This window comes from Medicago truncatula, chromosome 5 (genome assembly GCF_003473485.1).
Source record: "Medicago truncatula cultivar Jemalong A17 chromosome 5, MtrunA17r5.0-ANR, whole genome shotgun sequence".
NCBI lineage: Eukaryota > Viridiplantae > Streptophyta > Magnoliopsida > Fabales > Fabaceae > Medicago > Medicago truncatula.
In genome coordinates this window covers 6,757,723-6,898,938 of record NC_053046.1, presented here as the reverse complement: position 1 = coordinate 6,898,938, position 141,216 = coordinate 6,757,723, and the positions used below count along the sequence as shown (strand labels likewise).

The following is a 141,216-nucleotide window of genomic DNA, read 5'->3' as shown; positions in this document are numbered from 1 at the left end:
TTCGAATCGAATGGCATATTGCAAAGACATCCCCGTGTACAAGTGCCGCTGGAATGAGACATATCCAACCAAAGTGGTCTACAACTTGTTTTACTGTTCAAGAAATCAAGAAAGATAGGAAAAATATCAACCTAGAAACTAGAGCATCAACATTATCCTGATTTGTCCATAAAAATATCCAACCAAATCAAGCACAAGGAGACTCAAATATCGCTTACCACCATACATATGTTAGGGGGGAAATATGTGGAAAGCATACCTCATGTACAAGCAATCTCCACAAAACTGCCCCTGGACAATGTTGCATTCGCAACAGCGTGTCCGATAACCAAGCGTTTTTTGCCTACAATATTTGTTTTCAATTAGTGAGCAAGTTCATCAAGAAATTAGATGGATAGATCACATAATTAATTCATCACATAAACGAGGCATGGTAAAAATGGACTATGTCGACTTGGCCACATAAATGAGGCAAGGTTATGGACAAAGCTTATGATTTGAGAATAAAAAGAAAGGAAACTCACTACCAATGAATGTAACTTCACAAGAGTGCCTCAATCCAAGTCCACAAGTTATTAAAATAAAACATTCTGAACATAATAACAAAATACTCCACAGCTCTAAGAGTTCAGAACTCAGGTTAAAAAGCCAAACACTGGCAAAAAAGAACTCTACTTTTAACTCTCCAGCGACCCCTTCTGATTTCTGAGTGACACCTTGTATAAAATCCCCTCCCCCCTAGCATAACTACCACGTCCCCCACACCTCAATATGTGTCAATGTCACTTCTCTTGCTAGAATAAACATTCACATATGTTCCCATGACTCAATGATCAAGTGTTTGGCACTTTTTTTTCTACTTGACCACCCAAATTGTTATCAGTTGGTAAAAAGCATATCGAATTCTTTTTGTATGTAATATTAGCGGCTTAAAAGTGAAAACCAGAAATATGTCTTCCCTATAGAGAAATTTGCTTCAAGTTATAGGATCATATTCATATTCTCAGGAATGATATTGATCATAATACCACTACCAGAAATATTATTTCCAAGTACAATACACAAATATGTTTGGTACATAATATTTCAAAGAATGTTTCTAAAATTTATTTAGTCCAAAAATAGAAGGAAAAAAATGTGCTTGAATGAGGTGGTAATAGAAAGTTATAGTAGCCTGAATTTTAAATTATCTTCTATTCCAACAAAAATATCTGATGACCACCCTGTACATAGGAGTGAAAAGTAGGCAATAATACTCAGATTGTTTAAAAGAATACTTGTTCCAAACTAGAAAATGTAATATCCCCAAAGTCACTTTAGCAGAATTGTTGTTGCATATCTTGAAACAGGCATACCTTAATCAAGTTTATTCAGGTCACATTTAACAGTTATTTAGCTAAATTAAACTCGAACTAGATTAAACTTTCAACAAATTCTTGACAATAAAATGGTCAACCACCAGTGTTGTCAATTGTGGATCACAAAAAATAGTGGTTTGTTCATATTTAGCTATGCTGCAACACTATCGCTGTTATTTGACAAAACTTCATGCTAAATCACGAAACAATACTGGGTTGTACAAATTCTGGTACACTATCCTTTCTCTTTTGGGAATCACTAGAAACAGATGTACTGCACAAGAATCCTTAGAAAACCAAATAACAGTTATCACTTATCACTCTAATGTTCTACGGTGCCGGTACACTCCATAAAACAATGAACATCATTCCAAGGTTGAAGAGTCAAGAACCAGCAAAACTCTGCTACAAGCTGTTGAAATGCACTTATTAAAAACTCCAACTAAAACCCATCAGCAACAACTGCAGCTACCAAGCTTTATCCCACTTAAATGAGTTCAGCTACATGGATTAAATTACGCCATAATGTTCTATCATAAACCATATTTTGGCCCAACTAATTAATCTCTAAATCTTTCCTAATAGTTTCTCTTATAGTTTTTCTAGGCCTTCCTCTTCCTCAAGTGGTTTGACTATCCTCCATCTAATTTATTGTCCTTACCACATAATCCACAAGTCTTCTCTCTACATGTCCAAACCACTTAAGCCTATTTTCCACCATCTTTTCCTCTATACGTGCTACCCCAACTCTTTCTGTAATATTGTCATTTCTAATCATATCTCATCTAGTCTTACCACACATCCAACCCAATAAAAACCCATAAAATAAATGAATATAATACAAATGACTAACACGCAATAAAAATAGATAGTGTCATTTTATTTTCCAACAGAAATTAAATTAATGCACTTCTATCATACACTATATCATATAGTACATTAAATACAAGCACAAAAAAATAGTAGTAACATTGTATTATTTATAGCAAAAAAAAATACCAGTAAATCATATCTAGAAAGTGCTACTCAAACATTAAATTAAATAAATGGTAACCATTCATGATCAATTTCATATACAGTCATAGATTAAGTAGTAACTTTTACCTGCACTGATGGCAAGTTTTTCCTTGAACAGAATCATAAATCCGTTTCCCATCTTTCCCAACACCATCCACAAAAAGCTCCCAAGTTTTCTCAGTGTTTCCCAAAAGCTTCTCATGTTCTTCAGTGTAAATCTCAGGTTGAGAACCTTCTCTTAACACAATCCTATTACTTTTCTCAAGCTTTTCTCCCTTCACTGGCACTTCAGAGTAACTAATCGGAGCAACATTCTGTAACCTAAAAACAAAATCAACCTAAAATAATGGGTTTTTTGCATGACACTAATATCAAACAAAAAAATGATGTAAATATGGGTCCGTTACCGCGAAAACGGACGCGACAAAAAGGTATAGGTGGCCACCGATACCGTTTTTACCTGTTTTCATGGTGAGATGAAAAATCACACCGAACCGCCCGTTACGACGGTGGCAAAAAGCCAATACAGCCATAAAACTCTGTTACGAATGCGACACACCATTGCGGAAGTGAAAAACACAACACCGTTCATAAGGAAAAATGGATAATGAGAGACTGTGATGAGCCAATAATATCTCATATTGCTCTCATCGCCTATTTTCGTATTGTATAGTGTTGTAATGTTGTAATTTAAGTTATTATACACTATGATAGAATAAATGATTTAAGAATATTTGTGCATTGTTGTGATCAATTCACACCGCGAAGATCGCAATCAGTAAAGCAACATCCGTAACAGCCGAAATCGCGACAACCTTAACGCGAACGCAACCTAAACCGCGACAGTTATTTAAAACCTTTTTAGCTAAACATATGAAAGATTAAATTTTTAGGTCAAAAATGTAAGAACCTGGAAGATCGGCGAGATGGGCCAGAAGGGTTAAGAGAAATTGGGGATTTAGGGTTGTTAGAAGGGGTTCTGCGTGAAGGTGGGGGGTTAGGTTTGAGCTTGAGGGAAAGTGAAATGTCGAGAATACCCAATTTTCCCATTCTTTCACGATTTTCACGGATTCGTTCTTCTCTTGAGAGTTCGTATTCAGACATCATTTTGTTTTGATGACCATTGATTGTGATTGCAGATTGAAGATTGTCGATTTCAGATCGATTTCGTTTCTGTAGAGGAGGCATTGATAAGAATAAGAGAGTGGTAGCTTTGACTTAGAAGTGGAGAGTGAGACTGCAACGGTCGAGTTGTGTTTTGATTTGAAAGTGGAGGAGACAAGGAGGGAAGAGAGATGTCCAAAATTAATGGTTTCGGCTTAATAGATTTTAAAGTTAAAATCTCTCTCTTCCCCTTCTCTCTTGTCTCTAGTGAGCCGTCACCAAAACTCTAGTTTCTTCTCCTTCATCCATCAAAGAGGGGTGATTTAGGGTCAATTTTTAACCCAAAATCACCCCTCTAACTTGTTTTTCCTTTTCCCTTTTATTGAAATAAGTGATTTTCACATCTATTTTGTTTTTTCTTTTGTGATTTCGTCGTCTTCGTGCGACGTTGGTTTGTTCGTCGTCTTTGTGCGACGTTGTTTGTTTTTCTTGCTTCTCTCAGGTATTTGATCAGTTCAGATTGTTAGATTAGCTTCGATCCAGTGCAGATCCAATCAATGACTTTGGCGTCATCCACGTTGCAGATCCGGATACATGGTAATTCCGGAGATTTAAATATAGTCATATGTGTAGGCAATTGTACTTTGCCGTTTTATGCTATTAACATGGATGATGTGAGCCTGTTCACATATTCATCATTTTTGTTTTTAGCGAATTTGCATTATATCGATGTACTCTATCAATTTAAATGAATGAATATCTTTTATTTTGTCAAAAAAAAAAAAATGTTTCGGCTTAATAAAAAAAAAAAAACTAAAAAAATCATCAAACCTATTTTTATTAATAAATATTTTAAAATATGGTAAAATGTTTGATATAAGATATATCATATGATTTATTAAAAATTAATAGTATCGAATAATAATGATTGATTACTTTCAAACATATGAAATATAACAAAATAGATTAAATTAAACTATTATGTAGTATTAAAATAATTAAAAAGAAAAAATATAGCCTAATATAATATGTCATGTTTATAAAAAAAAATGAAAATTAAGTATTAAAATTTAAGTACGCGATTTGGTTCGGTTTTTGGTTTTAAATAATAAATATAAAATCCGATCCAATCCGAGTGGTTTTCACAAAATGATATCTAAGTTCATCCAATAATATTCGATTTTGTGCAGTTTTCGGTTTTAATTTGGAACGGGTTGGATTTAAACACCCCTAGTTGAGAGGGGAGAGTAGTCGATGTTAAACGACAATGAAAACATCATACCAATATTATGATAATTTATTTATTTATTTATTTTATTCTTTTTAATCTCTCTCTTTTCCTTTTCAACTTTTTGTCATCAGCGATGGTGGGAATAAATATTTCTGATTCTTTGTTGAATGAGGCAGCAAAGGTGTTGAGTTGTAAAGTGGGAAAAATTCCTTTTATATACATAGGCCTGCCTATCGGTGGTAATCCACGGAGACTTAAGTTTTGGGAACCAATCCTGAGTCGCATTAAATCTAGACTTTCGGGTTAGAATAGTAGATTTATCTCTTTCGGTGGCCGCTTGATTCTTCTCAAATCAGTTCCGACTTCTCTGCCTGTTCTAAAGTGATATGATAAAAAAAGTTATAGTAGAAAATAATTTCTTTTTACCAAAAAAAGGGTGAGGCTAAAGGTACTGCAGCCCCAAAATATAATAAAAGAAATTGATTACAAGAGAGAAAGAGGACCCCAATTTTTTTTTTTATATGTAAGTATGTTTTGTATTTTGCAACCCCGATAAAAAAAAAAAATTGGTCTAGCGATAATAATTATTTTACTACTCTAAATAAATTTATTTGGAGAAAAAAACTATGCTCTTTCCTTCTTCAAAGCTCCATCAGGTATAATCTCTTCTATGCATCTTTATTGAATAATATTTTTTGGGATGTGTTATCATGGTTTTTGGGTGCCAAACCATTAATTGGACTTGAACCTTTCGACCGTTGATATCTCTCTTTTTTCTTGGGAAGGGTAAAAGGAGAAAAACCCTTAAAAAGTTCTAGATTCGGGGGTCGTTTTCACTACGGGAAGGTGTTAGGCACCCGGAGCGATTATGGTATTCCATAAGAACCGCTTTCCTAAGTTTATTTCTACGCTTTAGTTTTATTGCTTATTTGTAAAAAAGGAAGGCGTGATTAGTTAAGAATGGGGGTGAGAAGAAGTAGAATTTGATTTTATTTCGGCTTGGATGAGTTTTGACTCATTGCCTACGTACCGTTTTACGGGATCAAAACCGGCGTAGTTCTTGCTAAAAAGACTTGCTTTTTCGTTTTAATTGTTTGATTTTTAGTTTTGAAAATGGTTTTGAAGAAGGAGATTGGGAGGCTTCATGAGCATGAGATTTAGCAAAAAAGTGAGGTTTGATTAGTGATTGAAAAGAAAGTCTAAATGATTAAGATGAATTGAATTTTTCTTAAGAAAAAAGAAAGGAAAAAAAAATGAAGTGTTGACTTCATATTTATTATGAAAATTTTTGAAGTGAAGTTCAATTGTTTTTTTTTGAAAAAAAGATGGATTTTCTCTAAGTGTTTAAAACCTAAGCGCTTATCTAACCATACAATCCTATGCATACATCTAAGGTGAGTGTGTGCGTGTCGGTGCGTCATAGTGTCCATAGTCCATATTACAAAAATTGCCTAAATACATTCTATGGCCCCTTTGCCAAGCTACAAACCAAGGATAAAATATTACATCACCGAATGAATTACAATTTGTAAAAGAGAAAACTAAACTAAAGAAGACAATAGTGAAGATAATGAAGTGCTATGAAGTGATCAACATGAAAGGAAATGTTAGTAGAAGATGGTAAAAGAAGAATATGGCATAAAGTGATAGAAGAAAGTATGGCATAAGACGGTAGAGTGACGATGAAAATAAGCCGGAAACGTGTGATGAATAATGCGTATGATGCAAGAATAAAACTCAATACGTCAAAACAGTGACATATGCATAGCAAACAGTAGCAAAATTCATATGAAATAGTATGCAAATCAAACATGACGAATACGAACATTATGCACACGAGGTAACGGGTAAAAATGCGAGAAAAGTGACTTAAAATAGTAAAAACCCTTGACAAATCAACACCAAAATTTTACCAACTTTTCCAAGTAAAATACCACTGAAACTTATCAAGAAAAAATAGTAAAATGACATGGTAATTTTCTTGGAATTTATTGGTGAAAATTAGCATGAACAAAGGGTGCAAACAGCAGGCAATTATGGTGCAAGTAGCAAAGAGAAAGAGCAAAAAACGTAAAAAACTTCCAGCCCAAACCAAAATCCAATACAGACTGGGCCTGGATCATCCGGAGGCTTCAGAGGCGTTGGATTGATCCAGATTCAGATCTGACGGTTTAGAACACACAGCGCATGGCAACGTAAATCAAGCATATGGTAACAATGCATCACAACCGTTCAAAGGAGAAAACCCTAGATCCTACGGTTCAAAATGAAAACGAAATAAACCGGACCGGTTCACGCGTCTATATAAGGACATGGATACCGGTCCAGTCCATTTCTTTCATTTCCTTCTCTCTCTAAACTTCCCTCTCCTCTCACTTCTCTCTAACCTCGCCGCCGGCGAGGATGAAGCTACGGCGGAGACCTTGAAGGTCCGCCGGAAACTTCATCTTCTCCGGCGAGTTCAAGAACTCCGGTGACCTAAAATTTCCAGAATTTCAAAATTTCTTCATCAATCAATTCGTCCTTTAACCCTAAACACGAATCCAGCAGTTGTTTTTTCAAATTCAATTCGAAACGATGTAGATCTGGAAATTTGCCGTACGGCTTTGAATTTGATTTTGATTTTTCGAAAGAAAACGTTTAGATCCTTGAAGATCTACATCATTTCGTTGTTTAACACCTCTTTGATGTTTGTTTTTGCTTTCAAAACTTAGATCCTTATGGATCTAGGTTTTGTGTTTACGGTTACGGTTTTGGCTTTGAATTCTGGAAATTTTGGATCTATTTTGCTTGCGTGATTTTTAGGTTTAACAGTGATATTATTTCTGAGAAAAGTTTATGAGTTTTACCTAAGGTTTTGGTTGAAACCTTTAATGGAGGAAATCTTTGGAAATCTTGATTCTGTTCTTGATGATTTTGATTCTGTTTGCTTCACCGGTCCAGATTCTTCATCTTCTCTGACTCTTTCTCTGCTTCTCTGTGATTACGTGCTTGAGCTTGCTTCAATGTTTCTTAGATCCACGCGAGGAAATCCTGTGATCAGTGCTTGAGCTTGCTTCAATGTGAGCTCGCACTTGGAATTGCAGGAAAACCTTCAATCCGGTGATGAAGATTCACACGAATCTCTGAGGATTGATAAAAAAAATGTTGATTCTGATGAAAATTAGGGTTTCTGGAAAACGGTTAGGGTTTTTGTTCTTGGTGTTCTTGATGAATCTGAGAAATTTTTCTGTTTTGATTCAGTTGCTGAGAAAAAGAAAATTGTATTTGTGTTTATGAGTTGGCGTGTGATTATTGCTTCTGATTCTGACTCAATGCTTTTATAGCTGACATGTGTACACTTGAGCCAATAGAATTGTGACATCTGGATTTGCTCACTTGGGCGCTGCTTGCTATTTTAAGGACCAATCTGCAAATTGTGAAAATGACAAGGACTGGACTGCAAAATTAAAAAACTCGAAATGAAATAAATAAAAACAGTTTTGGACAAAAAATGCAATTTTGGGACCTCAATTGAGGGACCAAAATGCAATTAAAAATAAAATTTGAATAAAAAACAAAATTTGACCAAACGTAAAGTGAAACAAAAAATAAAACTGACAAAACGGACTAAAACGAACCAATGGCTTAAATGAGGTACTTCAAAGTAACCTCCCCATGCCAAAATTTTATGTGAAATGACCAAAATGCCCCTAGGGCTAAAAATGACCTAAACAGAGCCAAATTGACTCGACACTGACTCAGATGCAAGTTTGAAATGAAATTAGCAAGGTTTACTGATGGAAAGTTAAAAATGAATTTGAAAAGACTCAGAGACAGTCACAAGGATGAAAATGGGTCCCACTGCAGGAAATGACCAAAATACCCTTCTGTATGACTTTTTGCAAATTTTGAAATAAACTGTAGAAAAAAGCAATGTAATGATTCAGAGACACTTTTAAATGACTTACAAGACAAGTAAAGACATTTTAAAAGGTTTTATGCAAGAAAAACATAGGTAAAATTGTGATTGAAAATACTGCGAGGCAGAGACAAATTGAACTGTGCAGTTGAAATTTGATAATTGACAAAGTTTGAAATGAAATTGGGCCCAGTATTTTTAGGTCCAAAAACAGGGTATAACAGCTGCCCCTATTTAAGTTTCTTTGTCTGGAGAGTCAAGAGACGGAGTCTTTGGCTTGACAGGACGAAGATACTTAAATATTAGCATTCGCACTGTGTTTGGACGTAAAAATACGCCTACCCATTTTCAAATAATATGCATGCCATGCATCATTTGGATTATGAATGCAAGACCTCATGGAGATTGGAATTAACAAAATATGTCGTATCCATTGCGGGATTGGTAGACATTGACAAAGATAGTGAATAGCAGAGTAACGGGAAACTAGAAACAAGTTGGATAGGTACAAGCTGTTCTTGGATTCGAACTAGCCACTTGACCGGGAATGAAACAAACAGACGACTGCGAGTTGTTCTTATGGATTCGAACTGGTCACTTCACAGGGGATAGAGGTTACTGGACAAACATGAGTTGTTCTTATGGATTCGAACTGGTAACTCACTTGGGGATATTGGAAAGTGCGAGTTGTTCTTATGGATTCGAACTGGTGACCCGACTGGGGAAAAGAGAAAATTGGCAAGTACGAGTTGTTCTTACGGATTCGAATCGGTTACTCGACTGAAAGCAAGGCAAATAGACAGGTGCGAGCTTGTTCTTGGATGCGAACTGGTTACTCCACCGGACAGGAACAGATAGACAGGTACAAGCTGCTCTTGGATTGAGCTAGTCACTTGACCAAACGGAAACATATTGACAGGTACAAGCTGCTCTTGGATTGAGCTGGGCACTCGACCGATAACATAAGCAAATTGATAGGTACAAGCTGTTCTCGGACTCGAACTAGCCACTTGACCAAACAGAAACATATTCACTGGGGATTGGTTTTTTTGACAAAATATAAATTGAGATTGACTTGACGTCGATTTGAATTGAAAGGTAGAAATTGACCGATATTATTGGCTCACAAGGTTTTGACAGAGAACCTGACATGAGTATTGAATTGAGACTGATGTTGACATTGGAAATGCGATATGCATGGATGATATAACAGTTTCATTAAATGCATGGGCACGTAATATGCATGATTATGCATGTATGAATGCTTGTAATGCATGACTGTTGGCAGTTTGTAGGCACGACTTCACGGGGAAGACAAGACATCAGAGTATTGGGCACGTAGTGGCTCGTGCTATATTACACATTCTTGGAAATCCTCTTTGGAGATGACGTCGTTGGGAGACGTATCGGAACCATGGCTGAGGGCAGGTAGGTATGCAACTTGCTGGGGATAGAATCTCGGAAGACTCTACTGGGAATAACGCCGTTGTGCTGGGCATGTCGTAGATATTGCATCTGTGGTCAATGCTTTTTGCATGTTATTTTCTCAATTTTCATTCATCATTTTTTTTGCATCCCATTTTTGCCTGGATCGCCCTTTCGGGTTTTCGATCCACCGGGGCAATAAATTCTTTTCAATGCCCCATTTTTGCCTGAACTGCCCTTTCGGGTTGTCAATCCAGCGGGGTGCTCATTTTTGCCTAAGCCGCCCTTTCGGGTTTTCAACTTAGCGAGCCTATTCAATTTCATGCATTTTCATTCTGTTTTTTCATTCTTGCCATTGACCACAGATTATCTTGGAGGAGAACCTGCTTGTAACACACATTGAAATAGACACCAACACACACTCGCTCATGCATGTTTCATTTGAATGTACCCTGTTGCTCAGGTTTGCTTTTCAAAATAGACAAAAAGTTTTCAATTTTCAAAAATGTTTGTTTCAAGCATTGTCATTATCAAAATAGGAAGAAAATGTTTTGTATATAGCTTTGAAAGTAGAAGAAAAATAGAGTCTTAAACAAAAGCACAGGCTCAATTTGATGTATAAGAGTGGTGGTCAGCCGAAGGCGTGACTCCACGGATTCACAAAGCTTGGAAAATGGTAATTTTATTGGTTGGTGGTACATTGAACACAGTAATCATTACATTTCCCAAAAAACTTTGAATTCACAAGTACAGAAGATTCAGATGAAGATGGTCATTAACAGTTGCAGATGCCCCAAGGGGGACGGTGGTTGGCCAGATATAGTTACTTGCCTTTTGTTTCAATCTCATTTTTGCATGAACCGCCCTTCCGGGTTTTCGGCTCATCGAGACGCTCATTCTTGCCTGAGTTGCGTACAATCTCAGCGAGCTTTTCATATTTGTTTCTTGTCCCTTATTTTTGCCTGGACCGCCCTTTCGGGTTTTCGATCCACCGGGAAGCGCATTTTTGCCTAGGCCGCCCTTTCGGGTTTTCGACCTACCACGCTGTTCTTTTCATATTTCTAGGCAAAGTATTTCTTGATTATATCGGCATTCACTGGATTTGGAAGCTCTACACCATCCATGTGTGTAAGGATTAAAGCACCACCGGAGAAGGCCTTCTTGACAACATAAGGTCCTTCATAGTTAGGCGTCCACTTGCCCCTTGGGTCGGGTTGCTGGCTTACCCTCCTTTTCAATACAAGTTCCCCTACCTTGAATTCTCGAGGATGAACTTTCTTGTCAAAAGCAGTCTTCATTCTTGCTTGATATGACTGTCCACGAGCCATGGCATCCATACGTTTTTCCTCAATCAAATTCAACTGATCATACCGGCTTTGGCACCATTCAGCCTCAGATAACTTTGCTTCCATTATCACACGGAGAGATGGGATCTCCACTTCCAAAGGAAGAACTGCTTCCATACCATATACAAGAGAGAAAGGGGTTGCCCCGGTTGAACTGCGCACGGTAGTACGGTAGCCATGCAGAGCATAGGGTAACATCTCATGCCAGTCCTTGTAAGTGGTTACCATCTTCTGGACAATTCTCTTGATATTCTTGTTGGCGGCCTCAACTGCACCATTCATCTGAGGTCTATAGGGAGAAGAGTTATGATGCTCAATTTTGAATTCTTCACAAAGAGCTTGTACCACATTGTTGTTCAGGTTGGTACCATTGTCAGTAATAATCTTGTTGGGAACACCATATCGACAGATGATGTTGTTCTTGATAAACTTAGCTACCACTTGCTTGGTCACATTGGTATAAGATGCTGCTTCAACCCACTTGGTGAAGTAGTCAATTGCCACTAAGATGAAACGATGACCATTTGAAGCCTTCGGTTCAATTCTTCCAATCATGTCGATGCCCCACATTGAGAACGGCCATGGGGATGAAATAACATTGAGAGCGTGCGGAGGCACATGAATCTTATCAGCATAGATTTGACATTTGTGGCACTTTCTGGCGTGCTGGTAGCAATCATGCTCCATGGTCATCCAGTAGTAACCTGCCCGTAACAACTTCCTTGACATAGTATGCCCTGTAGCATGGGTCCCGAAGGTACCGTCATGTACATCATGCATTAACTGCTCTGCTTCATGTTCATCAACACATCTTAACAATACCATGTCATAGTTTCTCTTGTACAAAATCTCTCCATCTAACAGGAATCTACTGGCCAATCTTCTCAGGGTCTTCTTGTCTTGTTTGGAAGCACCCGGCGGATACTCACGGCTCAGCAAGAACTGTTTGATGTCGTAGTACCAGGGTCTATAGTCAACCACATTTTCACCAGCCTGATCGACCACATCCCCAATAGCAAACACATGTGAAGGTCTTTCAAGGCGTTGCACTTTGATTACTGGCACATCATTCCAATGGTTTACTCGAAACATGGAGGATAGAGTAGCAAGAGCATCAGCCATTTGGTTCTCATCACGAGGAATATGGTGCAGCTCAACCTTTGTAAAATATGTCAGCAAACGTCTCGCATAATCACGATAAGGGATCAACTTAGCATGGTGGGTCTCCCATTCACCCTTTATCTGATTGATGACGAGCGCAGAATCTCCATAGATGTCGAGGTGTTTGATTCTCATGTCAATTGCTTCCTCGATCCCAAAGATACATGCTTCATACTCAGCCATATTGTTGGTACATTCGAACAGAATTCTGGCGGTAAAAGGAATGTGATGCCCCTGCGGGGATACAATGACTGCCCCGATTCCTTTACCATAAGCATTGACAGCACCATCAAAGACTAAACCCCACTTGCTATTGGGATCTGGACCTTCATTAATCAACGGTTCGTCGCAGTCTTTGGATTTCAAATACATGATCTCTTCATCGGGGAAATCGAATTCAATTGGTTGATAATCATCAAGAGGTTGGTAGGCAAGATGATCGGCAAGAATGCTACCTTTGATTGCCTTTTGAGTTTTGAACACAATATCATATTCAGACAAAAGCATCTGCCAGCGTGCAATCTTTCCAGTGACGGCAGCTTTCTCGAAGATATACTTTATCGGATCCATTCTGGATATCAACCAAGTTGTGTGATTCACCAAATAATGACGCAGGCGTTTAGCGGCCCAGGCCAAAGCACAACAAGTCTTCTCAAGCATTGTATACCGAGTTTCGCAGTCGGTGAACTTCTTGCTTAGATAGTAGATAGCATGCTCTTTCTTTCCAGTTTCATCCTGTTGACCAAGCACGCATCCCATGGATTCATCAAATACTGCCAAATACATGATCAACGGCCTTCCTTCCACGGGTGGGACAAGGATAGGTGGTTCCAGCAGGTAATTCTTGATGCTATCAAAAGCTTCTTGGCATTCATCATCCCATACAACAGGCTGGTTCTTTCTAAGTAACTTGAAGATCGGCCCGCAGGTTGCAGTCATATGAGATATGAATCGGGAGATGTAATTCAAACGTCCCAAGAAACCTCTGACTTGCTTCTCTGTCTGTGGAGCTGGCATTTCTCGGATGGCCCGGACTTTATCAGGATCGACTTCAATGCCCTTTTGGCTGACAACGAAGCCTAATAACTTGCCGGATCTGACGCCGAATGTACATTTGTTGGGATTCAATCGCAGCTTGTATTTTCTTAACCTTTCAAACATCTTTGTTAAATATTCAACATGCTGCTCCTCATCTGCTGACTTCACAATCATGTCATCCACATATACCTCAACTTCTTTGTGAATCATGTCATGAAACAGAGTGGTCATTCCCCTTTGATAGGTAGCACCAGCATTGATTAGGCCGAATGGCATCACTTTGTAGCAGAAGGTCCCCCATGGAGTGATAAAAGATGTCTTTTCTCTATCTTCAGGAGACATTTTGATCTGATTATAACCAGAAAAACCGTCCATGAAGGAGAACACCTTAGATTGAGCAGTATTATCAACAAGCACATCAATATGAGGTAATGGAAAGTTGTCTTTTGGACTGGCTTTGTTCAGGTCTCTGAAGTCAACACACATCCGGACTTTACCATCCTTCTTTGGCACAGGCACAATATTGGCAACCCATTCGGGATACTCAACTGTCATGAGGAAACCCGCATCAATCTGCTTTTGAACTTCATTCTTGATCTTGAGGGCCATGTCAGGATGAGTCCTTCTCAATTTCTGCCTGACGGGAGGACATTCAGGCTTGGTGGGGATCCGATGCTCCACAATCGTAGGGTCTAGACCTGGCATATCTTCATACGACCATGCAAAAATATCCGGATATTCCCGGAGGAGCCGGATGATCTTCTGTTTAACCCCTTTCTCTAGAGCAGCACCAATCTTGATTTCTCGCTTGTTCTCCTCGGTACCTATGTTGATAAGCTCAATCTCTTCTTGGTGAGGCTGAATGGCTTTCTTTTCTTGCTCAAGTAACCGAGTAATCTCATATGGTATGTCATCACCTTCCTCATCTTCAGCTTCATATACAGGGATTTCAAAATTTGGAGGAACCGTAGGATTACTGTGTTCAACGGGTTTGTTATGGTTCAACCTGCATATAATGATTGGATGATTTTAGAAAGAGTTTTTTTTTCATGCAGATTTTTGAAATTAATAAGAAAATACAGACGTTTTGGTTTTTTTCTGGCATTACCATTGTTTCCAAGGGAAAAACACTAAAAAAAAGTAGTCGTGGAAGAAACGACAAAATTTTATTAATCAACGGCAATGCCGAAACAAACATGCCCTTACAGAAAATACCACCCTCGCTTTGGGCAGAGCGAGAGGATTGTTATTTTGAAAACAAAGAACTAAAGCAACAAGACACATTACTCAGAAACATGCATGATTGATGGAATGTCAATGGCATCCCAATCTGTCGCAATGCCTCCTGGTGTAACAAATACAGGCCTGAGACCAGATCCAGTGGCTTCTTCGAAGATAGCATTAACAAACCCAGCACTGTGGAAGACTCCCGAGGAAACCCTTGATGACGGGGAGAACCCGAGACCTTCTTTACGCTTGTTCTCACAGAGCTGTATCACCTTGCCCCAGCCGGCAGTCTGACCTTCTTGAATGGCTCTCTGAGCATCCTTCAATGAAGCCATAGCAGCCCCAGCTTCCTTAGACTCTGCACCTTCAATGGTCAAACCTTGGAAAGCAGTCCCTTCAGTAGACCCTGCTTCAATACAAGAAAAAGAAGACAATTGGCTGACTAAGTATGCTTCTTCACCATGGATTGTAACGAGTTTTCCATTCTTCACAAATTTCAACTTCTGATGTAAGGTGGAAGTAACCGCACCTGCATCGTGTATCCACGGTCTTCCCAGCAGGCAACTGTAGGATGCATTAATGTCCATCACTTGGAAAGTAACCAAGAAATTCTCAGGGCCAATGGTTATCGGCAAGTCTATCTCTCCCAGCACATTCTTTCGAGATCCATCAAAAGCTTTGACCAAGAAAGTACTTCTCCTCAACGGGGTCCCACGGTAGCTCAACTGATCTAGAGTTGTCTTGGGCATTACATTGAGGGAGGAACCGGTATCCACCAACACATTTGATATCATGTCTGATTTACAATTTACCGAGATGTGCAAAGCCAGATTGTGACTCTTTCCCGCTTCCGGCAACTCTTCTTCACTGAACCAGAGGTTGTTACAAGCAGTAATATTTCCCACTATGCCACCAAACCGATCTACCGTAACTTCGTGGTCAACATATGCCTGCTCCAGCACTTTCAACAAGGTATTCCTGTGAGCCTCAGAGCTCAAGAGTAATGACAAGACAGATATCTTCGAAGGAGTCTGCAGCAACTGATCAACGATCTTGTAGTCGCTCCTCTTTATTATCCTCAGAATCTCATCTAAATTTGAATCCTCTATAGATTTGCCTGACTGGCTCACATCTGTAGCAATGGGTGAAACAACGGTTGGAGTTGCTTCTTCAACTGGCGGAATGGTCGGTGTAGCTACTTTCTTCTGAAATAACGGCGGACGGACCTTCCCGCTTCTTAGTGCTGCAGAAGTCCCTTCGGCAATATTGCTTACTGTGGCAAAGGAGGCTAGAGGCACCTCTACTCCATTTTCTATCATAGTAGCATTGTACTTGTATGGCACTGCCTTGTCCGAAACATAAGGAATTGGTCCTGGCAACCTTATCACCAAAGGCTCAGCACACTTCTTCAAAGGTACACTCTTGACAGGCGGATCGTGAAAAACTGGCACGACCACGCAAACATCACTGACAGTCAGAAGATTATCATTCATCAAGCTTTGGATGTCGTCTTGAACAGCATGGCAACCCAAAGGATCACGGAGGCATCCTAGACACTTGGCATGATCATGGTTGAACAGAGAAGCTTTGCACAGCTTGATGTGCAGAGGCACCAGAGGAGTTGCGACGTTGCGGACATCAAGTCTAGGAGCTTCCTCACACACTTCGATCATATTCACAGCGGCATGATTTGGTAGCGGATTGTCGAGGACATGTGGAACATTATTCTCAAAAGTCAGCTTCCCTTGATCGATAAGCTTCTTCACGATATACTTCAAAGCATAACACCCCTCGACGTCATGACCTAAGGCACCTTGATGAAAATCACATTTGAGATCAGACCTGAACCTTGGAGGCAACGGATCAGGTGGAGGCTTGCCCTGTCTAGTTGTACAATGCCCTCTCTGGAGTAAAGTTGGAAGCAGCTCAGCATATAACATCGGTATCGGAGGGAAAGTAGGCCTAGCTTGCTGATTTTGTTGTTGTTGTTGTTGAACCGGCAACTGTTGTTTCATCTGTTGGGCAATTGCATTGACGGGCACTTGAGGCTGGCCCGGTGGCAAAGGGTACTGATGATAAAACGGTGGGAAGAACGGATGCTGAGAATACGGCATATATGGGTATGACGGAGGCATTTGAGTTGCATTGATAGGAGCAACAGTAGTCATTGATTGACCGGCTCCAGCTGACACCATCCCCACTTCCGTTTCTTTCTTCTTGTGGTGTCCATTACCATACCTCTTTGATGCACTCACAGAGGATTCAGCTTTCTCAAACACAATGATTCCATCCCTGACGGCTTCCTCAAGACGGGTTCCCATAGTGACCATCTCCGAAAAGTTGTTCGGGGCAGCGATGATCATCCTCTCAACATAATCTTTCTTCAAGGTCTTTAAGAATGTCTGGGTCATTTCTTCTTCATCTAAAGCAGGAGTGATACGGGCAGCCGCCCCTCTCCACCTTTGCGCATATTCACGGAAACTTTCCTCCTTCTTCTGAGATAGGGACCTGAGAAACTCCCTATTTGGCCTCAGTCGAGTGTTAAACCCATAATGGCTCTTGAAAGCGGTGGCTAACTCATCAAAGGTATGGATGTCATTCTTACTCAAACTAGTATACCACTCTGCGGCATCCTCCATCAGGCTATCCTGAAAACAGTGGATCATAAGGGAATCATTGTCTTTGTAATTGCCCATCTTCCGGACGTATTTGATGATGTGATTTTGAGGACAAGTTAGCCCGTTGTACCGGTCGAAGTCCGGAATCTTGAACTTTTTAGGGACATCCACTTTTGACACTAAGCAAAGGTCTTGAGTTTTGACAGAGTCTGCATTCCCTCGGTTGGCCTGGATTTCGTGACGGAGTTCTTTAGCAAGTTCCTCCATCATCTCTTCCATAGTCTTGGTTACGGGGATGCTTCTGTGCTGTGTGTTGATGTTAATACCTTGAGGCAGAGTGTGTACCAGAGGCTCAGTGACAGCTGCTGTTGTTTGTGGCAAAGTAGCAATGATGGAGGCGGCATTTGTTGCAGGGATCAGAACATTGTTAGCAGTGCCCGAGGTGCTTGCTGTAGCAACGGGAGTGAAGAACGGTGGAAGCCCATACGGAAACCCCACTGGCATAGTAAAGCGGTTGTCTGCAGAAGTGGTAGGGAGCACGCTTGTAGTTACTGGTGCAGCTGTGGTTGTAGGGATAGCTGTAGCTGATTGCTCTTGAGCAGCTAGTAGAGCAGTCATGACGTCATTAGCTTTAGCCAATTCCTCCTTTAGAGAGGCTAACTCGGTGCGAAGCTGAGCGTTCTCTTCTTCCATAGCCCTTTTCTTTCTTCTGTATTCTCTGGTTCGATCAATTCTATCTGGTTCGTAAACTCTCTGAGCACGAGCCACTTTTCACACTGCGGCAGCGGAACCAGGAGATAGTGAGCACTTGGAAGCCTTTGTGACCAATGCATGATGCATATGATGCATGATATGCAAATGCGAATGCAAAAGACTTATTTTTTTCATCGAAGGATTTTAAAACAAATTAGAAATCTTGCAAATAATCAAAATTACACAACATTTTCAACGCGGTAAACAAATAAAGCTCTCAAGCATAGGAAGTAGTCGGAAGATCATCGGACTCGGAATCTGAATCACAGTATCTGTCAAAGAAATCTCGTCGTCCTCGAGCTCTCTTGGAATCCCTCATAAGCAGCTCGTCTTTCTCTTCCAATTCCCTCCGGGCCTTAGCTAGTTCTTTCTTCAACATTAGATTCTCATGAGTCTTCTGCTCATCTCTACCATCCAGAGTTATGATTAGATTCTCAGCTTGATTGTACCGAGCTTTCCACATTTGCTTCTCACGACTCTCCATAACTAGATGCTCCTGATACATATCCTGAGTCGCGGGAAGTAGAGGTAAAGGCATAGACGGAGTGGATGAAGACACGTATCTCATAGCTGGATAAGGCATACCAATCTCCTCAGCTCGATCTATCACCCACTGAGTATAGGCCTCATGAGCGACACCGGATCTCACACCTAGATGCTTCACACTTTTCCTTCGAACCTTGGACCAAGCATCCATGAAAGCTTTCCTTTGTCCGGTAGGAGCATTCGTGTAGAAGAAGAACTCTGGAGATGTAGCAAGATTGATGGGCTTCGACTTCATAGGGAAACCAAACTGTCTCATAGCAAGCTCGGGGTTGTAGTTGATTCCTCCACGGGTACCAAGAAGAGGTACATTGAGAAAGTCTCCGCAACCCATAATGATTTCCTTCACCTGAGCGGCCGGAGTGAGCCAGACGACCTCATTAGGAGTGAGGGCCATAATCCGCTGCGAGTAGGACCAGTTTTCCGAGTTGTCATGGAAGGAACTCGGAAGGTGCGAAATAAACCACCTATACAAGAGAGATATGCAGCAAAGAATATACCCACGGCCCTTGAGAGTCCTGTCATGGATGGCGTGGTAGGTATCCGCTAGCAAAGTAGGAACCGGGTTCTTGGAATGAAAGATCTCGATAGCATTCATGTGCACGAAGTCGTCGAGGTTCGGGAAGAGAATGAGCCCGTAGATAAGCAAAGCAAGAATAGCCTCGAGTGTATCCTGACGAGTAGTACCGAGATTAGCCTGATCAAGAAGATACTTCGAAGTGAACCCCCGGATGTGAGATTTGGTAATAAGATGGTTGGAGACGTCGGAAGTCTTGAGGTAGAGATCCTTAGCAATAACCAGAGGAGTAAGAGAAGCCCCGGGACCGGTGAAAGGTGTCTTCTCGGCTATAGGTAAACCCACTAGATCGGAGTAAGCCTCGAGAGTAGGAACCAACTGGAAGTCCGGGAAAGTGAAGCAACGGAAGCTCGGATCATAAAACTGTACTAGAGTGTGCACTAGCTTCTCATCCACATCGGTTCGGAGTAAAGTAAGCAATCCCCCATACCGGAGTCGGAACCCTGTTTGACTCTTGACCTTGAGTGCCAACTCTCTCAAACTAACCAAATCCACTTCCTTGAACTTGTAGCACTTGGTCTTCTTCATACCTGTGATTATTTACAAAAAATTTCTATTTGTTTAAACCCTTCGATGAATGCATGAAAAATGTTTATGCATGAATGTATGTATGCATGATTGTGTTGTTTAGTTTACAAAGGACAAGGTGGGTTGAGATTCAAAGTAACAGATGGACACGGCGTCCGGTGAACTAAGGCTTTGGATAGTAGTAACCAAGGTTCTAACACAGTTCCCAAACTGCAACCTCTCTTACGTATATCATGGTAGCACGGGACAACATCCGTTCCATGTTTATTCGAAAGAAGGTCTAGTTTGAGTGTAGTATCGCGTGACGACTAAAACTCGAGACAACACTCGGTTTAGCCACCGCACTACGTCCTAAAAAGGCTAGGATGGGTTTGGTAACTACGGTTCATAGCTTCGTCGAACAATTGAAAGCAAAGTGCCTAAGCATGACAACACACGCCGACAATATTACTTCCAAAATGCCTCAGCTATGTGAGATTGATCGCATAATCCAATACACGAGGCAACCCCCGGATCGAATTGTCGATTATATCTCTACCTAAACATAAGTTCACTCAGCCCGGGTTAGGACTTTTGATATCCTCACCCCACACGTTAAATGAAAGTAAACAAGTATTCACATATGTAAGCAATAAAATAAAGCGTAAATATAAACTAAGGAAAACTAGGCGCGACCCGCTAAAAGGCATCCCCAGTGAAGTCGCCATTTCTGTTATCATGGTTTTTGGGTGCCAAGCCATTAATTGGACTTGAACCTTTCGACCGTTGATATCTCTCTTTTTTCTTGGGAAGGGTAAAAGGAGAAAAACCCTTAAAAAGTTCTAGATTCGGGGGTCGTTTTCACTACGGGAAGGTGTTAGGCACCCGGAGCGATTATGGTATTCCATAAGAACCGCTTTCCTAAGTTTATTTCTACGCTTTAGTTTTATTGCTTATTTGTAAAAAAGGAAGGCGTGATTAGTTAAGAATGGGGGTGAGAAGAAGTAGAATTTGATTTTATTTCGGCTTGGATGAGTTTTGACTCATTGCCTACGTACCGTTTTACGGGATCAAAACCGGCGTAGTTCTTGCTAAAAAGACTTGCTTTTTCGTTTTAATTGTTTGATTTTTAGTTTTGAAAATGGTTTTGAAGAAGGAGATTGGGAGGCTTCATGAGCATGAGATTTAGCAAAAAAGTGAGGTTTGATTAGTGATTGAAAAGAAAGTCTAAATGATTAAGATGAATTGAATTTTTCTTAAGAAAAAAGAAAGGAAAAAAAAATGAAGTGTTGACTTCATATTTATTATGAAAATTTTTGAAGTGAAGTTCAATTGTTTTTTTTTGAAAAAAAGATGGATTTTCTCTAAGTGTTTAAAACCTAAGCGCTTATCTAACCATACAATCCTATGCATACATCTAAGGTGAGTGTGTGCGTGTCGGTGCGTCATAGTGTCCATAGTCCATATTACAAAAATTGCCTAAATACATTCTATGGCCCCTTTGCCAAGCTACAAACCAAGGATAAAATATTACATCACCGAATGAATTACAATTTGTAAAAGAGAAAACTAAACTAAAGAAGACAATAGTGAAGATAATGAAGTGCTATGAAGTGATCAACATGAAAGGAAATGTTAGTAGAAGATGGTAAAAGAAGAATATGGCATAAAGTGATAGAAGAAAGTATGGCATAAGACGGTAGAGTGACGATGAAAATAAGCCGGAAACGTGTGATGAATAATGCGTATGATGCAAGAATAAAACTCAATACGTCAAAACAGTGACATATGCATAGCAAACAGTAGCAAAATTCATATGAAATAGTATGCAAATCAAACATGACGAATACGAACATTATGCACACGAGGTAACGGGTAAAAATGCGAGAAAAGTGACTTAAAATAGTAAAAACCCTTGACAAATCAACACCAAAATTTTACCAACTTTTCCAAGTAAAATACCACTGAAACTTATCAAGAAAAAATAGTAAAATGACATGGTAATTTTCTTGGAATTTATTGGTGAAAATTAGCATGAACAAAGGGTGCAAACAGCAGGCAATTATGGTGCAAGTAGCAAAGAGAAAGAGCAAAAAACGTAAAAAACTTCCAGCCCAAACCAAAATCCAATACAGACTGGGCCTGGATCATCCGGAGGCTTCAGAGGCGTTGGATTGATCCAGATTCAGATCTGACGGTTTAGAACACACAGCGCATGGCAACGTAAATCAAGCATATGGTAACAATGCATCACAACCGTTCAAAGGAGAAAACCCTAGATCCTACGGTTCAAAATGAAAACGAAATAAACCGGACCGGTTCACGCGTCTATATAAGGACATGGATACCGGTCCAGTCCATTTCTTTCATTTCCTTCTCTCTCTAAACTTCCCTCTCCTCTCACTTCTCTCTAACCTCGCCGCCGGCGAGGATGAAGCTACGGCGGAGACCTTGAAGGTCCGCCGGAAACTTCATCTTCTCCGGCGAGTTCAAGAACTCCGGTGACCTAAAATTTCCAGAATTTCAAAATTTCTTCATCAATCAATTCGTCCTTTAACCCTAAACACGAATCCAGCAGTTGTTTTTTCAAATTCAATTCGAAACGATGTAGATCTGGAAATTTGCCGTACGGCTTTGAATTTGATTTTGATTTTTCGAAAGAAAACGTTTAGATCCTTGAAGATCTACATCATTTCGTTGTTTAACACCTCTTTGATGTTTGTTTTTGCTTTCAAAACTTAGATCCTTATGGATCTAGGTTTTGTGTTTACGGTTACGGTTTTGGCTTTGAATTCTGGAAATTTTGGATCTATTTTGCTTGCGTGATTTTTAGGTTTAACAGTGATATTATTTCTGAGAAAAGTTTATGAGTTTTACCTAAGGTTTTGGTTGAAACCTTTAATGGAGGAAATCTTTGGAAATCTTGATTCTGTTCTTGATGATTTTGATTCTGTTTGCTTCACCGGTCCAGATTCTTCATCTTCTCTGACTCTTTCTCTGCTTCTCTGTGATTACGTGCTTGAGCTTGCTTCAATGTTTCTTAGATCCACGCGAGGAAATCCTGTGATCAGTGCTTGAGCTTGCTTCAATGTGAGCTCGCACTTGGAATTGCAGGAAAACCTTCAATCCGGTGATGAAGATTCACACGAATCTCTGAGGATTGATAAAAAAAATGTTGATTCTGATGAAAATTAGGGTTTCTGGAAAACGGTTAGGGTTTTTGTTCTTGGTGTTCTTGATGAATCTGAGAAATTTTTCTGTTTTGATTCAGTTGCTGAGAAAAAGAAAATTGTATTTGTGTTTATGAGTTGGCGTGTGATTATTGCTTCTGATTCTGACTCAATGCTTTTATAGCTGACATGTGTACACTTGAGCCAATAGAATTGTGACATCTGGATTTGCTCACTTGGGCGCTGCTTGCTATTTTAAGGACCAATCTGCAAATTGTGAAAATGACAAGGACTGGACTGCAAAATTAAAAAACTCGAAATGAAATAAATAAAAACAGTTTTGGACAAAAAATGCAATTTTGGGACCTCAATTGAGGGACCAAAATGCAATTAAAAATAAAATTTGAATAAAAAACAAAATTTGACCAAACGTAAAGTGAAACAAAAAATAAAACTGACAAAACGGACTAAAACGAACCAATGGCTTAAATGAGGTACTTCAAAGTAACCTCCCCATGCCAAAATTTTATGTGAAATGACCAAAATGCCCCTAGGGCTAAAAATGACCTAAACAGAGCCAAATTGACTCGACACTGACTCAGATGCAAGTTTGAAATGAAATTAGCAAGGTTTACTGATGGAAAGTTAAAAATGAATTTGAAAAGACTCAGAGACAGTCACAAGGATGAAAATGGGTCCCACTGCAGGAAATGACCAAAATACCCTTCTGTATGACTTTTTGCAAATTTTGAAATAAACTGTAGAAAAAAGCAATGTAATGATTCAGAGACACTTTTAAATGACTTACAAGACAAGTAAAGACATTTTAAAAGGTTTTATGCAAGAAAAACATAGGTAAAATTGTGATTGAAAATACTGCGAGGCAGAGACAAATTGAACTGTGCAGTTGAAATTTGATAATTGACAAAGTTTGAAATGAAATTGGGCCCAGTATTTTTAGGTCCAAAAACAGGGTATAACAGGATGGGAGTGAGGATTGTAGAAAAATTACTTGGATAGGTTGGAATACATTGTGTTCTAAAAAGGAGCATGTAGGTTTGGGGGTAAGGAAGTTGAAGGAATTTAATGTTCCTTTACTAGGTAAATGGTGTCGGAGGATGTTAGTTTATAGAGAAGAGTTGTGGTATCATGTTTTAGTCGCCCGTTATGGCGAAGTAGGTGGGAGGTTGGAGGTGGGGGGCCAGAGTGGTTCTTCGTGGTGGCGGGAGGTAGATAGGATTCGTGATGGTGACGGTGACATAGGTGGAGGGTGGTTCGGTGATAGTGTTAGGCGGATGGTGGGTGATGGTGTTGCGACTCTGTTCTGGTCGCATTAGTGTGCGGTTTCCTCGTTTGTTTGACTTATCTGAGAACAAAACCATTACAGTGGCCACTTTGTTCTCTATGGGTCTGGAGTAGGGTGGGGAGGGGTGGAGTTGGCAGCGTAAGCTGTGGGCGTGGAGATATATGGGAGTGGCTTCCTGATACTGCTGAGGGGTACTCCGTGAGAGGTGCCTATGATTTGTTAACTAACGGTGATGATTCTTAGATGGGCATACCTTTTGAGTTGGTGTGGCATCATCAGGTTCCTTTGAAGGTCTCTGTTTTTGCGTTGAGGCTCATTCGGGATTGACTACCAACGAACACTGACCTGGCTATTCGTGGTGTTATTCCTGTGGATGATATCTTTTGTGTTTCAGGGTGCGGTCACGTGGAGACGGCCAAACATCTATTATTATCGTGCTCTACTTTTGCATCTTTATGGCAGCAGGTGCGCGAATGGATTGGTTTTCTTGGAGTGGACTCTAATATTATTGCATATCATTTGGTGCAGTTTACTCATATGACAGGTGTTGGCAAAGCTAAAAGTTCGTTCATGCAGCTTTGGCTATTGTTTTCTTGGGTTATATAAAATGAATGTAACAACCGTTTGTTCAATAATACAGTTACTATAGTCCCTCGTCTGTTAGATAAGGTCAAATTGTTATCTTTAGGGTGGTTGAAAGCTAAAAAGGCCATGTTTGTTTATGGTACGCAAAGGTGGCGGCCAAACCCTTTAGATTGTTTGGACATTGGCTAACTTGTGTTTTCTCTGTTTTATTGTGTTACTGACATCTTGTAACTTTATAGTGGTCTCCTAGGCACACGTTGTGCTTGGGAACTGCTTGGTTTTTTTTAATTTCATTTTGATTTTTTCAAAAAAAAAAAAAAAAAAACCAAACTTTTTGTCCCAGGATATCGTTTGTCCACGTTTATAGTCTTTCCTTTTAGAGAAATGATATTTGTACAACCACTTTGTGACAACTTTCTCTCTCATACTCACATAATATTTTTACTCTCTCTCTTTCTTTTTCTCTCTCCATTGTTTTTGACCAATGAAAAGAGAGAAAATAAAAGTTGTCAAATAGATTATATCAAATAGTTGTTCAAATATTATTGCTCTTCTTTTAAGTCATGTTGCATGCACCCTGTTTTTTGAGAAAAGGGTCGTGTGTATCTTTAGAGCCCACAAAATATGTTCATAAAAAAAAAAAACAAGGTTTGTGTTGAAAATTCTTACCCACACCATGGTTTTGGCGATTTTTGTCCTAGATGATGATGGTGTCTATTGTCTAACAACCAAGTAATAATCATAAATGAGTAAATAGGCAATTATCCCCTTAAAATTGTAAGTTTCGTCAATTATCCCTCTGAAATTAACAAAACTTCAATTACCCCTCTGAAATTTCACAACGTTAATCAATTTACCCTCTCCGTCAAATTTTTCTGTTAGTAAACATGACGTTTTGCAAATACGCCCTTGAAGTTTTGCACTTATGTGCAAAATGCCCTCTAAACTTAAAAATTTATATTATTTTTTGTTAAAAACAAACAATTAATAGTTAAATATTAAAACTAACTATTAATTTTGGAGTTTGGGAAAAACTACATGCATATATACATCAAAATAGGCTTCAAAATGGGGAAAAAATGTATTTTTTAAAGTGACAATAATGGGATGATTTGTGGATTAATTTCAAAGGTAAAGAAATATATGTCTAAGTGTTTGACATTTTTCAATAAGTGTTCCTTTATACATACCGATCACATATTTCATTTGCTGATGATTTGTGTCTTTTTTACATGAATATTACTTAATATGCTATGTATGATATGTCGGTGTAAAAGTTTTGTGGTGTGAGCTAGATTGTATACGATGAATGATTGTCCGTGCTTGAAGCACAAACAAGAAGTTAGAATGAAGTTTTCTATAAAGTGTGTAAACAAGAACAAATCATATGAAAATATTGGGGGTTGTGTAGTTTAAATGGTTTGAGCAAATTGTTGAAGGAGTTGGAGGAGTTAAAAGACTAAGATGGTGAAGGAGAAAATATAAATTTAAAACTGATTATTAATTTGTCTATAAACCCTTAAAAATAATAATTTGTCTATTAGAAATAACCATTACTGTCACTTTAAAAATACACATTTTTCCCTATTTTGATGTATATATGCATGTAGTTTTCCCAAACTCCAAAATTAATAGTCAGTTTTAATATTTAATCGTTAATTGTTTGTCTTTAAGAAAAAAAATAATTTAAATTTTTAAGTTTGGGGGCATTTTGCACATAAGTACAAAACTTCAGAAAGTATTTGCAAAACGTCATGTTCACTAACAGAAAAATTTAACGGAGTGGATAAATTGATTAACGTTGTGAAATTTCAGAGGAGTAATTGAAGTTTTGTTAATTTCAAAGAAGTAATTGATGAAACTTATAATTTCAGGAGGGTAATTGCCTATTTACTCAATCATAAATCATCCATGATCAAAGACGGAGCCTGAAAATATTAAAAGGTGGCGGAGATATAACATGTGATAAACAACATCGATCAACAGTAACTTTTTTCTACAGTTACCAATTATATAAAATTTAGTTAAGTGAAGAATAAAAATCTTATATGTTGCCAAGGCAAATACTTACAAAAACTACCAATCAAAATCATGATATTTTTTGGAGAACTAACAACAATGTTTATAATGTTCTCCAAAAGAATACAATATTTTATAAAGCTATCAAACTAGTAAAAATATTGTGAGCGAACTCAAACTCGGGTTCTCTTATATAATTCGTTCTTGATTGATCTCAATAACCACTTAATTTAAATTGCTTGGTTATACAGTCATACATTTAGTTAATTTAATTTTATTGTTATATTTTTGAAGCTAACTTTTTAAAGGAAAATGCTTAGTGGATCCAAATATAGTGATAATGGTCGATAATTTTTTCCCTTAAAGTAAACAAGCTAACTTTGACTATTTCACTATTCAATGGCCTATCGGTATTTTTCTTCGAAAAAATAGAATAAAATCAAAGAATGAAACACGTTATAATTTTTTGTAGGGTTTTTCTATCATGTGCAAATTTGCACATGTTAAAAAATTTAAAATAGTAACTTTATATTGGAACTTGAACATTTTGTATTAAATATATAACTTTTTATTAAATAATTGTTGGTTTCAATAAAAACTTGCTACTTTTAGTTACCTTAACATCTTTTTTGTAAGTCAGATAGTGTTGTCTTGGTTTTTCTTTCAAGCAGGTTGTGTTTTGATAATTAATAGAGCAATAATGAAACAAATATTAGGGTTAAATATTATGATTCGATTTTTAGTCTTCCAAAAGTTTTTCATATTCACTTTTGGTCTCCCTTTAAAGTAAACTTATATGTAAAATTCATATTTTTGCAGAAAAATTTATAATATTATAAGAATATCTCCCATAAAAAATTAAATATTTTATAACAAAACATGACTTAAATATGAATTTTACATTTTTGGCGGTTAAAATTCATATTTAATTTATGTTTTTGTTAAAAAAAATTAATTTTTTTGGGAGAGATTTTTACAATATTCTGCACTATTTCATCAAACACTAAAAAAAATTGACTTAAAAAGAGAGATCAACAGTGTTGATTGAAAATTTTATAAGATCTAAAAGTTGAAGCAAATTTTAGAGGGACTGAAACAAAAAATTGATATATTTATAGGGATCAAAACATATTTAAGCCTAAATGTTACTATAATTTACATGCCATTAATTCGTTTGTAATGTGTGATCATTTATGTTTAAGGTGGCCAATATCAATTTTTTAAATTTAGATGAGATTTACTGGGGCAAACAATATCTATATAGGGTGGGGTGCCATAGCATTGCATATATTAAGGGTGTACGTAGGGTTGCACGATTATAAATAGAAATGTTAGGTCGCCTTTGTCATCACTCACTCTGACTATTATGCTCATTAGTGGTTTGCCCCATTGGAAACCCTAAATCTGGAGCATGTGAAAGGAAAAGGAAGACTTTTGTCTCAAATCTCAACGAGTCCGGGTAATCATGGTTTCATTCATCAAGTAAGTGTGTTCTAATTTCATATAATAACTTGACCTTGATGATTAAATTGTTTATCTTTATTATATTTAATTGTTCTCGTGAGACTCAAACATGTCAAATAAAAATTGCCCACTTGACATAACTCCAGTAGTTTGTGAAAGGATTCAAGCAAAAAATGCCAGACATTCAAAATATGGCCACTGATCTTTGATGTGCTGAATATATTTTGAGAAATGCACATAATACCACTACTCTTCAATTAAAATCAACAGTGGTTGGTGCTTAAGTGTTTCACATGCTGATACTACTGTTACTATGGCAAAAGAGGTTTTCTTCCCAAAATTATCAAGTTAGATAATTTCAAAACACAATGTTCTCTTAACATAGCTCGGCTTAAATTAAAGAAACTATAATCATCATGGCTTTTTGACCCTAGACCTAAGTCTTCCAGCAATACTGTCTGGGCTTGGTCTGGTAGAAGAAGCAAGTAGCATGACGCTATCCGAACCTTCAACTTTTTCAAGCTTATCTTGATCACCAGGGAAAATCAATGATCTCTTTGCGACAACCTCGTCCCCATCAGTTTCAGCTTTAGCTAGAGACTGCTTTGGTCCAAGCTTATTCTCATTGACCTCATCAGAGAAAGGTAGAGACCTTTTAACTGAAACTGGGTTGGAAGCATCATCAATTTTCTCAACATCTGTATCTGAAACTAGGATGGAAGCATCATCAATTTTCTCAACATCTGTATCTAAAACTGGGTTGCAAGTATCATCATTTATCTCAACAACTGTATCTGAGCGACGAGTTTGGATGAGGTAGTGTGCGACTGATTTGTATCCCAACTGCAATACCTAAAATAAGGAGATATTTGAGCTTAGCTACAACTCAATCTTTTGAAAAAAAGTAACACAATTTTAGCCAAGAATTATGAGTAACCTTTCTATACAGATTCCCAGTAGGCTCCCATCCTTTAGCTTTACGGCATAAGCTACAGTTGCAAATTCCACGACAACGTGGGCATTTCCAAGTTGGATCCGCCAAGGCTTCTATTACATGCTCCCCGTATCTACAAGAACATGATAAGAAAACAACGTGCCGTATCAGGTCCAAGGTATTATTAAATTCTAATCTACACATGGAAACATGTCTAGAACCATTTTCAGTATTTGTGATTCATAATTATGCCAGAGTTGAAACATATCCAAGAAAGAACCCAAAGACAGCATTATATAGTTCAAATTAAATGGCATATTTGCAAAGACATCCTCGTGTACAAGTGCAACTGAAATGAGACATCCAACCAAAGTGGTCTACAACTTGTTTTACTATTCAAGAAATCAAGAAAGATAGGAAAAATATCAACCTAGAAACTATAGCATCAACATTATCCTAATTTGTCCAACCAAATCAAGCACAGGGAGACTCAAATATCGATTACCATCATACATATGTTAGGGGGAAAATATGTGGAAAGCATACCTCATGTACAAGCAATCTCCACAAAACTGCCCCTGGCCCATGTGGCATTCGCAACAGCGTGTTCGATAACCAAGAGTTTTTTGCCTACAAGACATTGTTTTCATTCAGTGAGCAAGTTCATCAAGAAATTAGATGGATAGATCACACAAATGAGGCATGGTAAAAATAGACTGTGTCAACTTGGCCACATAAATGAGGCAAGGTTATGGACAAAGCTTATGATTTGAGGTAAAAAAGAAAGGAAACTCACTGCTAATGAATGTAACTTCACAAGAGTGCCTCAATCCAAGTCCACAGTTAAAAAAAAAAATAAAAAAAAAAATTCTGAACATAATAACAAAATACTCCACAGCTCTAAAGAGTTCAGGACCCAGGTCTAAAAGCCAAACACTCTGGCATAAAAAAATCTTTGCTTTTAACTCTCCAGTACCCCCTTCTTAGTGACCACCTTGTAAAAAATCCCCTTCCCCCTCCTCAATAGCATAACTACCACGTCCCCCACACCTCAACATGTGTCAATGTCACTTCCCTTGCTAGAATAAACATTCCCAATATGTTCCCCTGACTCAGTGATCAAGTGTTTGGCACTTTTTTTCGACATGACCGCCCAAATTGTTATCAGTTGGTAAAAAGCATATCAAATTCTTTTTGTATGTAATATTAGCGGATTAAAAGTTAAAACCAGAAAGATGTCTTACATATAGAGAAATTTGTTTCAAGTTATAGGATCATATTCATATTCTCAGGAATGAAATTGATCATAATACCACTACCAGCAATATTGTTTCCAAGTACAATACACATATGTGTTTGGTACATAATATTCCAAATAATGTTTCTAAAATTTATTTAGTCCAAAAATAGAAGGGAAAAAAAATGTGCTAGAATGGGTGGTGACTGGTAATAGAAAGTTACAGTGGGTTGAATTTTAAATTATCTTCTATTCGAACAAAAATATTTGATGACCACCCTGTACATAATAGGAATGAAAAGTAGGCAATAATACCCAGATTGTTTAAAAGAACACATGTTCCAAACTAGAACATGTAATATCCCCAAAGTCACGCTAGCAGAATTGTTGTTGCATATCTTGAAACAAGCATACCTTAATCAAATTTATTCGTCTTCTTAAAAAAAAAATCAAGTTTATTCAGGTCACATTTAACAGTTATTTAGCTAAATTAAACTCGAACAAGGTTAAACTTTCAACAAATTCATGACAATAAAATGGTCAACCACCAGTGTTGTCAATTGTGGATCGCAAAAAAAAGTGGTTTGTTCAAATTTCGCTGTGCTGCAACACTATCGCTGTTATTTGACAACACTTCGTACTAAATCGCAAAACAATAGTGGGTTGTACAAATTCTGGTACACTATCCTCTCTTTTGGAATCACTAGAACCAGATGTACTGCATAAGAATCCTTAGAAAACCAAATAACATTATCACTTATCACACTATTGTTCTACCTGAAGAAGGTGCCGGTACACTCCATAAAACAATGAACATTATTCCAAGGTTGAAGAGTCAAGAACCAGCAAAACTCTGCTACAAGCTGTTGAAATGCACTTACTGAAAACTCCAACTAAAACCCATCAACAACAACAACTACCAAGCCTTATCCCACTAAGTGGGGTCAGCAACATGGATAAAATTATGCCATAATGTTCTATCATAAACCATATTTTGGCCCAAGTAACTAATCTGTAAATCTTTCCTAATAGTTTCTCTTATAGTTTTTCTAGGTCTTCCTCTTCCTCTAGTGGTTTGACTATCCTCCATCTAATTTATTCCCCTTACTACAGAATCCACAAGTCTTCTCTCTACGTGTCCAAACCACCTATGCCTGTTTTCCACCATCTTCTTCACTATAGGTGCTACCCCAACTCTCTGTCTAATATTGTCATTTCTAATCATATCCTCATAGATAGTGTCATTTTATTTTCCAACAGAAATTAAATTGATGCATTTCTATCCTACACTATATCACTTAGTACATTAAATACAAGCACAAAAAAAATAGTAGTAGCATGTTATTATTTCTAGCAAAAAAATAACAATAAATCATATCTAGAAAGTGCTATTCAAACATTAAATTAAATAAATGGTAACCAACTAACCATTCATGATCAATTTCATATACAGTAAGTAGTAACTTTTACCTGCACTGATGGCAAGATTTTCCTTGAACAGAATCATAAATCCGTTTCCCATCTTTCCCAACACCATCCACAAAAAGTTCCCAAGTTTTCTCGGTGTTCCCCAAAAGCTTCTCATGTTCTTTAGTGTAAATCTCAGGTTGAGGACCTTCTCTTATCACAATCCTAGTACTTTTCTCACGCTTTTCTCCCTTCACTTGCGCTTCAGAGTAACTAATTGGAGCAACATTCTGCAACCTAAAAACAAAATTAACATAAAAAATGATGGGTTTTTTGCATGATACAAAAATCAAACAAAAAAATGTTGGGTTTTAGCTAAACATATGAAAGATTGAATTTTTAGGGCAAAAATGGAAGAACCTGGAAGATCGGCGAGATGGGCCAGAAGGGTTGAGAGAAATTGGGGATTTAGGGTTGTTAGAAGGGGTTCTGCGTGAAGGTGGGTTAGGTTTGAGCTTGAGGGAAAGTGAAATGTCGAGAATACCCAATTTTCCCATTCTTTCGTGATTTTCGCGGATTCTTTCTTCTCTTGAGAGTTCGTATTCAGATATTTTGTGTTGATGATTGTTCATTGTGATTGCTGGTTGAGGATTGTCGATTTCAGTTCGATTTCGTTTTTGTAGAGGAGGCATTGATGATGATGATATAAGCTTAGGTTTTGAAGTGTGAAATGGACAGTGAGACTTCAACGGTCAAGTTCAGTGAGTGGGTTTGATATGGAATTTCGAAGTGGAGGAGACTATGGTAATGGGAGGGAAGAGAGAATGTCCAAAATTAATGGCCTTGGTTAAAAATATGTTTTTAACTTTTATAAAATATTTTAATTTTATTAATAATGGATGGATAGTGAGACTTCAATTTTTTTTATTTTTTTTTAAGGAGTGAGACTTCAAATGTTAAAGGATTTGAGTCCTTTAAGAATATGGTAGAAGTTGATTCTTGATCCATACTTAAGAAAAAAAAAATAGTTGGGCGGAGGGAGTTAACTTAATAGAGATTAGCTATTGTTAAGTGATGATGGAGACTTCGTACCAATATCACATTAACTAAAAAAAATATTTTAATTTTTTTTCTTGTTTTAATCTCCCTATTTTATTTTTGGACATTTTGTCGAAAAATATTGTTTGTCCACGTTTCTAGTCTTTGCTTTTAAGTGAGGTTGTATGCACCCTATTTTTTGAGATGAGGCTCGCGTGTACCTTTTAGATTTTTGAATGAACTTTTGAATGAATGTTTATAATATTATAAAAATATCTCTCCAACAAAAATTATAATTTTTTTAACAAAATATTTTGGGACAAAAACATAAATTTTTAAACACCATAAACATAAAATTTCATATTTAATATGTTTTGTGAAAAAAAAAAATCTATTTTTTTAGAAGTTTTTTATAGTGTTTTGAACATGATTGCGAAAAAAAAATCAAAATTTTGAATGAAACACATGAATTGGCTTGAAAGCAAGAACCAAGAGTGATGATGAAAAATCTTTAGAGACTAAAAGTTGAAGAAATTTTTTATGGAGACTAAAACGAAAATTATGTTAAAAACAAAAGGTATATCAAAAACATATCTAACACTATATTTAATACTGTGCATTTATAAGGGAAAGAAAAGTAGATTAAAATAAAAAAAATGCATAGACTAGGGGACAAAAAATCTGAATCATTAAATTCACACAAAAGCGTACCTTCACTCTGACAGAAATCACACACACCACCAATACATGAAAGTGGAATCCACCGAAAAGGATAAACCATGTCAAAAACATCAAGCAAATGAACATGAACACACACCACATGCACAACGCAACAAACCCTGCACGAATACAACCAAATTGTAAAAACACATGATGTGTGTCCGAACCTAATCCTTGAGGACTGAGGCATGAATCCAACCGCCAATACAGAACAAATCCACACACCAACAACTCACTGTGACAAACGTCGAGCATCAACTTGAAACACAGAAAAATGTCCAATGAATCTTTGAGAGACTCTAATACCATAATAATATTTTATATTCTAATAGTTTTTGATGGAATTCTACAATCTAATAATTTGTTTTTTGATGGAACTCATTAACAAACATTTGTTTAATTTGATGATAATTTAAATAAACTTAAAATTGTGTTAGATAGTAAAAGACAAAAAAATTGTTCAATAATATAAAAGTTGGTTTTTTTGACAAGAACATAATAGTTAGTTTTTTTTTTTAAGAAAGAACATAAAAGTTAGTTGTTATGTCTTATGTTGCGTGATTCCGTTTGTGTTTTTTTTTTTCAATATTTTTTTTTTTTTTAAGTTTCAATACTTTTTTTTGCGGATCAAACATATATATATATTTTTGGGAAACAAGGATCAAACATATTTTAAGTTTTGTAAGAAAAATAATATAAATAGTTTGCTTCTTTTCACAAAATAAATATTTTATTGAATAATAATGCTAAATTTTAAAAGTAACGCGAACTCTTGTCTTGTTGTTTGACTCAAAGTATCGCAACGTGACTAAGACGTTAAAAAACCTATTTTTATTTTTGAGCACACAAGACAGTGTTTCACTCTGAACGCGGGATTTGAGAATTTGGTTCATAATCAAAGATTCATTCCTCAATCTCAATTCTTCAACATGAATTCGTAACAATTTCAATTTCGAGTTCAAGTTCCATATCAAGTCGCGTTCTTGCGCGCGTGCATTCAACGCGCTTCTTCACCTTCTCAATTTCATTCCCTCTGTTTCTAGGGTTTAACTAGGGTTCTTCTTGATTTCGATTTTCACAATGGCGTTTAATTTCTCAACTCCTCAACAATCTCAACCGCAACAAACTCTGTTTCAACCACAACAACAACAACAACAATCTCCTTTTCAACAACAGAGTAGTTTATTCCAGCCACAACAACCACAATTTCAACCACAACAACAATTTCAACAGCAACAATTTCAAGCACAGCAACAACAACAGCAACAGTTGTTTTTGTTCACGAACGATAAAACACCTGCGAGTTACAGCACCAATTGGGCAGATCTACATCCTGATTCGCAGAAATTTCTACTTCAGATTGAGTATGTTTTAATTTTCAATGTAAAGTTAGGTTTTTTATTTCATGGTTTATTGTTATGTTGTGATTTTAGTTCATTAATTACTGTTATATGTTGTTATACAGAGAACGGGTATTGGAATATAGAGATGAAAGTCAAAGACTTGATCAGTGTAATCGTCTTTATGATTCGTCTGTTTCCAACGATGGATTTGAGGTTGATGCTAGCCACATTGTTCAGGTTATCTCTTAGACCATATAGGCAAAAAAGTGTGCAGTTTTATGACTTTTTTCCTCAAATTTATATGCTAAATAGACACGATATAAGTATAAGGATTAATGTTTTCTAGTTACGGGGAAATAAATTTAATGTGTATGATTTGGTTTGAATTTATATGTTAAACATGTTCTGCTGACAATTAACAGTATAGCTATTGTTACTAGAGTTTTGCGTGCAGCTAAACAAGAGCCTAATGCTGTCCATTTCTATTATTTGTCTGTTAACAGAAACAACATACATATTACTATACCATCCTTTGTTGGCCACGGAAAAATTTAAATTTCTATTAGTTCCTGTTTCGATAGTATAGAATGGGTAGGAAGTTATATCACAATTAATTGATAGTTTGCTCTTAACTTTTGTGATTTGCTTTCTCTTATTTTGTGAAGGAATCATATGAAATTTAATTAGTAGTTCATTTGGGCAGAAGGTATGATAGAACTGTGAATTGAGAAAAGATAATCTGTTTGTATTAAGTAGGAAATGGAGCAGAAGCTCACTTAAAGTATCGGATACTCCTAACCAGTAACCATGTTTCTCAATGCCTTTCCTTATCACCTCTCTCGCTCTAGTCGTGTAGACATTCCACTCCGGTGGAGTCATATGACTTGTCAATGCTACTCCTTCTCTAGCTTCCTTATTTAGCTTAATTGTTGAGCTTAGGCCCAGACCCCCGGTCCTATCAACGTATGTTCCCTCAAATAACACGATCTTTGAGCATTGAATTAATCTTGTTTGTCATCTAAGGGAAGTGTGTGGTTATTAACATTCTGAAATGGATGCATCAAATGCCACTGACCAGACTTACAAGCCTACTTTTTAGAGATGTTTAAGCATGCAGGCTTTTTATGATGTGGTTGAAATCCTTTGTTCTATTTCTGTTTACTTTTTACTTATTGTTAAGCAGTTTTTTTCATTCTACCAATATTTTGAAATGATTGAATGCTCCATTCTCTCTTAATATTGTGCTTAATGTCATCTGTTCATGAAATAACATATATTCTCTGATGTTGAATAGGAACTTGGTGGAATCAGCACTGCTATGGAACGGCAGAAAACTTTGCTACAGGAATTAACGTCGGCTGTTAAAGATATGTTACGTAATACAGAGGTTGCTGTTCGATCCTTTATGATCCTACGTCCAAGGTTCCATTATCCTAGTGGGGGAGCATCAAGTGCCACTGCCCCATCACAGACTCCTGGAGCAACAACACCTAGTTTGAACAGCCAACCACCAGCTACATCTATGGTGCCCGTTTTTGATTTCTACAGTGGTCTTCCGAAGAAACCATCACCCTTTTTACAGCAAACAATTCTTAGATTTGAGAAATATATTGGTGAATGTCATCAGTGGATTCAAGAGTTAGAGCAGCTGCTTCTCCTAGAATCTGAAAAAAATGCTTCCAGTAATGGATCCTCGTTATTGCAATCTCTTCCCAAAGTCATGACAAATGTACATGACTTTTTTGTTCACGTGGCTGCAAAGGTAAAGAGAAACAAATATATCTTTTTAAAATGATATCGCACCATACAGCTATGACTGTATGCACTTTGTTATGAATCTTATGGATTAAACTCTATCTATTTGTTGTTACTTTTTGGAATATGACATGAAACTTTTGAATCTTGATACTTTAATCACTTGTATCTTTTCTGTTTTTATCATTTTTTCAATTTAAGTTGCCAAAAGACTTTTTTTCTTCCATTTGTTTATGTCAAGTTATAAGCTCTTTTGTTAAAACTGATTCCACCCTGTAGTTCATTCATTTGGCTCATATCTACGTGCATAGTATACACTAATTTAAATTTGAAGTCATTACATATTCTCAATATGCAACTATGATGGATCTCTAAGTCATGGATAAGTCAAGTTTACCAGAGAAGGAAGAGAGGAAGGGAAGAAATGAAAATGTGTTTGGAGAAGTATATTATGAGGAAAAGGTGGCGACACGGTGTCCAACAAAATGGACAGGTAGTTGGAGGATATTGGCGAAGGGATGTGGAACCCATTTGGAGAGGGGGGATTTCATGGGGGAGCTTGGAGAAATGGGAGGATCAGATAATTATTTGATCATAGGGGGGCTAATGCCATAGGGCAGAGAAAACGTTGCTTTTCTGATATTTCCTTTATTTTCCTTAGTGTCCGTTCTTGGAGGAGCTAGTCTTCATTGTTTTATTGCTTTTCTTATATTTCCTTCTGAATTTCCATTGCTTTCTGTTCTTGTAAGGAGCCAGTCTTCATTGTTTTATCTGTAAAATGACAATTACTATGAAAATGCTACACCTTTGCACCATCTTTCATTTCTTGTTTTTTGTAACAAACAAGAACAGAATTCAGGTGTATTAGAGATGATAACACGTGGTTGTCCTCTTGTTCAAAAATTTCAAGCACATATATAAAATTATGGTCCAAAATCTTTACCAATTCTAATTTATGGTAATAATAACCTGTTATTGAATAATGCTCAGGTGGAGAGCATTCACCAGTACATGGAATCCATGAAAACAGCATACCTAGCTGATCAGCGCCGTCGAGGGGAGGTGAATGATCCATTTCTAGAGGCTGATCGGCGAGAAACTGCAAGACAAGAAGCAGCATCAAAAAGAGTTCACCCTACATTGCATTTACCTGCAAATTCACAACCCTCAACTCAAGTTGCTGGGTTGTTTTCCAGTTCAGGAACTCAAGGAGCATTGGTTTCCCAACAGACCGCTGCAACAACTCCGTCTTTGTCAATAGGAAGTGGTTCATCTCTTTTTAACACACCGTCTTCAGCCCCATCAACTACGCCATCTTTGTTTGGAACACCAACAACTCCTGCTCAAGGAGCCTCATGGCCTGCACCATCTAGTTCTACGCCTCAAGGCTCACTTTTTGGTTCTGCCTCATCATCCTTACCTGGTGCAACATCAACTCCCTCTCTGTTCGGTAATAGTACGCCATTGTTTAACTCAACTCCGGCTGGAACTTCAGTCTTTCCATCTCCCTATGTTTCAGGTACTTTCTTAGGTCATACTTTTTCTTTGTTATCTTATGTACAAAGTGTTCACAAAATACATAGCTGTTATAGATGGATTTGAAAATCAAGGCTAATGCAGCAGAACAGAAGATATAGGATTTAAAAGAACAAAATTAGGTCTTCTATGGATACCTAAAGGAAGAAGTTAAGGGAAGTTAGGGCTCTTAAGGAATATTTGGGGACAAGAGTGGTTCAAGTGAAAAGAATAACGGGTTAACCTGCAAGATTGGGATTTTGTGGGGAGATACAGTTTCCATGAAGCAATTTTTGTTTGCAATTAGGTCATTAAAACCACTTTTTATAATGATAACCAAACCAGTCATTGTACCGGTAAAGAGAGTGGTTCTAGGTTTTGATTGCAATTTTATGAGTCCCGATTTTGCTATTCCCTTTCGACCTGAAGTGAAGTCCCGATTTTGACAACCTTGGCTATACGTATATTTAGTTTATAAATAAATTCATGTATCACATACAATAAATATTAAATTATTGTACTCACTACTCAAACTATCATTTTTCTTTTTAACTTCTACCAGTCCTGCATCAAATTAGTTAGAGAGAAATGAAGCTTCTCATCCTATATTAGTCTCGTTAAATAAGTAAAAGAGAAAGAGATGAAGCATCTCGTTATGAACTGACGACAAACCCTTGTATTACAAAGTTCTTATTTGTCCTAGAATGAACATGTTAATAGGAGTGAGATTGAATTTGGGTTATATATAGGCAACCAAATAAGTGACAGTTTAAACTGTTCTAATCATATAACAACATTAATTGGTTTAAACTATGAAGTTTACGTGAAAGCATGGAAATGATTTTTGGCACGATCTAATTCATCGGCATGCCTCTATTATGAGTGGAATGTTTATCCTGTGCAATGTTTGTCCAGGTTTTAGTAGCGATCCTTTTTTTTTTTGGTTGTGATTTTGTTTTGTGGTACCTTTACCCTTTGTAGTTGCTTTTTTAATTGGGTTGGAATACTCCTTGTATTCCTTTCTTAATATAAGTCTTTTGCTTCTTAAAAGAAATCTTGTTTTGGAACAGCATTTTAGGGTCATTTGATCTAGCAGCAGGGAAAATTCCCTCCCTACTTTCCCAATCCAACCAGCTTGTTTGTCCGGTTCATGCTGAAAATCTGATTGAAATAATTGACGCATTATTATTGAAATTGACTGCAAGAGATAAAAAATAAATTGAAAATTAATGTCTCCCTCCCTCTTGTTTTTTTTTTTTTTTTTGACAAGAAAAAGGAGGGTGGTTGGGATTTAATTCATCTTTCTTAATGTTATCTTCAGACCATACTGACCATTTTTTCTTACACAGGTGCTGCGACAGGATCAGGAGCAAGCTTTGGGGCTGTAAGTAAACTTAGCCTCTCTGGTTTACTAAATAGACTATTTCTGTTGGTAGTTAAAAAATGTTAACCTTGATAGAATTAAGCATTGTGATCTGCTGGTTTTGTGATTCTTTAATGGTTTGTTAGGTTGCACCCTCTAAGTCTTCTTTTCTATGATGTCATTGCAGAAAAATCCACGGTCGAAATCTAGAACTGCTCGGCGCTAATAGAAGCAATCTTCTGAAATCATGAAATTGATGGGATCCTTTTCTGCTACCAAACACATGAATGTGTCACTTGAAATATTGGTCTTTCCTTGTTAGATGGTCTTAAAATGACTTTTGCTATTATCTGATTGGTGTCTTGGAATGCAGACACGCCGCATTGAGGACACTAGTCGTGCATATTGGCATCTGGATTCTAGCTTGTTTCAGTTCGTTGTCAGTTCTTCCATTAGGCATTTCCAGTTGGTTACTGTTGAACTGATTTACTTAACATTTGTTTAGGTTAGGTGATTTTGAATGATAAATTTTCCTGAATTGTAGCTTGTCTAGCTTATTTCGTGGCACATTGTAGTCATAGTTTCTTTCTTGGTTTGCTTGAGCACTGAACCATCATTCATTGTTGTAAGAGATATCAGATCCTAGTCAGTTGTATGGCTCCGGTTTACTTATACAGTTATACATTTCAATGTGGATACGTGGCCTTCAATTTTTATCTTGGAATGGTGATTAAACTTGTAGTTGACGCCGCACATATACAATATGATATAGAGTTCATATTCTGCAATCTCAAACTTACTGAACAACTAATTTGATTCCTCCTTCAAAAACTAATTTGATTCCTAGTATTTGTACGTTTAAATAATGAATAATATTTTGTATGTTTACATTTTTCTTGAGCAGTAGAGCAATTATCCTTTAAACTTGATATAATTCGTTATTATCAAACGGGTTCATATAACTACTTAAGAAGTTAACCTAGAAACATATATAACAACAAAAGTGTCTTCTAACTTCTTATCACATTTTTTATAACCATGTTATTGGTGTGAAATATCCATCGACTTTGTTGTTGTTGTTGGCTAAATAGAAGACATAATCAATTTATCCATCGACTTTGTCTTCTTGTAAGTGCTATTCTATCCAACAAGAAGATAGAAATGCTAATGATAAAACAACATTTGGTACAAGAATGAACAAAAAATAATAAAAATGAAGTGTCATCTCAACTATTCTTCCCTCAATGCCACCCATGTCTCTTCAAAAACTATGGGTGTGTGTGCTCCCCATTGTACGTTACGATGACCACCGTTGGATCATCTCGTGCACGATCCTCGTATTTCTTCGCTGGGCAATTCACCGTGCTACACTCGGAATAATCTCTGAGTAAAACAAAGAAGAAATCAACTTTTGGAAACAAGTTCTAAACAAAAAGTTAAAACATAACTAACGGTCAAGATTGAATAAACCACCAGATTAATCTCTCCTTTATAGAACACTTTCAAATAAATCCATGAAATTACAAGTATTTCAAAAATTATTTTCTATTCTATTAAATTCTCAAGTTAATCCTTTTATTTGACTATTTGCTTACAGTTAAATATCTATATTTTTATTTTAACAATTTTATATGAATTTGATTCCAAAATTTGGAAGCCCAAAACCAATTTCCATTGCACTTTGACCGTGATTTGGCTGAAGCTGGAAAACATTGCTTCTACCCAGACGTGATTAAGTTTCAAGGCCATACCAAACACACACCAAGTAAAGTATTTTTTTAGGGACTTGCATCCCAGAAAGTTAAGGACTAATTGGTTAGTTAGATGAAGTTTGTAAAATACATAGATACCTTATTGAGCCCTTGATCTGTTTACGATCGTATTTCAACCACGTGTAGCTGTCTGGCATTAATTTGGAAGGAGTTTTCTTCACCTTCTTTTTCCAGTAAATTCTCTTGTTAATTGCTTCTTCAGTGTAACGAATCGGAGCAACATTCTGCAATCTGAAAACCAAAGAAAAAAAAAAAAGAATAGTTGGGATTATGGTAGATATAATCAAAGATTGAATTTTGAGGGTGAAAATGGAAGAACCTTGTAGATCGACGAGATGGTTTGAGAGAAACAGGGGATTTGGGCTTCTTGGATGCGGTTGGACGTGAAGGTGGATTAGGTTTGAGGGAGAGCGAAATGTCGAAAAGACCCAATTTTCCCATTCTTTCACGATTTTCTCGGATTCTTTCTTCTCTTGAGAGCTCGTATTCAGACTTTTTGTTTTTGTGATCTTTCATCGGGATTTCAATTTCAGATTGAGGAGGATTCTCAACAATTTCTCTGCGACTTCGCTTTCGCAGAGTAGGCATTGTTAATGTTGTAGCGGCAGCTTTACTTTGAACTGGAGTGTGAATCACTTGACCATTTGAGTGACTTCAAAAGTTTAATGAGATTATTGGGTGATTATAAAAGCAGTTTAAAAATTAACTACCGTTAACTATTTTTTTATCAAACATTTTTTCTAGAAAAAACTACCCAACTTGATTTTTCAACAAATTTATATTTAAACTGAATCTATACCCCAAGTTATAAGTAAATTTGAAAATTAATTTTCTTTTAATTGATTTTTTTCTTCAAAAGTCACTTAAAATATCGGACAATATAATTAAATCAAGTTTAAATAACATTTCTCAACAATGTTGAGGTCAGACTAAATTATCATCATAATGAATCAAATTTTTTTTTTTTAAGGAATAATGAATCAATATTTCAATCTTAGCTGTAGCTGAATATGTATCCGCATTTAAGCTCGCTCTTCCCTACAATGTTATTACTATAATATTTCATAATATTATAGGATTTCTCTTCCTCTCAATAAAATATCAGATTTGTTTTATGAAAATTAGACGTATATATGGAATAATAACATGAGAGTTTCCATCAAAAAGAAGAAAATAGGGAAGTTTGTGGGTTTGACTTGAATTGCTTTAATACAAAAATCTACTCACTGATTCAAAATACATGTTAAATTTTTACGACGTGTATTATTCACATAACTTAAAAGCATTAGCTCAAGACACAAAGTATGTTAATTTGGTTGAGAACTGAGAAATATTCTCCTTTTTGTAGCACCTTGTAAGTTAGTTTGTAGCCAAATTCAGCTAATAGAAATGTGCTGAGAGATGAAAGTTGTGCAAGAACTAAGAAGATTTATGAACTTGTCTAGAGCGGCCAATTCGACATTAGGAAAATCGAATTTATATTAAGTGAAAAATCATGGAAAACTACCCTTAACCTCTAAAACTTCATTCTCTTTACATACGTTTTTTTTTTGTGGAAAGGATTCCTTTATATACATTTGTTTTTTAATTCCACCTCTAAAGAATAGGCTTAGCTTCTGTAACCCATATAGCATGCATTTTGTACCTCACTGTCATCATTTTCTGTTCTAATCATATTTCCTTTAAGCCTGTGCAATTCAGCCTGCACCTGATCAACCTTAGGGTGTGATTGATCTCCAGAAGAGAACACATGAATGTCATTCTTGGCCTCAATCCAACTTAACCCAGGTTCTTTTTCCATTATCAATCCCTTCATATTTCTTCTTATTTCAGCAACTTCATCCCATCTCCCTGCAGCAGCATAAAGATTAGAAAGCAAAATAAGTGTTGGACCATCTTCTGCATTGAATCTCAAAACTTCTTCTGCCGCACGAACTCCCACTTTCAAATTTTTATTTATAACACAGGCACTTAGCAAAGTTCTCCATAATTCAACATTGTCCTCAACATAAGGTGATTTGTTGATGATTTCTTCTGCTTCTTCCAATAATGCCGCACGACTCAACAAAGTTACCATGCAAGAGTAGTGCTTAGGCCCAGGAACCAAACCAATGCTGCTCATATAATTCCATAGTAACTTTCCTTGCTCAACCAATCTACTGTGGCTGCATGCAGACAATAAAGACAAGAAAGTCACTTGATCTGGAACTAGACCTTGTTTAATGATCTCCTCAAAGAGTTTCAATGCGTCATCCACCATTCCATGGTGACTAAATCCTCCAAGCATTGAGTTCCAACACTTCAAATCTGGGTGGGAAACTTGAGAAAATACCAAATAAGCAGCTTCAAGGTTACCGTTTTTGGCATACATATCGATTAGACTTCCAGAAACAGACATTTCAACATCATAACCCAATTTGTAAGCATAACAATGAATTATTTCACCTTGTCTTAAAATTGCAAGGTAAGCACAAACACTCAAAACTCCACTGAGAACGTAGTCATCAATCTCATGAACTTCATGATGCATTTCAGAAAAGCATCTAATTGCACCCATTCCATCAGCCATTTTGGAATAACCAGTTATCATTTCAGTCCAGAGAATAGCATCCTTTCCTGGGATTGAACAAAATACACGCAGAGCAGCTTCAGTTTCTTGATTTTTGAAATACATCGATACTAGAGTGCTTCCCACAAACACGCTTCTTACAAATCCTGCTTTAATAACCTGACCATGAAGAGGTTTTCCATAACTGAAACACGGGAATGCACCGGTTGCAGATATAATCCCAGCATATGTATAGTCATCTGGTTTAGGGAAGCACAGTGCCTTCAACTGGACAAACAAATTCATCGCCTTCTCTCCATCCTCATTCTCAAAATACCCAGAAATCATAGAATTCCAAGAAACTAAATCCCACTTTTCCATTCTACTAAAAATCATATACGCCGTTTGTGTATCACCAGCATTGCAGTACATGTCAACAAGTGCATTCTGCAGATGTAAATCCGGCGACACATTCCCGACAATTACACGTGCATGAATCAATCTCCCAGAAAAATAATCTTTCAGACGACTACATGCACTCAAAATCATACAAAATGTGTATACGGTTGGTGTAAAACCAACCCACATCATTTCAATAAATAGATAAACACCTTTCTCAATCTTATCATTCTTCAAATATCCTAAAATCAAAGAATTCCAAGCAACATTATCTCTTTCATTCATATCACAAAAAACCGATTCAGCCGAACTCAAATCCATACAACTCGAGTACATATTAAGCAAACTAGTTTGCACACAAATATCATTCAAAAAACCAAATTTCAAACTCTTAGCATGAAGTAACAACCCAATCAACAAATCTCCATGCAATGAAGCTGCTTGCAGTAAGCTAGTAATCGTCATGTTTGAAGGCCTAAGACCCATATTTTCCATCTGGGTATACAAGTTAAAGGCGTAAACGCAATGTTGTTCCGATACACGAGAATATGCTGCAAGAAGTGCATTATAAGAAACATGAGTTCTTTGAGGCATTTTATCGAACACTTGGTGAGCATCTTCGAGTGAACCACAACGTGAATACATTGAGATGATGTTGTTGTATAAAAACGCAGATTTGGAGCCAGAGGCGTTGGTGGTGGTTAAGAGAAGGGCATGGAGTTGACGCGCTTCTTGTAGTGAGGTTGTGATTCTGCATTTTTTGAGCAGAAGAGTATCTGTTATTACAGAGAAACATAGCTTGTTCATGAAACACTTGCATACGCACGCATGCCTCAACTAACGCCTTGTCAGGGATACTAGGTTGCGGCTCTTTGTTAAGAACAATGGGACAATTATTTATGGAGTAAATAGTCAATTTACACCCTGAAATTGTAAGTTTAATCAATTACCCCTCTGAAATTAACAAAACTTCAATTATCCCCTGAAATTTCACAACGTTACCTCCGTCAAATTTTTCTGTTAGAGAACATGACGTTTTGCAAATACCCCCCCTGAAGTTTTGCACTTATGTGCAAAATGTCCCCCAAACTTAAAAATTTATATTATTTTTTTCTTAAAAACAAACAATTAATAGTTAAATATTAAAACTAACTATTAATTTTGGAATTTGGGAAAACTATATGCATATATACATCAAAATAGGCTCCAAAATGGGAAAAAATATGTATTTTTTAAAGTAACAATAATGGGATGATTTGTGGATTAATATTGGGGGTTGTGTAGTTTAAATGGTTTGAGCAAATTGTTGAAGGAGTTGGAGGAGTTAAAAGACTAAGATGGTGAAAGAGAAAATATAAATTTAAATCTGATTATTAATTTGTTTATAAACCTCTAAAAATAATAATTTGTCTATTAGAAATAACCATTATTGTCACTTTAAAAATACACATTTTTCCCTATTTTGATGTATATATGTATGTAGTTTTTCCAAACTCCAAAATTAATAGTTAGCTATAATATAAAACTATTAATTGTTTGTTTTTAAGAAAAAAAAAATATAAATTTTTAAGTTTGGGGGGCATTTTGCACATAAGTGCAAAACTTCAGGGGGTGTATTTGCAAAACGTCATGTTCACTAACAGAAAAGTTTGACGGAGGGGGTAAATTGACTAACGTTGTGAAATTTCAGGGGGGTAATTGAAGTTTTGTTAATTTCAGGGGGGTAATTGATGAAACTTACAATTTCAGGAGGGAAATTGACTATTTACTCATTATTTATGGGTTAATTAAGTAAATAGTCCTTTCAAATTATGAGATTTTCGTTTTTAATCCTTACAAAATAAAAGGAAATGATATTTATTTTTTTGAAGAAGCTAAACTAATCCACCTAAATTGGCACGAGAGATAATCGAACCTTAGACCTCGAGGAGGAACACACTCCCAAATTCCAAGTCAATACCACCTGGCCAACCCAAGTGGGTTAAAGGGAAATGATATTTCTAGCAAGAAATATCCTCGCGAATTCATAGAAAAATGTTTTTATTGTCCAATAACCCATGTATTCCGGCCCAGAGCCACCGTAATTCCATTTTCTTCTATTATAATGTGATATTTGTTTGTAGAGACTAAAAGCAAAATCATAAATATTTATAGGGATTATCTACTTATCAACCGAACACAATAATGTATGCAATACTCCTAGACTCGACCGTATATGCACGTGGTACCAAACCTATGCATGTGGTACCAAACCTAAAATATATTAAAATGTAGTTCATATTTAATTAATAAGGGAGGAAGTTGTAATTCAAACATCTTATAGGAGAGGGGGTATAAATTTTTCTTTTTGGGAGGAGAGTGTATATTTAAACATAAAAGGAGAGAAGTGTGTGTAATTCAAGCATCTTTGAAGGAATGAGAGTGTAATTTACTTTTATATATAACATGATGGCTCAAGAACTATATTTGTCAAGTAAAATAATTCTCAATTTTATTAGTTCATACAATGAATAAAAATGAGTCTCTTAGGTGCTACAAAAAAATGAGTCTCTTAGGAAAACATTATTCAATTTACTACAACATACTAGTTAAATTTCGGTTCAAATGTATCCCCTAAATATCATTGACTTGAGCATGCATATTTATCAGCAATCTCAAGTAGAGATAAACAAAGTTCTTGAGTTTTAGAAAGCATAGCCATATGATCTGCTCCATTAATCACTTTGACCACATCAATCCCAGCATTTTGGATCATCCATTGTTCATACTCCACTGGAATGGCCAAGTCATCATTTGCAACAATACAAGCACGTGGAACCGACCCATATCCCTCCTTGGATAAATTTTTTGCTTCAGATAAATCCTCAAGAAAAAGTGATCCTGTCCTTATTAAAATCTTCATCAATTCCAAATCCTGCATACTCCACAATGGGGCACCGTCACAATAGTACCATCTTATGATTTTTGGGACAAAAACAAGAATTCTTGTTCGTTATAAACTACACGACAATTTTTTGTCCAGAATATAAACAATAAAAAAATACTAAAAAACATTTTTTACTCTTGAACGTAAAAAATATTACCAATACAATTATATCTTGTTTCATATTATTTTGTCTCCACAATCGTACACTAAAATATGTTTGTAATTTCGATATATTTTAGACTTTAATGACAGGGCCTTGCATATTTAGGGGACAAAATTACTTGCTATTTACTCTATGTAAAAACTGCACATATAGATGCCACAATTAAGTACCTCAATGGAGCAGAGTTGAAAGAACTTAGTAGACAAGAACTTTGAGCCAGGTAGCAACAGCATTTTGTTTCCACCAAATGAAAACTCAGTGTCTAACCATCCAGTAACCGGGTATCTCTCAATATACTATCCATATCACAAAATGATCCAAGTCAGATCAGGTAAATTTAACATACATAAACATTTGTACAAAGAAATATAAATCTAAGGGTTAAATAAATAAATAGTCCCTCTAGTGTAATACCCAATGTAGAGCAGGGATTAATTTCATAGATGAAAAATTTTAGAGGGACCAAAAATCTAAGGAATATTCTAGGAGGACTAAAATCAAATGTTTGTATATTTAAAGAGACTATTTATTTATTTAACCCTAAATCTAATTTATCATGGTTTTAATGAGAAATCTAATTTTCTATTCACTCTCATGACACTATAGCTCAAATTTTTGTCTCCACAATCACAGTGTGACTGTGATTTGTGTTGAGAAGCATGATAGATATCAACAAAAAAAAAGAGAAAAGTTGACTATAATGAGCTATGTTTTATATAGAGATTATAACTAAACTAATAAATATTAACCAACTTAAAGCAAAGATCATCAGTCAATATGTCCGAGTGGTTAAGGAGACAGACTTGAAATCTGTTGGGCTTCGCCCGCGCAGGTTCGAACCCTGCTGTTGACGTATTTTTTAATTTAAAAAACTAAATACATTTATATATTTATTCAATCAATTTTTTGGGACAAAAATATTCTCATCATATCCTAGTTTACATTTACATTTGATGGTAAAAATCTGTGATTTAGTTATGGTAAAGATCTAGATCAATTACATACTTATTTCCACCAAGAAAATTAACAATATTCTAATCTATTAGCTTAGACAAATTAATTGACAATAATTCTATCTAATATTTAAGTACTACTATATAAAAAGAATAAATTATCACCTGTTCTAGAACATATGATGGTTTGTGTTGTGTATCAGGAATAAAAGCAGCTAAGAAAATTCCAACTTCAATTTTTTCAGGAAATTTTTCCATTGCAAGAGCTATACTCATTCCTCCAAAGCTATGTCCAACAAGAACCACTTTTTCATTTGGATCAAGTGAGGTTAAGAACTCTAACAAAGGCTTAGCATACTCAGCAAAAGTATGAACATCTTCAATTTTGTGTGTGTTGATGCCACAAGCTGCAAGGTCAAATGTTGTGACTTTGTGACCTACAGATTCTAACTGTGGTTTAAGCTTGTACCAACTCCAAGCTCCAACGCTAACACCATGTACTAGAACAAAATGCTTCTGTTTTTGGTTCATTTTCAATTCAGACATTATTATGGTTTTCTTCTATGCAACTTTTGGTACTTCTTTGCTAAATATAGAAAGATGTGAAATCCAAAACGAGTTTGGTAGGTCTGAGCTATCTGTTTCAGCCAATCATTGAAGACTAATCAATCGTTTATCGTTATCTTTCATTGAATAAAATTTCAAGTCAAACAAGTTGGCTCAATATATAGTTCCCATTTGGTAATTTCTACACAATGCTGAAATTGTATCCACGTTAAGTTTTTGAATATTCTGTCAAAATGTCTACGGTACCATTAATTGGGGTGGTTGAGACAATAATGTTTTGGTCGTATGAATAACAACCCCATTGTATAAGTTTCGATCATCCTATTTCTAGATCAGTGAGAAACACAACATTAAGTGAGCGCTGGACAAAAAAGTTGGTTCCGCCCGAAACCGTGGAATCCGGCCCAAGGCAAACCGAAACGGACGGGTTTAACGGGTCAAGCCGGTTTAGTAATCCGGTTTCCGGTGGTTTGTTACGGATCGGTTCGGTGCAGGTTTTATGGCCCAACGGTACCAAACACCGACCGATCCAAGTCCACAGTCCAGAGTCCACTAGCAAGCAAGTAGCAGCCCAGCCCAACCCAACACAACACAATCACACTAAAAAAAAAAAATTAAAATCAGAACGAACGACGTCGTTTTAGCTTTCCCACTGATATACACACGTTTTCATTCTTTTTCTCACTCATTTGAGAAAACCCTAGTTTCATGAGTCTTAAGCTGCGCCGTTTTTACTCACCATCGCCATCCTTGCCACTGTTCCGCTCATCAATCGCCGTAACACGCCGTTTCCATTGAGATCCGTCTTCACTCCGGCGAAGATTCACCTTCACCGTATTTGTACGTCCTGTTTCTTAACGTTCTGTTTTTTTTTCTTTTCTTTTTTCATTTTGATTTTTTCGTAACTTTGTTTTCCACTCTTTTTTTCTGATCTAGGTTTATCTTCTCACTCCATTTGCTTCTATCATTCAAGTTCGTTTTGAAAAGATGAAGTTAATCACCGATTGATCAAAGGTAAAAGTTAGGGTTTTGATTGTCTTTCTTCGATTTAAGGCTTTTTAGAAGCAATATTGTTATTTCTTGGACTATATTCTGGTTTCGATTGCACTGATGAAAGAAGTAAACAATATTTTGAACTAATTCTGGTATTCAAAAGGGTATTTTTTATTTTTGTTAACAGTCTATGATGAACAGAACACATCTACTCATTATTTAATATTTACTATTGTTTAATTAGATTGTTTGTTATTTCTTATCTTAACACATTTTTTTCAATGTTTTTATTTCTATTTCAGCTTAGTACTTGTAGATAAGGAGGAAGTTGATTTTATCACTGATTGACAAAAAGGTAAAAATTGCTAAGCTAGAGTGTTTAGATTTTATATTGTTAAATGATTTCATTATATTTAAGTGATGAAAGCAAAATTCTAACTTATGTTTTTTATGTTATTGGAGGCTTAGTTAGTTTGTAACTTGAAAGATGGATCAAGGGCATCATAGCAATCAAGGAGATGGCCAAGGAATTGGTACGTTTTTTCTATTCTCTCTGATTTTCAGTAAGAAGAAATGGGGTAGTTGAATCATTGTGTAGTGGAAGAAATACTTGATTTTTTTAGTAAAGAAGAAAACTCTTTTTTATCTTTCAGTTTCACTACTTCTGAGTTTAAAACAACAACTTTGCCTAATCAATCAATCAATAAACATTCTGTTATGTGTATATTGTTTATAAACATTCAGCTCCATATATGTATGATGTTAATACACAAAATAGATCAATACTAATCTATTCTAAGTTAATGCTTTTTCTAAAAAATAATGAGTACAACTTGCCTCTTTTTGGTTTGAATCTCATTTACAAGTTCTTGAATTTATATAAATTATCATTAATTTTTTTATTTTTTTATTGTATGTATAAAGTTGAGCCTTTGGAGGAAATAAACGAAGTTGCACCTATGGAAGGGGTGACTGGAGATGCAACAATGGAGGAGGTTAATGGAGCTGCAGCTGTGAATGTGTTAAATGGAGCTGGTGTCAATTGTAAGTTTTCACATGCTTATCTGCCTGAGTTGAGTTTTATTTATGTATGTCTGGTGATATATCTATCTGCCTAAGTGTTGCTTATCTGCGTTTTGAGATCTGTTCCCATGCTTATCTGCTTGAGTTTAGTTTTGTATATGTATGTCTGATAATATATCTATCTGCCTAAGCTTTGCTTATATGGGTTGAGTCCTGTTCACATGCTTATATCCTTATTTGTTAGATAATTTGATGCATAAAAACATTGTTAAATTTGATGCATAATGTTCTGTTAGATAAAATTGTTAAATTTGTGCATACTCTTCTGCTAGAAAATGCTTTGTAATGTGAATTATTTAGTTAATTACATATCTAAAATACTTGACTAATATTTTTCAGCTGCTGAAACTCAACAACCAGCTGCTTTACCTATTAATGGTCCACTTCCCCCCTTCCTACTAGGGGTAGAAGACCTAATGCTAATGGTAATAGGAGAACCTCTCCTGTTTGGTTAGATTTTAACCCTTTACCCAATGAACCAGAACCTATAGCAGTTTGTAAACATTGCCATAAACGATATCGCTGTCATTCTAAAGCACATGGGACATCTAGCATGTTAGCACACACTAAAATTTGTCTTCAAAAACCCTCTAACATGTTAAAAGACACTAGGCAATCAAACCTTGTAAGTGGAAAGGGTGGTTTGCTAGTTGCTGCAAACCAAAGGTACAATGCAATAGAGTGTAGGAAAGCTTTAACAAACTTTGTCATCCTTGATGAACATGCCTTTAGGGTTGTAGAAGGTGAGGGATTTAAGCAACTTTGTAAACAATTGCAACCTCTTATGACCCCCCCTTCAAGGAGGACAATTGCTAGAGATTGTTTCCAACTTTTTCTAGATGAAAAATTGAAACTTAAGGCATTTTTTAAGTCTGATTGTAGAAGTGTAGCGTTAACTACAGACTGCTGGTCTTCCCAACAAAACCTTAGTTTCATAACCATCACTGCACACTTCATTGATAGGTGTTGGAACTACCAAAAGAGAATCATTAGTTTCGCCCCAATACCAAATCACAAAGGACTAACCATTGGCAAGAAGGTTGAGGAGGTTTTGAAAGAGTGGGGTATAAGAAATGTGTCCACGATCACCGTTGACAACGCTTCCTCTAATGATGTGGCTGTTAGTTATTTGAAACAAAGACTTAAGATCAAGAATGGGTTGTTGGGTGAAGGAGATCACTTCCATATGAGGTGTGTTGCCCATATATTGAACTTAGTAGTCATGGACGGGTTGAAAGATCAAGATTTGTCTATTTCTAGCATCCGCAATGCGGTTAGGTTTGTGAGGTCTTCACCTCAAAGAGCTTTGAAATTTAAAGAATGCATTGATATGTCAAGGATAACATGTAAAAAACATGTTTGTCTTGATGTTTCCACTAGGTGGAATTCACTTTTCATGATGTTGGATACCGCTGAAAAATTCCAACCCGCTTTTGAGAAGTTAGTGCATGAAGATTCTAGCTATGTTGAGTGGTTTAAAGAGGCTGGCCTTCCTACTCCTAATGATTGGGAAAAGGCTAGAGCCTTTGTTAGCTTTTTAAAGATTTTCTATGATGCTACAAAGGTGTTTTCATCTTCCCAACAAGTGTCTATACACACAGCCTTTCACAGCTTAGCTTCTATTTTGTGTGAGCTTCAAAAGGCATGTATGGACTTGAATACAATTGTGGCTGATATGGGAGTAGAAATGAAGGCCAAGTACGACAAGTATTGGGGTAATGTTGTAAAAATGAACCAATTCTTATACTTTGGAGTAATATTTGATCCTAGGTATAAGTTTGGGTACATTGAGTGGTCTTTTAATGATTTGTATGGTGCTGGTAGTGATATAGCAAAAGAAAGGGCTGGGAGTGTGAGTGATAATTTATTCAAGTTGTACAATCTTTACAAATCTGAACATGAATCCTTTGTTGGCCCTTCGGGCAGCAACAATTCCTCTGTTGAACAACCTGCTGTTCCAAAAATTCCATCCCTAAATACAAGGGCAGATGCCTACAAAAAACACTTGAAAACCAAAGAAACCATTGTTCCACAAAATGACCTTGAGAGATACTTGAGTGACCCTCCAGAAAACGATGATCCAAGCTTTGACATTCTTACTTGGTGGAAGAAAAACTGTGTTCGTTACCCTGTTTTGGCAACAATGGTTAGAGATGTGTTGGCCACACCAGTATCATCAGTTGCTTCGGAGAGCGCATTTAGCACCGGAGGAAGGATTTTAGACACATATAGGAGCTCATTGAGTCCGGAAATGGCGGAAGCTTTGATTTGTACTCAGAATTGGCTGAAACCATCTTTTGTCGACTTCAAAGATCTAAATTTGAGTGAAGAGTATGAGTTGTTGGAAAATGTTGTGGCAGGTAAATTATTATTTTGTCAATAAATTCGTATTTTTATTATGCGTATTTGATATTGCTTAATTATTTGACTTGTTTCTCATATATTGTTTGCCATGCATTTTAGAAATTGGACAAGTCTTGAGTGGAGTACATGTTGGCCCTGCTAGTCCTGCTGCTGGTGTTGGACCAGCAACTGGGGTCTAATTCCATTTAATGGTAAAAAAACATTAATTTTTTACTATTTTATATATTATGTACTGCATATGTATATATATTTATTTAGTGTAATTTTATGTACTGCAGGAGTGACTTTTTTTTGGGATATTTTGAAGTCAAATGTGACTTGTACTACACAGCACATGCCTACGATTTTTGATAACGAAGTCGATGTGGAACCTGGTAGTTTTGCTTGGCTCCATGGTGTTGGCTTTGCTTGTTAAACTGGTTTACGCTTACATATTGGTATGTCCATGGCTAACTGATATGTCATAAATTTGATGCATACTGACATTGTTATATTTGATATATTATGTTATCTTATTAGATTTGGTGCATTTTGACGTTGTCAAATTTGATATGTACTTCTCTGTTAGATAATTTGATGCATAAAACATTGTTAAATTTGATGCATAATGTTCTGTTAGATAAAATGATGCATATTGACATTGTTAAATTTGATATATACGGTTATGTTATTGAGTTTACTTATGTTATTGAGTTTACTTTGTTCATTTAAATTGAGCTTCATCTACATGGTTATTGTTAGGATTAATATGTGAATTGAAGCTATCACCTAATGGTGTGCATTAGAGACACATGATGTGCATCAAAGCACATTGATTGGCCACGTAGAAGAGGTGCATCAGCTATCATCCAATGCTTGTTTACATATCATTGAAATCCATTCTGATTGTGCAAAAAGCAGGTTGGTGTTTTTCCGTTTGTTCTATTTTATTTTATTTTTCAAATTTATTTTGATGCTTAATAAAAAGCTTTACTTTTTTTCTTTCTTTCTTTTTTCAGACCTTACTGCAGAGTTACACCATGTTGAGCATCAGCATACTGCAGTTTTCATATTCAACATTGAAGATGACTAATTATTTTAATCTTACATTTGGATGACTGTACTATAATACACTTAATACTTGTGACTTAGTTTAAATACATGTTGGCTATGCTGTGCTAGTTTGTAATGTGCTAATGTGCTTTGAATTGATGCAAGCATATTACAATAGTATTAATGGCCTGTACCCCAAAGCAGTGTTCTATAATTATTAAGGAATGGCCTTAAATAAATGTTTGGTGAATTACATGAATTTTATGTTGAACTTTACTCTTATTTTAGGATATGATTAGCCTTGAAATATAGGTGAATAAGAACTGAAGTCAGGCACAAACTAGAAAAACTACAGGGCAAATACTTGAATTTGTGTTTTCAGTTTAGTGTAAACCGACGGTACCCACCCGATCTTCCGCCTTATCCGATTAAACCGAAACCGACTAAACCGATACATAAATTGGTCGGAAATGGGCCTTGGGATTGAAACCGTGGGCTTATTCGGTTTTAGGTTTTCAGACCGACTTTCGACCGAAACCGACCGACGTCCAGCCCTATTAAGTGTATGTATGTACTTGTTGAGAGAGTGAGAAAAAAAATACCGAAAGAAAAAATAGTTTTTTATGTGGAATTTTTTCTAGTTTGTGTTGTTATTCTCCTATTTTTATAAAAGATAGTGTAATTATACTCCTTTATATTTAGAGAGGAGGTCTTGTAATTTCTTCCAGTTTTCCACTCGAGTATATCTTATCTGTTAAGTATTCCCCCTTATCTGTTAAAGATTTCCATGTAAATATATCTCCCACTTAAAACTATTTTTGTGAGCTTCCAAAAGAAAATATGGTCCTCCAATTTATTGATATCACATGCTAAGAAAATGTGATATCAATTATCTCAATTCTCAACCAATATATTTTTTTTCACTCTGAAAAAGTCATATATTTTCCAGGAGTCTTTAAGGAAAACATCATTCGATTAACATTACATATATATACTAGCATATATATTCACCAGAAGATAGTGAATCCCCTTATAACATTTCAATTAGGTTTCTTCAAAAAAACATTTCAATGAGCAATTCCTGTGTCAACAAAGGGATTTGAGCACATTATTATTTGGACCACTAAAAAAATGCACATCATATAATTATTAGTAAATAGACAATTACCCCCTGAAATCGTAAGTTTTGTCAATTACCTCCCTAACATTAACAAAACTTCAATTACCCCCCTGAAATTTCACATCGTTAATCAATTTACCCCCTCTGTCAAATTCTTCTGTTAGTCAACATGATGTTTTGAAAATACCCCTTGAAGTTTTGCACTTATGTGCAAAATGCCCCTCGAATTTAAAAATTTATATATTTTTTATTATCCTTAACTCAAAAGATATTAAAGGCAAACAATTAACAATTAACTTTAATACTTTAAACTTTATAATATTACAATTCAATATAAATATTACAATCCAATATTACAATTAACATTTGGATACTTTATTACAACACTCTACATTGTTCAAGCCTAAGCAGCAAGTTTCAAACTTGTGTTTTTGATGAGACTGCTATGGATATTAACTCAGTAATGTCTCAAAAAAAATCTATGATTGAAGAAGAAGATGGTCCACAAAGCACTAATGTAATGGACTAAGCAATGATTCAGCTTCAGCTTCTGCCATTAAAATTCTCCTACTCTATGCAGAAAAGGGCGAACTTGAAGAAGAGTCTTTGATTAATTTCAAAGGCAATGATGAATATTACAACAACCTCATGCAAGGTAGTGAATCAATAGGGATTAAATGAAAAATCAGTAGCAATTTATTTGGCCTGGATATTGGTTTGAGAGAGAATGCGTCTTAAACAACTTAAATATTAAAGTTAACTGTTAATTGTTTGCCTTTAATATATTTTGAGTCAAGTATAATTTTTTTATTTTTTTTATAAATTTTTAAGTTCAATGGACATTTTGCACATAAGTGTAAAATTTCAGGGGTGGTATTTGCAAAAAGTCATGTTGACTAACAGAATAATTTGACGGAGGAGGTAAATTGATTAACGTTGTACAATTTCAGGGGTAATTGAAATTTTGTTAATGTCAGGGGATAATTGACGAAACTTATAATTTCAGGGAGGTAATTGCCTATTTACTCTATAATTATTTAAAAATTACACATCATTTAATAAGTTTAATTAATATGTTTTGTCAGTGTATAATTATTTTACACATGTATCCAATAATGTGATGTATATGTAAAATAATTATGCATTGACAAAGTATACTAATTAATTTTTTATTTTTTATGTGTTCAAAGATGTCTCCAAATCTTTGCGTTCACAAAAGAATTATTACCTCTGGTTCAAAATATAAAGAAAAGTTGAATCAACAAAAATTGATATGTTTGATATAAAATTTGATCTAAATATATCAATTTTCGTTGATCCAATTTTTTTTTATAATACAAGGGAAGTATTCCATATCAATTAATTATACTCTCTAAGAAAATTTCATTTTATGTATCTAGTCTATAATAATTAAAGATTAAATACATTAATTATTCAATATATCTAAAAAGTAAAATTTTACTTATAATAATGACTAAAGGGTGTATTTATTAACGATATCAAGGAGGGATAAGTAAAGGTCTTGAGGATTAGAAAGCATAGCCATGTGGTCTGCTCTGTCGACCACTTTCACCATATCAATCCCAGCATTTTGGATCATCCAATACTGATACTCCACTGGAATTGCTAAGTCATCATTAGCAACAATATAAGCACGTGGAACAGATTCATATCCTTCTTTGGAGAAATTTTCAGCCTCAGACAAATCTTCTATAAAGAGTGACGTTCTCCTTCCTAAAGCCAAAACCAATTCATAATCCTACAAAATTCCAACCAAGCAATTTCTTAAGCAATAATCAAGAACATGTGTTGTGTCTAGCTAAGTTTGTTGGAGATGAAGCTACAAGATTAGATGCCATAAAGATACCTCTCTGGGACTGAGTTGGAAGAACATTGTGGACAGTAGCTTGGGTCCAAAACTTATCAATGTTTTGTTTCCATCAAATGAAACCTCAGAGTCTAACCATCCCATACTTCGGTATCTTTCAATATACTATCCATAACACCCAAAGGTCAGGTAAATTAAAAATGAACATTAGGACTAATGAAATTCTGAAGCCTTAACAAAACTACGGTGTCATTATTCTAAAATGACAATTATTTTGAAACAGTGAAAAGATAGTAAAGAGACAATTATTTTAAGATGGTTGGAGTATCATCTATTAGTTTGGACAAAATAAATGACATTTATATTGCGAAATGTACATATAAATTAACTGACCATGATAAATTCTCACCAGTTGTAGGACATAAGATGGTTTGTGTTCGGTATCAGGAGTAAAAGCAGCTAAGAAAATTCCAACTAAAATTTTTGTAGGAAAATTTTCCATTGCAAGGGCTATACTCATTCCTCCAAAGCTATGTCCCACAAAAACTACTTTTTCATTTGGACCAAGTGAGGCCATGAAATCTAACAAAGGCTTAGAATACTCAACAAAAGTATCAACATCTTCAACTTCCTCAGTGTTGATGCCACTAGCTGCAAGATCAAGTGCTGTGACCTTGTGACCAGATGATTCTAAACGTGGCTTAAGCTTGTACCAATTCCAGGCACCCATGCCAGAACCATGTACCAGAACAAAATGCATTTGTTTTTGGTCCATATTTGCTTTTGACATGTTGGTATGTCTTTGTTGTTTATATAGCATATTTAGTTTTGCTTGTAGCATGCTCCTTTTCTATTAAGGTTTATGGTGTATATAATCAAGGAAAACGTCTAAATTGTAAATTAGTCTATTAAATGAAAATTGTTTTGTGTGACGGTTTTGTTTTAACGAAAGGTAGATTGCTAGAAAATCACTTTTACTACCAGTGTTCCAATCTATTATCGCTTGCCTTCCATTCCTTTTTTTTTTTTTTTTTTTTTTTTTAGGAAACCTTCCATTCCTTTATATTGTGGTTGATTTCACAAGTTATTTAAAAGTTTCACAACCTTCCTCTCTTACCGTTTTTTTAAGTATTGATAGTTGTATATTGGTTATAGCAATTGTGTCGTCCTTTTCATTACCATTGTTGCGAAGTAGATGTGAGTTTGAAGTTTCACATTGCTACATTTTAAAATTATGAGATAAACGCATTTTAAGGTCTGAAAATAATACAATCAGACGTGTGCAATTGCTTATAATTAACTCAATTTAGATGGTCCTCGAAACTCCATTCGTGAGCCAACAACTTAAAATGGTGTATATTTCAAAAACAAAGGGTACACCGTAACTTATTAGTCTATCAAATAAAAAAAATGGTGTAACTGATTTCTTTTAGTGATATGTTATTTGAACAATTATTTTTGAGATAATTTATGAGACAACTAAATGTATAGAAATAAATGTAAACATTGACATGGAAATCAAAACAATAGAAAAAAGTATAAGAGCACAATAAAAATACGAGGAAAATGTTCCAAAAGTGACAAAATACCTATCTATCTATCTCAAAAAAATGGAGAATAGTGTGCAATGTGAAATATACACCATGATAAATAACGGTTAAGTACTAAAACTGAACAACAAAAGCAATGAATGAATAAAATTGTGGATAAGTAATGAATTTATTATTTGAACATGCACTGGTTCCTAGCATACCAAATAATATTAATGGTGAAGATGATTGCTGCCAATGTTATATCTCGGAGCTGAGTGCTAGAAGTAGATAAATTACCACAAATGAGTGATGAGATTCCAGTTCCAGTCCATAGTCTCTTGGCGTGACACTCCAATAAAATGTGAGGAGATCCCTCATAACCGTGACTACAAAGGCAAGTACATAGAAACCAAAATATATTCCCTAGAATGTAAGTGCTCATCAGTAGGACACCTGTCATGAAGGAAGCATCGAAATACAAAAGACTTAGAAGGAGGATAAACTTTTTCCAAATAATCTTGCCCCATAAAATAGTAACAGTTAGGCTTTGTTTGAAAATGGGCATGGCAAAAGAACCTGCCCCCGCATGGATCCGGCCGCCCCAACCTATATTTAATGTTGAAAAGCCGGTTTAATTGGGGATGGATGTGAGTGCAGGAAAAATCCAATTTTATAATAGGAACGAAGGATGCTTATACCCGCCCTACATTCACCCCGCCCCACTTATTGAAATTTATCTTATTGCTTTTATATTTAATAATTTTACTACCCATTTACCCTACTTAAGATAGCAACTAAATAAAAAGAAAGAAAGTGAAATAATCTTATCTTATCCTTTTGAAAGAGGTTTATTAGATATTTTATTATTAATTTTATTATTATTTTTTGTTGTTGTAAAAAAACTGAAAAATACATGCAGTTTTTATTTTTATTTTTTAAAATACAGTTTTGCAGGGCGGGGGAGCGTGCATGGTGCAAGGAAGTAGAGGCAGGTCCAATAATGTTGAAACCCGCCTCCACTCCACTCCGTTTGTCATGCCTATTTGAGAAGTTTAGGAAGGGATGAGTGGGCTTCAAAAAAAAAAAAAAAAAAAGGAAAATTTGTCCCACAACTACAATAATGAGATTTATTTAAACTCTCTCATCTTCTTCAAACTCTTCAATAAAGCAATTGCTATATTTTGAATGCTTAAAGAATGTCACGAGGACACTCGTTGGCAAAACTCAATAAAAATCTCTCTAAAAACAATCAGCCCAAGTTTTTTTTTCCCATCTTTCTTAAATTTCCTTCATTGTTGAGATTGAGATGATGGTTTTGGGTAATTTTTTTACTCGAAATCACATATCATATTGTTTTTCTCTTTTCTTTTAATCTAAACAAGTGATTTTCACTCAGATCTAGGTTTTGTTGTGTCATATCGTTGTGTCAGTACGGCATTGCTTTGTTTGTGGTGTTGGTTGTCTTTTCGTCTTGATACAATTTTCGTTTGCTTTGGATTGACAGATCAACTTTAATAAATTACAGATTCGATTAAATGACTTGATCGTCAACGTTACAGATCTAGAGAGATGGATATTCTGATCATTTTAATTTTGTCACATTATGGGTAGACATTTATTGTTTATGCTATTTACTGGGATTTTATGAGTTTGTTCTCAAATTCATCATTTTTCGTTTTTAGCAATGTTGCATTTGTGTTTGATTTTGATGCACTACAACAATTTAAATGAAGAATGAAGTCTTGCTAATTAGTGCCCTCAGCAAAATGGTTAAGGAATTTATAAATAGAAAATGTGTCTTGAAAATATAAGTTCTGAAATTTGATTCAATAATAATTACACTACTTTTAATAAAAAAATTACTTGTTTTGGTTGCTTAACCAATGCCTTGAGAATATTGTTTAACATTCTCCAATTTCTTTTTGATGCACTCGACCAATTAAATGAATGAAAGAATATAATTTCTTTTAGTCAAAAAAAAAAATATCATTTTATAGTTTTTATATGGTTAAATATGTTCTTATTCTCCACAAAATTGGAACTTTTTAAGTTTAATCCTTACTTAAATTTTATTGTTTTTCATGTACATACCAAATTTTACTGTTTGTTTGTAGTTTTACTCCCAGCTAAAACTAAATGTTTAGTTATCTTTATACTCTATAATTTTTACAAACAAGTTCAGAATATTAAAAAAAAATCATTTATTAAAATTAAGATTTTTTTAACAAATGATAAGTTAAATATAATTTTTCAAACGTAAAAAAATCAAGATAAAAGTAATAAAAAATCTTAGACATAATCAAGTTTTGAGTTCATTCTTTGCGGGTGAACTTTTTACAATTAATATTTTAAATATGTTTAACAAAAATCATTAGGAATACATGTTGATTTAACGAAGAGACTAAAACATTTTTATTTTTATTTTTCTTAAAGACTATAAAACAATAAAATGAAGTATATATTTCACTTAGAAAATCATCATTTTATTGGGAATATATATAGGGGGCTGCTAACCTACTCCCATCCAAAAACACGAAGAAATAAGTTAGCAAGTCTACTCCAATTTAATTTTGACCAAAATATCAACTTGCTGCTATTCAAATCAATGTTAAACGCAAGGGTAGTTTTGTAAGTTTCCTTTAATTAATTTAAAAAAAAAAAAAAAAAAACTAATGATCTCCGAAGCTTCCGCAAAAACGGTAAAAACTAATTAAGCTCTCTTTATACATCATTACTAAAGACTATGTATTTATCTGGCGTTGCCGGATTAGACATATTTAAGAAGATAAAAATATTATATGTATGATATTCGTAAATAAAATTTATTATGGATTGGTATAGGATGAATATCTTAATAAATACACACAAATATAATAAAATATATCATGTTATAAATACTGGTAAATTTATAGATGCACATACAGATAAAATTAATTGGATTTAGTAAAAATATTAACACATAGAATAAAATTAACTTTTACGAATTTGTCTTATCTCTGATATTTCTATCACATAAAATATTAGGAACTCAATAAAAAAGTTAAGTAAAATTCCTTAAAAAAACAAAAGTTAAGTAAAATATTTAGTAGATAAGATCAAAAGTTTGTTGATGTATTTATTCCAAATTAAATATTGATTTTAAAAAATAGTAAAATAATAATAATAGTGCGAATAAACGTGGAAGTGACATGTATCATAAAAAAATCTTATTTTATATATATACTATTGATTACTAAGGATTTTAAAAGACTTTTTTGTTTTAGATTCCTTAGGGGGGTGTATTCAATTGAGATTTCAAAGGATTTTAAAAGACTTTTTTGTTTTAAAAAAGTCTTTGGGTATTCAATCAAGACCTTTAAGGAATCTAAAACATTCTTGTGGTATTTAATTAGGATTTTCAGGATTTTTTAATGAGTCCAATAAAATCCAGTGGTATTCAATTGAGATTTTGCACAACTTAAAAATTGTCTATTGATATTCAAAATTGTAAGGATTTTAATGGATTGTTATGAGTAATGGATTTTGTGAGACTTTTTAGTGTAAAATGTACCTACTAACAATCTCACATCTAACCTTGAGACTTTTTTTGTCTCCCACACATAGCTTTGAGATTTCTTGAGACTTTTTACTCCTTCTCCCACTTCATTTTTTGTTTCTCTCAGTATCATTATTTCATGTTTGTTTTCTTTTTTCAGATTTTTTTTTTTATTCTCGTCATTTTTATTTTCTTTGGTTGTTGTTGATCACATTATTTACTTCATGTTTTCTTTTTCGTGCTCTTACATGTTTATTTTATTATTATTAATAAGTTTTTTTTCAAGGAGTAAGTTTGATTTTATTAAGTAATTATTATTATAATATATTATTAGTAGTAGTCAATCCCATAAAAATTGTATCGATTTTATTTTTTATCATGCAAACCTTTGATTTTTTTTTTTTGGTCTAACAAACCTTTGATTTTTTATTTAGTCAACTCTTGTAATTTTTAATTATTGCTAAAATTTGATAGTCATTTCAAATCTTATGAATTCTTATAAAATACTTTCAAATCTTTAGAAGTTTATGAGCTAAAATCCCTCAAAATCTTAAAAGTCTTTTAAAATCCTTTGAAAGTTAATACATTCCTCCACAATCTTTTAAGATCTTCAAAACTTTTTTTTGTCAAAATAATCTTTTAAAATCTCAATCCAATACACCCCCTAAAGCTTGTTATACTATTTTCACTTAATTTCATATCATCATTACTAAAGCTTTTTTTTTTCTCTCATGAGAATTGGCAAAAACGGTGAAAATTTCCAACTAGCAATTGCTAATCTTAAAACACGAATTTCAATGAAAAATTAGAGCTTATCACTTGGTAATAATGAAGACATTAACCTGACATTATTATTGCTAAAAAAATCTTTAATTTGATGGAAACAATTTTTTGGAGTGAAAAGAAAAACTGGAAACTTTGGAGTGGAGGACATAAACCAAAACCCTCATGGATAAAAGAAGAAAAAGACAAACCAAAACAGATAAAACAACCAGAAGCTAGAGGAGCAACATTAACCCAAATTAGTAGCGAGGTGAACGACCGAAAGCCCCAACCTTAAACCCTTTGCCAGTCTCAGAAAGCTGCTTTAACTTGTTTTTCTTTTTCTTTGGAACCACCAACTGAAATTGTTGATTTGAGTCTGAATTAACAAAATCTACCTTCTGACCCATGTTAGCCCATGAATCGCTCAAAAAATCCATAGTTTGTTGGGCCACAGTAGGAACAAGTCCTAAAACTTGCATGTCATGAATAACATTTTCACTAAAGTTTGACAAGTTAGAGTCTGTCGCCACTATGGCCCTACCAAGATCTTCTTGAGCATTATCTATTGGTACCACTTCCACGTTTAAGTCTTCACGACAGAGAGTGTCGACTAAGTTTGCATCAGATGCTTTATCACAATTGTTATCAATATTTGTTTGATCTGATGGGGATTCTGGTAAAACAATGTTGCCATCTAACTCCATAATGGGAATGAGATCAACATCATGATTATTAGTAGCAAGACTATCGATGTTTGTATCTAAAACTTCTGCATTTGCTAATAAAGAAGGCAAAGGGGCAACAACAATTTTAGGATTTTTCTCACCCTGATTAGTGATTTTTTTTTTTGTTATCACAACCTCTTGTGCTTTAGGTTTATCTTGCTTATTACTTGCAACCATTTTTCCATGCTTCAACTTGTTACATTGAGATATGTGATGACCTAAAATCTGACAGTTATTACAATATTCAGGATGTTTTTCATAGACAACACCAACATGAAATGCAAACCCTTCCCTCTCGACTAAAATATTGTTATGAAGAGGTTTTGATAAATCAACAACAACAAGCAGCCTAGCATAGTGACCAAATACTCTATGTCTAGTGGGTTCATCTAAAGTAATAGGCATACCAACATCACAAGCAATTTCAATTAAAGTTTTTTCTCTCCAATATTCCCTAGGGAGATCAGAGAAACGAATCCAAACCTGGGCATTAGATTGTTTCTGAGGGCCGGGGTAGAAGTCAGGAACCCATTGTGACAAGCGAAGGATTCCAAATTTGAGATTCTAGGAACCCGTCGACCAAATGGAGCGCATTTCCTCAATAGTTGAGAATTCAAATTCGAAGAAACCTTTGTCCATCAGAGCAATCTTCCAATTGTTGATTTTCCAAAGAGGAAACAAGGTTTCATGTAGTTGTTTTGCTGTTGGAGCTTTCTCTCCTTTCTTTAAAATCAACCTCCCATAGAGGATACTTTTGCATTCTTCAACTCCCTTGGTGTATTCATTCTCGGAGATTTTGATTGAAATTGAGTCACCTTTCATACATGGCTGAGGTAGATCAGTGACTGTGAAATTTGCGTTTTTGCTCACTGCTTGAGCAAAGGATATCTTAGATTGTGTGGTGAGGTTTCTAGCTGCAATTGTATCAACACCACCAACAATATTGATTGCTTTCGGAACCATCATAACACCTGACTTTTCGACAACCAGTCCACCAGAAGCCAAATCAGAAACAACCTTTGTTAAATTGGAAACTTCATTCTGAGGCACACACAAGGCATCCCAACAAGTTCATTCACGCTCAAAAGAGAACCTGAGAAGTATAATTGTTCTTCCATGTCCGACAACAACCCGGAAGCTTAGGTCACGACAAACCCAGAATCTAGTAATTAAAACAGATCACAATTTTACAACAGCCACAGTCAAAACAGAAAACAACACAATTTGACAGAGAAATCCAATCGAAGAAGCCAACAAACACAAATAAGAAAACAGAACCAGAAAATCCAGAAAGAGTGAAACCTTACCACCGTGAAACCGACCAAACACCGCTGCGATCGTCGGAGGCGTGGAGGCTGTTGAAGGAGCCGACCCAAGAGTTCAGTTACGGTTCAACACGTTGGGGTTTTAGGGTGATCTGATCGTGTTACTGTTCATCTTCTCTTGTCGCGTTACTGTTCATCAGATCGCATTCTTCCAGAATTTCAATATTCACAACTTGTTTTCCTAGCTGTTTCCTGAAGAAAAAAGTTGTTTTTGTAAATGTGTAATTGAGCCCCCATATATATATATATATATATATATATATATGGAAAATGTTAATTTGTGCCCTTAAGGCACAAGTTTAAAAGCCAAACGTAAAAACTTATTTTTGAAAATTGTGCATTCAATGTCTTGAAAAGTACTCCAAAACTACCTATTTTATATAAAATAGGTAGTATAATATTTTCTTTGTTATATATATATATATAACCATTTTTTATTTATACATGGCTGCTTTGCTACAGCATTGTCGTTGTTAATGTCTTATTTAGAGCGAGGTTGGCAAGCCGGCTAAGGATCCAAAGCATTAACTAATTTTATGCTTTTTTGAAAAACAGATCGTAAGTACTTATTGATAAATACATTTGAATAATCAGTATTTATTTATGATAAATACATTTGAATAATCAATTTTTTGATTAGTACGTGTCATCTTTGTGTAGGGTTATATTTTATTTTTTTTGAATAATAAAATTTATTAAGCAAGGTTAACGGAAGGTGCACAAAACCCGCAACAGGAGGAAAAAAGAGTGCACACCAAGAGAGCCGACAATTAAAAGGCACCTCTCCATCAATAAAAACTCAATAAAAAAGTACCCCTAGATTCCTAATTCCATGACAGAACAAGAAAAGAGCCAACATAACAGAAGCACCTGGAAACAACACCAAATAATAACAACAACACTCCTCTATATCGTTTCTATTTTATATGAAGGCGCCATTTGTGTAAATATATTAATCTCGTTTATGAAAAGAGAAATTAAATTCAATCATAAAACTATTAATCATTAAACTGGTAGGAAAATCGTCACAAGACTAAGAGTACAGTGGCATTATCATGCTATCTATAACAAAGAAAAAGAGTAGTACTCCAAAACTATTAATCAAAAAACGTGGATGGAAAGTTTTAATTACAGATATAACATGATAATGACATTGACTTTGAAATATAACTATATCAATAAGGATAATTTTATACTGGCATCAAAAGTGTTGTGAGTAACACTCCACTGTTTGTACAGTGACATCAAAAGTGTTCAGTCTTCATAGTATCATCAATTTATCAGATTAACAAGAATACACTTAATCTAATTTTATCATACCTTGTTTTAAATGTAACACCCCACAAAGTGTAACACTTAAGACTATCACAAGATATAGCAACTCTGTTTGCATGTTAAAGATGTCAAGATAAAACAATACATGTAAGTCTAAGATGTTGCAAGCATCACTAGATGAGATACTATTGATCAAGTGTGGTTAATAAGTAGCAACCGAAATAACGATTAATTTTTAAAGTTTATACTTTAGTGATTGAATTATGCGGTCACTATTTCTGTCGCTAAACGAATTAAAGATCGATTTTTACCTTAGCGACTGAATTTTCAGTCACTATTTCTAATTTTCTATCGCTAAAGTAATTAGCAACCCATTTTCATGACTTGTCGCCTCAAAATTCGGTCGCTAAAATAAATAACTTTTTTAAAAAAAAAAATCATGTGTCGCTATAGCCACACATGGATATGATATAGATCCGCCCGGGCACTATATAAGAAAAACCAATGTAAAAACTTTGCATTGAAAAGTCAAAAAGTTGTTGTTTTTAATAAAAAAAAAAATTATTTTTACATCCTTAACTAGTGCCTCCAGAGACACTAGTTAACATGACCCTATTTATTTTATTAATGAGTTACGCTAACTAATGCCCTCTAAACGTAATAGATTTGCATTGGATTCAACAATATTTTAACTTTTAAAAAGTTAAAATTTATTACTTTCCACCGTTTTCCGATACAATATTTCTATTTTCATAATCTTAATAAATACCGTAATATTTTCCTTTATAAATATGTGCAAAAGGCAACATAACATAAAACAGAGCACTAGACATGGATACAAGCCATTTCGTGTTGGTTCATGGAGCTTGCCATGGGGCATGGTGTTGGTACAAGATAATTACTCTGTTAAAATCTGCTGGACACGAAGTCACATCACTAGACATGGCTGCTTCTGGAATCCATCCAAAGCAAGTGCATGAGCTGGATTCTGTCACAGATTATTATGAACCGTTGATTGAATTTCTAAGGTCACTGCCACAAGATCAGAGAGTTATTCTAGTGGGTCATAGCTTAGGTGGGATGTGTATATCTGTGGCCATGGAATTATTTCCTAAGAAAATTGCAGCTGCTGTATTTGTCACAGCTTTCATGCCTTCTCCTGATCTAAGCTTCCTGACTCTTCTCCAAGAGGTACTAAATTATTGCTATTTTGTGTTTTTCCCATATTTCATAGTTATCATCAACCTTGGGAACATATGCACGATGCATACATATGTGGCTAATCTAGTGAATAAGACATAAGTCATAATAATGCATACATATGTGGCTAATCAAGTGAATTTATAATGCATGCATATGTGGAGAATCAAGTGAATAAGACATAAGTTAAAAATTCCCTCAAAAAAAAAAAAAAAAGACATAAGTTAAAAATAGAAATTTCAAAAATAATCTAGCTGGGAGCATAAATAATTCTTTTTACATTTTTTATTTTTTTAGTAATCTAAAAGAATTCTCCTTGGCAAAAATATAATAAACATTAGGAATAGAAATTAGCCAAACCGGCCAATAGAGACTTATGACCTAGTCTACGCCAACTTTAAATCATATCAAAATTAAAGTATATCATTATAAACTAAAATTGAAATAGGATATATTAAGGTAGCTCAACTTCATTAAAAAAAATATAAAAGTTAGATGTCTCGTTGACTACTTGAGAATTAGTCTCAAAACAGATTTAAAGGACTAAATTTTTCAATGCAAGTGGATCATTTTGTTGACAGTTGCATTGGAATTGACGATTAGATCATGAGGGACTGCATTGGAGTTAAAAAAAATGATAAAATTCTAACTTTAAATTAAAAATTAAGACAAAGAGTAGTTGTGTCCTTTTCTTAAATATATAAGGGTTAAAGTGTCCAAACACATGAAAGAATAGCAACGTTCCAAAAATCAACATCATACCCCTAATTTTAAAATCAAAATTTTAGAAAGAAAAAAAAATCAAATTTTGGAAAAGAATGAAAAAACGTAGCCTATAAAAAAAAATAGTAACCATTTTTTTCTTCTTCATCAATTACTGTTCTATAACTTCATTTTGCAAATTGCAGTATCAACAGAGATTGGATTCCAGCTTGGACACAAAGATTATGTTTGATGATAGCCCTAATGATAAACCAAATGGATCCATGTTATTTGGACCACAATTCTTAGCAACCAAGTTGTATCAACTATCTCCACCTGAGGTATGCTGGCTTATGTTGACACACAAAAAATGCATACAAAATACTTTTAAATTCTTTGGAAAATAAATACGATACTTATATTTTTTTGAAATGCTTATATATAAACCAGGACTTGTCCCTTGCAATGTCATTAATAAGACCTGTTCGTAGCTTTGCTGATCAAGAACTATTAGGAGAGAAAACAAGTGTCACACAAAACAACTATGGAACTGTTGCAAAAGTCTACATTGTATGCCAACAAGACAAAGTGTTAGAGCATGATTTTCAGCTATCAATGATTGAACGAAACCCTGCTAATGATGTCAAAGTGATTGTTGATGCTGATCACATGGCCATGTTCTCCAAACCAAAAGAGCTTTTTGCATATCTTCAAGAAATTGCGGGGGCATATTATTAGCAAATTAATATGCCTGTTGATTTCAATTTAGAAAGTATTACCGATGATTATGAAGATTAAATATCAATGTACCATCACTCAAGAACTTCAGTAAAGAATAAATTGATTTGTCTCTAAGTTATCACTTTTTTTCAATATCCAATAATAGGGGATAGCCTGAAGGAAATTTTGAAAATGTGTTGTATGCAAACTTCATTTTCATATCTTGAACACTTTTACTAAAAAGAGCACTCGCCAAAACATTTTATATTTTAGGAGGGACGATGTCTTTGCTAGTAAAACTGTTAACGTCAAAATCTGGAATCGTACCACGAAGACCATCCAAAATATTGTCAAAATTCGAGTACATACTACAAATAAGATCTATACCAAACTCCAGGGGAATCTTTCTACACTCTCATCGTCTCTCAAAATAAGATCTTGCAGCACCCAAGACTGTATCTAGGAAGCCACAAAAGCATACGAGGAAGACTCTACTGTTGTATATAAACTCAACCCTCAAACCTGATAGGTAAAGAAGTCAACCTCCGTTGAAGGTCCCTAAAGAAAGGATCCCCATCAACAACAATATCCTCAACCACTCCACACAACTCTTTATCGAACAACATAGTCGCTTCTTCCATGTGAATTGGTTGGCACATCCTTAGGCCAAAGAAAACTTTGGTGATACCCATGTATGATCGAAGTAGAAGAAGCTCAGTATGAGAATCTCTTAGTTGTGGAAGAAGATGCACTAACTCAACAACCCTGAAAGCTCTCTTCATGGTCAACCTCTAATAAAGCATTTATCTCGGCTAATAGCTCCTCCGAGAAATTTCACCCCCAAAGTCGGCTTCCTAATGTTTGAAGGAAACAAACCCCCATATGATTCTTATTACCATCACTTGAAGGCCAAAAGATTTCGGTCTTACGAATATCCAGTTCAAGGCCCAATTATGGCTCAAATTCCCGAATGATGTTCAGTGCTTTAGCAGCCTCATTTGAATCTCCTACAAGAGTCCCATCATCAAGATACCAAGCATGAAAAAGAAGCTTGCAACTATCTTTGAATTGATGAATAAGAGGGTGTAACAAAAGAGAAAAAAGGAGCGTCAATAACGTGTTGTCTTGTTGCACTCCAGTGGCTGACATGATATGTTTATCACCAAGGTATAATCTCGATGCCTGACGATAAAGAAACTCAACCCATAAAAAATAGATGGGCATATTAATCTCATCTCACGCAACAATATTGACTTGTCTACCAAGTTAAAAACATTCTAGAAATCTATTGTGAGCATAGTCACAAAACCATCTCCAAGTCACTGGCTCAACATCATGTTGGCAGTATGCAAAATGACATATACACCACTTGAAACTCCAACACCAAATTGAAAGTCATTGAGATATTTGTCATATATTTTCCAACTTCTTTCGTAGCAAACTTGGATATCAAATGCCTCCAAATACTACCTACTACAATAGGGTGTATTCCACCGCCTGAATTTAACAACATTGTCAAGGGCGCATAAGCTACAAACTCTATACCAAACTCAAGGGGAATCTTTCTCCTAGCCATAAGTTAACCAATGAAGTGATAGCACATAAAAGATCTTTTGCCACAACCGACTCTTCTCCACACAACGCGTCTAATAGGTGTTGGGTCCGCAAACCATCTCTACCACAATATGTCTCTTTAGGGAACAATTTAATAAACTTGAGAACAATGTAAACCACGAGGGGAGCTTCAAAAAACACAGTGGTCGACATATAGGGAGGTGACCTATACAAGTGTTTGACCTAAAAATTTCCATGGTATCTTCATTATATGAGGGCACTCCAGATGACAAAACACCTTCACAGCTGATGTGAAGTTCCAATCGGTAACACCATGAACATGAAGGCATTGTCCATCTCTTTTCTATCTCCTCATAATAATCTCCGCCATTACTCATACCATCTTTTCTAGACCAACTCAACGCACAATCAAGAAACTTGGCGTGATTGTCACCTTCTCTCCGCTAAGCCAAACAACCCAAAATGTGATGTTATTGAAAGATTGTCAATTACCAAAAGTCAATCCTACATAGTCTACAGCTTGAACACATGTGATGTGAAAATAGGAAACAATAATAGTTGAACCCTGGGGATATCAACAACCTGATAAAGAACATCATTAATGTAAGACGACAACTATGAGGAACACTCTTCAGAGTGAAGATATGTACTTAAAGGACTTCCTCTAACAACCTTGCATCCAAAACTAGCCCCTCCTTTACAGTATTTGAGTCTTTTCTATGTACAATGTGGCTCCCAACCTCCCCTATCTCAGCAGTAACATGAGTTGTATCATCATAATGATGACATGCACGACTTATGACACAAAACTCTTACACATTCCACACATTCATTGCTTAAGCATTGGTCAAAGAGTGCATTTTGGCATGAAAATTTGATAAGAAAAGTGTCCATGATGTGATAGATGAGCGATAAAAAAGGAGGGTATTTAAAAGAGTTTATGCACCTATTAAACTTGTTCATTACCATAATTTTTAAATTAATCTGTAAATTATTAAAACCTACGTCTCTAAATTATTCCTCAATATATTTATCTAATCCTTCTATCAATTTGAGTTGTTTGAGCGGTGTTAAGTGCTACGTTGGGGATGAGCACAAATGAAAATAAACTAGTTAGAAGTTCAAAACAACAAATTTCTCAAATATATGTTAAGATTGTCATAAACTTGAGAAATTAACTTCTCCCTTTAATCCTATATATTCTTCTTAATAAAAAAAAGTCTAGTTGTAGTCAAGCTTCATGACTAGAATAAAACTAACAATAAATGGTTGAAAATGTATATACTCTAAAGATGATGTCGCAATGTTTTTCTGCAAAACAAAGCATTATAAGACCATCTTTAATGAGAGAATGTCTCATGTTTAAGAATTTTTTTTTTTTTTTTTTTTGTGGTATCTCATTAGAGGAAAATAATTTTGAGTACTTAATGATAGATAAATTGAGATTAAAATATTGAAATGCAATTTTATTTAGTTATTGATCGATAATTAGTGAGTTACATTTAAGAAATTTGTATGAATTGTTAGGTTGAAGGGATTAAGTGTTTACAGGATATTTCTATTAAAAGATTATAAATAAATGATAAGTCTTGCTAACTTACGTCATAAGAACACATGTTAAGCAATCCAAAAGTAAACACATTTTCTTAAATTTTATGTATTCAATTAATTAAAAATAAAAATTAAATTCAAATACATTGATTACAACAAATTATTTTCATTTTTAACTCATTAACTTGTGCTTTAATGACACAAATTAACATTTTTTATAAAAAGATATATGTATGTTTGAGACGCATTTAAATACCTAAAAATAAGTTTTTTCATCACGGATGCCCTAAAGAATATCCTACTCACCGTCTGCGGGGGTGTCTTTTCCATATGGTTGACCTGAAGTTCTACATACTTGATTATTCAATGACTCCAATGTTGCTGTCCACGAGTTTGGACTTTGGATACTTACATTAAATTTAACCGATGAAACAAACTTGGGCACGTAATGATTTAATGGCTAAGGTATTGGGAGGTAGATGGTCACAATCTATCCCATCTGACTGGAATTTTTGCTTGAGCAAGCCATCAAACTGGACTTAATTGTAAGGTGATTGAATTAAGTTAAAGAAAATTGCTTTCTCACTTTTGAAGTCGACCGATACACAATGTTATATAATTTGTCCAAAAAATAATAATAAAATATGAATGATCATTATTTGTCATACCGCTGTCTCACTTTTGAAGTCGACCGATACACAATGCTATCCGAGATTGACTATGTTAGGAACCACCCATTCACTCATTTATTTTTTTATTCAATCACTTACTCACCTCCCGCTAAGATTATTCTTTGCCGGTCATTAACAATAATATATCAAAACCAAATCCCATTTAGATTTAGATGTCAATTTCGTTGAAAATGGTTTGTCCTCTGTTTTTACAATATTTTATCTGCAACTATATGTCTATTATTTTGTTAGAAAAAAACTATATATTTGTTGCATGTATACGCATTCTAAATTCTGTTCTAAATTCTATTAGCCGTCGTCATGGATCATGGACACCAAAAAAATCATGGATCATGGAGTACTCATCTACTTCCAAAATCCCCAAATAAGCTACGGTTCAATCATTATGTCAATTTTTTTTTTCTTTTCCGAATCACCATGTATTGATTCAATAGTTTAATTTCAACCCAAAACCTCTACATTAATTTTCTTTTTTGTTGAGCAAAACCTCAACATTAATTGGATTTGATAGGTTGGAACCGGGAATTGGTGGCATGGCATGCAGTTTCGGTGCTTTAAATCCAATCACTATATTTAAATGTAGGGTTAATATCTCTTTTCATTCCCGTAATATTAGCGAATTTTAATTTTAGTCTCTGTAAAAAAAAAAATTTAGATTTTGTCCCTGTAATTTCATATTCTTCCACTTTTGGTCACTCCTTTCATCACATCAGCAGAATATGCATAAATTACGTCCCTGTAATTTCAAATTCCTCCCACTTTTGATTCTGTAATTTCAGATTCCTCCATTTTTGGTCCCTTATTTTACGTGCCATGTATGCAGATTCTGCTGACGTGGTGAAATGAGGGACCAAAAGTGGAAGAATCTGAAATTACATGGACATAATCTAAATCTTTTTTTTACAGGGACTAAAACCGGAATTCACTAATATTACAAGGACGAAAAGAGGTATTTACCCTTAAATGTATTTCGGATATTTGTTAAATTAATTGGATCGAATTGTACAATATTTTTTTTTTTGTCAAGGATCGAATTGTACAATCAGACGATCGTTGCATTGCAAGGTCATGAGAACTATATACAAAAATATAGAAATAAAAAATCAAATACCTACGAAATAAAGGTAAAAAATTTCACTCGAAAAACTTGAGGGAACCTGGAAATGGCAAGGTTAATTTCTCTATTACGACAAAAAAAGATGAACACGTAGAGTAGACCTGTCAGTTTTTCCTTTTCTGTATCATGCATGTATGTAACACAAGCTACCACCATCATATTCATACGAAAGATACATTTATGTACCCTATCCATCCATTATCCAAAATAGATAAATTGGTGGTGGGAGTTACAACGCAAACATGTGGAATACAGTTTTTTCATGCTCTACTAGTTTTTTTTTTTTAAAATTGGCTGTGCTGATAATGTGTACATAACATTTGTGTTTATATGTTTTTTTTAGAAGCCAAAAAATATACATAAATAAAAAAAAAATGAAGTTAAGCATAAGACGTGTCTAATAAGAAACCAATATAAAGTGTTGAAAAAACAGCAAACAAAAAGAAAATAAAAAAAAAAATTAGGCTTATACACCTTAAGGTTTTGTTTGGGAGGTTGGAGGGGAGTGGAAGGGAATGCTTTCGAGGGTTGGAAATATAAGACAAAATGCTAAAATCTTTCACATTTTTTGAAAGAGTCGTTTTTTAAATAAGGATAAACCAATGCTTATGATTAATATATTTTTAATTTTAAAAATATTATAACTATATAGATTAAATTTAAAGAATTCTCCTCTCAATGTCATCTATTTCTTCCACTTGCTCCTTTATTTATTTTTTCTTCCAAACTCGCAAACAAAGCCTAAACCACCACCAAGAATGGAGTTTCATCCTATCAACCATCTAAGCGTTAGATGACTCTTTATTGTGAAAAATATGAAGGTTACGGTCCTTCCAAATTATTCATATAGTAGTTAGCCACATTATTTGAAGAGAGATGCAAATATCTTCCGGAGGAGATGGACACCATCCAACTGAGAAGATTGCAAACCAATATCAGATGAAAGCACGCTAGATATCCCTAACCACTTCAAAACGAAGGACCAAACTACTTCCCAAAAAAATCGAAATCCAAGAAGACATGATTCACCATATTCTACCATCCCACAATCACCCGAGCATAACAACGATCTTGGTTGAAGAACTCCATGATGAATTAAATTATATTTAGTTGAAAGTCTTTAATTCAACAATCTTCATATTAAAAGAGACACTTTAAAAGACACCACTTTATTCCATATGATATCTGTGAATGATGCTTGAACTTACCCACAAATCTAAAAGGCTTAATTGCACTTTTGGCCCTCTATCTTTTCAAAAGTTATGATTTTGGCCCCTAACTAATTAAAATACAAAACAACTCCCTATGTATTGGATCTTTGGCAGTTTTGGCCTCCTATCTTTCCACTTTGGGGGCCGAAACTGCCAAAGATCCAATACATAGAAGGTTGTTTTGTATTTTAATTAGTTAGGGGGTTAAAATCGCAACTTTTGAAAAGATAGGGGGCCAAAAGTGCAATTAAGCCAATCTAAAAATATATTCAGTATTCTCCCAAATCAAATATGGTGGATTTGAGTTTAATGATTCAACAAGGAAATTTAAGGAACATTGATAACTTTTAAGTTTGAAGATTGAATCAGAAGAAAACGAAAACAAAAGTGGATGAGTGGTTGATGGGAGAGAGAGAGGCTGAAGAAGACAAAACAGATCAATCTCCATGTAACGATGATAAACACTGTTAACATTTAAAGAGTGAGTGATTTTTTAAAACTAGAGGGGGTCTTTGTGTTGTTTAGTAAAATCTCAGGAGAGGTGAGTGTAATTTTCCTTTTTTTTTTTTTTTTTTTTTTAATATAGTAGATCGAAAAACTAATATATACCATATAATTCGATAATGTTTGTCCTTTAACTAAAGGCGCGTCTATGGTTCAATTCCCAGTGCTGAAAAATGATAAAAAGTGCTATGAATGAGATTCGAACCTAAGACATATATAGGTAAAACAGACACGCCTTAGCCATTTTGTTGCAGTGTTTTTTTTATTTCATTTTCGCATTATATATATATATATATATATATATTATAAATCAAATGTGCACTAAATAGTTTCTTTTATAATTTAACCACACCAAACCACCATGTCTAGGTTGCTAGCATTTGGGTGACATTGGGGTGCCAATGTCATGCGACGTTGGTCAACCATATGTCACAAGTGTATAAAAAGATAAAAAAATAAAAAAAAAATCATGTTTTCTTCTCTATCACTAAAAAGAGTTTTTTATGTTTTTGTACACTTGTGAATATTTTAGTTGGCCAATATCACTGACATTGGCACCCCAATATCACCAAGTGTTTTCCGTCTATGTCCGTCCTTATTTAACACCAACCCAGCCGCCCCCTATAATTTTTTAAGAAATTTTTTTGGGTCATGGCCCACCTATACCATCAAGCCCCTTGTTTATAAGAATCTTGTTTTTTTTTTCTCGGACTAAGCCAACATAGCAGAGCACTAAAAAAGGTAGATGAATACTGAGATTAAGAGACATTTCGTGTTGATTCATGGATCTTGCCATGGGGCATGGTGTTGGTACAAGATTATTGCTCTGTTAAAATCTGCTGGACACGAAGTCACAGCACTAGACATGGCTGCTTCTGGAATCCATCCAAAGCAAGTGCATGAGCTGGATTCTGTCACAGATTATTATGAACCGTTGATTGAATTTCTAAGGTCACTGCCACAAGATCAGAGAGTTATTCTAGTGGGTCATAGCTTGGGTGGGATGTGTATATCTGTGGCCATGGAATTATTTCCAAAGAAAATTGCAGCTGCTGTATTTGTTACAGCTTTCATGCCTTCTCCTGATCTAAGCTACTTGAGTCTACTCCAAGAGGTACTTGACTATCCTTATTTTGATCTTTCTCATATTTCTTATGTAATAGTTATCATCATCTTTGGCAACATATGCATGTACATGCATATGTGACGTATCTAGTGAGGAGAACATAAATTCAAAAAATTCAAAAATAAAATAGTTGGGGTGAATAAAATTTGATTTCTATGTATAATCTAAAGAATTATCTATCCAAACAAAAAAGAATAAAAGAAATCCGTATAATATATGGGCAAGGATCATCTAAAGTGGATAAAATGTAAATTAAGAAAATTAATGGTTGTTATTGTAACAAACTCATAATTTCATTTGTTATTCTATATCTATAATTTCTACCTTTAATATGTTAATTAATGATGGATATTGCACATATGTGTACGCTATAAAGTGAATTACTCACTTTAGAAGGGTAAGATTAAAAAAAAAAAAAAAGGGTAAGATTCATAAAAAAATATGATAAACTCCATCGTAAAATAAAGAATCCTCCAACCTTAATCGGACAACTAGAAATCTTTTGACGGTAAGAGTGCATACATGCAATTTTGATTACATAATATCGTGATCAAAATTTATCTCTCATTCATCTTTTAATTTCATCTTTTAGTAATATAGATGCTAAAGTTAGATGACGTCTTAGTGATGATAAGGCAAGTTATGTGACAATTTATCTCAATGGAGACAATTAATTTTGATAGAATTGATTGTGTAAAAATTGATTTTGATTAAAAATAATTTTGACCAAAAGTGGTATGTGTTTAGATAAATTTATGCGAAAGTGAGATGAGCTATAAATTTGTGTGTGAAAGTCAAAAAAATTAAAAACTAAAAATTTGAGGTTCAAGTAGAATCAATTCTAAAGGCATATTCAATTTCACTCAACAACAACTAAACATGCTAGAATCAATTCTTTAAAGCAAACTACAGAACTCACAAACCTACCCTTGAGTGAAAAAAAAAGGTATTCTACTATTAGAAATAAGATCTATTTTATTTAAGTGAATCACCGCATCAATAAATCAATAAATTATTGATGCGATGATTCCTCTAATGAGGCAATAAACAATGGAAAACATCCGCTTCCTTTATTATTTGTGTTATAATTGAGTTTCAGTCACTCATTTATCTCTATCACAAAAGGGGCAATGTCATAAGAAATTGAATGGTGAGGAGTTTAACTTTGCTATTTCCTCCGACGAAAATGGGTCCGTTTGTTATAGATTCTAAAAAAATAGATTTTCTTTTGTATTTTTAAAAATAGATTTTTTGGAAATTTACTCAAAAATAGTATAAGTTATTTCAAACTCATTTGTTATAAGTTAAAAAAGATATTTTGACATTCACTTACCTAAATATTTATTGTTCAATATTTTACATAGTAAAAATCGCATTTTTTTTTAAATGATATATTTCAAAAATGATTTTTATGAAAAGCTATTTGAAATAGTTTTTTTTTTAGAGATTTTTTCAACATTTTAGTATCAAAAAATTATAACAAAATGATGAAATATCTAGAATGATATTTTAAGATAAGCTATTCAAGCCGATTTTTTATTCAAAACTTTCCTGAAAAAATTCTTTGTTAAATTTTTTTAAATAAAAATATATTACACTACAAAAATCTATTTTATAAAAAACTATAATAAACAGGTCCAATATCACATGAGTTAATCTTATCCCATGAAAAACGTATCTCAAATCACTACTATGTTGTTTGAAGACGACTTTTTTGCTTGTTTGTTTATAGTCAAGGAGAATATTAAATTTAAGACTAGAGAGTCGTGAGCCATATCTCAAGTGTATGTTATGACAAGTGTTGTACTTTGCACCAGTAATAGTTATTGTGAAGCTCTTTTTTAGTGGTTAAGGTTAATACATTGAATTTTAAATATAATACTTGTGCTTTATATTTGTAAGCTAGCTCCGCCACTGCAATTTAAAACGTGCAGGACTATTTTGAATTAAAATACAATGATGAAGTACTTACTTGAAATTAAAAATGAAGATAAAGAGTGGTTTTGCCCTTTTTTTTTTTTTTTTTTTAACTATAAGGTGAAGTGCTTAAAAATTAAGCTAGTTTCGTCACTGCAATTTTAAATGCAAAGTGCTTAATTGAAATAAAATACAATGACGAAGTACTTACTTGAAAGCATCCAAAACACTAGGTTAAATGATACTTTTCGCCCTTACTTTTACAAACCGACAATTTTGGTCCCTAAACTTTAAAAATTACACTTTTGTGCTCCAATTTTAGCCTCTTTTGCAAAAGTGTCGTTCTTCATAATTTTGACCAAGTCAATGCATATATTAAAATCAAATTTCATGACTGAAATGTTATATACATATTTATTATTCGGCTAAATTACACTTTTGTACCCTCAACTAATACAAACCAGTAATTTTGGTCCCAAAATTGTGTTTGCTTCGTCAACAGTGATACTTTAAATTTGGTGGATTAAAATTGTCAATTTGTGAAAGTTTGGGGATTAAAAGTGCAATTTAACCAAAAAGAAAATACAATACACCCCTAAGTTTAGACTCAAATCGCACGGAACGATAAAAAAAAAAACTAGCCTGTAAAAAATTGAAAGCAACCGTATTTTTTCTTCAATTACTGTTATATAGTTTCAATTTGTGAATTGCAGAATACACAAAGAATTGATTCCAGCTTGGACACAAAGATTATGCTTGATGATAGCCCTAATGATAAACGAAATGGATCCATGTTATTTGGACCACAATTCTTAGCAACCAAATTGTATCAACTATCTCCACCTGAGGTATGCTGGCTAATCAATATGCTTAATGTAACACACACATAAAAATGCCAAAATACTTTTAAATTCTTTGTGAAATAAATAAGATGCTTATAACTTTCTGAAATGCTTATATATGAACCAGGACTTGTCCCTTGCATTGTCATTACTAAGGCCAGCTAGGAGCTATGGTGATGAAGAACTATTACAAGAGAAAACAAAAGTCACAAAAGATAACCATGGAACTGTTGCCAAAGTCTTCATTGTGTGCCAACAAGACAAAGTGTTAGAGCATGATTTTCAGCTATCAATGATTGAACGAAACCCTGCTAATGATGTCAAAGTGATTGTTGATGCTGACCACATGCCTATGTTCTCTAAACCGAAAGAGCTTTGTGCATATCTTCAAGAGATTGCGGAGACATATTATTAGCAACTGAATGTGTCTGCTTATTTGAATTCAGAAATTGCTAGTAAAATAACCATGCATGCTCATGGATTGTGCGACGTTGGTTACCATATTATCGGGAAGTGCCCGTATGAAAATAAATTGGCGAAGAAATTTCAGTACATGATTTCTCTCAATATAAGTCCAGACTGTCACAAATTTGAGAAAATAACTTCTCCCTCTAGTGTCCTATATCATCTTCTTAAGGAATAAAAAATCTAGCTGTAGTCAAGCTCTCATGACTAGAATAAAACACCAATAAATAAATGGTTGAAAACGTATACTCTAAGGATGATGTCCCAATGCTTTGCCACAAAGCAGAGCATTATTAGGAATGTCATATTCATTGGCTGCAGTACGTTGTGCATTCCACACTCTTAGATACAACTGTTGTCCAAGATATTGTCTTTCCCATATGGCTGATCTCAAATTCCACATACCTTGGTTATCCAATGACACCATTGTTGCTGTCCAAGAGTTTGGATATACCTATACATTCATATGTAACCACATTCATATAAGATGTCTCTTTAGGGAACGATTTAATACACTTGAGAAAAGTATCAACATCAACCACGAGGGGAGCTTCAAAAAACATAGTGGTCAACATTAAGCATGGCAACAAAACCCATATCCGTGGATACCCGTCCGAACCAAACTCAATTTGACGGATTTTTTCCGCTTTGAATGAGTTTGGGTTTTCCCCGATTTTAGAACACGGGTACGGAACGGGTAACGAGGATATAAGTACTCACCCCGAACCCATACCCAAACCCATCCCGAATGGTGAAAATCAATTTATTGCCCCTTTTATATCAATAGAAACCCAAACCTTAAATGATTTCACTCACACAATCTCGGTATTTCAGTTGACCCTTATTTATCATAGTTCTCTCTTTTCTCCTTCCATGTCTCACAATTTCGGCCTCTCTCTTCTCCATCATCATAGCAATTGATCGTCATCATCTTTTGCTGGATAATGCATTACAACATTACGCTCGGAGCTTAAAAATACTTCTATTTTTGTTTTAAAAAAGAGTTTATCCACTGTGGGGATGGGGATGGGGCGAGGATACCCAAACCGCCCTATTGTCATGCCTAGTCGACATAGAAGGAGGTAACCTATACGGGTGTTTGACCCAAAAGTTTCTCTAAGGGCAAATGTTAAGTAACCCAAAAGTAGAAATTTTTCCTTAAATTTTGTGGATTCAATTAAGTAAAAAAATTAAATTCAAAGCATTGATTACGACAAATTATTTCCACTTTTGACTCTTTAACTTGTGTTTTAAAGACACAAGTTAACATTTTCCATAAATGATATGTATGCGTGAGATGCATTTAAATACGGGTAAATATGCAATTACCCCTTTAAATTGTAAGTTTCGTCAATTACCCCATGACATTAACAAAACTTCAATTACCCCTCTGAAATTGCACAACGTTAATTAATTTACCCCCTCCGACAAATTCTTCTGTTAGTCAACATGACGTTTTGCAAATACCCCCCCTGAAGTTTTGCACTTATGTGCAAAATGCCCCTTGAACTTGAAAATTTATATTTTTTTTCTTATACTTGACTCAAAAGATATTAAAGATAAACAATTAACAGTAAGCTTTAATGTTTTAAGTTATTTAAGACGCTTTCTTTGAATTATCAGGATAGAAACTGATACCAAACATAGAAATATAACAGAAATAACTTACTTTTATTGATGATACAATAGGAATATAGAATACAATGAATTCCCTAGAAAATTGAGAGTCTGGTCTCTCCCAAACCACTATTCAGTCCCAAATAAAATGCCTACTGATTTTTCATTTGATTTTCTTATTTATTCAATAACTTCTTAATAGTAACTGTTGTCTAATAACTTAAAATTAGATGTCTAACACATCATAAGAACATTACAAAGTAGAGTCATAGTATATCTGGCTAATCATGTTTTGTATCCATGTATGCAATCTTGCCTAATGAGTATTTCGAACTGCTTCTTTTTCTATCAAAACAATGCTGAATTGATTTTTTTTTTTTTTTTTGAATTCTAGCTTATGACTTCCAACATAGGTGTCAAACACATCAATATTGTCAAATAGTGTTAGGTTCCATAGGGTAATGCTTATGTTGATTGTCATGTACTCATTGTATTAACAAAAGAAGTATTATAGAGTTTTGATTTCCGTATCCAATAAAGTATTACAATGTGGTAATGGACTAGTATATTGTTTTGCTTTTTGTTATTTAAAATATTGGATTGTAATAAATGATCCGAATGTTAATTGTAATATTGGATTATAATATTTATATTGGATTGTAATATTATATAGTTTAAATTATTAAAGTTAATTGTTAATTGTTTGCTTTTGATATGTTGAGTCAAGGATTAAAAAAAAAAATATAAACTTTTAAGTTTGGGAAGCATTTTGCACATAAGTGGAAAATTTCAGGGGTATTTGCAAAACGTCATGTTGACTAACAGAAGAATTTGACGGAATGGATAAATTGATTAATATTGTACAATTTCGAAAGTAATTGAAATTTTGTTAATGTAAGAGGATAATTAGACAAAACATACAATTTTAAAGGATAATTGCTTATTTGCTCATTTAAATACCTAAAAATAAGTTTTTTCATCACGGATGCTCTAAAGAATATCCTATTCACCGGCTGCGGGGGTGTCTTTTCCATATGGTATTATGGTTGACCTCAAGTTCCACATACTTGGTTATTCAATGTTGCTTTCCACGAGTTTGGGCTTTGGATAGACTTACATTGAATTTAACCGATGAAACAAACTTGGGCACGTAATGATTTAATGGCTAAGGTATTGGGAGGTAGATGGTCACAATCTATCCCATCTGACTGGAATTTTTGCTTGAGCAAGCCATCAAACTGGACTTAATTGTAAGGTGATTGAATTAAGTTAAAGAAAATTGCTTTTCTGAAATCAAAAATTTCATATTGACACAAGTAAATGATCAAATTATCACCAGCGGTAGTTAATTGCCTCTGGCATATCCGACAACAGTTAACTGCTGCTCTGGTCTCATAGTTAACTGTCTCTGGCTTTGCTGCTCTTAAGTACAGTTTCAGTTGTGATTTTACGCGTTTTGGTTGAAAAATCAAAATAAATCGAAATTTATTCAAAATTCTTGGACTAATCCAAGTTATTTATATATAAGCAAAAACCAACACAGCAGAGCACTAAAAAAGGTAGATGGATACTGAGATTAAGAGACATTTCGTGTTGATTCATGGATCTTGCCATGGGGCATGGTGTTGGTACAAGATTATTGCTCTGTTAAAATCTGCTGGACACGAAGTCACAGCACTAGACATGGCTGCTTCTGGAATCCATCCAAAGCAAGTGCATGAGCTGGATTCTGTCACATATTATTATGAACCGTTGATTGAATTTCTAAGGTCACTGCGACAAGATCAGAGAGTTATTCTAGTGGGTCATAGCTTGGGTGGGATGTGTATATCTGTGGCCATGGAATTATTTCCAAAGAAAATTGCAGCTGCTGTATTTGTTACAGCTTTCATGCCTTCTCCTGATCTAAGCTACTTGAGTCTACTCCAAGAGGTACTTGATTATCCTTATTTTGATCTTTCTCATATTTCATAGTTAATAGTTTTTTTTTCTTTTTTCTTTTGAGAGGATTTCATAGTTAATTGTTATCATCAACTATGGCAACATATGCCTGTACACAATGGCGGAGTTAGGAATTTTAAGATGTGGAGGCAACATTCGACATACATTTAATATAAAAAATATGATAATTTTTAAGAGTATATGTATATATCACAATATTCTTTATCACTTTTTAAATTATAAAAATATATGAATGTTTTTGAAGAATGAAAAATAACAATTGTTTCTTACATCATCATGTTGTATTTATTGTTAAAATAAAATAAAAGCACAATTGTAAAAATATTATGATCTAAAATATGTAATTTAAATTTAGTTATATTTGTCATCAAATGATTGTGAGGGACAAAAACTAAATAGGTGAGATATTTTTTCATGGGTTGTTTTGTTGGTCACATATGCATGTACATGCATATGTGACTCGTGTATTTAATGAGGAGAACGTAAATTCAAAAATGCAAAAATAATATAGTTGGGGTGAATAAAATTTGATTTCTATGTCTTTTTATTTTGTGTATGTAAATTTATATGTCTAATCTGTCCCCGTGAGCATAGCTCAGTTGGCAGAGACAATGCATTGTTATATGCAGGGGTCGGGATTCGAACCCCGGACACTCCACTTATTCACATTATAAGGTGAATTCTAGCCATTAGGCTACCTGACAAAAAAAAAATTATATGTCTAATCTAAAGAATCATCTATGCAAACAAAAAAGAATAAATAAAAGATTGTATAATAAATGGGCAAGGATCCTCCAAAGTATATAAAGTGTAAATTAAAAAAATAATGATTTTTTATTGTTATTGTAACAAACTCATGATTTGTTATTGTTTACCTACAATATTTACCTTTAATATGTTAATTCAATTTTAGAATCAAAAACCATAAATTTGAGCTTTAAGTAGAATCAATTCTAAAGGCAGAATCAATTTCACTCAAGAATAACCAAACATGTCAGAATCAATTCTTTAAAGCAAGTTGTAGAACTCACAAACCTACTCTTGAGTGAGAAAAAAAGAAGAAGGTATTTTCCAATTAGAAATAAGATCTATTTTATCTAAATCATATGAGGAATCATTGCATCGATAAATTATAAGTGTGATTCCTCTAATGAGGCACTAAACAATGGAAAACACATCATCTACCTTTATTATGTTTGTTATAGTTTATTTTCAATCACTAGTTTATCTCTATCATAAACGGGGCAATGTCACATGAGTGAATCTCATCCTATGAAGAACGTATCTCAAATCACTACTATGATATTTGAAGACGGGTGACATTTAGCATGGGAAAGGGAAAGAGTTTCCCACCATGGGAAAACTAATTTTAACCATCAGATTTACAAAAGAACATAATTTTATCATAGACCATCAACACCAAATCCAACCATCCACCCTCTACATCTCATCTTCCTCCTTGCACCCACCACCATTATACCTTCTTCCTCATATTTTATATGTCAATTTTCACATCTTTAAATCTTTTCCATGGTGGAATCACTTCATCTCTAAATCTGATATGTCTTAAAAGCTAACTTAATTTACTCTTACTTTTTTTAGTAACTCCTGACATGAAATAAATGCCAAGCTTTGGGTGACATAGTTTTACTAGGTTCATGGGAAAATTTTAGTGAGTCAAAGGCACCAATGCATTTCTAATACTTTTTTTTTGAACAAAATACATTCCTAATACTTTGGTCAAACTCAAACCCACTCATCTTCTCCTCCCTCCATCCCCCACTCATCCACCACAACCACAACAAGCAACACAACATCAAACCCACCACTTTCCAAACACAACATTTTTACATTATAAGCTTACAAACACAACACTTAACCTTCTATAATACAAAAGAGTGAAATTTTCAACCCCTAATTTTTATCCTTCGAAAGTACCCAATTGTGAAGTTAGAAACTTTTCTGAAATGGGTACTCAAAATGATGAAAATAAATTATAAAAAAAAATTGTAAAATTTAAAGTAACGTTGGAAAAAAGAATTGAAGAATAAGAAAAATAATGAAAAGGGGAAGATAGATTGTTATATGTTGAGGAGCATCGAGATTGCAGAAAACACGAGTTTTTTTAAGTTCAAGATGAGTGGGAAGGTTGGAAGGAACGTCATCCAAGTTCATGATGTAATCGGGTATTCCTCTTCCTCCATTCTCTCTCTACGTTGTTTGGTTTGGTAGCAGTTGGGTTTGATGTTGTTTGGACGGTGGTGGGTGAGTGGGGATGGAGGGAGGAGAGAGAATGGTGGTGAAAGAGAGTGTGAAAATAATCTAGTGTTGATAGTCTACTGTTAGATTATGTTCTTCATTTGATCTGATGGTCAAAAAGTACTTTTCCATGGTGGGAAACAACTCCTCTTTCCCATGCTAAACCCCACCTTTAAGACGTGTGGCATTTAGCATGGGTCAGTGAAGTTGTTTCCCACCATGGGAAAGTCAATTTTGACCATTAGATTAGGTAAAGAACACATAGTTATCATAGTCTCTCAACACCATATCTAACCAACCACCCTCCACAATCCATCTCCCTGCTTGCCCCCACCACCTCAATGCACTTTCTCTCTCCATTTCTATCAGAATTTCTTCATCAAATATTGTATGCAAATTTTTAACATGGGAAATCCAAATTCCAGCTATAGAGATTTGTGAGATTTTGAAATTTTGTATTCTAATTTTTTTTCAAATTTGTACTCAGATTTGTCAAAATTTGTATATCAATGATTTACTCTACTCTCGTTTGTTGCAATGTATTCATCTTCAATTTTTATCATGATAGACCTTCACATCTTCAACACAAACTCCAAATCCACCCGACCTGATCCATATTCATACTGACCCGGTTGAACAACCAAGCAACCACACAGTAATTAAAAACCCTTGAATAGAAAACCAGAGAGAACTCATGAGTGAAGGGTGAAGGGAATAATTTGTGTAGATCTTAGCTGAAACTGAACTTATTCCTTTTTCTGTAAATTGCAGTCTATGATTTTCATTCAGGAACACAAAGAAATCGATGTTCAAGTTAGAGAAAAATAGAGACCCATTTGTCACCAAAACTTGAAATTAAAAAAAATATATAGAGAAGAAAAATATTGAAAGCAAATTGTGTGATTCAAGCTGTTGAAATGGTAGTCATGGTTGGTTTGATATTGCAATATACACAACTGCTAGTGGAGGAATGAGTCATGAGAGAGAGAGAGAGAGAGAGAGAGAGAGAGAGTTGAGATTCCATGATAAAACAATGTTTCTTATTTGATCCAATGGACAAAAAGAAATTTCCTATGGTAGGAAACAACTTCCCTTTCCCATACTAAACCCCACCTTGAAGACGACTTTTTTACTTGTTTGTTTATAATCAAAGAGAATATTAAATTTAAAACTAGAGAGTCGTGAGCTATCTCAAGTGTATGGTGTGACAAGTGCTACTACACTGTACTTTGTATCAAAAATAGTTACTCTGAAGCTCTTTTTAGTGGTTAAGGTTAATACATTAAATTTTAAATAATACTTATGCTTTATATTTGTTTGGCTTAATTGATCTGTCGGTCCCTTAATTTATTTCTTTTATTTAATTTGGTCACATAAGTCTTAATTTTCTCAAACATGTTTCTTAACTTATTTCTTTTATTCAATTTGGTCCAATTTTGATAATTTTAATCCTTTAAAAAAACAGACCGTTAGATTACAAAGTCTATCAGATTTTATAGTGTATCACCAACATCTAATTTATTTACTTTCTTCTTCTTCTTCCCTCATCTTCATCTACATTCATCATTCGTCATCTTCATAATTTTTTTTCTTCATCATCTTCATAAAACCCAAAAAAAAAAAAATTCTTCTCTCAATTTTCTTTTCCTTTTCGGATCAAACAAACAAAAATAATCAAAATCGTCCGGTGCTCATCACATAACCTCAAGAACACACCAACAATTTCCAGAATTCATTCAAAACCACAATTTCGAAATTCATCCACAAACAATCACCAGCCGTTCAAAAAACATAACTACAACCACCACTGTTTGTTATTGTTCGAACCATAACACAAATCCATACCAACCGAAACTCCACCTCCACTCACAAACAAACCGGATCCAAAACGAGCAGAATCAAGAGGAAGCAAAACCGATTTGAAGGGAGGAAGAAGGAAAGAACAACAATCACGCAAAAACACCATCAAACAACTGAATCATCCATCAAATCGAACAGATCAGAAGAAAGAGGAATAGAACCGAGCCAACTTTCGAAGAACATCAGAGCAGAATCCGAAACAGAGAAGGTAGTAGATTGTTTGTTCTTCTTCCTCTTTTATTAAAAATGATTTTCGAATTTTAAAACCTAGATCTAGGATTATTTTGAACCTTTTTCGAATTTGTGAAACCGGATTTGGGTTTAGGAGAGAAAAGGATATTTAAAGGTGTAAAGATTTTTGAAAAAAAGTGGAGTTTATAACTCCGGCACGGTGGTGCAGCACCGACCACTGTGCCGGAAGGTGTTCAGTCTGCCGGAGAAGAAACAAAGAATTGATTTCCAGAACGAGAGAGAGACAGAGAGATAGAGCAATATGTTTTTTTAGAGTTTTTTTTTAAGTTAAAATGAATTTTATGCAGGCCAAACTCTTTTATACTCTCATGAGTCATGATAAAACCCTACCCATGTCCAAAGAGTCATGATAAAACTCTTTTATACTCTGAATCGAGAGAAGATGATGAAGTTAAAATGAATTTATTTTTGTTTGTTTGATCCGAAAGGAAAGGAAAATTGAGAGAAGACTTTTTTTTTTTTTTTGGTTTTATGAAGATGATGAAGGATGAATGTAGATAAAGATGGGGAAGAAGAAGAAGAAAGTAAATAAATTAGGTGTTTTTTTAGGGGATTAAACTTATCAAAATTGGACCGAATTAAATAAAAGAGGGTTAATAGTGTCTTTCACCCTGTAATATATGTCATTTCCGGTTTTCGCCTATAAAATTTTCGGTTTGATTTGCACCCTCATAAAATTTTTATTTTTCAAAAAACACCCTTAATAGGCCATTCAAAAACCAAAATTTCTTGAATTTTTTTTTTTGAAAATGGCCTATTAGGAGTGTTCTCCAGAAAAAAAAAATTACGAGGGTACAAATCAAACTAAAAATTTTATAGGGGCCAAAGCCGGAAATAACATATATTACAGGGGTGAAAAACACTATTAACCCAATAAAAGAAATAAGTTAAGGGACGTGTTTGAGAAAATTAAGACTTATGAGACCAAATTAAAAAAAAGAAATAAGTTAAGGGACCAGCAGATCAATTAAACCTATTTATTTCCTTCCTAAATATTAAGCTAGCCCTGCCACTGAAATTTAAAACGTGAAGAACTATTTTGAATTAAAATACAATGATGAAGTACTTACTTGAAATTAAAAATGAAGATAAAGAGTGGTTTTGCCTTTTTTTTTAACTATCGAGGTGAAGTACTTAAAAATTAAGCTAGTTTCGTCACTGCAATTTAAAATTGGAAGTACTTAGTTGAAATAAAATACAATGATAAAGTACTTACTTGAAAGCATCCAAAATATTAGGTTAAATGATATTTTGCCCCTTACTTTTACAAACCAACGATTTTGGCTCCCAAACTTTTAAAATAGCATTTTTGAGATCCAATTTTAGCCTCTTTTGCAAAAGTGTCATCCCTTTTAATTTTGACCAGATCAGGACATATATTGGCATCAAATTTAATGACTAAAATGCTACATGCATATTTATTATTTGACTAAATTGCATTTTTGTTCCAAAATTGTGTTTGCTTCGTCAAAATTAGTTAGAGCGTCACTTTCACACAACGAACTAAAGTTGGAGGACCAAAAGTGATACTTTAAAAGTATGGGGACTAAAATTGTCAATTTGTGGAAGCTTGGGGTCAAAAGTGCAATTTAACCTAAAAAATTGTAGCACACCCCCAAGTTTAAACTGAAATCGCGAACGATGCGAAAAAACTAGCCTATGAAAAGTTCAAAGCAACCATATTTTTTCTTCAATTATCGTTATAGTTTCAATTTGTGAATACTATTACTTTTCCCATCCTATGTGTTACTCGCGTGCCCTAATTTTTTTTTCCCAAAATACCATTCGGATTATATAATTCGAATTTGAGTTTTTCCCACCCTGGGATGAAAAAAGAGTTTTTCACCAATTCGGATTTTATAATCCGAAAACCTCAAAATAGGGCGTGCTATTTGATTTTTTCGGATTATAAAATCTAAACACCTCTTTAAAACCCCTTTTTAAGGGGAAAAAACAGTTCAAATTATATAATTTGAACTGTATCAGCATAAATTATGAACATGTTTGCAACATGGACAGTCATTTTAAGGACAATGCTAATCTTCCTCATTCTCATCCTTCTGTTTTAGGTCATTGTTAGATGTTCTTAGTCAAAAATCCGGTTTTCGAACTACTTGATCATATTGCTCCGAAACTTGCCCAAAAAATCAGAAGAAGAAAAAAATCAAGAATCAAGACTCTGGGACTCCGCCCCTCAAAATCCAAAATTTCATCGTTTAGACTTTTTTTTTAATTTTTTTAATTTTTCATGTTAGCGGAAAAATCCAAAAAAATTTGCATTAGTTTTATTTGATTTTTAGGTGTTATTTTTATGATTTTATTTGACAGGGTTTTAGCTTTTTTTTTTTACTTTGTTTTTTGGTTGTTTTTAAAAGCAAAATTCAAAACTGCTGAAATGTGAGAGATTCTGATTACTGATTATACATAACCATATTCAAGATTATAAAATCCAAATTCACTTTGGATGTTTTCGGATTTTATAATCCAAAAACCTGGGAGCATTTTTAGAAATTTTACAGGGTGCGTGAGAATGCGATAGGGTGGAAAAAGTAATAGTCATTTGTGAATTGCAGAGTAGACAAAGTAGGGATCCCAGCATGGTCCCAAAGATAATGTTTGACGATAGCCCAAATGATAAACCAAATGGATCCATGTTATTTGGCCAACAAATCATTTTTGAGGCGTATCAACTATCTCCACCTGAGGTATGCTGGCTAATCAATATGCTTAATGTGACTCACACACACACACACAAAATGCTTACAACTTCTTTTCTTTATAGTTATTGCTTATATATGAACCAGGACTTGTCCCTTGCAATGTCATTAATAAGGCCTGCTAGGAGCTATGGTGATGAAGAACTATTACAAGAGAAAACAAGAGTCACAAAAGATAACTATGGAACTGTTGCCAAAGTCTTCATTGTGTGCCAACAAGACAAAGTATTAGAGCATGATTTTCAGCTATCAATGATTGAACGAAACCCTGCTAATGATGTCAAAGTGATTGTTGATGCTGACCACATGCCTATGTTCTCTAAACCAAAAGAGCTTTGTGCATATCTTCAAGAAGTTGCAGACACATATTATTAGCAACTGAATGTGTCTGTCTGTTGATTTGAATTCAGAAATTACTAGTAAAATAACCATGCATGCTCATGGATTGTGCCCGTATGAAAATAAGTTGGCAAAGAAATTTCAGTACATGATTTCTCTCAAGCATATGTTGAGACTGTCACAAATTTGATAAAATAGCTTCTCCCTCTAATCCTATATCATCTTAATAAATAAAAATCTAGTTGTAGTCAAGCTCTCATGACTAGAATGAAACCAATGAATGGTTGAAAACGTATACTCTAAGGATGATGTCCCAATGCTTTGCCACAAAGCAGAGCATTATTAGGAATGTCATATTCATTGGCTGCAGTACGTTGTGCATTCCACACTCTTAGATACAACTGTTGTCCAAGATATTGTCTTTCCCATATGGCTGATCTCAAATTCCACATACCTTGGTTATCCAATGATACCAATATTGCTGTCCACGAGTTTGGATACACCTACACATTCATACATGCACATCAATTAAGCATATAAAAAAGTATATATTGGGCACATACTGCATTTACGCAGATATGAGCACTGCACACGACACTAGCACATCGACTCCAAAATAATTTAAGAAAAATGAAATAATTCATTGTAACCGCATGCGTGGGTGAAGGACTGAAATATGTCACACACCAGATATGTCTTCACTCTTCAATGGCAAGTGTCCGTGCTATATAGTTTAAGCCTTTCATATAACTATAAACTGTTTTTATAAACTATAAACTGTTATATTCATAGTTTTCTCAAACATTTAAAAATGCTTATATTGAAGATGATATCAAACAACTATAAATTAATATACACTATCTAAAAGACACTTGGCTTGTTGTGTTACCTGGGCAGTGTGTCTAGTCAAAGCATCCACTAGATTATAGGTACTTCTACTTGCATCTGTCCATTGGCCAGAACCATAACTGCAATCAATTGTACCAATGGCCATTAGGCAAATTCTAAATTTCTTCAACACCATCGATCAAATAAAAAGAAACTCAAATTAATGAAGCTAACAAACATACCCAACAACCCAAAAATCATAACCGTCAAGATGCCAAGACTGCATGGTGTTTTCATTGTTTTGGAAAACAACCTCAATGAAATCATGAAGCGAAGTTCGCAACACCGATGTAGCTATATGTGCGGGACCATTAGATGGAGTGGTTTGAATATCACCCAAGATTCCAGGAATGTTGAAGTAATCAGCAAGTTTAAGAGGGGTATCAGGGTTAATATAGGAGACACTATTAACTGCATAACGGAGCTTTCCATTGATCAATGGTGCTGAATTGGCCAAATATATTCTTTTAGTTGGAATTATCTTTCCATAATGGAATGACCCTTGTGGGTTAGGCCTAGCAGCATTTGCTGTCAGATTCCATCTGCAAGAATATTTAATTTCAAACAGATTAAAAACTATAAACAAATCAAAGCAAATTCACCAAGGTTTTGCTTTTACGAGGAACCTAATTTTGACAACTTTCGTGACTTTCTGGTTAACACAATTCAAATAGGTGGTAATTATGTTAAGTATATGGTCAATGGATATACCAGGTGTCTAAACCCGTTAACTTGATAAGTTGATATATACATTAATCATCTACCAAACATAATTAACCACCTATTTCAACTGTGTTAATCATTTAGATTGTTGTCGCAAAAGTTGTCAAATTTTAGTTGTTCAAAAAAACGCTGCAAACAGGAGACCTAAATGCGATAAAGAACTTTAGAGAGAAAAAAGAGTGCAAAATACCATGACTTGAAAACTAAATACATATTTAAATCTTTCTTCAGTACCTGTAAGTTCTAGCTTGCTTCATAGACCAGTCATAATTGTCGGCAGGGGGAGCAGGCAAGGGTCCTGATGCTGAGGAACGAGAGTTTGAATAGTGCAGCACAGAAGTTGTGCTGAGAACAGTTTGAGTAAATCTTGTTGAGGCAACAATGTAATAGTCCTTTGGAGGTTGATTTAAGGTAACTAACACAGAAACTGATTGTCCAACATGTACATCAAGTGAATCATATACGTTTTGGAGAGTATGTGATCCTTCAACCTCGACTAGTTTTAGTGTATGACCCTGAATTCTAAAGTTGATTGAGGTTGATAAACCCACATTTGAGATCCTGAACATGTATGTTTTTCCTAAAAAATAAAGTGCAATATTATTGGTAAAAGCAAATTTTACAAAGTTAAAATGTATAGTATCTGTTAAAATTTGAGCATAGTTACAAATCACCTTGGTTACCAGTGAAGGTCGAATGAACTTGACCATTGATAAGGAGCCCATCAGGAAAACCAGGAGATTTTCCTAAATCTAAAGATTGTCTCAATACCTACAAGACATAATAAATGTAAGTTAACATGACAGGAAACAAGCAAATCTAATCTCATATTTTGGGGCCACCAATTTTAAAGGTTCGTTTGCTAGAAAACAAAATTTTATAAAAACTTACTTGTTTTTAAAAAATATATCAGAAGTTTTTATCTGTTTGTTATTACTTTAAAAAAAAAAAATTAGAATTTTAACAAAATCTAAAAATGTCTCAAATGAGAAGCTCTTTTGAGCAGTTCTTGAAAATCATTTTCCATAGATGATTTTGATTATGGTAAACAAACATAAATCAGCTTTTACTTTTCTTAATAATACATAAACTTTTAATGTCAAAATCACTTTTTTTATAATATGTAACTAACAATTGATCCTAATTCTCACAAATCTTTAACAGCCTAGCTGTATGAATGATATTTAATATAGGATGTTTATAAGGAAGGAAAAGAAATATGTTACTTACCTTGTGGCTGGCCTTGTACCAATCACCAATGAGTAGAGTAAAATCTCCATCAGGATTTGGATAAGGGATTGGAATGACAGATCTACGATAAACATTGAGCCCTCCAAACCCTCCAGCAGCTTTATGCATTTTAGTTGATGGAAAATATGAATAAGTTCCAATTTGATCCTTGGTTTGAAACTTGTAAGTATAATTTGAGTTTGGTGGAATAGGACAGTTTGTTCCCAGTACTCCATCTTGCCATGAATTTTTCCTTTGTTTAATGCCATTCCTAGTTTATTCCCAACAATGTTAAATCATGTTCTCGCAGAAAATCCCACAAACCAACAAGTAATGCGAACAAATAGAAAAACATACAAAAGAAAACACAAGTTTACTTCATATCAATGTTTTAAAAATCGGACGAAAGATCAAACTATTGAGACCTCTAGAGGTCATGGTTTAATTAGTTCAAAAGTGGTTGAACCTTACGACAAATAAAGTAATAAACAGTAAAAAAAAGGTGTTACAGAAGTAAATTGAAGTGCAAAAAGAAAAAATGGTGGAACCAACCACGGTTCAATCCAGTTCAACCAGACTGCAATACAATCAAGATCAAACCAGCTGACAAACTGGCCAATTTTGAAAACAATGATTTACACATATAAAGGTACTCAATGCAGATCATAAAGCAAAGAAATTGAATCAAAAAAACATAAATAAAACCTCACCATGTTAGTAGAAATGGCTCATCTAGCTTGTTGACAAGATTGAGAATCACATTGTTATTAGTAATCAAATCAAGTCTAGGACCAGGAAATTGACCATTAATCAAAATAACCTTCAAAAAGTAACCACAAAAAAAGTCAGAATCAGTTTTTTCTAACAAAAAGTTATTAGATCCAATATAAAAGCATATTGGTCACTCACTTGTTGAGGAGTACCAAGAGGAGAAAGAATTCCATAAGTCACAGTCCATGTGTAGAACTTATAATCATCTTCTGCTTGCACTAAAGACACGCTTACTAATGCAAGAACAAGACATAGTAGAGATAGCACACTAGTGCTTCTGCTTCCCATTGTTTTCACTGAAAAAATGAAAATAGAAATACACTATTATTAGAATGCTGGTAACCAAAAATGAAACATTACTGTTAAGTTTCTATAAAAGGAAAGAACTAGATTTTACCAGATCTATGTTATGTTTGGAAGAGTGACACACTTCAACACTGATACCGACTTAGCTTTGAAGGCTTAATATAAAGACATGAAAATGAAGTGAGCTTGAAACTATGATTGGGTTGGTTGAATGAGAACTATTATTTTAATACTAACAATAATGATTTGAGGATTTTGTTTGTGTTTTCTAAAGTTGCAAATTAATCGTAAGTATTCGGTGCAGGTAACGCGTTTTTGTTTGTTTGTAGTTGCTTCCAGCTAAAGTATAGTACTATACTAGTATGTCTCCCATAATCATGTATAATTTGTCTAAATATGATGATATAATCATTATTAAAGTGGAAGACAGGTTAATCTAATTGTCAAAAGAGCACCGACTTTGAATTGAAAATTGCTTTTCTAACATAATAGAATACTTCCTATTGACACAAGTAAATGACTGTCTTTACTCCCAGCAGCAGTTAACTGTCGTTGTGTTCGTTATATATTATTGAAGTCAATAGCCATAACCCAAACACTCACTCACTCCATCATCACCTTCACCATCTTTCTCTCAAATTTTCACTCACTCTCTAAAAAAACTCTACCAAATCATCCAAAATTTCTTCCACTAAATCACAAGTAAGTTATCACTTATGTTATTGTCATACTTTTAGTTAGTATATGTGTGTATATTTTTATAATTTTAGTTGTTGTTTAATTATTAAATTTTGAATTTTTGTTTTTAATATAATTATGTTGTAGATCTGAAATGCTATTAACATATATTATGAATACCTCTTGTAATGAAGTTATACTGCTTGAATTTATATTTTTTTCGAATTTTATAAATTTTTTAGGGTTTGAATATTTGTTTTTAATATAGATATGTTGTAGATTTGAAATGCTATTAACATATATTATGAATATTTGTTATAATGAAGTTATATTGCTTAAATTTATATTTTTTTTCGAATTTTTATAAATTTTGTAGGGTTTGTTTAGGATTTTTAGGGTTTATGTCAAATTTTCACTACAAGTGTTTGAATGAGTTTTCATAGATTATTTTTAATTTGGCTTAAATGCGTTTTTGGTCCCTTAACTATTTATTTGTTATCACTTTGGTCCCTTAACTAAAAAAAAGATTGTTTGAGTACTTTATCTTCATCTCCGTTATCTGTTTTGGTCCCTTCCGTTAAAAAAATTCAGAAAAACGTTAGGGTTTGTATTATTCATCTTCTTCCTTCTCTTTCCATCCTCCTCTTCATGATCTTCATCATCAACAACACACCAACCCAGATTTTTTTTCTTTTCATCATCTTCAACAAATATATAAACATAATCAATTTCATAACTTAATCAATAACCAATTTTTTCATTCATAAACATCTCTTTCAATCTAAACAACACAATTTCTCAATCTCCCTAAAACAAATCAACCAAAATCTTCATATCTATTTCCTAATTTTTTTTTCCAGATTCAATAACAATGGGAAAATCAACCAAAATCTTCAAAACATCCACAACAACTACAACTAGCAGTTGAAAAAATCCAGCAATAAAAACCCAAAAATTAATTATTAAGAAAAGTGATTTTGGTGCTAAATCCAATTTGGTTAACTAGCACAACACCCAATTGAATCCAAGGTTGAAGAACAACACCAATTTTCAATTTTTTCTGAGGTAGATTGAGTGTTGTTGGTGTTTTTGAGATGATGAATTTGAGTTTTTAAATGTTTTATATTTTAGGTTTGAATAGGAATGAAGGTGTTGAAGATGATTTGATTTTGTTTGGAGATTTGTCTTTTTTTTCTTTGTTGTTGTTGCTGCTTATTGGGTTGTTGTTATTGTTTGCTCTTGTTGTTGGTGTTGTTCTTTTTTTCTTTTTCTTTTCCATGAAAGTGTTGTTAGTGGTGTTCTTATTTTCCAGAAAATGGGGGAAGAAGATGAAGAAAATAAATTATGTTTTTCAGCCAATGCCAAAATGACACGTGGATAGCAATTAACGTTTTTTTAGTAAAACTAACGGAAGGGACCAAACCATGTAACAGAGATAAAGATAAAGTACCAAAACAATCTTTTTTTTACTTAAGGGACCAAAGTGATACCAAATAATAACTTAAGGGACAAAAAGAGCAATTAAGCCTTTTAATTTCTAACTGTGTAGATTTGAAACAATGATCGGGTGGATCGACGTTCATGCACAATTTAACGGCGGAGAACCTCAGAAGTTGAAGGTTCGGTGCCTTGGTGTAACGTTAAGAGGTCTCAAGGATGAACTGACTGAATTCAACCAAGGAGTCAACCCCAGAGACACAAGGAGGATGGAACACATTCGGTATAAACGCCTAACGCTCGACGAGGAGTGAGTATCATTCACTTGAGTGGAATTAACGAACGACGAAAATGTGACGAGCATGTTTTGGGAGCACAACATGTTCTAGTGAATCGATATGCGGATGAGGTTGCTGAGATCAATTGAAGATATCATCAAAAGTTTGATTCAGCCAGAAGATCGTCATTAGGTACTGAATGAATGCACCTTCCAGCTACAACAATTGTTCTTGTTAGGCCGGTTTAAATGAAGGTATTGAAGTGTCAATGAATGGACCTTATTCTTTTGACAGTTGAATACTGTCATTTAAACCAAACCTAAAAAGAATTTAATCTTTTGAATTGAACTATGGGAATGCCGGTCGAACCTTGGAATCCTACTGCTTGGTAAGTTTGAATTTACCTCATTCAAAGGTAACACAATTGTTGTAGTTGGAAGGTACAAACGTCCAACTGCAACAATTGTCTTCCTTTGAATGAGATAATTCAAACTTGTTAAACGGCAGGAATCCAGCATTCGATAAGCATCTTGAATACTGGTATTGAAGTGTCAAGGAATGCACCTCATTCTTTTGACACTTGAATACCATCATTCAAGATGCTGATCGGATGTTGGAGTCATGTTGTTTAGCAAATTTGAATTTGCCCCATTCAAGGGTAAGATAATTGTTGCAGTTGGAAGGTACATTCTGGAATGTAATGTAATACAATGTAATGTGATAACATATATAGTTGAATATGCATAATACATTTTGTTTTGAATGGAACAATAATTATCTTATTTATCACTTTTTGAATTTATTTATTCATTACGCAATTTTAATTAGTTGAATTCACGTTAGATTTAATTAGTTTTTATTCGAATACGCAATTATTCGAAACGCGACTTTAATCGAAATTATTCCAAATGCGATTTTAATTGAAATTATTCAAAACGCGAATTTATTCAAAGTACCAATATGTCAAGCAAAATGTACCATAAAAAAAAAACATAAAAAAATATCCAAAACAATTAGATATTACAACTCATTAGATTCAATCATCTTGCTCATCACACAAGTCAATTGGGTTGTCCTCGACAGTCCCTAGGGCATCTGCTTTTGGCTGAGGACCAAAATAGCATGTCCTCCCGCTCCTCCTCAACCTCGAATGATTATACACCAGCACCTTCGAATCCTTCTTTTTGACGGATCCATCACATGTGATTCTGTGCCATGTCATCGGTGATTTTTCTTTCTTTTTGTTGTCACCCTCCTTCTTCTTGTTCAACTCGACGTTTCCCTGATTCTAAGACATATCTACATAAACAAATCGGCGATCAAAACCTACATCATGTCATAACAATTCTACAATAATTCATCAAAACCTAAACTAATCCTAAAAATTATACCATAACTAATCGTAACAATTCTATCACAAATTCATAACAACAAAATTTCAAAACAAACTTAAACTAATCGCAACGATTATACAACAATTCATCTAATCCTAAAAATTCCACCATCATTTCATAACAATTCTAACAATATAAAAAATTCAAACAACATAAACTATCGGAACATCATAAAATCAATAAACCTCTATAATCGCAATTTAACCAAAAAAAACTAACAAATTAATCACAAAATAGCAATGCAATAGGATTCAAAAAACTTACTTGATTTTGTGCTTGAAATTGGCTTAGAATGACTTATGCTTTATGAAATTCGCACCTATGAAAGCAAAAAACGTAACAATAACAATGGAATTTTGGAAACTCCTATGTTGTTCTGTTCATATATCACGAACACAACGGCAGTTAACTGCCGCTGAAAAACCAGCGGGTGTTAACTGTCGGCGCATAGCCTAACGGCAGTTAACTACCGCTGAGGGTAAAAGCATCATTTACTTTTACTTGTGTCAATATAAAGTATTCATTGTCAAAAAAGCAGTTATCCTTTGAATTTTGTTGACAGAACAGAGATGTACTAAAGTATGTCCACCCATGTGAGGCTCATAAAAGGTGCAAGAGTTTTAATAATGTCACACAATAATTTTTTCAACTACTTGAATTTAAAATGTAAAAACCAAATAAAAAAATTTATATTGAAACTGAAATAGATATGATGTTAAAATATTGAGACACTGCCTGGAAGCATTTTTTTTGTATTTATTAAAAAAAAAAATGCTTATAAAATTAGACTGGAGTACCAAGTTGAATCTTAACCATTAAAAAAAACATCATTATCCATTGCACTCATTTGTAAAATTATATGTCAGTGTGTTATGCCTAAATGCAAGCTAAACTCAATACAAAAGTACTGGTGTTACCTTGTTTTCAATAAATACTTCATGTGATATACACATGCATTTGTCCTTGCCCCATAACATATTTTTATAGAAGTTCATGCATTTCCTTTTTATATCTTTTCTTGGACGTTCTTTGGTAACAAGAACATCACCAGATATAAATATAAATACTTATTCATATCAATAATTCAGATGTATATATAAATGGCAATGCATATTCTCAATGTTTGACACGATGATATGAAACATAAAGCCAAACCTTATATTCAAGAGATTTGTCTACAAGTCATACTTGTACAAAATCCAATTCACTAAAGCATTATGTGAATCTTTTAAGGACATCAATATGACCCTACTTTGGCCATTTCTAAGTAATTCTAAAGCAAAGCAAAATTGTCTATCATTCAGAAGACCTACCCCCTGAATGTTTTTCAAGACTTCAATGCAATTTGGAATTGAGTACTTTCCACATACATAAGATGGTCCTGCAATACCATCATTATTAAGTTCTGTCGCTTCAACAAATCGTTCTATTTTTCTCATAGATGTTGCAAACCCAACCTTTGTTGTGTCCTTTGCCACTGTCTCCCCTATATCTTGTGATGTTTTTCTTTTCTTTTTTGATTGAGGGTTAGTGATAGGGATAAATTCATCATCAAGATTAAGTTCTTCATCATCGGATTCCATAACTTCTTGTGGCACATTCGAACCAATATTTTTGCCACTAGATTCAATAGCTTCTTGTGGCACATTTGAATCAATATTTTTGTCACTAGATTCAATTGACAATCCCACAATCGGTGTCTGTGCATTTTGACTTGTGATTGGCTTTGGCTCCCCAAATATGTGTTCCAACTCATCACGAAATTCTAATCCTTGATATCGAAATCTTGCAAATTTTGCATTCTCCTACATAACCATTAAAGAAAAGGATTTATACACATGATATTTTGCACTAACTTTCAAATGATAAAAAAATTAAATGTTTAGAATACTCACTCTTATTTTAGCGTCCCACCATGCAGAATTAGCTTCAATAGTTTTTGTGTGGTTGTTCAATTCCACATGAGTTTCTTTACCCATCAATTGTTTCCATAGAATCCAATCAGCCCTCAAACTATCCATTCTATTCTTCAATTGCTTTTGTGTATGGTTTCTTTTAGCACGGTTGTTAAATTCTACCCGTATTTCTTCCCATTTCTTATTCTTAAATGCAATTCCGGGTTTTCTAGTTTTACAAATCTCATCCCCACAAATGTTGAGCAACATTTTAGTACTAATTGGATCCCACTTTGCTTTTTCTGGAATTTCATGATTGCAGATAAGGCTTTCTTTGCTAGCCATAAGCTGCAATGAATAGAAAATAGTAAATAGTTCACGCTAATTATCAATTATGTAAATATTAGTATAACAGAGTAGTATCCAACTTAAGTATATTCAAATTTCCAACTAATAAGATATAATATTAAGAATCAGACATAACACCAGACTGTATTTTGAATGTTCTATATATATATAATATATCCCAATGAAATTTCAATTGCTTCTAGCTTTTTCAAAGGAAATGTATTTGGGCTGTGTTTGGTAACACAAAAAAGCTAGCTTATAGCTTGTTGGATTAGCTTATAAGCTCGTTAGATGAAAACGTGACGTGTTTGGTAACAAGCTTTTTTCATGAGCTTATAGCGTTTTTTGAAAAGCTATTTCAAGTAGCTTTTTAGCTTATAGCTGGTAGTTTTTTATATTTTCTTCCAACTTTAACCCTATTAATTTAAATTAATTAAACAACTACCCATGTTCATCTTTATAACCGCCCCATTTTTTCCCTTAAAAAAAATGCCACACAGTTTTTTTTTAAGGAGCACTTTATATATATATATATATATATATATATATATATATATATATATATATATATATATATATGTATTTTTTTAAGGAAATGCTTTATATTTTGCTATAACTAACCTGCCGTACACCACACAAAAAATAACTAGCCTATTTTTTTTTAAAGGAAAAAATAACTAGTCTTTTGTACGTTGTAAAATTTTATATATTCTAACTCACTTTTTGTTTCCACCTTTCTCTTAATTTTGGGATACATAAAGTAGAGATCAAAATTGTCGGTGATTTTTTTTTTTAGGATTAAAGGTCGAAGAATTTTTTTATGGAGACTAAGACCAAAAGTTTGAATATTTATAGGGACCAAAAACATATTTAACTATAATTAAAAATATTAAAAAATAAATACATTACAAAAAAATGTTTCTATATGTATATTAAAAAAAAAACATGTCCTTTTATGTCATTTTATACTTATCAGCCACTTCAACAGCTAATTTTACCAAACACATTATTTTTAATAAGCAAGCTTTTCAGCTATCAGTCATCAGCTATCAGCTAGCTTTTCAGCTATCAGCTATCAGCTATCAGCTATCAGCTAGCTTATAGCTTATTTTTACCAAACAGAGCCTTGGTAAGGAAAATGTGTTTATAATAATAGTAACATACTCTAGCAACAACCAAACATGCAAGCATAGACACACACACACACAAACAGAGATCTTGTTGAAGGAAATAAACATTCAGTCTTTGTCACTTTTGGTTAAACTAGTTTGCTTTAACAATAAGAAAGTTGTAGATTAAAACTTTTTCTAAAGGTTAACAAATGTAACATAGTGAAATATGTTGAGAATCACACAGACCACTGTTAGTTAAGACTAGGGAAGTTATCAAGTGCTGAGAATGACATTTGATCATGCAGTAAGTTATTTAGTTAGTTAGTAAGTTAGTTAGTTAGTTAGGGACATAGTACTAGTATAAATAGAAGTATGTGTAATTCATTCGTCATATTTTTATCATAAAGTTACACCATGAGGTTTATGCTCATTACCCTGCAATTTGGTATGACCTCTGCCTTTCATAAAATGACACGTAACAACAACCACCAAGTCTTTCCTACTAAGTGAGGTCGGCTACATGAATCAAATTACGCTATAATGTTCTATCATAAATCATATTTCAGTCCAACTCATTAATTTCCAAGTCTTTCCTAATAGTTCCTTTGATAGTTTTTCTAGGTCTTCCTCTGCCTCTAGTGATCTGACCATCCTCCATCTGGTCGACTCTCCTTACTACATAATCCATATGTTTTCTCTCTCTATATGTTCAAACCACCTAAGCCTGCTTTCCACCATATATTCTTAGAATTTAGGTTGGGGTCTAACTCAACCTTACAAAACTAGTTTGTAAGATGGGGAATACCCCTCTCATAAACTTATATGCAAACCTTATTTCGTCCAATGTAAGACTCTTAACAGACACACACCGCCGCATCTACAACTGGACATCTCGAACATGATTTGAGTGGCGCGAGAGCGGTAACCTAATAGGAGGTGGTCATCTAATGGATCTTGTTTAGCTATGACACCATATTAAAATTTAAAGTTAGGCCTAACTCAACCCTTACAAAACCGACTTGTAAAGTGAAGATTTCCCTCACTTATAAACTTATGTCCAGGCCTGATCTCATCGAGTTATAGGGGAAATATTGTTAAATCGACGCAAAAGGTTCCAAGCCAAAGACATAATTAAGTTCTGACAATGATTTTGTCCTAACATTTGAAGGTACTAAAAACTGTTAATTGAGAATTAAGAAGTAAGACACTAAACATACATGATTTGCCACAATAAAACCACTACATATAAGAAGACTAGATCAACAATATGACATCAAAATAATTGTTGGAAAACATTTAAATTTTTCCCTAACCCTAATTTCACTTTGCATGGGGATATGACTGCCACAACAATCATTGATATAAGGATCACACAAATCAGAGACTTTAATAGCTAATTTTACAAACTGAATAAATGAATTTGACATAGTTTAGTGTATATATCATAGTAGGAGAATAAACAAATTTGATACATTATTGATAATAAAGAGAAAAGGATTATACACACATGCAGAATCGAACCGAGAGAGAGAGAGAGAGACAATGAAAAAAAGGAAAGGGAAGTTACCCGTTGATGATAGGGATGAAGCACGATATGGCAGAACCCGGTGGTGGTGGTGGTGGTGGGGTTGGGAGTGGAATAGTGAAAACTAGGCTAAATTATTAGCTTTTTATAATAAGTTTTCTAAAAGCTTCCATGTGAGAGTTTGTTTTCTAAAAGAAAAAGCTCCTTACAATAAGTTTTCCGAAACAACCTTTGACAGTTTTTTTTTTTTTTAAGGATTACTTGGAGTTTTTTTTTTTTTTTTTTAAGGAATTATTTGGAGAATCTTAAAAGTGTCCTTTGGACATGGACTAAGTAAACATAAGTAAAAACATTATATTAGAAATTGCTAAATAATGATGAATTTAATTTTTTTAAAATTTAAAAGTTGTAAATTTCAATGCAAATTTACTATTTTTAACTTCTTAATAAGAATGACATTTATTAGTATGATCGTTTTTATTTTAGTGATTGGATACGATATTTGCAAAATCATTCAAATTTTTTAATAATTAATATTAAAATATGACATATAATTAGGTAATTGAATGATATTTACATACATAAACAAACTTCTTAGGACGCCACTCTTTTCACCGTTTATTTTTTATGAACAAAATGATATTCCTAAAGTTTTAGTTGAGTGTGTGCACCTCTAGTTTGATCAAATCACAAGTTTTTTTATTTATGATGATGAACAGAAAAATCATATAAATCACCAGCTCTCCAAATTTTACCTATATTAACAGAGAGACTAATGTTATAATATTGATCGACACAAAGGTTCCTATTTTGCAGTACCTATTAATAAGAGATTAATTTGATTTGCTTGTGAAAATAAGAGAGACTAGTTTGGATTGAGTACAATTTTCATCTCTATCTATAATCATTTTTATAAATCATCTCACTTATACTACACTCACTTTTAATTCGATGCAGAACTCTTAACCCATACTTGATATACCAACTATGGCAGTTAGTTATCTTTGATCATAGATTTGTAGTTACTTATTTTCCCATCTAAAGTTATGCTAAAGAGATTGGAGGTGCCACGGAGGCTGCAAATCTTCCACGTCTCCTCAAAGTTGTACACGTGTAACTCAAAGACAGAGTATTACCCTGTTTTGAATTACGTACACCGTAAGATTAGTATTTTGCTACAACACATTTTAAAGCAAAAACCAAACCATGCGATGCTCTTACTCCCATATAATATATAGTGTTCTACTCCTACCTTAGAACAATATCATTAATCAATCACAATACTTCCAATGTCTACGGAAGCAACAGCAGAAACAAAACCTTTCACAACTCCCTCTCATACTTCAGGTAATAATTTTGTGTCGCAAGACAGTGGCAATGACATAATGAATGACATAGTACTATGGAGGAGGAAGAAACTTAGTGCTATTGTTCTAATTGTGGCAACATCATCATGGATGTTGTTGGAAGTTTGTCAATTTAACTTCCTCACTCTCATCTCATGGCTCGCTATATTTGTTGTTACTTCAATATTCCTCTATTCCAATATGCTTACATTTTTCGGCAAGTGAGCACCTTCTCCTTCCTCTACTTCTTCTAATGCAAATTACTCTATTTTTCCATTATCTAGTAGCTAGAATCTTACTTATATGCTATGAAGCACATACATCAGACGCGACACGGACATTGACACGCTATATTTTTTATCCCTAAAATTTAGGGAACCGCCAAACTTGTTGAGGCTGGAATTGAAAGAAGAAACAGCTACGAGAATGGCAAAGACAGTTCGAGCATGGATTGAAAAATCAATAAGGTGGTTGTTCGTGGTAAGCATAAAGGAAGACTGGCCTGTGTTTGTGGGAGTTATGGTTAGGTTGTTGGCAATCTCTTATGTAGGAACTTGCATGGACTTCCTAACATTCATTTATATAGGTAAATTCACGATTTAATTTCTTTTATTCATCTATTTTTTTCCCTTCTTGAATTGATTGTATTAAATTTTAATTTTGTTTTGTGGTATAGGTATATTAACTGGTATGACACTTCCTATAACTTATATGAAAAACGAGGACAAGATCAAGAGATGCATGGAGTGGTTGAGGGAGAAGTACAAGAAATCTTATGAGATTATAGATGAAAAGGCAATTAACAAATTCAAAAGTAGAATACTAAATGATGAGAAGCAAAAGGAGAAGAAAATTGAGTGATTTGTTTTTGTATAGCTAGAACCAGAAGCTTGTGTAAAAAAATTAAGCACCGTATTGTAATATTTTTTTTATAGACGTAATGTGATGTTAATAATAATGGAATAACTTTCATACTACTTTTTGTGATAACTGGTTATTCAAAAAATTATTTGTCATAGTTGGTTAAGTATATGAATTTATTTATTTTTTGAGGGAAAGGATAGGAATATTTGTTGACCTAAAATCGTGATTCTAATTTATTTCAAAGAAAAGAAGAAGAAGAAAACCGTAAATCAAATTGACGGCTCTTTTGTGCAAGCATGTTATAACATATACTTGTGACTGCATGATGCTATCACAAATGGATCTGTGGCGCAATGGTAGCGCGTCTGACTCCAGATCAGAAGGTTGCGTGTTCGATTCACGTCAGGTTCACAATTTGGTTTTTTATTCCCATTATTCCCTATTTTTCTTGAAAGTAATATGGGAAAATATATTTTGACTATTGAAACCTTCTAAACTATAGAGAATTTTGATAAAAACTCATAAGCATCTCCCTAATAGTTTAATCATCATACACACTCAATTGTCATTGTCCTCTTTAAGTGTGATAGATAGTTGATTGTTGGAAAAATCTAGTGTTCATGATTTCATGTACTGAGTAAGCAAAATGTGTCTCTTTAGCCAAATATTGAATATGCTAATACCCTCGGTTGAGAGATTTGATGATTTTTCTGTGTGCAGGTTTCACATCATATGATTGATAGTCAAATGTCCATGTTTACTATTATAGCATAAAGTAAATGGAGAAAAAAAAGAAATATAAATTTGAGATTGCAAAACTAAATCGATTGATGGTGTTATTATCTGAGATAAAGACTGGCTACACTCTCGGCAGCACACACATCAAATTCACTAGACTAAGACCAATTCACAATTTTTTCGGAACCATCTCCATTTGGCTTCTTCAAATGTAATGTTGATAGAGTTATTTTTCAACAACATCTTGTTCCAGTACTGAAATGTGTGTGAAAGATGATCAGGGTGAACTTTATGATGGCCAGATGGGATTGGTATTGCATGAAGTTTTAGGAGGTTAAATGTGAATCTTGAGTTTATATCTGGCTCTACAATGAATTTTAGCTTCAGTTTTGAGTAATGTTATTTTTGAGTTAGATTGGGAAGTAGTTGATGATATTCAACATGTAAAATTCAATCTATTGGAATATGACCCATGGTTGTAAATCTATTTTTTTCTAGGTACAACAACTTTCAAGTTGTTTTCACCAGGCGAAAAACTAATGATGGAGCTCATGTTTTGGCACAAACTTCTATCTCTTATGTTCTTCATAGTGATTTCCAGTCTCCTCTTGATTGTATTCTGAATCTCTTAAAACATCCACAATAGAGGATGTTATTGTGGATGATTTACCCAGCGAGGCTAAATAGGTACTCTTATTGTGGAGTAAAATATTTTGGTCTTTATAGAGAATTTAAGACTATCAAAGCATCCTCTCTTCATTTATCGCATGTTCCATCAAATAAATTAAATTGTTTCATAATAAATTTTATTGAAATGTAATGATATAAAATTATTTGTATGATCAATTTTATAAAGAAAGATGATGGGTGAGAGAGATTGAATATTCTCTTTTTTTAAAGAAAAGATGCGTAGAACATTTCATTTATAACTAATAGTCTTAATACAATCGAGAACATCAGAATGAATTATGGGGCTAGCTTGCCTGCAAGGACACGAGTAACCACATTTGCTTGTCGCCTATTAAACTCCACCCTAGAGTTTGTAAAATGTGAGGAAAAAAAGATTCTGACATGTTGTAATAACGTAGTCAAACTCTGTTACATGTCGACCTGCAAATTATGAATCCAGATAAAAATGGCTTCCTCCCCGGAATCGGTGTTTTGGAGAGCAATAGTGATGTCATCCCATAAGCCAGGTAAATGCCTTGCTTTTGAACTACAAAAGGGCAATGAAACAAAACATGACCTAGATCCTCCACATCATCATCACGAGTAACACAAGATACTGGAAACTGCACCTTTTGTCTTGCAACCGAACTCTAATGGGCAAACATCCACGATACATCCGTCAAGGAAATTCTTAAATTTTGGCGGCCTATTTCATCATCCATTGTCATGTGTAATTCAGCATGAACGCTAACCTATTTCAAATTTTTTAGTTCCTAGGTAAGTACGGAAATATTAACTACTAACTTGAAGATTAGTAAGAGAGATTGTTTTGGCAATAGTTTTCGTCTTAAAGAGGTGTATAATGGCTAGGTTACATGGGGTATTGGGTGTACTCTTCTCAATGGTCAAATGATAGAATTAAGTGACAATATTTGGAAGGAGTATACTGATATCCTTCTTCAGCAAGAAAGATCCATATGAATTATTCTTGGTGACATGAAGTCATGAACACTAGATTTTTTCAACAATCAACTATCTATCACACTTAAAGAGGACAATGACAATTGAGTGTATGATGATTAAACTATTAGGGAGAAGCTTATGAGTTTTTATCAAAATTCTCTATAGTTTAGAAGGTTTCAATAGTCAAAATATATTTTCCCATATTACTTTCAAGAGACACATTTTGCTTACTCAGTACATTCAAGGTACAAGTATCAAGAATTCTATGTTGCTTACTCACAACAGACACGGACTGTGGGGCATGTTACAACCCCTCTAGTCTGCAAGTTTGCTCAGTTTGGGAGACAATTACCTCCCAAATCTCCACATAAAAAATTTCTCCTTGAATTTTAAGCTCCTTTATATTGACCAAGTGTTCTGCACAAACTATGTAAGCATTTTTAACTGCATAAGTTCCTCTACCATCAAATATCCATATCCTCTCATCAGGTTTATTCAATCTCAACAAAGTAATCTTCAAAATTGCACTCACATCAGAACCTCCAAAAGTATATTTGCTTATGCACCAATCCAAGATCTTGTACTCTTATCTATCAAGTTATCAACTATTTGTGATATAGTGAAAAAAGATAAGGTGTTTGTACACATGGGATGTACATACCACTAAGCCAATGATCGGTCCAAATATTAATTGACGAACCATCATCACCTATTTTCCAGTGATGTCCTTCTTCTAAAACCATCCGTAAAGTCTAGATACTACACCAAATATAACTTGGATTGTGGCCAATAACCACACCAAGAAGTTCCAATGTGATAAATATTTTACTTCGAAGACTCTAGAAACTATAGATTTGGGTTGGTTAACAATTTCCAAACTTGCTTCCCCAACATTACTAGATCAAGGCCATAGATATCATGGAAACCATGTTACCTTAGCTCAAATATGTAACTTCAAATATGACACTTTTCCTATTACCTTATTAGCTCTTTTAGATCAACAAATTTTGTATTCAAAATTGTCTCAAATAGACAGACTACTGTGATTGAGGATTCTAAGTTTCAACTACTATAGAATTTTGACAATTTCATGGATCAATCACTACAATTTCAGCAAACTAACATTGGTGATTCATGCTAAAGATAGATATAGCTAAAAAGAAAATGTATACATGTGTATTTTTTATTTTATTTTTTATGTATACACGTGTATTATTTTTGCTTATGCGTTGAATGAGATCTCGAATTACGTGAGCTAAATCACTTGGCTGGCCTAAATTCTAGGTGCAAAACAAAATAAGCATCAATAATGTTAAAACTTTACGAAGTTTTGATCCTTGCATGTTTCAATGACAAAAGGGTGTGGCATCAAATAGAAATCCCGTCAAATATACTATTAGCAAGGGCAATTGTGCGTTCAGAATCAAACAGTGACTGACTACCTTAAAGGAAGATACTCTTACCTACAAGTATATTATATATGAGATATCTCCACAATTAATGTGTGCATGGGAAATAGTAGTCTTCAAATCTTCTTTGCCGATATTTGCTCGAGTCTCTGAGGTGTATACAAAGAAATATACTGAAGCATACAACAAACCGAAACACCCCTAAAACACCTCAAATCAAAGGTCTACAGGATGTAATGAGGGACAATAGAGCAAAAAAATTGGCTTGACGACATCAGCTCTGCAAGAAGTTAGGGAAATTGTAAAGAATAATGGCATCAACAATGTTCCAACATCATAGGAACATTTTAAACATTAATGAATTTAATAGAAAATGATCCCACAAAAAAAAAATAGTGCATCTTTTCTTTTCCATTGGAGCAGAAAGCCCAAACGGTAATTTCTCCGTAATCACCAAGAGACATGTCCATACATTTCCACACATAGGAACGCATGCAAATGAAGAACCGAATGCAGGCTTAAGAAAGAAAGGAACTTTGTGGGTATCTCATGTCAAAGAGACCAAAAATCCAAGTGATATTGGATGTGCCAGTTTCTTTGTACAAAAAACTCCGATAATCACTCTTCAAAATCCTAAGGCAATAAAGAAAATTCCGAAATATTTTAAGTGTTTAGATTCCAAATTAGTTATAGACATGCGATTTCTTGGTTTAAAGTAAAATTCTAAAAGGAAGCATGCAAGGATATACCTCTCAATTGATCCTTGTACTATTCTATAACAACTCCGGAAACACATTATTTGAAATTTAACATACACATAAGGACTGCTTCAAGAAAAAACATATACAGAAGGGATAAAGGGCACCTTTGGTTCATCAAAAAGTGTAGTGGTCTCTTGATTCACGACCATTTTCGTAACTGGGGATATTCACTGAAGAGCCACATAAAGAAACTCATTCATCTAAATCAATCAGTGTAATTTAATCTTTTCTGATGGTTATTTTTCTTTTCCTTCCTTTTTGGTAGTGGTGTAAAAGTGTCAATGTCGTTGCAAATTCTTCTGAATTTAAACGGTATCCAAAAGATTCCATCCTATCAATAAGATCAACAGCACACTCCTTATAATCTCGGGAATAAAGAAGACACGTGAGGAGGTGATTACAAATCATTGGCTTCAACATGAAACCCTTCTCAAGACTGTAAAGAAATATTTTTACTGCATCATGTAGCCTCTGTTCCTTACAAAGGCCTCTGATCAAATGTACACAACTTGTAGCGTTGATTTTGATATTGAACTCATCAAGAACAGATAATATAATTAATGCTTCGGATACTTTTCCTGCTTGACAGAACCCAATAAGTAGAATTGTATATGGAGCTAATTTAAAATCTCTGGCCTTGAAGTCCAGTTCAAGTAAACCTCGAATCACTTGTTCCAATTTTTCTCCGAATAAATATTTTTCTAGAGTACTGATTGAGTCGTTGTCCCGACTAGGAAGGCTCTTCAAATGTTCCAAATAAAGAGTGAATGCACGTGAGACCTTGCTCTTTCTACACAAACAAGTCATAAGTGTTCTATAAACTGAAAGGGTAGGTTCAGAGCCAGTCTTCTGCATACGTTGAAAAACCTTAAATGCCTCATCTTCTCTATCAACCATGAACAGCCCTTTGATAATTGTCCCATACGTAACATTATCGGGTGAGGGATAACCCTTCTTTTGCAGGAACTCAAAAAAATTATAAGCAGCGTTAACTTCACGATCCATGCAAAGGGCATTGAGTAGAATGTTGTATGTAATGATGTCAGGCTTAACCTCGCCAGCAAGATCAGTGATTAACTTGTAAGCCCTCAAAATTTGTCCCGCCTCACACATTTCCTTTGCCTTTTTCAGGAGCCTGGCACTATCAGAAACCTGACCAGAACCCTGAGAAAGACTGAGGTGTAACGAATGTCTTCTCCCAACCTCCAACTTGCAAAATAAATTTTTTGCTTTCTCAAGATTTTTAGCTTTGCACAGTCCATTTATAAGCGTATTGAAGGTCACAACCGAAGGTTCACATCCAAGCTTCTCCATTTGATTAAATAATTCTTGTGCCTCAGCAACCATTCCTCGCTTACACATTTCACATATGAGAATTGTGTGCGTGCAAACATTGTGCTCGGAAATTTCAAGACTAAGAGACTGTGCTCGATTCAAAAGATCTACATCACATAAACCTTGAATTACAGCATTGTAGCAATAAGAATCAGGAGTTAAACCTATCTGAGTCATCTCCTCTAACATCTTAGCAGCTTCACCAACCCTGCCCTCCTTCGACAAACCACGTATCATAATAGCGTACAAAACAACATCAGGCACAATCCCCTCCTTAAACATCTTTGTATAACACGCATGTGCTTCCCTATATCTCCTTGCCTTAAAAAATGCATTAATAAGAGAAGCATAGCTATTTCGATTAAGGGAGAAACCATCGTTCTTTATCATCCATACAAAAGAAAGTGCTTCCTCTAGCCTCCCCATCTTGCAAAACCCATTAAGAACAACGTTACAAGAAATCATATCTGGCGGGTAGCTTGTTTCTTTCATATCATTAAACAACTTATGCGCCTCATCCACATTGTTCGCCTGACAACACCCATAAAGAATCGAAGTCGTCGATAGGACACAAGGAACAATACCAACTCTCTTCATTTCATCGAGCATCTCCTGTGCGCCCTTAACTTCACCCCTTTTACAAAAGCCATCAATCAACATATTATAAGTATAAAAATTAGGCTCAACATTGGATTTAAGCATGGTAGTATACAATGCAAGAGCAAGCTCAAGTAACTTTTCATTCAACACATCTCTCAAAATTGTGTTATACATATGAGCATCAGGTTCAATACCAAATTCACGCATTCTACTGAATGATTCTATAGCTTTTTCGGTATAACCCATATGAGAATAAGATCTAACCAAAGCTCTAACGGAATCTGAAGTTACTAAAACACCATTTTTCTTGAGAAGCTCAAGAGCTTCCCAGTAAATGGAATACCAATTTTTATGGAAAATGATACGGTTAACCAAGCAATAAGGTTCGTAGCTAAGATTCTCAAATTTGAGAGCTACCCAGATGCAGAAACGAATACCTCGTTGGTCGGAACTAACGGAAGAGGTTGTGAGAGAATTGTTGTGGTTGCGGCGGAACCCGAAGAAGCGAGGGGTTTCGAAAGCTTTCTTCAACATTGCTTCTGGCTAGGTAGTGTTAATCAGAATGGAGATTCAAATTCGATGGAAAAACTGTTGAATGAAGAAATAGCGTTATCAACATCAACATAATTGGGAACAAAGCTAGAGTGAGAGTATAGTCTTGTTAAGAATGAAAAAAGAAAACTGGGTTTAAAAGAAGAAGAAGAAGAAGAAGAAGAAGAAGAAGAAGAAGAAGCATCAAGAAAACGACGACGACGACGTTTGAACTATGGAAACGAGAGTTGCGTCGGTTAGCGAAATGGAAATTGGGGAATTGTCTCTATTTCTTCTCTATTTGTTTCTATGAAGATGAAGGAAAGATTCGGGGCTTGATCTATATATAAAGATGACTCGGCGAAAGGGTTTTTAACACTCACAAAATTACGGTTTCACCCCAATTCTACTTGTATTTTTTAATTAATTTTGCTGAATTCAAAATAATATTATTATTTATGTTCATGGATGGAGGTCTTTTCAAAAAAATGTTCATGGATGGAGGTGTCCTACAACAAACACAATGTTTTATTTCATAAACGGTGATCAAAACTGATTTTGGCTAAATTGCTTTTAATTAAAGTTAATTTAATTTTTAATTATTTGGATTAAACAATTGAATAATAAATTTGAGTAAAGTTACATTTTCTTGTGTTAATCGTTCAGTTTTTAAGAGAAGGTTGTCAAGAATTGTTTCACCCAAAAATTAAACTCAAGTTCTATTGAATAATTCGTTATTGATGGAGTGCATGTTTTGAGTGGCGTTTGATGAAGCAAAATCACGTATACATACTATTTGATGTAAATTTGCCGTGATTTTAAGAAGCTGAGAATTATAGCTTAGTTGTTTTTTGCCGTAATTTCTAATAAAGTGTGATTTGCAGCCGCCCATTAAACAACCCAGATGCAGTGAATCCAAATCCATGATTGTGTGTTTATGTCGGCGAATGTCACACGATGTTGTTTTTCGAGGTAGGGCTTTGTTTTGGTGGTGATTGGTGAAGTGTGTGTACACCAGTAATTTTAATTTTTAACGCTGGTAAGTAACTTTTTCTACTGCAACTGTGATAATTTCAACATGTTGACTCATTCTAATATGTTGATGCGATCGATACTCTGAATTTTAATAGCGTGTACCTTAAAAAAATGTGTGTATTATGAGTGCGGCAACGCAAGAGGACTTGGCGCGTATTATTGGTGTCCCGGCTTGTTGTTGGCACATGCAAGTACTTAGGATTACCTTTGATCCATGGAGGGGGTGCGCGTTATCGAAGGTGTGTAAGGAAGTTATGATCAAATTTGTACTCGAAGTTATTCCTTCCTGTATTATGAGTATTTACATCATGTCTAATTCCATTATAGATGACTAATGTGTTTTGGTGGGGAGGTCACGGTAATGATCTTGGGATCAAATGGGTGGCTCATTGGCTTGGGAATGAGTGGCATTCCCTAAGGAGTTTGGTGGAATGGGGTTTCGGAACTTCAAGGCTTTTAACCTTGATATGGTAGCTAAGCAGGGATGAAATTTTCTGTCTAATGGTTGCTAAAATTTTCAAGTCCATGTAATTCTGTTGTTTTTCTTTCTTGGATGCTAAACTTAGATATAATCTAAGTTTTGTTTGGCGAAGTATGTGGAATTTGTGTCAGTCACTCTTATATGGCTGTAGGTGGACAATCGGGAGTGGACAACAACTTAGTGTGATGCATGACCCTTGGATCCAAGGAGACTATGACACTTGGCTTCAGTCACCACAAAGTCAAGGTATGCATAGTCTATTTGTATGCATTATTCCTACTAACTGGGATAAGTTCGCATGAATAATTAATTTTATTTAATTGTGTTGTATTCCAAATTATTTATGATTGAATTTCATAAAATAAATATACAATTAAGCGTAATTAAAATGCAGAAAGACAATCAAGATAATACATATTTCAATGTTAGTATTTGGAATATAAATTAGAAAGTTTTATTGAAAAAAGAAATAAAAAAGTTTGTCAAAAAGTAAAAGTGAAATTTTTTTGAAATAATATTTTTATTACAAACGTTGATAGTTAATTAAATTTCTTTTTTATTGAATAAAATTTGAAACAGAACTTCAGTTGAACAACGGAGAGAGCTTCATTTCGATAACCTCTGTTGACGTCGACGCAACACCACTACTGCCAGGCGCCAGCGCCTCGCTTTGGTAAAAAGGTTATTTGTTTATAATCTCCGTTGACGTCGATGCAACACCACTACTGCCAGGTGACAGCGCCCCGCTTTGGTAAAAAGGTTATTTGTTTATACGAGGAAATCAAAGTCAAGAACAATTACATTGATCATCGGAAGCTGAAGTAAAATTTCTAGTTGCCGTAGTTGGTTGGTAGTAATTTTTTCGAGAGAACGGGGATTATGTTATTTGTAGATCTGAGTATAGATTGGTATCACAAGTGGATCTGTGGCGCAATGGTAGCGCGTCTGACTCCAGATCAGAAGGTTGCGTGTTCGATTCACGTCAGGTTCACATTTTGAATTTTTTTGCTTGCTAATATTTCTTTAAAGAAATATTCGTTAGACTGTTAGAACTAACTGTAATTACCAAGTAAGTACCACTGCACTGCCGAGCATATACTACTATACGCGTGTTATGAAATAAACTTGTAGGCTAAGCTAAAAAAAATGAATAAACTAAGATACATGAAGAAGACCAAAAACCATCAAGTCAACCAAATTATATTTATTTTCTATATAACAATGAGAAAGATGAGTTCATAAGATCATATGCATTTTCTTTCTTTTTACAAAACATTTGATTCTACTACATTAATAACAACAACAAAAGAGTTACATATATAGTTTTGATATTACTGGTAGTTATGGCGGATTTATTGAGTGGAGGTGCAGTTGGAGCTGGAATGGGAGAATTGCTGAAATACGCTCTTCATACAATCCAAAAGGGTCGAGAATTTGGTTCCACTCTTGAAGCAAGCATAGAAACTTTGGATGCTTTGGCTCCTTTGATTAAAGAGATGAATGATGTCAATGATTTGTCGGATCGACCTAAAGAAGAGATAGAGAGACTAGAGACTCTCTTAAGAGAATGGGAACAGATTGTAACAAAAAGCAATAAGCTTACTTGGAAGAACTTTTTGTCTTTTCCAAGATACCAATCAAAGCTTCAGAAGCAACGTCAGAAGCTTGAGAGATACTCGTCTGTTAATGTTCAACTTGAGAATAAAACTGATTTGATGAAGCTGAGGGATAAGGTGGATGAAATTTTGAAGAGAATGGTGAATTCGGGTCAGTTTGATGGGAAACAAATAAGGGGTTTGTTTGGTGCTCCTGAAGAGCCTGAATTTATTGGAATGGATGAGCCTTTGAATAAGTTGAAGTTTGAATTGATGAAGAAGGGTGCTTCTGTACTTGTTTTGACTGGTTTGGGTGGATCTGGTAAAAGCACTCTTGCTAAGAAGCTCTGCTGGGAACCACAAATCAAAGGTATTGCTTCTCTTTTTTTCACTAAATTATTGTCGATTGACTTATTTGAGCTTATCAACCAGCTTGGGAGAACTTATAGAAATAGATGTTCATGATGTGTTTTCAGCTTATTTCCATGAGCTCTCTATGATAGTTTATAGTACTTAATATGATATCAGTTTAACTTTGTTTTATCTTTTATTATAGAAATGACTTATATGATAAGCACTTAATTAAATGTTTTATCCAAACAAGGCGTTAGTCTAGTGAATCTACTTGCTTCTTTAGTTAGTAGTTTTGTATGACATGCAGTTAATTTGAAACAGGGGGTTAACCTTATGTTATGGATGGATTATCTAAACTGACTTCCAATTGAGATTGGATAGCATAGAATGTAACTTTAATACTTTATGTGTTTCGTTTTATCATTTTTTTACTCCTATCAATTTAGGTGTATGAGATAAAACCAATTTTATTTCATTTCATTGTATTCAATTTGACTTCATTTCAATACAATACAATCCATTCTCCTTGATTTAGAAAGCTGTTTTGTTTTGAAAAGGCAAGTTTGGTGGAAACATCTTCTTTGTTACCGTCTCAGAAACACCCAACTTGAAGAACATTGTAAAGACACTATTTGAATATTGCAAACTTCCGGTGCCTGACTTTATAAACGACGAAGATGCAATTAACCGATTGGGAATTCTGCTGAGGCAAGTTGGTAGATATCCAATATTATTAGTCTTGGATGATGTTTGGCCTGGCTCAGAAGGCCTTGTTGAGAAGTTCAAATTCAAATTGCCAGATTATAAGATTTTGGTGACTTCAAAGGTTGCATTTAAAAGATTTGGCACCGTATGCCAGTTGGATCCACTTCTTCATGATCCTGCAGTGTCCCTTTTCCATCACTTTGCTCAATTGAATCACAGAAGCTCATACATGCCTGATAAAAATCTTGTTGATGAGGTGCTTCTTTCTCTTCAATCCATCTAAATTTTGATTGCACCAATGAGACATGATTGACATGACAGAAATTTATGTTTCTTTGTTATGCTAAATCTTCTACTATGGGATACACAAATTATTTATGAATAAAAACAACATTATTAGTTTTAAAAGTTGTCAACTGACTAGAGCCACGTCTGGATAAACAACTTAATTAAGCGCTTCTAGCATAAGAGATTGTCGTACAAGAGTTTATGTATAAGCTATAAGCTGTTTTCATATAATTGCTATAAGCTGTTTTCATAAGCTCTCACAAACTCAAACAGTCTCAGTAGTGGTTGTACTAGTAGAAAAGTTCAAATAAGTTAATCCAAACAGTCCCTCGTTGGTATACAAGTGCATACAAGTTAGTTACCCAAACATCTGATGTTACTCACTGATTTTGCTTTTATGCACAGATAGTGAAAGCTTGTAAGGGTTCACCGTTGGCGCTTCAGGTTATTGCTGGATCACTCTGTAAGCAGCCTTTTGAGAAGTGGGAAAAAATGAAGGAACGTTTAAAGAGTCAATCCATTCTGGAGTCTAATAGCTATTTTCACGATAATAGCACTGCCTTGCTCTGTTACCTTCAACAGAGTTTGGATACGTTGGAGGATATCAATGAGAAGGAGTGCTTCATGGATATGGGACTATTTCCTGAAGACCAGAGGATTCCTATTACTGTCCTCATTGATATGTGGGCAGAACTGCATGACCTAGATGAAGATGGTACTAATGCAATGGCCATTGTCGATGATTTAGTCACCAGAAATTTGATTAATGTCATAGCTACAAGGTAAGCAATATCTGATGTTAAGTTTATAAAGCTTGTGCTCATACCACTTCAGGAAGGATGTAATTTGAAATGCATTCTCTCATAACTTGTGTTTTAAACAATTTGTAATCAAGAAGTAAAGAATGCATGTATTTCGGATTGTCATTATAAAGCAAAGAAGTAAAACTATTCTATCAAATAGATCGAATTATTCATCTTGTTGGTGATTTGGTTCTTCCAACAGTTAATAAATTATGGTAGTTGTACAGGAAAATTGCAACAGAAACAGACAAGTACTACAATAACCATTATGTCATGCTGCATGATCTCCTCCGAGAACTAGCAATCCATCAAAGCAAAGTGGAATCATCTGTACAGATAAAAAGACTGATTATTGACTTAAAAGGAGATAATCGTCCTGATTGGTGGATTGGACCAAATCAGCAAGGAATCATTAGTCGTGTGTACTCATTCATCCGCGGAATGTTGGTAAAACAGAAACAACTAAAGGTTGATGCCCGCATATTGTCTATATCAACTGGTATGTTTCTTGGTCTAAATTATATGCACGTTATAAATGATAAAATTACAAAATAATTGTCTTACAGTGTGTTTGGATGGGTAATGTTATGAGGGAATTTAAATACTGAGGTGAATTTCATTGTTTGGATGATAATTTGAATAATTATCAAAACGATGGAAATTTATGAAGTATTTTGTTCAAGTTAAATTTAGAGAATTTCAAATGACACGTAAAAGCTAAGAATTTCAAATTTCTTAAATATTAAAATTTTTCAATTTTTGCATTTTGGTCCTCAAATTTTCCAAAATTTTCAAATTGACCCCTCAAAAATTTTGAATTTTCAAATTTGGTCCCAAAAATAAAAATTTATATAAGTTGTTCAAAAATGACGACAGTGGAATTTTTATCACTCCATCCAAACAGAAGTATTGAGAAATGAAAATAATTTAATTGAATCATTTGAATTGCATAGAATTCTAAATTCTTTAAAATTTCCCAATTAACTCATCCAAACACACTCTTGAAGATTTTGCCAAACATTTCACGAAGTATATAAGTTCTTTTGACTGGATTATTTGTTCACTCTATCAATGGTATTATCACTTAATAGAAAGCATTAAAAGGTACGAATATAGTTGGATATATCTATAAAGCAGATAATTTTTATTTTATTTTCTGCAGTGACGAATAATTTGGAACAGACTAAATCTTTAACCGACAATTATTATGTAACAGAGGGTGCAATGTGAAATACTTGTTCTCCTATTCTTATTGTCATATATGATGTTTTTATAGATGAAACATTTTCTTCGGATTGGTGTGACATGCAACCTGATGAAGCTGAGGTTCTGGTTTTAAATCTTCAGTCTGACCAGTACTCATTACCGGATTTCACAGACAAAATGAGCAAACTGAAAGTTTTAATAGTAACAAATTACGGTTTCCATCGTTCTGAAGTAACCAAGTTTGAGCTACTCGGTTCTTTATCAAACTTGAAAAGAATAAGGTTGGAGAAAGTTTCAGTCCCTTGCTTATGCAGAATGAAGAATCTGCGAAAATTATCCCTTCATATGTGCAATACAAGGGATTCTTTTGAAAGCTGTTCTATCCAAATTTCAGATGCTATGCCGAATCTTGTGGAGTTGAGCATTGACTATTGTAATGATTTGATTAAATTGCCTGATGGATTTTGTAACATTACCACATTGAAGAAGATCAGTATCACAAACTGCCACAAGCTTTCAGCAATGCCTCAAGATATTGTGAAGTTGGAGAATTTGGAAGTGCTAAGGCTTTGTTCCTGTTCTGATTTAAAAGAGATGTCAGAATCTGTTGCAGGGCTTGGCAAGCTAAGTTGTCTTGACATCTCAGACTGTGTGAGTCTTCGGAAATTACCGAATGATATTGGGGGCTTGCAAAAACTTGAGAAGCTCTACATGAAGGGTTGCTCAAACTTGATTGAATTGCCTTCTTCTGTCATAAAATTTGGAAATTTAAAGCATAAAATATCTGTGCTATGTGATGAAGAAGGTGCTGCATTATGGGAACAATATCCTAACATTCCCAATCTAAAGATAGATATGCCTAAAGTCGAGATTAACTTAAATTGGCTTCATGGAACTCGTTCCTGAGTGTTGTTTCATGAAGAATAAGTGACACGATCTTGTCCATGTAAGCAATGTTGCAACCTATGAAGCACGGACACTCTTCGGATTAGGCGTGTACCAGGACATGTGTCGTGTCCGACACTGACACATAAGTACACTGAATTATGTGATTTTCTTAAATTATTAGTTGTGTCAGTGTGTCAGTGTCCGTGTCATGTTCGGTGTCCGTATCCGTATCCGTGCTTCATAGGTTGCAACACATATGTTTTCCTATTTATCATAATCTTGTCGATATAACTGTAGGGAACAAAGCATGAGTTTGTGTTACTGTACATGTAATATACTCAATGTGTCCTCAAAGATTATTCCATGTGTTATTATAGCATGACTATTATTCTGTAATAAACTAGCACAATGTTTTCCCATTCATTTGAAGAGAAAATAGGATCTATGTACAGCAGAGTTACCGTATTCCAAAATACTTGTTTGCAGATTATGGTGTCAAAGTATCCCTTTATGAAAATTTGATCCTCTTTCATTTTGGTTTTAATATTTGTAGGTTGATAAATGGGACTGGTTTCCTATCTATTATAAAAAAACATTGCTGAATAAACTTTACGACAATGCTTGAATTGAATATCTAAGATGAAAAATAATGTGAAATAGACTGAGATGAAATAATAGCATAGAACTAAATAAACTAACTATTCCATTGTTTGACTTTTGTTACAAAGAAATATTAAATAGAAAATATATTTTTTTTAGAAAAGCCAAACGAAAAGGTGTGCAATGAATAGAAAAACTAGATATAATCCTGCGGTTGCGCGGATATCTTGAATGCTTAGTTGTGATTTTTTTTAGAGAATAAATAACTATTAATTATATAGAGTGAAGTTGTTGATAACATATGAAAGATAAGTAAGAACAAGAAAGATATATCGGCATTACTTAAAAAGCATGCCAGTAAACAGGGCCGGCTGTAGGGGCCCTAATTTTTTCACAAAAAACGGGTGTATATAGAAATATTTGGTTTTTTAGGGGTGTGTATAGCAAATATTACTGAAAGGCCCAAACATATTGAAAGGTTGTGTTGAAGCTTGTTAATGTTTATGGCCTATTTGTCTCAATTTGCTATATATACCCTATTATATACAAAGGTTTCTTTATACACCCTCCTTATAAATTTTGTATTTTTTATTAATAATGTGCCAAAAATTTATTATTGAATAAATTTGTGATATTTTTTTGGGCCCTTTGTTTCTAATAATGTGCCTCAATAATATTAAATATATTGATCATATTTATTATCCAAGAAATTGAGAATTTTATAACAAAACAAATTATATTTTAGTTAAAAATAAGCCTACTAGAAATTAATTTTAATGTTGTCTTTGAAATTTTCCAAAAAATTAAATTATATCATTATGCTAAATCATGTGAGACGAATTTAGGATTATGTGGTCTACTCATCTTTTTTTGTTTTTTTGTTCTTTTTTGGTAGTAAAAAGCGGGGGAAAAAAGAAAAGAAGACCTGATAAAATCACAACAATGAGCTAAAAAAAATTATGATGTATTATCTAAGGGGACCTTTTCTCATATTATGCTTAAGGCCTGTAAAACTCTAGGAACGGCCTTGCCATTAAATTGTAGTAGTAGAATGTAAATTGCCCAGTAAAAGAAGATGAGTGAGATGAATGTCAAAGCAAGTTCAAAGTCACATAATAAGGGGTGAGGAATATAAAAAAAAAAAAAAAAAACTTATAGTAAATATATATGAAAAAAATTAATATGATTGGCAGGATAATAGTGCAAAGACAAAACTTAAGGCAAAATTTGCATATCAAAATCGAAGATTGGTGTGTCGACTTTTTAGTCTTGCAACATAAAAAGACAAATTTTGGTTGCTGAGAGGAAACATCATCAAAAGATGTATAAAAAGTGGTATTGATTGTGTTGTAGATCCTTATCTACAAAGTGGTATTGCTAAATTCTTAATTTCAAACGTGTCTTGTGACAATATATAAAAAAAAAATTTAATAAAATATTTATGGTAAAACAAAAACAAATATTCAAAGTGATTAGTAGTAACACAAGGAAAAATAGTAGTATAATACAAAGATTTTGATAAAAAAATTAGTGTTTGCCATCAAAGCAAATTGAAAAGGGACGGATTTATTATAACGCAGTTAAAACCTAATTTGTTGAGTTTCAAAGTAACAAAATATATCCAAAATTAAAATAAGAGACGGGAAAAGAGAAATTGAACGCACAATATCTATGCGTAAACCCCTCAAATAATAATGAGAAACAAAAATCACGGACCAAGAATAGAGAACTTTCACCGAATGGAATAAATTACATGACCTTTGTGTAAATGCTAAGAGAGAGAGTGCAATTACCACTCTCTTATAAATATGTTAGAAACCTAAAAAAAAAAAAAGGGATACTATTTTCCTTCTCATTGCTCTCGACGACAAGTAAATACACTTGTTGTTGTGTTAGTTTGTTCTGATGGGATGATTTCTTTCATTGCCGATGCATCCAGTGATCATTGAGTTGATTGCGTTGAATGCACCATAGACATTATAACAGAAACCAACTACTTTGTGTTGACAATAATGCACCACAATAGCACTAGTGAGGTGTTTAATCTGATGGTTCAAAAAAGCTAGTTTACGGTGGAACATATTGAGCAGGTACACGGTACATACCATTCCACAATTAGCACACATGACATGTGGCGCATTATTATTGGATGTAGAGTAACTTCACCGAAAAAGTCAATTGAGGAACTTCACCATAGAATTTTCCCTATGATAAATATACAACTGATTTCTCTAACCTAATCTAAGTCTGCCGCCCACCACATCACCTTCACCTGTTAATCCCGTCGTACAACACCAACAAACAACCTCTCCTCCTTGACCTCCCGCCACCTAACCCTCTTTATCCAAACCCTTCTTCCTCCAAGATGTAGCGTCTTGCAACGGTGGCGCGATGAGCGTTGTTGGCCCTCCACACCTCCCTTGTCCGATCTCACGGCGGTATGCACCGTTAGTTTCGGATTCAACTAGCACCGCTTCTGTTTCGGGTGGTTGTTGCTGGGTTGTTGGTGTTGGAAAATCGTTGGTTTTGTCGGCGATTTGTTTTGATGACACCGTCGTACTACTCTCCATCTTCACCACCTTCTTTTTTTATGTTCGACCGTGTCTTTTTTTGGGTCCCTTTAAACACAACAGAGGTCGTTCGTATGTTGTTGCGGTTCTTTCCGGCGAGCGTGGCTGTTGTGGTGGTTCCAAAATATGTTGTTGTTGTGGTGGTTGCTGTGATGTTCTCCGCTGTTCACATCTCCAGCGATGACTCCTTAGTGTGTTTTTGCTGGCTATGTTTCGTAACATATTTATTTGGCTAGAAATGGCCATTTTCTGGTTTGCTTCGCAGTTGTGGGTTCGGAAAATTGTCACCGTGTTGGCGGTCAGTTTCGGTTGTCGTTCCTCTAAGACAAAGATATGAGTTCAATTAACCAAGTTGCTTGGGCTCCAGTGGCAAGGAGCTCCTTCCAAGGACGTACCCGGGGAATACCGGGTTCGATTCATAGGGGAACAATGTAACGCCCTCTTTGAATTATTTGATTTATTTGATTGTTTTAATAGGTTTAGAATATATTTATATGATTATGTGATTTATTAAGTGGCTTATTTTAGTATTTAATAGAATAAGATTTGAAAATAGAATAAATATTGAGATAGGGGCTGTTTTGTGAATTTAGAGAGTTTTGTGGAATTAAAGGAAATAAGATAAAATAGATGGGAAGTGATAAATAGGAGAAACTAGGTTTAGAATTATTTTCACGTACAACCAGTTTTGGAGAAAAGGGAGAACAAGAGGAGAGAAGAACCAAGAGAGAGTTGTTGATCGATTTTCTTAAGGTAAGGGTGAGACTAACTCTCAATGATTATAGATTATATAACTTCTTATTTTGATTTAACATGAGGGTTTTCGTTAAATTGGTATTTTGGGTTTAGGTTTTGATTATAGATTGTTGAATTGAAAGTGTAGAAACCATGACAATGATGAGAGATTGCGTACAGATCATAGGTATAATCATATAGCAATGCTGCAATCAGTTTTGGGGATTGAATTGGGGAAAATTGAGACTTTTGGTGAACAACTGCAGAATTCACATAGTCTGGTCTGTCGTGATTCGCCATGGCGGAGAGATATTTTGCCTGGCGGATCATTCCAGTAGCTTTTCGCCATTTCCTCGCCAGTAGTTCGCCTGGCGAAACATCATAGTAGCCACTCGCCTTGAGCTCGCCATTAGTTCGCCTGGGGAAATGTTCAGTGGCAGACTTCCCTGTTTCGTGTTCTTGCGTCTTTTACACACGTTTCTGTTTTGAATTGGCCTTTGGTGTAAACATGAAAGTTGTAGATAATTTTGTTAGCTTTCCAATGACTTTTGTTTGACTTAAAAATGATATTTGGTTTTTGAGATATGATGAAAATACTCCAAGGAAGTCTTGGTAAAATTTTATGAAAATTCAGCATAACCGTTTCTAAGTTAATCCAAAACTTATGGGATAATTCCAAACCTCAAAAATAGAAGTACTATGAGTTCAATTAAGGTGTTTAAGAGTATTTAACCTATGTTATGAGTTGATCCTTGGGGTAGGAATGGAGGTGGAATATAATATTGCTGTTGATCTGTGAAGCTGTTATATATGATTTAATGTTGATAGTAATGTATTATATTTGTATATGCATTATGTGAATTATATAAGATGCTTAAGTTGATGTTGATTATTATTTGATGTTGTTATATCTTGAGATGTTTAAGTGCCGCCTATGTTGCTGTTGTTGGTTGTGTGAAATGTTTATATGCCTTATGTGGAAAATGTATGATGTTTAAGTTGTTGATACTTTTCATTAATATTGTTATGTTGTGAATTGCTTGTACTGTTTCTGTTGCTGTTGCATATTGATCAAGATGCATGTGTTGGTCTAAGTTGTAAAGTTGTAAGTTGTCTTTCCAAAGTGTTTCCAAAGTATTGGTGACTGTTTATGTTCAGGTGTTTTGTGAGAGGTGGTGTACTCTTACGTTGTTCTTTTATAAGAGGTGGTGTACTCTTACGTTGTTGTCTCTTACGTTGTTGTTTTATAAGAGGTGGTGTACTCTTACGTTGTTTCTATAAGAGGTGGTGTACTCTTACGTCGTTGTTTTATAAGAGGTGATGTACTCTGATGTCGTTGTTTCATAAGAGGTGGTGTAATCTCACGTAGTTGTATTGACAAGTTGACGTTGTCGTCGTCGAATCGTTGAAGTTGTTGTTGATGACAAACCATGGAATGTTAATGATTATGTTGTTGTTTATATTATTATAAGATGATGAAAATGTTGTTGTTTATGTTATTATGAGATGATGATTATGTTGTGTTGTATATGATTATTGTTATTAAGTGATGATTATGTTGTGTTGTTTAAGTTAATATGAGATGATGATTATATTGTGTCGTTTATGTTATTGTGAGATGATGATTATGTTGTGTGTTAAAAGATGATATTTATGATGTGATGATATATGTTGGTTATGATTTGGTTATTATGTGCTATATGATGATGTTTATAATGTGATGAATATGAAGTTAACGATGATTAGAAGTTGGTTGAGTTATTAAAGAAGTATTACATGAAGAATTATTATTACTAATAGTGAAGTTTAAGTTGTTAAATGCATTCAATGAATTATATGCTTAATATTATTGTTTGTGAAATCTCACCCCTTCTGCTTGGAAATGTTGCTCTTCGTATGAGTAACTTGCAGGTGATCGAGTTTAAGTTGCTGTTAGATTGCTGTCGTGAGTGGATTATCTCTCACGTGTGTCTTTAGGTGCTCTGATACGTAACGGGATGGGAACTTTGTTGCATGTTTTTCTATTCCTTACGTATAGCTTATGAATTTACATGATTAAGTTTGATTTTTATGAGATGTTTCGATGAGGCCTTCGTGCCAAGACTATTTTAGATGTTTGAATAAATTCTGCTGCGAAGTATTAAATATTATGTTATTGAATTTTCAAGGATAATTAGTTAATTATTCCGTTTATGATTTTAAGAAAAGAAGTGTGACATTCCGTTTATGTAAATTACTCTGATTAATTAAATGAAATTTTTATGTTGGGAAAACGGGGTGTTACAAACAATGTTTGGCTAGTGCGCATGCCTCTACGCACGAGCCGGATTAGTCGCCTATCTTTGTTGGGTCGGAAACTGGTGAAAAAGGAAAAGAAAAAGATATGAGTTCAATTTGTCTCAGACTTCCACTTCGATACCAGTATGAGGGCCAAAAATTGTTGTTAATTTGTTATCATTCTTCGCAGTAAATAGTTGGTGATTGTGGATTCGTTAGTTACCGTGTTGGCGGTCGGTTCCACCTCACACTTTGATTCTCTATCCTAGTCATCCTGTTGATTGACATGGACTGTATGGACTCGAAAGAGTCGTCAATGCTTGTTGCCGTTGCAGGGAGTTGATGACACGTGATCCAATTTCGTGTTGACAATCGATTCATTCGCCAAACTTTAGACCCGCGCTTCTGCGCTTAATTGTTAGATTTGTTTAGGGTTGGATCCACTTTGTGGATTTTTATTTTATTTTATCGTATTTTATTTTATTTTTGCCCGTTAGGGTTGTTGACTGGGTCAGATTTTATGTCCCCCAGTTTTATGTAATTTTTCCTTTTTTTAATAATATATATGAGCAACTGACAATATTAGAGTAGTGTTCCAACTTAGTTGGACACTATTCTTTTTTATGTCATTTTGCTCTTGGTTCGTAAAAAAAATCTATGATAAATATAAAAAAAGGACAATTATTACCAATTCTATCTATATTATACACCCTCCGGTCACTAATATAAGCAAAAATCCATTTTCTAGATTCATTCAATTAATGATGTATTCAGTCTTAATTATAGGTTACATATATTATTTATTAAATGAACATAGGAAATAAATTTTTGCTTATATTAATGACCGGAGGGTGTACACATATACAGATAACTCCCTCACCTTTTTTTAATTAATGCATCGACCTCTTTTATAATAACGCAGCAGAAATTTCTTGTACAAAAAAGTCAATAAAACACAAAATAGTAACACAGAACACAAGCCTATCTCTATAAATAACTTGAGTTCATGTGTTTTCTTCTCATCCAATGCTAGAAAACATTTGTTTGATTCCACTTGAATAAACGACAATCTGCACATGCAAAAATGAAGACTCTTCTTGTTCCGAATTTTGAATGGAAGATATTTTGTTGTGCGGCCAAAAAAAAATAAAAAATAAAAAAAAGAAAGGATAGCGAAATTAAATGGTCTTGTTAACCGGTGCCGCTTAACACGGGTGATCTAAAAAATGAAAATTTGAATTAAAAATAACATTTTTTTAACTTTTGAAGACCAAAAAGTTACTATTCCTAAAAAAAATAATACAAAGTTACTATATTTATAACACAAAAGACCAAAAATAAATTATGTTATTCGTGAATAAACAACAATATGCACTAATGGTAAAAATTTATTGAAAATTTTTAATACTGAACAATAAATTAACAAAATTTTTAATACACACTAACTTCTTTTTTTTTTTTTGGTACAAATACACACTAACTTCTATTAATGAAATATACTTAACAAGGACGCCGTAGCATTTCCTCCTTAAAAAATGAAAGTCGTGCTTTTCTTTTTTTGTCAAAACTGAGTCAGACTGCTTCTATAAATAACTTGAGTTCATTAGTTTTTTTTCTCATCCGATGCTCGTAGAAAACATTTGATTCCACATTATTACTTTCTTTGTTACGGACACAACACAAGATTTGCTTCTATTTATCCTCCCAAAGAACACACACACACACACAAGAGTTGCATAGTTATGACTGATCTATTGAGTGGAGGTGCCGTTGGAGCTGGAATGGGAGAACTGGTGAAATACGCTATTCAAACAATCAATAGTGGTCTACAGTTTGGTTCCACTCTCAAAACGAGCAATGAAACCTTGAATGTTTTGGCTCTTTATGTTGAAAAAATGAAAGGCTACAACGATTTGTTGGATCGACCAAAAGAAGAGATAGGAAGATTAGAGGCTCTCGTAAGAGAAGGTGAAGAGCTTGTTGGAAAAAGCAAGAAGCTTACTTGGAAGAACTTTTATTTTTTTCCAGGTTACCAAGGAAAGCTTAAGAAGCAAGACGCGAAGCTTGAGAGACACTTGAATGTTAATGTGCAAGTCGAGAATAAAAATGATTTGATGGAGCTGAGGGTTAAGGTGGATGAAATGTACAAGATTTTGAAGATTGTGAATAGAATGGTGAGTTTGGGTCAGTTTGATGGGAAACAGATAAGGGGTTTGTGTGGTGCTCCTGAAGAGCCTGGATTTATTGGAATGGATGAGCCGGCGCCTTTGAATAATTTGAAGGTTAAATTGATGAAAGATGGTGTTTCTGTGCTTACTGTTAGTGAATTTGAGCTAACCACTCTTGATAACATGCTCTGTCGGGATCCACAAATCAGAGGTAGTTACTACTGTATTCCATTTTGCTTCATTGTATCCAGACAATTTTTAATTCATTTCATTGTATACCATTTTGATTCATTTCAATAAAATCCTTTCTCCTTGATTTAGAAAGCTATTTTGTTTTGACTAGGCAAGTTTGGTAGAAACATCTTCTATGTCCGCCTCTCAAGAACTCCCAACTTGAAGAACATTGTACAGACAATAATTGACTCATGTGGATTTTGGGTGCCGGAGTTTCAAAACGAAGATGCAATTGACATATTGGGACTTCTATTTAGGGAAATTGGATTTCCAATATTATTACTCTTGGATGAGAAGTTCAAATTCCAATTGCCAGATTATAAGATCTTATATACAGGTGAGACTTAAAGCATTGTAATTCAGGCAGAACCTATCCCTACCCCTACCACCTTGTTTTTTATTTTAATCATAATTAGACATTCATGAACCATATAAGGGAATTATTTTCACTCAAAATTTAAGGCCAGAGATACATATATAATGACATTTTCCTTAAAATAAAGTTTAAATACTATCTCATATAATTTCATTAGAGCATCTATAATTGGAGAGTCTTAAACATTTACGATTTATACCTATTAGGTACCTTTATGGAGAGAAAAATTGTTGGGATCTTACAAGACCCCAATCTTAAGTGAACATGCATTTTTTTAATATTAAAAAATTAAAATGTAATGATATAAAGTTGTTGACAGTTGATTAGTGAATTTTATTGAAAAAATTTGTGTTAGATCTAGGTTATTAAATACTATTATTAAAAAATTATAAATAAGTGATGTGTAACCTATTTAAATACAAAAAATGGATGTAATCATTGTGGATGGTCTTGCTTTAGTGCTTATTATTTTAAGTCAAACACCGAGTATTACCCTGTTTTGAATTACGTGTACCATAAGAACCGTATTTTGCTACAACACATTTTAAAGCAAAAACTAAACCAAGCTCCTACTCCCATATAATATACTCCCTCTGATCTTTAATACAAGATAAGATTTTTTTTTTAAGTTCATTGAATAAATAATGTATTTAGTTTACATTGTAGTCCAAATATATTAATTATTCAATGAACCTAAAAAAATATTCTTCTCTTATATTTAGGACCGGAGAGAGTAATTTTCTACTCCTTCCTTTAAATTGAACAATATCATCTTTACTTAATTAATCACAATATTATTTCCAATGTCTACAGAAACAAAACCTTTCTCAACTCCCTCTCATTCTTCATGTAATAATTTTGTGGCGCAAGATGGTGGCAATGGCATGTTGAAGGACGCGTAGTATACTATGGAGGAGGAAGAAACTTAGTACTATTGTTCTAATTGTGGCAACATCATCATGGATGTTGTTGGAAGTTTGTCAATTTAACTTCCTCACTCTCATCTCATGGCTCGCTATATTTGTTGTTACTTCAATATTCCTCTATTCCAATATGCTTACACTTTTCGGCAAGTGAGCACCTTCTCCTTCCTCTACTTCTTCTAATGCATATTTCTCTATTTTTCTATTATGTAGTAGCTAGAAACTAGATATATGTTTTGTCCAAAAAAAAAAAAAAGATATATGTAATATTGACTGACACGGATACGTATGCACTAATAATAATTTGAGAAAATTTAAGTGATTAAATGTAACTATAGGTATCAATATCTCGTATATGAGTATTGCCCATTAGACACACGGTAGTTTTGATGTAACATCAAACACTTATTCATTCTAAAGTGTTGGTGCTATGTGCTAAATAGGTAGTTAAGTTCCATTTATTGATTGTGTGAAATTTAGGGAACCACCAAACTTGTTGAGGCTTGAATTGAAAAAAGAAACAACTGTGAGAATGGCAAAGACAGTTCGAGCATGGACTGAGAAATCAATAAGGTGGTTGTTCGTGGTAAGCATAAAGGAAGACTGGCCTGTGTTTGTGGGAGTTATGGCTACGTTGTTCGTAATCTCATATGTAGGATCCTGCATGGACTTCCTAACATTTATTTTTATAGGTAAATAAACTCACGATTAAATTTCTTAATTTCTTTTAATCATCTATTTTTCCACCTCTTGAATTGACTGTATTAAATTTTAATTTAATTTTGTTTTTTTGGTTTAGGTATATTGGCTAGTATGACACTTCCTATAACTTCTATGAAAAACGAGGACAAGATCAAGAGATGCATGGAGTGATTTGTTGGATAATAACTTGATTTGCTACGTTGGACTAATCAAATGCCAGGCCCATTTTAGTTTAAGTGATGAAGTTAGATGAATATATATACATTAGATGAATATATATATGAGTATATATATGTCGAATATATTTTTGTTTATCATTTAAAAAGTGTATCAAACTATATGAATATATATATGGGGGCATATCAAGTGAGAATGATAGGAATAATTATCAGTCTTTAGATTAGTTTGGATGGTGGAGATTAAAAACTTTAATTTAAGGAACACTTGTGTATCCTCTCATAGTATTCTTTTTCCATTACCCATTCATCTTCATCACTGTCCCTCATCTGCAAAAGAATGTTGTCTTGTTGCCTCACCATCGCCACCGTTCACACCCACGTCGCCATCTCTGTGAAACTTGCACCTCGCCGTTTCTCTTCATGACCGTTGTCTCTCTTTCCACCTTGAGTCGAGATCTGGAGATGGCATCAAGAACAACGACGACGAAATAGGATAGGTGAGGCGGCGAGGCGTAGATCATGTTTTCACGTTCCTCTTTGGGTTTTTTTCGTTTGATTTTATTCTACTTTGTTACAGAGCTTTGATTTGTTTCTGAATTATAAAAATGACCTTCAAAAAACAAAACCAGTCAATAGAGCTTGATGAAAATTGTAGATAACAACCTTTAAAAAAAACAAAATCAAATCAGATCAGCGATAACGATGAAGATGAATCGGTAGTGGATGAATAATACAATAAGGTGATGCACACGTGCTCTTTAAATTAAAGATTTTAATCTCCACCATCCAAACTAATCTAAGGGCCGACAATTATTCTTATCATTCTCACATAACATATATATATACTTACTTACTTTTTCATTATCTCAATTAGACTCTCGCGCAGGTCTGATAGAGTTAAACACTCGAATATTTTATAACTATTGATATTTAATTTGTTATTATATGATATCCTCATTAATAAAATATATGATATGAAACACATTACGTTTATCACAATATTCCCCCCTTACGATGGAAATTTTACACATTTTAGAATGACATAATTGATTAAACAACTTATCATCACTTAAGTTTATTGTTAACAGAAAAATAAAAAAAAGAGAAATGATATATGTACAACCATTTTCTAACAATTTTTGTGACAACTTTCTCTCTTATACTCACATTATATTTTTATTTTATCTCTCTATTGCTTTGGTTTTCGTGTCAATACATGATTTTCTTTGAAAAAAAAATGGTTGTCCATGTGGTTGTCAATCATATTGATGTTCAAATAACATTGCTCAAATAAAAAAACAAAGTAATTTGACATTGTGGCGTACATTTTTTTTTTAGGGAACATTGTGCCGTACATAAATAAGGTAGTTTATCATCATTAGCTGCAAGTGATTTTAATCATCCATCATATATAATTTTAAGTCATCTCAATAATTTTGTTTCAAATGTTAGCTTGAACTTATTCACTTAAAAGTCTTTTCCTGAAGAAATCTTGGCTTCTTCAATGAATTTGGATGACAATATATGAATTTAATATAGTGTGAATTTTCTTGAATTGAAACGCCCTTTCTTGAAGATATCTTTTCACTTTTTTTGTCCATCTTATTACAGTCAGTGTGATAAATGTTGGTTCTTATAACAGATACAAAAAGAAAATGCTTGTTTGAAATGAAAGTTGATCCATTTTTACATAAAAGATAAAGGCTTAATGATGTGATTAGTCCTTGCAATTAGGCGTCGTTTAAAAATTCGTCCCTGTAATTGTTAATTCTGGCAATTTAACCTTGCAATTGTTAATCATTTAAAATTTCGTCCCTCTCCCCACTTAATCACTGCCACGCCACATGAAATTCCAAATTTACCCCTGGGTTTCCAATTCTTTCTTCAATATTTTGTCCTCTTCTTAAGGGCAAAATTGGAATTTCATGTGTGACAGTGATTGCCACGTCATCAAATTAGTGACGTGGCAGTGATTAAGTTGGTCCAAGGACCAAATTTTAAATGATTAACAATTGCGAGACTAAATTGCCAGGATTAGCAATTACAGGGACAAATTTTTAAATGACGCCTAATTGCAAGGACTAATCACGTCAATAAACCAAAGATAAATAATAGTTGTATTAACTATAAGCTTTGGAACTCAAATTGAAGCAATCTTGTTAAGTACTGAATCAAAAGGAGTGATTGCAATGAAATAGTGCACCTTTATGAGTTCATTGTAGTTCTTGGCTTAATCCTAATATATGCTTATATAGCTTGATGAGTCCCAATTGAGAAAGGTAACTTCTATAAAATTTAACTTCATGAATCCTCAAGTTACCTTAAAATATGTTGTCAATATATGACAGCAATCATGCACTTTAAATGTCTACAATCCTGCTACAGAACATAGACATACCCAATAGAAAACTTATTTATCATAATATCATGTATTTTCTTTCTCTATTGAGACATGAAGGACATAAGGTATGTTTAAAAGCAAAACATATGATAACAGCTTCAAAAATTCACCCAAATTTATTTATCTATATATGTACATCTAAATTTCTAAAGAACAAGGAAAGAAAAATATCATGAGACATTTTCATCCAAAAATTAAACAATTCTCAGCAACGAGCATGGAAGTGCATCATATTAAAATCATTTTGTGAATGTTATAGCTGCTGTAAGTTAATTCAGCAACGAGGTTGGAGACTGGTCATTTTATGACAGAACCGGTTCGCAATAATTTTCTACTTGCAAGCTAGAGCATATTCAGTTAGCTGAAGCTCCAGGTGCATGATGGTTCCTCCAAACTGCTTGAATTTTAACCTGCAAATTGTGACCATTTCAATTAATGCAATCAGTGGTTATATGTTTGAATACCAACCTTTGTGTTGCTCCTATTCATAAAATTATGTTGGACTGTAAGTTACTTGTGGGAAAAAATAGGAAGTGTCAATGTTTGTCATTTAGGACACTTTTTAATGTTGCAACTCATAACCTTGCTAGGTTGTTAAAAAGAGTCGGATCTAAAGAGTTCTTATTGCATTGTGTAGGTTGCGAATTCGATGAGAAAACACACCAATAACAAAACTTGATGTGTGGAGCAAGTGATAATCAGGCAATCAAAACAAAGTGTATGAAACAATTATAAACACAAGCCAAAAGTAGAAAACAGCGAGAGAGAAAAGAAGAGAGAACACAAAAGATTTTGTTGACTCAGTTCGGTCCAAATTGACCTAGTTTGGGGGAGAGAGCAGCCCTCGTTTCACTATAATGATGTGTAACCTTACAAAAAAGATATCAATGTTACAAGAATAAGTCTCCCGCCTAATTCTACCCAAAGTCTCAATCTCTTCCCGTAACCAAGATACTCAATCCTAATAGTGTTTCCCAAGGAGAATCAACCCTCAAACCCTAGTGTTTGTTCCAAAGAGACAAACTCTATACAAACCTTAGTTTTGTTGTTGCCTTTCTAAACCATTGTTTCAGCTCCCTCTATCTCAAAGTTTAATATGATACAAGATCTATATTAATAGTAAAAGTATAACTTAAAATTTGGAATAAATCTGCACCAAAAAATACGTTTCTGTTATTCGCTGCCAGCGCACCATCGTGCCACGAAAAATCCAGTGACTTGCCTCAAAGTTGAAACCTCTAATCGTGCCATGTTATCCAGGCATCGTGCCACGATTTCTGTAGAACCTGATTTTAAATTAACCCTCATAGTGTAGTTAAGAGGATATGGGCAAAACACATGAATCAAATCCTCCTCTTCTTCAAGTTGCAAACAAAGTGAATACAACAAACTTTAATAAGGAAGCAATCAGATTTTATTTTCAAAGAATTAATATGAGATGAAAAGAACACCAAACCAAGGTATGCACTATAAAAACATGCATCTTATCAAAAGAAATAAACAACACACTAATTAAATTAACAGTCCTAAAATATATGATGTTTGGAAAACTATCCCTTTTTTTTAGCAAATTTACAATTCTGAAATACATGAGATCATGTATTTCTTTAAAAGTTCAAAACAAACATAAAAGATAAAATTCACAAAAAGAATCTATAAGAGGAAAAAATAAAATAAAAACACCAAAAATAAAAAGAATTTAGGTATTAGCAGAATGTGAACAACTTTGATACCGGCAGTGCAAACAAAACTCAATGGTTACAATCAACCATCATGTTTCCTTTAAAAAAAATAAAAAATAAACCATCACCATGATGCATTGTAAATGTTTCTCCCTAATTCAGTAGTTACGTGTATCAGTTTTGTGATAACAAACACACCATAAATAAATAAATTAAAAACCTATGAACATCTCCTAGCATCTAGTCGTGGGTCCTTAAAAACCCTGGCCTCTTCAAGAACAACCCTCTTTTCAATCCCCAAACAGGGGGAATAATTTGAAACAATGCACAAATATGAAGATTATAACATTATAATAAATTAAGAGACCTTTCATAATATGGAGTTCCGTTTGGTGGTTAGAGACCAAAACCATTTTTGTTTATTGAGAAAGTTTTAACTTGAACAAAAGAAACTAACACATTGTGGGGAGGAGTGGATTTCTTTTGATCTTTACTTGTCAAGATGATTTGCTCACCTACCTTGGAACCTTCCGTTACTGCATGGCTTGATCATGAGAAAAGTCATGGTATGGTCTTGCAACTTGCAAGCAATAATAGTGAACCTTGTTGGAGAAAATTTGCACACATCAAGGATCTCTATCTATTATTTTTCTTATTAGTCTAAAAGAACAAAGACAAAAGAAAAGAAAAATCAAGCCATCTCAAGGCTTCTAAACATGGCCAATAGCTCAACAATTAAGATAATACTCGTTCCGACCTCAAGTTTGCAACATTGTTTTTTCAAAATATTGTGAAAATTAGATAGATGCACATATAATAATGCATAAACAACAATAAACAAACTAATTAGATTTGGTTTATACACACAATCAATCATAGCTAAAATATGTATGATTCTTATTGAAGGAAAAGAAAGAAATAAGGGTAGAGCTCAAAATCAAAGAAAATTAAATGATTTTGAAACAACTGTTAATCCTATTTTTAGAAATTGTTTCCTTCAATTTACACCTTGTTTTCATTCGACATGTCTCCTTTACTTTGTTTTCCCATGGTTTCTTTTTTCAATTCAAATCAAAGCAAAAAATCAGAAACATAATTCAGATAGCGGTCCATAATCGAAGAGTTAGGGTTAAGAAATTTAGTTTGGAAGAAGATTGTCGTGAGAGATTCAAACTGCCATGAAGCCCGTATATATATATAGTTTGGAAGAAGATTGTCGTGAGAGATTCATACTGCCATGAAGCCCGTATATATATATATATATATATATATATATATATATGCAAGTCCTAACAGGGGAAATTGGCTATGGCAGGAATTGAGTTAGAGGAGGAAATAGAGAACGATGGAGGAGGAAGCGCTTCTTTGAAAATTGGCCGGTCAGTTGTAATTGTTTTGCAGAGTCTGAGCCTCTTTCTAGGGAATACATACTCCACATCTCTAAATAATACTTTCTCCGTTCCTTTTTAAGTGTCACTAGAGAAAAGTTTTGTTCCTATTTAACTGTCACTTTCAAAGTTCAATACAACATTAAATGTTGTTTTATCAATATCATTTTTAGTTATTTATTGCGGAGAGAGAAATATATGAAATAAGATATTAAATGAATAAGGTCATTATAGTAAAAGTATAGCTTATTGCATCAAAAGTATGATCAATTATTGATTGTCTTGGTTTGTGTAAAATGTCAAAATGTGACAATTAAAAAGGAACGGAAGTAGTAAGGTTTATGCACTATTAATAAGAAAATGATTAATTTGTTGATTTCAATAGTAAAATTAATGTCATTTACTAAAACACTCTTATTAATTGTAGTTAGTGGAGTAGTTAAGTTGGATGAAATTCAATAAATAAGGGTATATTGATGGAAAAAAAAAAAAAATGTTGCATTGGTATTATAAAGTGACAATTATTTTGAGAAAAAGAAAAAATTGAAAAGAGACAATTATTGTGAGACAGAGGGAGTATTATTTTGGTGAGTTGAGCTGTGTGAAAATACTCCCTCCGTCTCTAAATAATTGTCACTTTAGCATTTTTTTTTTTTTTCAAAATAATTATCACTTTAGAATACCAATGCAACATTTATTATCTTTTTCCATTATTATACCCTTATTTATTAAATTTCATCCAACTTAACTACTCCACTAACTACAATTAATAAGGGTATTTTAGTAAATGATACTAATTTTACCATTGAAATTAATAAATTAATCATTTTCTTAATAATCGTGCATAAACCTTAAACGACTATTACTTAAAGAAAGTAGTTAATAGAGTCTTTGCAGCTGCCGCCCAATTCATCCATGGAAAAACTACACGACATTAATTGTATGTTATTTACCATGCATAGTAATTATCAAAGTAATCAAAACCGGACCAGACGTTAAACCGATGTAGGCATGAGTTTAAGATTTTCGGGTTGAACCGGAATTAATTAAATAATAATTTTTTTATTATTTTATTATAACATTCTAGTAAAAATATAATTTTTTTATTACATATATCAAAACTCAAAAAAAAAAAATATATACTGTATATATGAATACTCACCTCACGAGCCCAAAGTCATTATTATGTTTTAACATATAATATATATTTCTTTTTAAATGACATTTTTCATGGGCTTCATTTATAAGCACAACCCATCACTAACCCTAAATTATCACATTCAATATTGATTTCTTGATGAGGACAAACAACCGCCCCTTTCCCTTTTCCAATCTCTCACTCTCAGATTCCAATTGATTCACTATTCTTCTTCTCCAATTTTCTTTTTTCTTCTCTTACATCGTCACTTGTACTTCCATGGAAACATCACCATAATGAATTGCTTTGCTTGCTTTCCCTTCTTTACTAATCTTTCTTCTGAAATCTTGTTTCTTACTGATCATTATCAAACCAATATATTTTCCTGTCTTGAATCTTGTAGCAATTGATAATTGTACAAATCTTGAAACAATTTGTGTGGAATGAGAACAGATCAATAAGATTCACGTCCTTCCGAGAAAAAACGAAACAACGAGTTGGACTTGCAAAACCGCCTGAACCGGCGGTTTCCCGGTTGTTTGCCCGGTTCTATGAACCAGCGGTTTTTAGGGCCACTCGGACCGGTCAGTGTTCCGGTTCCCGGTTCAACCGGTTGAACCGGCCGGTCCGGTCCGGTTTTCACTACCATGGTAATTATTGTTGGTATTTGAACATGGATTGGCATACGTACACATATGTGGGAGGGAAATTTGAATTAGGTTGTGGAATGCTGATTAGGATTACAACTTTAGAAACAATTAATGCTAAGATTAGGGAGGGAAAAATTAGGTTAAACAATAGTTCATCGGATAAGCTTTAGTAAATAAGATAAGATTATACTATTAAACAACTTTTTTATTCTAAAGATTTTGTTTGTGTCATTAAATAAATAAGAATTTAGATTTACTTTTTTGTTACACGTTGGTGCCACTGAAATAGATAATGATGGTTAATTTGGTTTGTTATAATTTAAAAGAAATATATATTTATATTTTTAGTTTTAATCAAAATTAAAATTTTATAAAAAATCATCGTTCACAATTTTCAATCGTTAGTGCAATAAAAAGAGCGGAAAAACGGACACGTGAGTGTATGTCTTTTCACTGGTAATAATAATTATGATTTGTCATGATAAAAAAACAATTATGATTTGTCAAAAATAATTAAAGCTTCTTATGTGATAATTTAAAAATATAATTTTTTATTGGTTGAAAGTAACAAAGTGTAAATTTAAAACAATCGTAGAGTGAAGATTTGATGTGAGTCAAGTTTAAAATACAGCTAAAACATAGTGAGGGACAAATATCTACCGCAACAAAGGTTCCCAATTATCCATCAAAACATAAAATAAAAAACGTGTGAAATTAGTATGAATGAGATAGGGTTAATGCATCAAAGAATGCAAAAGAAAAACGGGTGATCATAGCTTGTGGGCTAAGCTAAAGTGGAGTAACATCAACCCCAAAATATCTTGAAGTGCCTATAAATAACTATAGATCATAGTTCCTTGAGTTCATACATTTGATTCCACAATAACAACAAAACATAACAACATTAATTACTTTCTTTGTTAAAAGACACAAACACAAGAGTTACATAGTTATAGTTATGAGGGATGCATTAAGTGGGGCTGAGATTCTGAAACAAGCTCTTGAAATAATAAAAAATGGTCGAGATTTTGGTTCCACTCTCAAAACGAGCATAGTAATTTTGAAAGCTTTGGAACCGAAGGTAGAAGAATTGAAAGGTTACAATGATTCATTGGGAAGACCCAGAGAAGAGATAGAGAGCTCAAAGAGCTAGTAAGAAAGTGCAAGAACTTGGAAGTAAAGTAAAAATAGTGTTCAAAACACATGCAACGGAATAAAGTTTGGATCTATTTTGCGCATAAATTATAAAATTTATAAATTAGATACTAAAAGTGTACCTTTGTATCAATTCTTGAAGCATGAAAATTCTTCAATGATATAAAGACTCTATGTGTATCCACACCGAGACCAATTCTTACCCTCAACCTTTGAGTAGTGGAACTAAAAAAAACTAGAGCATATTTTTATTTTGTATTCTTGTTGTTGTGTTGTGTGTTGTGATCAAATCACTTAAGGTCTATTTATAGGTCACACACACTACTATCAAATAGAATGTGTTGACTCATCTTAATGACCTTTTATTTCATATGGTCAATCAATAAAAACAATTAACACATGTTAATGCTAATTTATTTGAAAAATAATTTTTCTACTAAGGTGATCATTGACCAATATGATTCCACATAACTATATATAATTGTATATATATAATGTTGTACGATTTTTTTTTTCTTTCTAAATGATCAACCATTGACCATTGTTATATTCCTATATATAGATTATATATATAATCAGTAAAGATAATACAACGTACAACAATATTTCTTATTTATTTATTTTTCAATAAATATATAACATGCTCAATTTAATTATATATTATTTGTATTCTTTGTACTAGCAAAAAATACAATAATATTCCACTTAGAAAATTTATATTTTGATTAATTAAATTCTTCAATTTAATCATCAAATAATAAAATAATTCTTTAGTAAGAATTAGAACACTCGTTTGTGTGTGACCCTGTAGGTTCAATACTAAACTGGTAATAGATTAATCAAATCAATATATTAATCAAGGTAGGCGTCTAGTAACACTCCTTAACGTCCAGGTAGTATGAAATATTATTTTACTTTCAAGAACCAAATAGAATGACATAATATTTTTCTTCCGTCGTTACAACTCTTGTTAACTCTAGAGCATGGTACAATTGTCAAACTCTAATAAGTTAACATATATGACTTAAGAAACTCATTTCTTCTTTCATTTAGTTTCCTTGGCCAGGGTTTTGATTTTATCATAGAGTTCAAACTCATTACCAAGAGTTGACGGATCCCATCTTGATTAGTCATTAATTATACAAGCATTTAATCGTATCCAATATCCTTTCAACTAGCACCCTAAGGTATTAGGTGTTAAGAATCAAAATACAATAAATAACATGTTAATTACTATGACAATCTCAGGTCAAAGAAAATTATTATATTCTTTCTTGAGAATTTTTCTATTGACAATTTGAGGTAATATCGACCATTAGAAATTCTCAGTTAAGTCAGTTCAATGACCACATCTCTATATGCATCATCTATATATGTAATTTAATAAATGAGACTTATTAATCTTTATCCAATAAAGACTATCACATATATATTGATCTATCCAGATTATTGATGTCCTATTCACAACAATCATACGGTCAAGAACAATTTAGATTAAAAAATAATAAAAGACTTGTTTCTCATTATCATAATCTCTATCATGATAACAAGTCTATAGTTTTAATCAAGGACATTATCAAATTAACTATTTCACTAAACAGTAAACAAGATAATGAATATCTATTAATTCTAAAATTGGTTACATAATTGATTGGATCTTGGGCATCTCCAACAGGAAGAAGAACTT

The 141,216-nt window shown here is 34.1% G+C and overlaps 16 protein-coding genes and 4 non-coding genes across 22 annotated transcripts in view; 11 read left to right on the top strand and 9 right to left on the bottom strand.

The window, feature by feature from the left end:
- The window catches only part of LOC11407379 (cell division cycle-associated protein 7), a 4,910-nt gene extending 1,113 nt beyond the window's left edge, over positions 1 to 3,797 (bottom strand). The window contains exons 1-3 of the mRNA XM_003611792.3: positions 3,286 to 3,797; positions 2,463 to 2,696; positions 260 to 343 (exon numbers count right to left, since the gene is read on the bottom strand). Coding sequence (XP_003611840.2) covers positions 260 to 343; positions 2,463 to 2,696; positions 3,286 to 3,563 — 596 coding nt within the window. The 5' untranslated portion in view covers positions 3,564 to 3,797. The remainder of the gene's footprint in view (positions 1 to 259; positions 344 to 2,462; positions 2,697 to 3,285) is intronic.
- Positions 3,798 to 28,499: 24,702 nt separating this feature from the next.
- LOC11409424 (cell division cycle-associated 7-like protein) lies at positions 28,500 to 32,760 on the bottom strand. The gene is made up of 5 exons (XM_003611789.4): positions 32,349 to 32,760; positions 31,992 to 32,225; positions 29,831 to 29,914; positions 29,288 to 29,417; positions 28,500 to 29,202 (listed from the first exon to the last, which is right to left on the bottom strand). The coding sequence occupies exons 1-5, from the start codon at positions 32,618 to 32,620 to the stop codon at positions 28,765 to 28,767; spliced, it is 1,158 nt and encodes a 385-aa protein (XP_003611837.2). The 5' UTR covers positions 32,621 to 32,760; the 3' UTR covers positions 28,500 to 28,764.
- A 1,536-nt stretch (positions 32,761 to 34,296) lies between these two features.
- Positions 34,297 to 40,378, top strand: LOC11413486 (nuclear pore complex protein NUP58). The gene is made up of 6 exons (XM_003611788.3): positions 34,297 to 35,050; positions 35,152 to 35,266; positions 36,324 to 36,791; positions 37,775 to 38,303; positions 39,649 to 39,683; positions 39,850 to 40,378. The coding sequence occupies exons 1-6, from the start codon at positions 34,767 to 34,769 to the stop codon at positions 39,886 to 39,888; spliced, it is 1,470 nt and encodes a 489-aa protein (XP_003611836.1). The 5' UTR covers positions 34,297 to 34,766; the 3' UTR covers positions 39,889 to 40,378.
- A 288-nt stretch (positions 40,379 to 40,666) lies between these two features.
- LOC11425311 (probable WRKY transcription factor 65) lies at positions 40,667 to 42,097 on the bottom strand. Its single transcript, XM_003611787.4, has 3 exons — positions 41,754 to 42,097; positions 41,513 to 41,665; positions 40,667 to 41,045 (listed from the first exon to the last, which is right to left on the bottom strand). The coding sequence occupies exons 1-3, from the start codon at positions 42,020 to 42,022 to the stop codon at positions 40,931 to 40,933; spliced, it is 537 nt and encodes a 178-aa protein (XP_003611835.1). The 5' UTR covers positions 42,023 to 42,097; the 3' UTR covers positions 40,667 to 40,930.
- Positions 42,098 to 42,842: 745 nt separating this feature from the next.
- Positions 42,843 to 45,271, bottom strand: LOC11426309 (pentatricopeptide repeat-containing protein At3g50420). Its single transcript, XM_003611786.4, has one exon. It carries the CDS (start codon positions 45,186 to 45,188, stop codon positions 43,044 to 43,046), a length of 2,145 nt encoding a protein of 714 aa, XP_003611834.2. The 5' UTR covers positions 45,189 to 45,271; the 3' UTR covers positions 42,843 to 43,043.
- A 1,556-nt stretch (positions 45,272 to 46,827) lies between these two features.
- Positions 46,828 to 49,187, bottom strand: LOC25494542 (polyneuridine-aldehyde esterase). The gene is made up of 3 exons (XM_013598057.3): positions 48,589 to 49,187; positions 47,641 to 47,766; positions 46,828 to 47,295 (listed from the first exon to the last, which is right to left on the bottom strand). The coding sequence occupies exons 1-3, from the start codon at positions 48,967 to 48,969 to the stop codon at positions 47,002 to 47,004; spliced, it is 801 nt and encodes a 266-aa protein (XP_013453511.1). The 5' UTR covers positions 48,970 to 49,187; the 3' UTR covers positions 46,828 to 47,001.
- On the top strand, positions 48,242 to 48,323 carry TRNAS-UGA (transfer RNA serine (anticodon UGA)). Its single transcript has one exon. It is a non-coding gene; the product is annotated as a tRNA-Ser (tRNA).
- A 7,743-nt stretch (positions 49,188 to 56,930) lies between the features above and the next one.
- Positions 56,931 to 58,201, bottom strand: LOC11416545 (polyneuridine-aldehyde esterase). Its single transcript, XM_003611785.3, has 3 exons — positions 57,820 to 58,201; positions 57,450 to 57,575; positions 56,931 to 57,341 (listed from the first exon to the last, which is right to left on the bottom strand). Exons 1-3 carry the CDS (start codon positions 58,198 to 58,200, stop codon positions 57,057 to 57,059), a joined length of 792 nt encoding a protein of 263 aa, XP_003611833.3. The 5' UTR covers position 58,201; the 3' UTR covers positions 56,931 to 57,056.
- A 9,170-nt stretch (positions 58,202 to 67,371) lies between these two features.
- On the top strand, positions 67,372 to 69,342 carry LOC11409423 (salicylic acid-binding protein 2). Its single transcript, XM_003611782.4, has 3 exons — positions 67,372 to 67,758; positions 68,676 to 68,810; positions 68,920 to 69,342. The coding sequence occupies exons 1-3, from the start codon at positions 67,399 to 67,401 to the stop codon at positions 69,205 to 69,207; spliced, it is 783 nt and encodes a 260-aa protein (XP_003611830.1). The 5' UTR covers positions 67,372 to 67,398; the 3' UTR covers positions 69,208 to 69,342.
- Positions 69,343 to 76,513: 7,171 nt separating this feature from the next.
- LOC11407062 (methylesterase 3) lies at positions 76,514 to 80,386 on the top strand. Its single transcript, XM_003611780.4, has 3 exons — positions 76,514 to 76,953; positions 79,596 to 79,730; positions 79,852 to 80,386. The coding sequence occupies exons 1-3, from the start codon at positions 76,585 to 76,587 to the stop codon at positions 80,137 to 80,139; spliced, it is 792 nt and encodes a 263-aa protein (XP_003611828.1). The 5' UTR covers positions 76,514 to 76,584; the 3' UTR covers positions 80,140 to 80,386.
- A 2,936-nt stretch (positions 80,387 to 83,322) lies between these two features.
- LOC11405823 (methylesterase 3) lies at positions 83,323 to 91,357 on the top strand. Its single transcript, XM_003611778.4, has 3 exons — positions 83,323 to 83,738; positions 90,713 to 90,844; positions 90,944 to 91,357. Exons 1-3 carry the CDS (start codon positions 83,370 to 83,372, stop codon positions 91,229 to 91,231), a joined length of 789 nt encoding a protein of 262 aa, XP_003611826.1. The 5' UTR covers positions 83,323 to 83,369; the 3' UTR covers positions 91,232 to 91,357.
- LOC11405822 (L-ascorbate oxidase homolog) lies at positions 90,936 to 95,421 on the bottom strand. The gene is made up of 9 exons (XM_003611777.4): positions 95,205 to 95,421; positions 94,946 to 95,103; positions 94,747 to 94,856; positions 94,037 to 94,307; positions 93,481 to 93,577; positions 93,041 to 93,386; positions 92,266 to 92,625; positions 92,085 to 92,163; positions 90,936 to 91,698 (listed from the first exon to the last, which is right to left on the bottom strand). Exons 2-9 carry the CDS (start codon positions 95,093 to 95,095, stop codon positions 91,495 to 91,497), a joined length of 1,617 nt encoding a protein of 538 aa, XP_003611825.1. The 5' UTR covers positions 95,096 to 95,103; positions 95,205 to 95,421; the 3' UTR covers positions 90,936 to 91,494.
- Positions 95,422 to 100,035: 4,614 nt separating this feature from the next.
- LOC11407378 (uncharacterized) lies at positions 100,036 to 103,980 on the bottom strand. Its single transcript, XM_003611776.4, has 3 exons — positions 103,823 to 103,980; positions 100,796 to 101,143; positions 100,036 to 100,705 (listed from the first exon to the last, which is right to left on the bottom strand). Exons 2-3 carry the CDS (start codon positions 101,138 to 101,140, stop codon positions 100,076 to 100,078), a joined length of 975 nt encoding a protein of 324 aa, XP_003611824.2. The 5' UTR covers positions 101,141 to 101,143; positions 103,823 to 103,980; the 3' UTR covers positions 100,036 to 100,075.
- Positions 103,981 to 104,972: 992 nt separating this feature from the next.
- Positions 104,973 to 106,116, top strand: LOC11421792 (reticulon-like protein B13). Its single transcript, XM_003611775.3, has 3 exons — positions 104,973 to 105,347; positions 105,501 to 105,712; positions 105,803 to 106,116. Exons 1-3 carry the CDS (start codon positions 105,070 to 105,072, stop codon positions 105,985 to 105,987), a joined length of 675 nt encoding a protein of 224 aa, XP_003611823.1. The 5' UTR covers positions 104,973 to 105,069; the 3' UTR covers positions 105,988 to 106,116.
- Positions 106,117 to 106,329: 213 nt separating this feature from the next.
- TRNAW-CCA (transfer RNA tryptophan (anticodon CCA)) lies at positions 106,330 to 106,401 on the top strand. The gene has a single exon. It is a non-coding gene; the product is annotated as a tRNA-Trp (tRNA).
- A 1,286-nt stretch (positions 106,402 to 107,687) lies between these two features.
- Positions 107,688 to 113,320, bottom strand: LOC11424792 (pentatricopeptide repeat-containing protein At1g79540). Of its 3 annotated transcripts, XM_039834436.1 has the most exons (3): positions 110,635 to 113,320; positions 109,824 to 110,049; positions 107,688 to 108,149 (listed from the first exon to the last, which is right to left on the bottom strand). In XM_039834436.1, the coding sequence occupies exon 1, from the start codon at positions 112,997 to 112,999 to the stop codon at positions 110,750 to 110,752; it is 2,250 nt and encodes a 749-aa protein (XP_039690370.1). In that variant the 5' UTR covers positions 113,000 to 113,320; the 3' UTR covers positions 107,688 to 108,149; positions 109,824 to 110,049; positions 110,635 to 110,749. The 3 variants fall into 3 exon arrangements, with proteins under 3 accessions (XP_039690370.1, XP_003611821.1, XP_039690371.1); XM_003611773.4 differs by lacking the exon at positions 107,688 to 108,149 and having other exon boundaries at positions 109,658 to 110,049; XM_039834437.1 differs by lacking the exons at positions 107,688 to 108,149; positions 109,824 to 110,049 and adding an exon at positions 110,058 to 110,402.
- A 2,111-nt stretch (positions 113,321 to 115,431) lies between these two features.
- On the top strand, positions 115,432 to 115,503 carry TRNAW-CCA (transfer RNA tryptophan (anticodon CCA)). Its single transcript has one exon. It is a non-coding gene; the product is annotated as a tRNA-Trp (tRNA).
- A 210-nt stretch (positions 115,504 to 115,713) lies between these two features.
- Positions 115,714 to 120,838, top strand: LOC11407870 (probable disease resistance protein At5g66900). Its single transcript, XM_003611771.4, has 5 exons — positions 115,714 to 116,477; positions 117,019 to 117,422; positions 117,860 to 118,236; positions 118,485 to 118,756; positions 119,534 to 120,838. Exons 1-5 carry the CDS (start codon positions 115,856 to 115,858, stop codon positions 120,367 to 120,369), a joined length of 2,511 nt encoding a protein of 836 aa, XP_003611819.1. The 5' UTR covers positions 115,714 to 115,855; the 3' UTR covers positions 120,370 to 120,838.
- Positions 120,839 to 128,275: 7,437 nt separating this feature from the next.
- Positions 128,276 to 129,283, top strand: LOC112421952 (probable disease resistance protein At5g66900). Its single transcript, XM_024784177.2, has 2 exons — positions 128,276 to 128,912; positions 129,045 to 129,283. The coding sequence occupies exons 1-2, from the start codon at positions 128,276 to 128,278 to the stop codon at positions 129,281 to 129,283; spliced, it is 876 nt and encodes a 291-aa protein (XP_024639945.1).
- An 11,879-nt stretch (positions 129,284 to 141,162) lies between these two features.
- The window catches only part of LOC11415553 (uncharacterized), a 2,315-nt gene continuing 2,261 nt past the window's right edge, over positions 141,163 to 141,216 (top strand). The window contains exon 1 of the transcript XR_003012243.2: positions 141,163 to 141,216. This exon is cut by the window's right edge and continues 328 nt beyond it. This is a non-coding gene — a transcript (uncharacterized protein).

What these genes read in the sequence shown, in the direction of transcription:
- LOC11409424 (XM_003611789.4), bottom strand. Translation starts at nt 32,620, where the DNA reads ATGCCTCCTCTACAAAAACGAAATCGAACTGAAATCGACAATCCTCAA. An exon ending in CCATCTCGCCGATCTTCCAG is followed by an intron (nt 32,226 to 32,348) that starts GTTCTTCCATTT and finishes TTTTGTTTTTAG; the next exon opens with GTTGCAGAATGTTGCTCCAA. An exon ending in CTGGGAATCTGTATAGAAAG is followed by an intron (nt 29,203 to 29,287) that starts GTTACTCATAAT and finishes TCCTTATTTTAG; the next exon opens with GTATTGCAGTTGGGATACAA.
- LOC11413486 (XM_003611788.3), top strand. Translation starts at nt 34,767, where the DNA reads ATGGCGTTTAATTTCTCAACTCCTCAACAATCTCAACCGCAACAAACT. An exon ending in ATGCTAGCCACATTGTTCAG is followed by an intron (nt 35,267 to 36,323) that starts GTTATCTCTTAG and finishes GATGTTGAATAG; the next exon opens with GAACTTGGTGGAATCAGCAC. An exon ending in TCCATCTCCCTATGTTTCAG is followed by an intron (nt 38,304 to 39,648) that starts GTACTTTCTTAG and finishes TTTCTTACACAG; the next exon opens with GTGCTGCGACAGGATCAGGA.
- LOC11425311 (XM_003611787.4), bottom strand. Translation starts at nt 42,022, where the DNA reads ATGCCTACTCTGCGAAAGCGAAGTCGCAGAGAAATTGTTGAGAATCCT. An exon ending in CCATCTCGTCGATCTACAAG is followed by an intron (nt 41,666 to 41,753) that starts GTTCTTCCATTT and finishes TTTGGTTTTCAG; the next exon opens with ATTGCAGAATGTTGCTCCGA. An exon ending in CAGATCAAGGGCTCAATAAG is followed by an intron (nt 41,046 to 41,512) that starts GTATCTATGTAT and finishes TGTTTTACTCAG; the next exon opens with AGATTATTCCGAGTGTAGCA.
- LOC11426309 (XM_003611786.4), bottom strand. Translation starts at nt 45,188, where the DNA reads ATGAACAAGCTATGTTTCTCTGTAATAACAGATACTCTTCTGCTCAAA.
- LOC25494542 (XM_013598057.3), bottom strand. Translation starts at nt 48,969, where the DNA reads ATGTCTGAATTGAAAATGAACCAAAAACAGAAGCATTTTGTTCTAGTA. An exon ending in CATCATATGTTCTAGAACAG is followed by an intron (nt 47,767 to 48,588) that starts GTGATAATTTAT and finishes TGATATGGATAG; the next exon opens with TATATTGAGAGATACCCGGT. An exon ending in TTCAACTCTGCTCCATTGAG is followed by an intron (nt 47,296 to 47,640) that starts GTACTTAATTGT and finishes TGGAGTATGCAG; the next exon opens with GATTTGGAATTGATGAAGAT.
- LOC11416545 (XM_003611785.3), bottom strand. Translation starts at nt 58,200, where the DNA reads ATGTCAAAAGCAAATATGGACCAAAAACAAATGCATTTTGTTCTGGTA. An exon ending in CATCTTATGTCCTACAACTG is followed by an intron (nt 57,576 to 57,819) that starts GTGAGAATTTAT and finishes TGTTATGGATAG; the next exon opens with TATATTGAAAGATACCGAAG. An exon ending in TCCAACTCAGTCCCAGAGAG is followed by an intron (nt 57,342 to 57,449) that starts GTATCTTTATGG and finishes GGAATTTTGTAG; the next exon opens with GATTATGAATTGGTTTTGGC.
- LOC11409423 (XM_003611782.4), top strand. Translation starts at nt 67,399, where the DNA reads ATGGATACAAGCCATTTCGTGTTGGTTCATGGAGCTTGCCATGGGGCA. An exon ending in TCCTGACTCTTCTCCAAGAG is followed by an intron (nt 67,759 to 68,675) that starts GTACTAAATTAT and finishes TGCAAATTGCAG; the next exon opens with TATCAACAGAGATTGGATTC. An exon ending in ATCAACTATCTCCACCTGAG is followed by an intron (nt 68,811 to 68,919) that starts GTATGCTGGCTT and finishes TATATAAACCAG; the next exon opens with GACTTGTCCCTTGCAATGTC.
- LOC11407062 (XM_003611780.4), top strand. Translation starts at nt 76,585, where the DNA reads ATGAATACTGAGATTAAGAGACATTTCGTGTTGATTCATGGATCTTGC. An exon ending in ACTTGAGTCTACTCCAAGAG is followed by an intron (nt 76,954 to 79,595) that starts GTACTTGACTAT and finishes TGTGAATTGCAG; the next exon opens with AATACACAAAGAATTGATTC. An exon ending in ATCAACTATCTCCACCTGAG is followed by an intron (nt 79,731 to 79,851) that starts GTATGCTGGCTA and finishes TATATGAACCAG; the next exon opens with GACTTGTCCCTTGCATTGTC.
- LOC11405823 (XM_003611778.4), top strand. Translation starts at nt 83,370, where the DNA reads ATGGATACTGAGATTAAGAGACATTTCGTGTTGATTCATGGATCTTGC. An exon ending in ACTTGAGTCTACTCCAAGAG is followed by an intron (nt 83,739 to 90,712) that starts GTACTTGATTAT and finishes TGTGAATTGCAG; the next exon opens with AGTAGACAAAGTAGGGATCC. An exon ending in ATCAACTATCTCCACCTGAG is followed by an intron (nt 90,845 to 90,943) that starts GTATGCTGGCTA and finishes TATATGAACCAG; the next exon opens with GACTTGTCCCTTGCAATGTC.
- LOC11405822 (XM_003611777.4), bottom strand. Translation starts at nt 95,095, where the DNA reads ATGGGAAGCAGAAGCACTAGTGTGCTATCTCTACTATGTCTTGTTCTT. An exon ending in GAGCCATTTCTACTAACATG is followed by an intron (nt 94,308 to 94,746) that starts GTGAGGTTTTAT and finishes GGAATAAACTAG; the next exon opens with GAATGGCATTAAACAAAGGA. An exon ending in GGTACAAGGCCAGCCACAAG is followed by an intron (nt 93,578 to 94,036) that starts GTAAGTAACATA and finishes TATGTCTTGTAG; the next exon opens with GTATTGAGACAATCTTTAGA.
- LOC11407378 (XM_003611776.4), bottom strand. Translation starts at nt 101,140, where the DNA reads ATGGCTAGCAAAGAAAGCCTTATCTGCAATCATGAAATTCCAGAAAAA. An exon ending in GGTGGGACGCTAAAATAAGA is followed by an intron (nt 100,706 to 100,795) that starts GTGAGTATTCTA and finishes ATGGTTATGTAG; the next exon opens with GAGAATGCAAAATTTGCAAG.
- LOC11421792 (XM_003611775.3), top strand. Translation starts at nt 105,070, where the DNA reads ATGTCTACGGAAGCAACAGCAGAAACAAAACCTTTCACAACTCCCTCT. An exon ending in ATGCTTACATTTTTCGGCAA is followed by an intron (nt 105,348 to 105,500) that starts GTGAGCACCTTC and finishes CCTAAAATTTAG; the next exon opens with GGAACCGCCAAACTTGTTGA. An exon ending in CCTAACATTCATTTATATAG is followed by an intron (nt 105,713 to 105,802) that starts GTAAATTCACGA and finishes TTTGTGGTATAG; the next exon opens with GTATATTAACTGGTATGACA.
- LOC11424792 (XM_039834436.1), bottom strand. Translation starts at nt 112,999, where the DNA reads ATGTTGAAGAAAGCTTTCGAAACCCCTCGCTTCTTCGGGTTCCGCCGC.
- LOC11407870 (XM_003611771.4), top strand. Translation starts at nt 115,856, where the DNA reads ATGGCGGATTTATTGAGTGGAGGTGCAGTTGGAGCTGGAATGGGAGAA. An exon ending in CTGGGAACCACAAATCAAAG is followed by an intron (nt 116,478 to 117,018) that starts GTATTGCTTCTC and finishes TGTTTTGAAAAG; the next exon opens with GCAAGTTTGGTGGAAACATC. An exon ending in ATAAAAATCTTGTTGATGAG is followed by an intron (nt 117,423 to 117,859) that starts GTGCTTCTTTCT and finishes TTTTATGCACAG; the next exon opens with ATAGTGAAAGCTTGTAAGGG.
- LOC112421952 (XM_024784177.2), top strand. Translation starts at nt 128,276, where the DNA reads ATGACTGATCTATTGAGTGGAGGTGCCGTTGGAGCTGGAATGGGAGAA. An exon ending in TCGGGATCCACAAATCAGAG is followed by an intron (nt 128,913 to 129,044) that starts GTAGTTACTACT and finishes TGTTTTGACTAG; the next exon opens with GCAAGTTTGGTAGAAACATC.